Source organism: Cryptomeria japonica, chromosome 11, assembly GCF_030272615.1.
Source record: "Cryptomeria japonica chromosome 11, Sugi_1.0, whole genome shotgun sequence".
In the NCBI taxonomy this organism is placed as follows: Eukaryota; Viridiplantae; Streptophyta; class Pinopsida; order Cupressales; family Cupressaceae; genus Cryptomeria; species Cryptomeria japonica.
Window position 1 is genome coordinate 706,587,668 of NC_081415.1, and position 144,179 is coordinate 706,731,846.

A 144,179-nucleotide genomic window follows, 5' to 3' on the forward strand; every position below is an offset into this window, starting at 1 on the left:
CTAATGTTGTCATGAGTAATAAGGCTCCCGATAAAATTATAAATATTGGGAAGTGCTTGTCCCTTGAAGAATTAAAAGAATATTTTGAGTTATTACATCGATTCCCCGACATCTTTGCTTGGTCTTCTGAAGAGATGGCTAGCATTGATGAGTCAATTGTGGTACACAACATTGTGCTTAGTCCTGATGCTAAGCCAGTGAAATAAAAGATTTGAAAGATGAATCCTAGGGTAGCCTTGTTGGCCAAGACCAAAATAGAGAATCTCTTAAAGGGTGGCTTTATCCGGCTTATTGACTACTCGCCTTGGATCTCTAACATTGTACTGGTGATAAAACCTAATGGGAGAATCTGCATTTGCATCGACTTTCAAGATGTGAATAAGGCATCTCTCAAAAATGAATTTCCACTCCCGAATATTGATATGATCATTGATTCGACCACAGGGTATGCGTTACTTTTATTTATGGATGACTTCTTGGGCTATAATCAAATCCAAAATAACCTAGAAGATCAGTATAAGACCACCTTCACAACCCCATGGGAGACCTTTTGCTATGTCATCATGTTGTTTGGGTTGAAGAAAGCGAGAGCAACCTATCAATGAGCTATGACTTTGATCTTCCATGATTTAATCCATAAGATCTTAGAAGATTATGTCAATGACATTTTGGTAAAATACCTAGCACAAGGAATGCATGTTGAAAATATACATCTAGTCTTTGAAAGACTTTGGCTATATAAAATGAGACTAAACCCTCTTAAGTGTGTCTTCGGTGTTGACGCAGGGAAACTCTTGGGGTTTATCATCTTTGGCTGAGGAATTGAAATAGATACAGATCTATCATCAACATACCTCTACCTAGAAACATCTCTTAGCTTTGTAGTCTACAAGGAAAAATCCAAGTCATCCATCGATTTGTGGGGCAACTAGCTAGTCAGACTCTCCCTTTCACACATTTGCTGAAGAAGGATGTTCACTTTAAATTGAATGAAGACTGTCAAAAGGCTTTTGATTCCATCAAGGATTACTTGGCTAATCCTCCTATCCTGATGTTGGCTATGTATGATAGACCTTTCTTCTTATACATCTCTACTACATATCATGCTCTAGCAACATTGTTAGCTTAGCATGACGATGAAGGTTGAGAGAGAGTTCTCTATTGCGTTAGCTATACATTAATAGATTATGGGACCCGATAATTTACCGTAGAGAAATAGTGCTTAGCTCTCATGTTCATGACCTAGAAGTTAAGACATTATATTATCCATGCAGAAACACAGGTCATTGCCAAGAATGACATCCTTAAGCACCTTTTTGCTAAATTTCATCTTTTAGGACGGTTGGCTAAATGGGTAATGTTGTTCTCTGAGTTTGACCTAAAGTTCATCTCTCAGAAGTCAATTAAGGGGAAAGTTATCGCTGATCAGTTGGCCAATGCTCCCTCAAGCACATCTTTTCCCACCCTATACCTTTTCCTCAATGAGGACATCTTGATCAATGATCAAGACCCTATATGGGACTTGTATTTTGATGGTTCAAGATGTCAAACTGGTTCCAGAGCAGGTGTAGCCTTCATTTCACCTAAAGGAAAACTAGTTCCCCTTTTATTCCTCTTGGAATTTCATTGCACCAATAACATCACTGAGTATGAGGCCCTAATTGTAGGACTCCATGCCACGATTGTCGTGGGTGTGAAACATATCCACATCCATGGAGATTCCAAACTCATTGTAAATCAAGTGACAGGTGCTTATCATGTGAAACAACTAAAGGTGTCTCAATATAAGGATTTAGTTCTGACTATACTAAAACAATTTGCTACTTACATGATTGATAGCATCCCCCAGAGAGAAAATTGTCATGCAGATGCAATGGCAAGCATGGCTTCTCTTGTAGGCCCTGATTTTGGCCAGGATGAGTACCAATTTGTGGTGCAAGTCCTTCGTTCCCCAGTTGTTTTAGATAGTGCATATCAAGACAATCTCATATGTGCTCATCTCTACTTAGGAGAATGGTTTGCACATATATTCGATTATCTAAAGACTAGAAGCTTTCCCAAAGATGCTAGTAAAAGTTCACGTGTGAATTCAAAAATTAGCTACCTGTTATCCTCTTATCTAACATATTGTACAAGAGATCATATAATGGTCTTCTTTTATAATGTTTAACAATAGCCAAGATCCCTGTGGCCCTTCAGGAAGCCCACTCAAGTTCTGGAGGTGGTCATTTTGGTGGTAAATCTTTGGTGTATAAACTTATTCATATAGGGTACTATTGGCAAATGATGGAGCGAGACTCCTTTTCTTTTGTTAAGAGATACCCTCAATGTCAACAACACAACAACTTGATTTGAGCCCCCACATAGGAGCTCCGTAGTCAAGTCTCTTCATGGCCTTTTTAGACCTGGAGACTAGATATTATCAATAAAATATCTCCTCCATCGTCTAAAGGTCATATCTTCATTATTACCACCACATATTACTTCATGAAGTGGGTCGAAGCAGTACCACTACGTTCGACTACCACTGACATGATTTGTGGTTTTATCATGGATAACATCATTTCTCAATTCGGTATACCTGCTACCCTCATTTTTTATAACATTACGTTGTTTAAGAACAAGGAGGTCAACTAGTTCCTCAAGAAAATCCACACTCAACATCATTTTTCCACTCCTTACTATCCACAGTCCAATAGTCAAGCAGAAGCATCTAATAAAACCATTGAGTAGATCTTACGCAAGACTGTCACTAAGCATGGTAAGGATTGGCATTCACAAGTGATTTATGCATTATGGGCCTATCGCATGAGTGCCCGTACAACTACAGGAATGATGCCCTATAACCTCATGTATGGCGCTGACGCCATCATGCCCTCTTTATGTATCTCCTTAAAAGGGGTTATCGGTGATGATTCTTATCACACTCTTCATCTGAATCAACTGGAGTTGTTAGATGAATGTCATTTAAAGACCCCTCAACATCTCTAGGCTTATTACAAATCTCAATCTCGTCAGTATAACCAAAGTGTGCTTCCCAGAACATTCCAAATAGGTGACCCAAACCTCTATGAGAACCAGAGAAATTTCAATGTGCCACCCGACCAACGTAGAAAGTTTAGTCTGAATTGGCTAGGTCCTTACATCCTCACTTCTGTATATGATTTTGGTGCCTATGGTTTATCTTCCATGGATGGTACTCCTCTTAAAGAGCCTATCAACAATGCGCACCCGCATCGATACTGTGCATAGAAAAATATGTAATATGTGTCTTGCACATGATGCCTAGTTCACTACGGCGGCCACATCCTGATGTGTATCCTTTGTCAACACAAACCACCATTATTGTGTTATAAAGTGACCATGCATAGTCATATCCACGTCTGTATGCATGTGTACATATTCTCTATTCTAAACCTCATAGATCATCATAGTACTTCACCATGCATGTATGAACACAACGATATGTAAATGAAATCATGATAACCATCTATATTACATCATACATCATATAAACATGTAATACAAATGAAAACATCCATCCATAATAACACAAGAGAACAGATCAAAATGTCAAACCACATTATATATATGTATGTATGTATGTATGTATAATGTGTCATGTACATGTATCACATCACTTCAAAAACATATGATGTTGTTGTATATGTGTAAGATAAATTTGTGTACATATCAAAAATAATGTTATACACCATCCATCTAAATCAAAAATATATCATCCCATTGGTGCTGACGGATCCTGGACTGGTGCTGGTGGATCTCAGACTCAGGGACGTATCCCTGAGTTGGTTGGTGTCGGTGGATCCTTGTCTCTCCTCAAAGGCTATCGGAGTGAGGTGGACTATGATCTTGCTGATGTAGTGCTCCATGAGTGCAAACCCCTCACCTCCCCTTGTAGCTCCTCCCACTACGTCATATGTTATACTTGTGTGGAGATTTGTATATAAATACTAAAAAATGCCATTTCCCAGTGAATGTGGGATAAATGACTTTGCCTGGGACTGCATGTTTTAAGCTTTCTCTGCAACTTTAATGGCTTCTCTTTGCATTTGATCAAAATTTTAAAACCTCTTCACACAACAAGTGAAGCTTGGATAAATGGAAAGGGCGATGGAGTTAGGATCACAACTGAAAGCACACATTTGTAATGCATAGACATAGCAATTTCAGAAAATCCTTTCTACATGGCCATGAAAACTGGGGAAGGAGAAAATTGCTACTTCATTTGCATTTTTTGATATATACACTTGCCAAATACACTTTCATTGTTTCAAATTGCCTCTTTCACCAGTCACATGGGGGGGGGGGGGGGGGTTTCTATTGCTATGTTTCTTTTTTTTTTATTTAAAAATTTCTACCTTCTATAAACTCCCAACCAGCACCATGGACGGAGGAGGGAAAATAGCAATTTGCATTGAAAATGAAGTACTTTCTGCTACCCTCCAAACTCCACGCAGCAGGGAGGAAGTTTCACATTTTGTCTTGTTTTTTATTGGACTCACCTCACGTGAAGGAGGGAGGACTTGAAAAAGGCACTAGAGCTAGGCTTTACACCAGGTAATTGCATTATTGTTTTTAACCTCCCCACTCTCCATGCAGGGGCTTCATTGATTTCCATGTGGGGAGAGGAGTATGCTGAAGGGTTGTAAAATCTAGGCTTTACACCAGCCAAAGGCAAATTCTGAAAGCTTCAAAATTTACTGAATTTCCTCCATACTCCACCTCAAATGCAGTTACATCTACCATCATTGCATTTTCTTGTTTTTTATATGCTTGGGTCAACCACCATGTAGAAGGATATTGCTGCCATTTTGACTTGGCAATGCATCTGTTGGAGCCTTCCATTGGTCAATAAAGGAACAAGATTCATTTGTCCTTTCCAGTTCCTCTCCTCCTCTTGTTTGTTTATCATTGTCCTCCTTTCATTTTTCTTGTTTTTCCTCTAAATGTTTCTCTTTTATTCTTAAATCATATAACATATGATTTAAAACAACAATTCAAACTTTGCTTGAAAAGATGCATGAAGTGGCCAGCCAGGTTGGGCCCCAAAGTGGGTCCGACTAAAAAAAATTTCATTTTCATACAACTAACCTCTGGAATATCTCAAGAACCTTAAAATTGCCTTTGGAAATGATCAACACCATTTTCGGATCACCAAACTGAGTTTTGCAACTTTCAGGCACTTGCGCCACATTTTTGCATTTAATCGCGAAGACGTAATTTTCAAAGTGGTCAAAACACCTTTCTGGACCACACCATCTGACAGGCTCTGATATGCAAGGATGAACTCTACCAAATGGTTTCTCAAGATGAGTCCTAAGCAAAGAGATTAATTTTTGAAAATGCCCAACTAGCTTTGTCGACGCTGCGGACCTGATGAAGTCAATGTTCTAGCAACACATGATGCCTTTCTCAAAAATACCAAACGACCTTCGTAGACCCTCAAATTTGAAACATAGTTACCTTGAAGTACATATTAAAACTTAGAATTCTTAGTTTGATCACAAGACTGATAGGATGCAAATGGTGCGCTCATGAAAATGGCTACATTAACTGATATAGCACTGAAAGTACAGATCACTGAAAATGATGGCTAAATGAACCCTTTTGAAAACCAACTAAACGGATTGGTAGGAGCCTAAAACTTGAAATACAACTTTTCATATATACCAATAATAACCCAGAACAAACATTCTATCATGACACTCACTGAGGCAAATTTTACACTTATGCGAAATAGGGCTCCGACTAGGCGTTGAAACAGGGACTTGTCAAAACATACAAATTGCAAACATATTGAGCTTTGAAAACTGAGCATATGAATTCATGAAGACTTGAAATTTTACACAGAGGCACACTTTTATGCATAAAATTCAATCCATTTTGAATTTTTTCATGACGATCAACAAGGAAAAAGATATAATCGTTCAAAGTAGGCTACTCAATAAAATCTGCATTTGTGCCTAAAATGCACTTTCAGCTCACCCCTCAAAATGGGTACCTCATAAACTTATCCAAATTGAATTTTGAAATTTTCACATCACTGAATAAGCCAGATGAAAGGTGTAGGACATGTCTCCTGAGCCTTACCCTCTGAAAATCAACTGGCTCCATTTACCCCCTCTCTAACTAGGCCATTCAAACTGACTCATTTAGGTGCCTTTCTGACATACAGAGCAAAATTTTGAAATGTGCCTATAAACTTTGACTCAAATTTAATGAGTCCCAACAGTGGCTCTGACTGGGGATGGTTGATTGCAAGATCAACACAAGAATCCCGAATCTATGGTTAAGTAGACCATCCAAAAGATGGATCATTCTTCTCTTCTCAAAAACAGGGCTTCCTATTCTACCCAAACAACAAGGAACTTTATTGAAAACCACACAACTGAAGCAAAGAAACTGTACAAAATATACAACTTACAAATGGCCCCAGGCCATCAAAACTGAAATCAATTCTTACCTCTGTCAAACACATGATTTTCGTTTCCACAAATCAAAGGTAAACTAAAAGCATCATTCACATCTGCCTATTCAGAAACAATTCCACTTCTAATCAGCTAATCACATAAAACATAATCATCAACATGTTCATAATCAATCAATCCTTGAAAACCAAACAAATGCTGAAAGGGCTGGTCAATGTGTGACATAAGGGTACCATACTCTTTACCATTCTTTCCCAGCTGAAATGAAAAGTAGTCTAACTCATTCTGAAAGTTGATAACATTAGGTATATCTCTACTACTAGTTTGCTCAAATGATGAACAGTCTTCCATAATGATGGCTTGCAAACTAGAGAGGAAAACTTCCTCATAGCATGACTGCACTTCAACTTGCTGATCACAAAAATTATCAGCATTTTGCACACATGAAAATACATGATATTTACTTGCCAATGGTTCATTTACTCCTTGCAAATCTGAGAAAAATACCTCAGATCTATCATGTCTTTTAAAAGGTAGATCCAAATAATGCATATCAAAGCCAAAGTTCATATCAACATATGAATCTACATCACCATACCTATCAACCATATATGCATTATAATTTTGTCTATCAAACATAGGAAGAGAATCAACATCATATGTATCATTTTTTACACCCTCAAAAATATCATCAGTATCAAAACATATACCGAATGGGTATGAAAGATTGGGCACATTTTTGAATCCATATCTCTGAAAATCAGCAGCTAAGAGCTCTGAAATTGTTCACTACTTAGTGAACCTTCTTCATTTCCATTTTCCTTAGCTTCATCCTTCGAGATATAAACATTGTCCCAATCTAATAAAGGTATCAAATCTACAGTGCTCATGTCTTTATACACATTTATTTCATCATTACAACAACTTACATCTACATCATAACCTTTATCATGCTGCTCATAAAGTGTTGCTATATGTTGTAACATAGTTTCATAACTTTGATTGCAAACATCTTGTGGATTGAACTTAACAACAAGGTGATCCATACCATTAAGATCTGAAATCTCAATGGGCTCATGATTAGTTGAACAATTACTTATGTTCTCAAAAGTTTCTTCTTGCTTTGAATACACATCTAAACTGTCATGCTGAGAATAAGAGTCACCTTCAGCATCATAGGAGGCATATCCACTCACGGATTCATCTCCCTCACTATCCTCAATCTTGTGTACATTTTTAGATTTCATTCTTTCAATCTCATCTATCCATTCTTTTATACATGCAACACTCTCTTCTCTCAAGGTAGTAGACCAATTAACTGAGTCAGGCTCATCAAGCTCTAAGAATAACTCAATCCAAATAGTCTCATGGGGTCTTGCATCAGCTGAAAGCTCATTTAATGCAGCTATGAATCTTTCATAAAAAATATATGATGACTCTTCCTCTTTTCTTTTCCCTACTTTCTTTCTTAAAAACAAGTTAAACTTTTTTTGGATCTTTTGAAGACATACTGCAATCTCTTTATCAATCTCTTTCAGATTTGACAAAGGATTTTTAGATCTAGGAACTACATCTAGATCCATCAGGTTTATAACATCTACTGAACCATTATTATGCTAATGCATTTTACTGTTTCATAAATTCTTTTCAAAACATTGCAATCACTAATTTTCAGAATTATACACACTTCTCCCATCACTTAACTGAAATTTATTTCAAAACATGAAGCATGCATACTACAAATTTCTTTTCCTTTCAATGGTGACTATTTCACCTTATAAGGAACATAATTATTTCATAAAAACTTTGAGGAATACCTAGAGAAAAAATTGTTGTTGTTGTTCACTTTACTTCTGATTGGAAATTTGAAGAACTCCTCCAAATCTTAGGTTCATTCTTACAGAGTCACCACCTCCCTGAAGAGGACTAAAACTTAACCACTGATCTTCACTCTGAACACTTTCAAATTTCTGGGTCTCACCACACAGCAAAGTCACACAATATTTTTGAATTTCTTAGCAACAAAAGTTTTCAAGGTATACACTTCCAAATCTGAAAATGACTTTCAGATTTGTACACTTCTAAGACTCTTCCCCAAATGATTTTTGGCTAGACTCATGGGATTTGATTCAACATGAATTATTACAACATAGTCCCCAACAGATTCACCATTTTTGTTGTTCACCAAAAGTGATAACCCAAGGACACCTGCAATCCTTCTATGAAATGGCCAATTTCAGTCTACGAAACACATTAGGGCTTGGATAACATAACATAGGACCCTAATTGATCCTCCTGCACTTTGGGTTCTGCTAGACCTAGGGGGGAACACCCTTTTGATGCATTAAATACAATGATTACAGACACATAACTGCATCAACACTAAGCTGATAGATCATTTCACAAGCTCAACAGGTTAGGAAACACTACAAATTGGCTAGATCTGTACAAATAACAAGATGGAATAGAGGTTTGAAAGAATTGAACACAAACCCCTAAACATAAAGGGAAATAAATTTTTCTTTTAAAATTGTTGTTCTGAAGCTATCCTCAAATCTACAAGACCAGTGCCTTGTTCATTGGGCAACAAAGTCTCACACAAAATTGCAAATATGTCAATCATAGTTGCAAATTTGTTTTCCTTATAGAATATCCCTGCATTAACACCTTATATTAATGCATTACTCAGATCCATTCACAACATTATCAAATTTGGGGCACATTCCATTATTCATGATTGATTACAGAGTTTAAAACCTTCCTTGAAGGATACCCACAAACAATCACACAACTTCCTTGAAATTGACAAATTTCATCCTCCTTGAGGATTAAATTCATAATAATGAAATACTTACACAGAGACAATACTGTGGGAATTTTACTCATGCCCGACACAAGTAAGACCTACAACTAAGAAGCCACATCTACAACACTGCACTGCAATCTCTATACCTTGAAAAGATCCACAGAATTGTACACATTTGGGTCATGATATTCAAAAAATGGAAACCATGAAAACTGGAGTACTTCCTCCAAAATTTTGGAACCCTTACAATTGAGAAGAATTGAGAATAAGAAGAGAAGGGAAAGATCATAATCCATCAGAACATGTCATGTGTCTTCTTTTTCCTTAACTGCAAAAATATCTTCTTCATTCCCATGGAAACTACTCTCGAAATATCCCATATTTGTTGAAAAAAACTACTTGATCAGATTCCTTATCTCGAGAGCTTTCCAGTGATATATAATACTTGGTATTTTGGCCAAAAACTAAGCCCTGAGCGAATAAATTCTTCAAGTGTGCACAATCATTTAAATTTTTCATTTTTTAATATAGTTGAAACTATATCATTAATCTGATTTTAATTTTAATTTTTTTGGCCCTTTTTATGCCTTGATGCCCTACCACATGGTGGTCTCTGATTGGTCTATGGGGTCCACTGGGTGCCACCTCAGATGACACCTCATCACTCTACCACTTGTCGGCCACATCAATGCCACTTGTCTATCACCTGTATGCCATGCGTGTGCCACATCACCACCACCTATGCGCCACTAGGATGGGACCCACCTGCTGGACCGCCATGTCACATTGCCACCTAGCTTTCGCCATTTCATGACCCTTAACCTTCGTGCATCTTCAAGCTCCGAAATCGCGTGGGTCGTTGATCTACTTGGAACCTGCTCGATCTTTACCTCGGTTTTTGCGCACGTGGATTTTGCTATTTCGCGAAGGGTATTTTTCAATCATCTTCCCTTTGCAAATCAACGTGAGCTATTGATCTTCTCCAAACCTTCTCGCTAGTTAAATCTTTCCTTCGTGAATCAACATGAGCCGTTGATCTTCTCCAAACTTGCTCGCTGGTTAAGTTGGCCTTTCTCTACAAAATTTTGCCCAGCTGCCTTGGGAATTGTGCCTGTGTGGGGTCCACCTGCCACCACCTAGTCAGCCTCCTCAGTCACCTCGAGAAGTGTACCCAAGCGCATGGGGTCCATTTGAGCACCCAACAGGACCGTCCGTCAAAAACCTTGATGGCTTTGACATTATATTTGCGTGGAGATTTGTATATAAATACCAAAAAATGCCATTTCCCAGCGAATGTGGGATAAATGACTTTGCTTGGGACTACATGTTTTAGGCTTTCTCTACAACTTTAATGGCTCCTCTTTGCATTTGATCAAAATTTTAAAACCTCTTCACACACCACGTGAAGCTTGGATAGATGGCAAGGGCGATGGAGTTGGGATTACAACTAAAAGCACACATTTGCAATGAATAGACATAGCAATTTCAGAAAATCCTTTCTACATGGCCATGAAAACTAGGGAAGGAGAAAATTGCTACTTCATTTGCATTTTTTGATATATACTCTTGCCAAATACACTTTCATTGTTTCAAATTGCCTCTTTCACTAGTCACGTGGGGGGGGGGGGGGGTTTCTATTGGTATGTTTCTTTTTTTTTTGTTTAAAAATTTCTGCCTTCTATAAACTCCAACGCCCAACCAGCACCATGGAGGGAGGAGGGGATAACAACAATTTGCATTGAAAATGAAGTATTTTCTGTTGCCCTCCAAACTCCATGCAGCAGGGAGGAAGTTTCACATTTTGTCTTGTTTTTTATTTCACTCACCTCACGTGAAGGAGGGAGGACTACCAAAAGGCACTAGAGTTGGGCTTTACATCAAGTAATTGCATTATTGTTTTTAACCTCCCCACTCTCCATGCAGGGGCTTCATTGATTTCCATGTGGGGAGAGGAGTATGCTAAAAGGTTGTAAAATCTAGGCTTTACACCAGCCAAAGGCAAATTCTGAAAGCTTCAAAATTTACTGAATTTCCTCCATACTCCACCTTAAATGTAACTGCATCTACCATCATTGCATTTGCTTGTTTTTTATATGCTTGGGTCAACCACCATGTAGAAGGATATTGCTGCCATTTTGACTTGGCAATGCATTTGTTGGAGCCTTCCATTGGTCAATAGAGGAACAAGATTCATTTGCTCTTTCCAGTTCCTCTCCTCCTCTCATTTGTTTATCATTGTCCTCCTTTCATTTTGCTCATTTTTCCTCTAAACATTTCTCTTTTATTCTTAAATCATATAACATATGATTTAAAACAACAATTCAAACTTTGCCTGAAAAGATGCATGAAATGGCCAGCCAGGTCGGGCCCCAAAGTGGGTCTGGCTAAAATTTTTTTTGTTTTCATACAACTGACCTCTGGAATATCTCAAGAACCTTAAAATTACCTTTGGAAATGATTGACACCATTTTCGGATCACTAGACTGAGTTTTGCAACTTTCAGGCACTTGCGCCACATTTTCGCATTTAATCGCGAAGATGTAATTTTCAAAGTGGTCAAAACACCTTTCTGGACCACGCCATCTGACAAGCGTGTACTCTGATATACAAGGATGAAATCTAACAAATAGTTTCTCAAGATGATTCCTGATCAAAGAGATATTAATTTTTGAAAATGCCCAACTGGCTTTGTCAACACTGCGGACCTGATAAAGACAATGTTCTAGCAACACATGATGCCTTTCTCAAAAATACCAAACGACCTCCGTAGACCCTCAAATTTGAAACATAGGTACCTTGAAGTACATATTAAAACTTAGAATTCTCAGTTTGATCACAAGACTGACAAGATGCAAATGGTATGCCCATGAAAATGGCTACATTAACCGGTATAGCACTAAAAGTACAGATCACTAAAAACGATGGCTAAATGAACCCTTTTGAAAACCAACTAAACGGATTGGTAGGAGCCTAAAACTTGAAACATAGATTTTCATCTATACCAATAATAACCCAGAATAAACATTCTATCATGACACTCACTGAGGCAAATTTTACACTTATGCGAAACAGGGCTCCAACTAGGCGCTGAAACAGGGACTTGTCAAAACATACAAATTGCAAACATATTGAACTTTGAAAACTGAGCAAATGAATTCATGAAGACTTGAAATTTTACATGGAGGCACACCTTTATGCATACAAATCAATCCATTTTTAATTTTTTCATGATGATCAATAGGGAAAAAGATATAATCGCTCAAAGTAGGCTACTCAATAAAATCTGCATTTGTGCCTAAAATACACTTTTAGCTCACCCCTCAAAATGGGTACCTCATAAACTTATCCAAATTGAATTTTGAAAGTTGCACATCACTGAATAAGCCAAATGAAAGGTTTAGGACATGTCTCTTGAGCCTTACCCTCTGAAAATCAATTGGCTCCATTTACCCCCTCTCTAACTAGGCCATTCAAACTGGCTCATTTAGGTGCCTTTCTGACATACAGAGCAAAATTTTGAAATGGGCCTATAAAATTTGACTCAAATTTAATGAGTCCCAACAAGCCCTTGGACTCATCCTCTCCCAGTGCCCTGCATCTCCTCTTGCTACGTGTCGGGGCAACTCTCTCCCACCACTCCCACCACTCCGCAAAGTCGGGGCAACTCTCTCCCACCACTCCACAAAGTCGGCAGTGACTATGACATCATCTATATCCAGTTGTGGATCAATGTTGTCATCATCACTACCCTTGGAGTTGTCTTGCATGTCCCTGGTGGTGGGACAAGGTCGGTCCTGAGGTCTCAAAGTGCTCTTGGCTGATCATGCATAGGTAGGAGCGATGGGTGGCACTGTCTGCACCTACCCAAACTGCCTCATGCATCAGTGCCATTATTTGGGCATGACCATGTAGTCCTTCTACCCGAATAAGAATCGGTCTCCCTACATCCATGGTAGCTACAGTCGATCTGCGACCCAAATCCCCATCTCCCAGTACGACTGCTAGACGATGTCACTGATCCCAAGCTGGTCGAGTGAGATGCGCCAGAAGGTCAGGTCTCATGTGCACCATATTCCATGTCGTAGAGGATAGGTGTGTGCCTGTGGCATGTCCAAGGGCATCAACATTGGAAATCCTATGGGTCGAGTGCACACATTGTGCTCAAAGGCCCATACCTATAGTAGGGTGCACACAGTCAGACTATGATACTCATGATGCACATATCGTGAAAGCTCATAGTATAAATGAGCCAACATGTTGCAGCCCCACACGTATACAGTCTGGCTCTCCTTCATCTCTCTAAGAAGTGGCACAAACCCTACTGCCAACTCTGATCCTTGACTATCTATCAAGACTCGTAGTTCTATGGTCGCTATCATGATGTGTCGAATAAGGGGAATGACGACTCATCCCTGGCCTAGTGCTCGTAGATACACATGCCCTGTGATGTCCACCCACCAACCTAAGGCCCACTCCTGTTGGGCAATGAGCTCTCGCTGTGATAGGATAACCATGGTTACTCGCTCCCCTATGATGGGAAGCTGTAGAATCTTGTAGACGTCTACTAATATCACAGCCATCTCCCGCATGGGTAGGTGAAATGACATGGTATCAGCATCCCAGTGCTCCATTAGAGCCCGCAGCATGGGGGCATGGAACTGGAACTCAGGGAGCATATACGTCCACCATAAGCTGACCCTACATAGTAGTCACCGCTCGACCTGCATGAGATCCTCTAATTTGTCTCAAAGAATCTACAATAGATGCCCCACAGTGTTCTCCCGCATCTCAAGCAATCTCTGCACACGCTATCAACATAAAATATTCCATCAGTTTCCTTCATCATCATTTTTGGTGGATGCTCGTGCACCTAGAAGATGGTATCACATCTTGTGGATGACATTGTCCAGAAGGGATGATAGCGCATCCTCCAAACACCAGTACTCATCTAGGACATATGTGCGCTGGCAAGATGAGAGCGCATCCTCTGGATGCCTGTGCTACGGTCCTCCAAAAAATCCTAAAAATATGCATAAAATGACAAAAATGAGTATGACTCGAAGCGTACCTGGTCAGGCTCCTCACCCTTCTCAAGTGTGGTGTGAAGCTCCTTGATCATACTCACCCTAAGCTTCTGTCTGTGAGGCATTTTTCGCTTTGGGTCTATACAATTATGAGCTTGAATGCCTATAGTGAATAGTAAAAATGACCCTTCCATGGGCCCACTTTTGAGTATATAGGTTAAATTTTCATCCACAATGGCTTCCACCTTCTTTGGGACAATTATGGCTCATTTTCCTTCCTATTTTCCCCCACTCTGCTAGCGGCAAAACATGAGGGCCCACTAGTAGAAATATGGCCAATAAATCACTACATGACCAAAAATTTTAGTCACGAGACCAAATTTTAGTAATTTTTTACAAAAAAGCTATGAATGACTAAATAAATGACTAATTTGGTCATCGAGTGAGATCACACAAACAAAAATGACTAATTTGATAGTTGATAGAGAAATTCTAAATAAATGACTATATAATTGTTTGGCTCTTCTCTTAAAGAAATTAGGTACTTGTGGAAATGATATAAAACATTGATCGTAATATTTTTGTTTCTAAATTATTTATTATTTAAATATTATTTTTATTTATAAAAAATAAATTATTTTATTAGCAGATATATTATATTATACTTTTTTATTTCTTTTAAAAATATAATAAGAATAAAAGTATAACAATTTCACTTGGATTTAAAACAATTTTTGAAGATAAAATAAATATTTTACCTTAAATTTTAAAATTATTCTTTATATATATTATCTTAAATTAAAAATTAAAAATATTCTAATTGTCTTAATTAAAACATAAATAAAAAAATTACATTTTAGAAATATTGTTTATAGGCTAAGATGAATGGCGGTAAATGAAAAAATTTCTTTGAGTGAAATTTCATGTTGGGTGCCATTTTTGGTCGGCACTCTACTAGCGCCAAATATTCCATCATACATTAACCTAGGTGGCATTTTGACTATGTTTTGGTTCTATAAAAACTATATGTAGCAATACTGCAAACGGATTGCATGCAAACCTTTCTATACTGCAGTTTTATCATCAGAAGCTTGTTAAAGAATAGTGATTTGTGGCATGCAAGGCTTCATGCATAGAGGAAACTTAACAAAATTCCTAAAAGGGCGCTTAAGAGTCTCTCAAAGTTCCAATACAATAGTTTGATTCATGCAAAAGGTGAGGTTTTAAGCCTTTTAAAACCTTATTTCTTCACAAGAAAAGATTTTATGGTGTTTCCCCATGTAACAGTGAATATTTTAGATTTAAAGTTTTTTATATCATTGAAAGCTCTAACTTCAAGCTATTTAGAAATATGGAGGATATTTTATTCTTGTTATTTTTTAAACATTTTCTCTCCAAATACTGTGCATTAAGATATAAATAGAGAAATGACAATGTTTTGTAGAAGTCAAGGGCATTTTACTGTGTAAAGACAACCTCAAACCTAAACACAAGGAGGAGGGTAATCAAGTCATCTGATGTATGTTTCATTTCATAAGTCACAAAGAGATTTTGTATAAAAAATAAAGAATTCAAGAAGTTGTGCCAAATTGTGACATAAGCTTGTTCCTTTATACATGTCCATCACTTGAAACAACCAGCAAGGTAGTCATTAAGGTCAAAATCTCAGACATTGAAGGGGCATATTTGTAGCCTCTAGAGAACAAAATGATCAAGGATCTCAGTGCTATACATAGACAAATAAATGACTAAATAAATGACTAGATAATTGTCTAGCTCTTCTCTTAAAGAAATTAGGTACTTGTGGAAATGATATAAAAAATTGATCCTCATATTTTTGTTTGTAAATTATTTATTATTTAAATATTATTTTTCTTTATATATAATAAATTATTTTATTAGCAGATGTATTATGCAATATGAAATTTTTGTATCAGATAAACTACCCATCTAGAGAGGAGATTGATGAATTGGCATGCCCTCTTATATCAGTTGGGTTCCCTCGAATTCAATCTATGTAGCAAGGAGTCAAGGTCTTGGGAGAGAGGAATCAAGGAAGGATCTTTGAATCCACCCACCCTTATCCATAGTCGATGGTAGGGCAACAACAAATCCCAAAAACAATACCACTAGAAAAATACTAATAATTGTGCATTTATGTTTTCTCTTTATCTAACCATGCCATGAAATAGCTATATGGCCATGAATTCTCTTGGTATTGATAAGAAGAACCATTATATCTATATTTTATGAAGGCTCTATTTCTATGTGTTAGAATATCCTTTGGGCCACTGTCTTGGTATGTATGACTATTTATGTAAATATCAAACTCTTACTTAATTCTAGAAATTTTAGTGTGTTGCTCTTTAAGGTTGAGAATCCCTTGTGACTTTGCACTGTTATTTTGTGCCTTGATTGCAAATATTTATCCTTTTCTATCATCATTTTGGCTTCACGACTGTAAGATTACTAAGATTCTTTTGTCCTAATGCCTATTGCAATCCTTGTTCTTATGGCATTGTTGCTCAATCCTGCTCTAGATTGTTCTAGTCTACCCTTCAAACATAGAGACCTTACTAAAACATTCATATTAAAAATCAATAGATAGTCTTTGTTGTTTACAACTGTTGAATAATAGTGATTGACTACTTTTATCTCCTAAACCTTTTAGACCTGTAAATAAATATAACATTACTACCATGATTATATTGCTTGTCCCTCTTGAGCAATCAGCTTAATTGCCCATGTATGCACTCCAATAGATATCTCTTTTATGCCTTTAGCTATTTTCCTCTTTAGTTATGATGTCCATTGTAGATGCTTTAGGTTTGGACCTCCATTACTTGATCATTGACTCTTCTCTTCAATGTTTTGAGTGTCTTTGATCATACCTAGGTGTGTGCTGCTCTATGAACTCTATTCTATAAAGATAATGATCCCCTTCTTATTGATAACTAAGTGTTATTCTATTTGATATCTTGACTACTATTTCTCTGTCTCATGGGGCTGAGTGATTCTTTTAAATCATTAAATAAATCTCTTATGACCATTCTATGGCTTCTCTTACTGTCTTAATGGTTGTAACTCTGTCCTAATACTGTCCTAACCTTGTCTACACCTTGAGTAGACTTAATCATGACCTCATATATCTCTTTTTTCACCATTGGGTGTTTCTTGGAAGGACCATAATGATAGTCATAATAGGACTTCATGTTACCCTTGTACATTTTAATGGTCTTTGGAAGCTCGTTGATGGTGGCTTTGAGTTTCTTGGAATCTCTATTGCTCCTTTGGGTAGATGACTTTTATGACTGTATTTGCCTTGCTCTTTTGAGCTTTAATTACTCTATGTCTTAAGACTTTTTAATGACTACCATTCCTCTTGGGCTATTCATATCATGCTTTGGCAAAGACTATCATTAAAGTCATAGTGATATTTGAGCCTTAATCTCTATCACATTGATGTTTGGCTGTCATTTTGAATTTATGTTTACCAACAAGATCTTGGATCAATATTCTCATATCTTTTCCTTGACTTTCAACAATAAGGATTATCATTTAATGCCCCTAGATGCTACCTATTGATGACTATCAAAACTGATTTTGATTGCTTCTTTGTGCTTAGAATGTGTTTATCTACAACATTATTTTTTAGGGAGGAAACTCTTCAAACCTTCATAACTGTTCTTTAGCTTTTCTTCCTATTTTGTATAGATGCTTTGTAGTTGTGATCATTGATCATGTTGCCACCCCATGTAATAATGAATTGATTGTCTTGATTCTTATGTGAAGCATGACTACATTTTTTGTATGTTGTCATGTGAATATGATATGTCTCCTTTATACTTTGTAGCTTTCCATCATGTCTATCATGATAACTCAATGATGAACCACTAGTACCAAACCGATACTGATAGGGGGGGTGAATCAGTAAAAACACAAATATAGTCCAAAATCGGTTTGACAACAAATATTCTAAGCGACTAGCAAATAGGAATAACTATTCAACACAAATTGCAACTGGTAAAGCCAAGAGTGTCTAAAACAGGTATTGACCAGTCGAACACTTAGCTTTTCATTTAACTCAAAACAACACTACCATTTCACCCTCATGCATGAATAGGTAAACTATCCTCTAATTGTCACAACAGTTAGTTTAGTATGCTTTATAGACAAGCATAAAATACAGAACCATCATATGCTCAGCAGGTAATAACAATGCATCACAAGATAGAAGCATCACACATAACACACATATTTTCCACATGGAAACCCAACTGGGAAAAACCACGGTGGGGATGAATACCCACAAGTTGCTTTTGAACTCTTTTGAAGTCCGCTTTGTTAGGAGCCTTGTTCGGTTAAAGACATTACAATAGGTTCTGCTAGGAACCGATCTTGTTAGTGATCACCTGGTTAAGGGATAGCTATAATACCCGGTTAAGGGTTAAACCCGGTAGGGTCACCTTGTTAGAGGATTTCAAGAACTCAATAACTAAAGGATCTCCTAAGCTCTATAGCTTCTCAGAACTCATTAACCTCAAGTTACCCAGTTAAGGGATTTGAATCAAGCCTATTAGGACCACCCTGTTAGGGGATTTTACAACTGTTGAAGTGGTTAGAGATCAACAGGAATTACAATTATCTGGTAACAACACTCAATGCTAATGCAGATCCATTTTGGCTCCTCTTCACCTTCTACACATTCACTTTGTAGGTATCTCTTCTCTCCTTTGGTCTGGCAAGAATCGTGTATCACTTCCCTTGGATACACATTCACATTTTTTGCCAACAACCCTAGAAAGAAACACAACATCGACCTTATAGGAAACATACAGGTTGGTAGCAAAAACCCTAAACCCTAAACCTGTTAGGTTAAGCAATTCAAGTGGTTCAATCCTGACCATTGAATCATACTGCATTAAATGGAACAATCTTGAATCGATCTCAAGACATTCTCCATCATCCATTATCCACTGATTTCATGGCAGCTGATAACCCATCACATATTATCACCGTTTGACAGACTTCGCTCATTCCCGAGGTAGATAGGAATAGTCTTCTTCATGCAAGATCCTTCACATGCACAGAGCTTATGTGGCAACATGATCTATCCTCCATTATACTGCCAACTCATCACACAAAGATCATCGATTGAGTCACACAGACTTGAGGTACTCCAACTGGAAATCCTGAAGTGGAAGCTACCTACCAACTAGTAGTCATACAATGCTTCCATGTGCTGGTTCCCATAACTACATTCTGGTTCACCTTCACATGTCGATTCATCATGAACAAATATACTGCTTCACTTTGGCATATAAACTGGTTCATACATATGTTGGTTCCTCTCTCTTTTCACCTATCACATGTGTCAGTTCACACCAATGTCTCATATTGACATCAATGACAACATACAATATCATTATGTCTTCATGCCGGTTCACATAATGCCAACAATCTCCCCCTTTGGCATTGATGGCAATATACAAAGATATCTTCTCCTCTTCACATCTTCTCCCATTTGCTGCAAATATCTTTTCACTTCACTCCTTCTCCCCCTTTGACAACAATGCCAAAGTGGAGGTACAAGCATCTCTATTTCATCATGTTGCTTCCCCTGAGGAGTAGCATCCTTCAACACATCAATCAACCAAAAATTTGTCTTTCCAGTACCTGACTAATGTGGAACAATTACTTTTAGTTCACCACCTCAAGGGGCAATACCCCTAATTCACCTCTCAAATGCACAAATGTTGTCTTTGTGAGAGGCTTGGTGAATATGTCTGTTAACTGCTCCTTACTGAACACATGCTCTAGTGCAATCTCTTTATTCTGAACCTTTTCTTTCAAGAAATGATACTTAAACTCAAAATGCTTGGTTCTAGAATGTAAAACTAGATTCTTTGATATATTGATAGCACTTGTGTTATCATAGAATATACTTACTAGTTCAGATATAGGGATCTTGAAGCCTTCCAGTACATGCTCCATCTAGATTGTCTGAGTGCAGTTCATGAAAGCTGTAACATACTCTACTTTCGCTATAGACTAAGAGATGCAACTCTTCTTTTTACTCATCCATGAGACCAGTCTACAACCGAGAAAGAATGCACCACTAGTTGTGCTTTTTCGGTCATCCACATTACCTACCCAATCAGCATCTATGAACACTTTCAGATTAAAATCATTGCTGTATGGGTACCACAACCCATAGTCAACTGTTCCCTTTAGATACCTAAGAATTCTCTTGACTGCAATCAAGTGGGATTCTCTTGGACTCTTCTGGAACCTTGCAGTATTGCCAACTGCATGTGCAATATCCAGTCTACTATGCACTACATAATGCAACTTGCCAATCATTGATCGGTATTCCTTCTCATCAACCAGTGTGGAATCATCCTCTTTTGTCAATTTGCAACCGGTCACCATCGGTGTACCAACCAGTTTGCTATCTTCCATGCCAAAGGTTTTTAGTACCTCTTTGACATATTTGGATTGAGTGATAAAGATTCCATCTTCCATCTACTGGATCTATAGTCCAATGAAGAACTTAATCTCCCCTATGAGTGACATCTCAAACTCTTTCTTCATCTCATCAGCAAACTCATGACTCATCTTGTCATCTCCACCAAAGATGATGTCATCAACAAAAACTTCACAAATCAAGATCTGATCTCCTTTAGACTTCAAGTAGATATTGCTATCTTCACTTGTTCTCTCAAATCCAATCTTCACAAGATGGGAATGTAGGCACTCATACCATGCCCTAGGTGCTTGCTTTAGACCATATAATGCTTTATGTAGCCTACATACCATGTCACTATCTTTAGATAGGGAAAACCCATCTAGTTGCTCAATATACACCTCCTCTTCAAGTACACCATTTAGGAATGCAGATTTTACATCCATTTGATATACTTTGAACCTTTTAAAAGCTGCATATGCAAGAAGCATATGAACTCCTTCCAATCTGGCTACAGGAGCAAAGGTTTCTCCATAGTCTTCTCCTTCTTCTTGAGCATATCCTTTGCATACCAATCTAGCTTTATTCCTAATCACTGTGCCATCCTCATTCAACTTATTTCTGAACACCCATTTGGTGCCAATGACATTTTTATGCTCAGGTCTCGGTACCAAGGACCATGTACCATTTTCCTCTATCTAATCAAGTTCCTCTTCCATTGCCTTGATCCAGTCTTCATCTTTATGAGCTTCTTTGAATGACTTAGGCTCAAATTCATAGATCATACATGAGTTTTCTCTCATCTTTCTTCTTGTAAGGATTCCTGCATCCTTATCACCTATGATCTTCTTAGGATCATGACTCAACTTGACATATCAAGGAATGGTCTTAACTAGTTCTTCTTGCTTTTCTTCTTCATCCTCATCTTCATCAGTATTAGCATTCACTGGTTCCGGGACACTATTACTGGTACTTGGTTGGCTAGCAACTGGTTCCCAGAAGGTTGCAACCAGTTCATTTACAACTTGCTCTATGTCGGTTTCCTCAATCTTCTCAGAGGATTCATCAACTCTTACATTGATGCTTTCCATAATTCTCTGAGTCCTATTGTTGTAGCACTTGAAAGCTTTACTCTTGGTGGAATATCCTAGAAATATTCCCTCATCACATTTAGCTTCAAATTTGCCCTGATGTTCACTTCTCTTGTTGTAACATTTTCTACCAACTACCTTAAAGTAGCTAACCACAGGTGTCTTACCGGTCCAATACTCATAAGGAGTTTTTTCCTTACCCTTTTTGATGAGTACCCGGTTCATAGTGTAGACTGCAGTGCTCATCGCTTCTCTCCAAAAGGTGTGAGCTACCTCTCCTTGAATCAACATGGTTCTAGCTGCTTCAGCCATAGTTTGGTTATTCCTCTCTGCTAGGCCATTCTATTATGGAGTCCGAGGGGTAGACAGCAGTCTCCTGATGCCAAATTCTTCACAATACTTGATCAGTTCTAAGGCATTTGATCCTTTTACCACTTTCCTTCTCCACTAATGCTCTGAAATCTTTGAATTTCCCAAAAGCTTCAGACTTGTCTTTCAAGAATGTGACCCACATCATTCTTGAGCAGTCATCAGTGAGGATCATGAAGTACCTATCACCTTGCACACTTCTATTTTTCATAGGACCACACAAATAAGTATGTACAAGATCAAGCAAGTTGTCAGCAGTGAAAGATTTACCTTTAAAAGTTGAGGAAGACATTTTCCCCAATTGACACTCTCTACAGAAGGTGTTATCCAGTTTGTTTAGCACCAACAACCCTCTAACTACCTTGATCTTACTAGCCTTTACAATGTTATCAATGTTTATATGACAGAGTCTCCTATGCCATATCCAACTATCGTCAAGCTTAGCCATAAGACAAGTACTTACATTTGCATTCAATTGAAATAAGTTACCTTTGGTCTGCATGCCAGTGGCCACCAATTTACCATATTTTCCTTTGATTCTGCAAACTCCATTCTTGAATTGCAAAGTGAGGCCACTATCATTTAGTTGGGCAACACTTAGAAGGTTGTGTCTGAGACCATCAACCCAGTTCACATTGTCAACACTACTCTTTCCATTCAAAGAGATGGACCCTCTGCCTTTGACCATGCATGGTGCATCATTGCCAAAGCAAACCACACCACCATCATACTCCTCTAAGGATAGAAACTTGCTCCGATCACCAGTAATATGGTGAGAACAACCACTGTCAATGATCCACTCATTTGAATTATCAAACTAGGAGATAAGAGCCTTCTTGTCTGCCACATCTTCCTTTACATCAACAAACACAATATCTTCATTCTCTTCATCTTTTGATTCCTTATATGTGACACCTTCATCAACTGCAACAAAATAGTTTCTCTGGTTTCCTCCTTTTGAATTTCTTGAACCTTTCTAGTTTATCCTTGTTGTCGCTATTAGGACAATTCATAGCAATATGTCCAATCCAGTTACAAGAAAAACATTTCAAAGGGAGCTTACCTTTGTATTTACCAGTTCCTTTTGGAAATTTCCTGGCAAGAAGAGCTTCAAATTCCATCAGAAACTCTTCATCATTCATTTCTCTATTCTGGTTAGGTTTCCCACTAGTGCTAGCCTCTTTTCCTTTTCTGGATGGTATAGCAGAGGCTCTAAATGTTGATTCTATCTTTTGAACACTGCCATCAAAACTATTCAACTCATAGGCTGTCAACTTGGCTATGATGGAATCCAAGGACACCTTAGACTTGTCTATTGATCTTAGCTCCTAAATAGTAGCGACCCTTATTGCATAGACCGACAACAGGGATCTCAGGACTTTACTTACCATAGTGGAATCTTCTATTTTGCCACCTACACTCTTGATTTATCCAACAACCATTTTGATTCTTATTCCATACTGCTGAATGGTCTCTCCTTCAACCATCCGCATGTCTTCAAACTTCCCTCTTAGGCTTTCTTCCTTAGCCTATTTTACATGCTCATCACCCCCATAGATATTTTCAAGAGCATCCCATACCTCTTTGGGATTTGCCTTGTCCTGAACATCAACAAATTCAATGTCAGATAGACTAATGATGAGGGCTTCCATGGCTTGCCCATTTTCTTGTATCTCTCTCTTTTGGTCATCAGTGAGAGTATCGGTAGGAACAACATATACATTTTCAACATAACTCCAATGTTGAACACCCATGCTTTTGATGAATATCTTCATCTTGTCTTTCCATATACTGAAGTTTTCCCTATTAAACTTTGGACCTTCCCTCTTCATCATTTGACTAGGATCTTTTCCTCAAGCAGTTAAGCTTACAACACAGAGGACCTAGAGGTGCTCTAATACCAATGTATAACTCAATGATGAACCACTAGTACCAAACCAGTACTGAGAGGGGGAGGTGAATCAGTACAAACAAAAATACAGTCCAAAACCAGTTTGACAACAAATACTCCAAACGACTATCAAATAGGAATAACTGTTCAACATAGACTGCAACCGGTACAGCCAAGAGTGTCTAAAATAGGCATTGACCGGTCAAACACTTAGCTTTTCATTTAACTCAAAAAAACACTACCATTTCACCCTCATGCATGAATAGGTAAACTATTCTCTGATTGTCACAATAGTTAGTTCAACATGCTTTATAGACAGGCATAAAATACAAAACCATCATATGCTCAGTAGGTAATAACAATGCTTCACAAGATAGAAGCATCACACATAACACACATATTTTTCACGTGGAAACCCAATTGGGAAAAACCACGGTGGGGATGAATACCCACAAGTTGCTTTTGAACTCTTTTGAAGTCCTCTCTGTTAGGAGCCTTGTCCGGTTAAAGACATTACAATAGGTTCTGCTAGGAACCGATCTTGTTAGGGATCACCCGGTTAAGGGATAGCTATAATACTCGGTTAAGTGTTAAACCTGGTAGGGTCACCTTGTTAGAGGATTTCAAGAACTCAATAACTAAAGGATCTCCTAAGCTCTATAGCTTCTCAGAACTCATTAACCTCGAGTTACCCGGTTAAGGGATTTGAATCAATCCTATTAGGACCACCCTATTATAGAATTTTGCAACAAGCCAGTTAAGGCTACCCTGTTAGGGGATTTTACAATTGTTAAAGTGGTTAGAGATCAACAGGAATTACAATGATCTGGTAACAACACTCAATGCTAATGCAGATCCATTTTGGCTCCTCTTCACCTTCTACACATTCGCTTTGCAGGTATCTCTTCTCTCCTTTGGTCTGGCAAGAATCGCGTATCACTTCCCTTGGATACACATTCACAACTTTTGCCAGCAACCCTAGAAAGAAACACAACATCAACCTTATAGGAAACATACAGGTCAGTAGCAAAAACCCTAAACCCTAAACCTATTAGGTTAAGCAATTCAAGCAATTCAATCTTGACCATTGAGTCATACTGCATTAAATGCAACAATCTTGAATCGATCTCAAGACATTCTCCATCATCCATTATCCACCAATTTCATGGTGGCTGATAACTCATCACACGTTATCACTATTTGATAGACTTCACTCATTCCCAAGGTAGATAGGAATAGTCTTCTTCATGCAAGATCCTTCATGCACACAGAGTTTACGTGGCAACATGATCTATCCTCCATTATACTGCCAACTCATCACACGAAGATCACCAATTGAGTCACAGAAACCTGAGGTACTCCAACTAGAAATCCTGAAGTGGAAGCTACCTACCAACTGGTAGTCATACAATGCTTCCATGTGTCGGTTCCCATAACTACATGCCGGTTCACCTTGACATGCCAGTTCATCATGAACAAATATACTACTTCACTTTCGCATATAAACTGGTTCATACATATGCCGGTTCCTCTCTCTTTTCACCTATCACATGTGCCAGTTCACACCAATGTCTCATATTGACATCCATGACAACATACAATATCATTATGTCTTCATGTCGGTTCACATAATGCCAACATATCATAGCAAGTCTATTTATGATCTATGTCACCAATTTTGTGTCATTTAAGACATGAGCTCTCCATATTTTGAAATTATAATATTTGTAGGTGCAACTACTTTATGAAATCTCTGCATTTTTTTACAAGTTTAGATAAATTAATCAAGTTTGACAGAAATTGTGTCAGAAATGAAAGTAATAGTTAAGGGATAGAATTCTTTTAACGTGCATAGAATAGTCATCAAGAATCTTCCCATTCCCCAAAATGTACAATCTATCTTTAAGTGCTCTCCTGAGTGTCGAATAAAAATCACTATATCTATTCAATATCCAAGTATACTTTCCAATCTCTACCACTTCTTTCACTTGACAATTGTAGTAGTAGTTCCCAAGTGCAATGACCTTCGCATCTCCAATGCAAATGTGTAGTTTTCAAATTTGCCACATTTGCTTTTATAATTTGGTGAAATATTTTGCCACAAGAGTAATTACATGAAACAAAAACACAAAACTATTGTGAATGGATCAAATCATGTACCAGCCCAAGGAGGAGGAAACATTGAAGTGATTTCCTCATTATTGTTAGACACTCTACAAGAAAGAACTCCAATTTCACATGAAGAAACTGCCATTCTTGTAGTAATGACACTATGATTCGAATCTTGTCCAGATATGGGATTATTTCTTCCCTGCACCACATCTTCAGCTACAATTTCTAAAAATGATGGAAAGACTTGAAAACATCATCTTGTTTTTCTTTTTTTTTGTTTTTGTCTTTTTATATATTTTTCGATAAGCCTTTCCTGAAGCTTAGGATTAGAAGCAACCGTAATAAGCTCCTTCTTTACATCAATAAACGCATCACCCATTTTTATATCTTCCATTTCCTCGGTGCGATAAGTATATAGATTACATAAAGAATCATTATAACCATCCCAGTTGATTTTGTTGGTCCCCTAAAAAAATTTATAGTACACTCCACAACTACTTTGTAACACAATTCCTGCATAAATTTTTCACTATTAGAATCTCTACATATTTGCCTATTAAGATCCTTGAGCAACTATAGAGTTTCTACGGTTTTCTCATAAATGATGCCCTTTGAAAGGTCTGAGGAAATACTCTTCACCAACATCATTTTCTTGAGCTTAAAATTTTCATTTGAAAGAAGGAAGAGCTTTGATGAGTCTAGAAATAATCCAATCCTCATTACAGTTCCTAATAATGTACTCTAAAATCCACTTTGAACTTTTCTTGTTGCTTCTGATTCTAGAAGGAGCGGCCATCAAACATTTGGAAGAGCCTTGTAAAGTACATAACTTTTGTCTTCTTTCTATATTTTCTATGTCCTTGGTGTGATAAGTCCATAGCTTACATAAAGCATCATTATAACCATCTCAGTTGATTTTCCAAGTCCCCTAAAAATTTTTATAGTACACTCCATAGCTATTTTGCAACACAATTCCTGCATAAATTTTTCACTGTTAGAATCTCTACATATTTGCCTTTTAAGATCCTTGAGCGACTATAGAGTTTCTACTATTTTCTCAGAAATGATGCCCTTCGAAAGGTTTGAGGAAATACTCTTGAGAAACATCATTTTCTTGAGCTTAAAATTTTCATTTGAAAGTGAAAAGAGATCTGATGAGTCCAAAAATAATCCTCATTGTAGTGAATGATAACATACTCCAAAAACCACTTTGCACTTTTCTTGTCGCTTTAGATTTCAGAAGGAGTAGTCATCAAACATTTGGAAGCACCCTATAAATCGCATAGCTTTCATCTGCATTCTATATCCTCCATGTCCTCGACACGATAATTCCATAGCTTACATAAAGCATTGTTATAACCATCCCAGTTGATTTTGTAGGTCCCCTGAAAATTTTTACAGTACACTCCACAGCTACTTTGCAACACAATTCCTACATAAATTTTTCACTGTTAGAATCTCTGCATATTTGCCTATTAAGATCCTTGAGCGACTATAGAGTTTCTATAGTTCTCTCAGAAATGATGCCCTTCGAAAGGTCTGAGGAAATACTCTTCAGCAACATCATTTTCTTGAGCTTAAAATTTTCATTTGAAAGCAAGAAGAGCTTTGATGAGTCCAAAAATAATCCAATCCTCATTGTAGTGTCTGATAACATACTCTAAAATCCACTTTACACTTTTCTTGTCACTTCCAATTTCAGAAAGAGTAGCCATCAAACATTTGGAAGCCCCCTGTAAATTGCATAGCTTTCATCTTCTTTCTATATCTTTTGTGTCCTCAGTGCAATAAGTCTATAGCTTACATAAAGCATTATTATAACCATCTCAGTTGATTTTTCAAGTCCCCTAAAAAATTTTACAGTACACTCCATAGCTACTTTGCAACACAATTCCTGCATAATTTTTTCACTGTTAGAATCTCTACATATTTGCATGTTAAGATCCTTGAGCAGCTATAGAGTTTCTATGGTTTTCTCAAAAATGATGCCCTTCAAAAGGTCTGAGGAAATACTCTTGAGCAGCATCATTTTCTTGAGCTTAAAAGTTTCATTCGAAAGTAGGAAGAGCTTTGATGTGTCGAGAAATAATTCAATCCTCATTGCAGTGCCTGATAACGTACTCTAAAATCCACTCTGCACTTTTCTTGTCGCTTCCAATTTCAGGAGAGACCATCAAACATTTGGAAGCACCCTATAAATTTCCTAGCTTTCATCTGCTTTCCATTAGTCATCCACAAAAGCTAGATATGGAGTTATAACATGACCAAACTCCATGATGTCCCATTATTTGTGCCTTCACAATTGACTCATTGTGAACATATGAGGAAATACTCTTCAACAACATCATTTTCTTGAGCTTAAATTTTTTATTTGAAACAGGAAGAGCTCTAATGAGTCTAGAAATAATCCAATCCTCATTATAGTGCTTGATAATGTACTCTAAAATCCACTCTACACTTTTCTTGTCACTTCCAATTTCAAAAGGAGCGGCCATCAAATATTTAAAAGTGCCCTGTAAAGTGCATAGCTTTCATCTGCTTTCCATTAGTCATCCACAAAATAACTAGCACTTGCACCAAATAAAGTGCAATGGTTATGTCGATAGTAAGATATATAAAATGTGATTTCAATCTTGTATAAATTTATGTATTAAACAAAACTTTCATGATTATGTTGTATTTGAATTTCTTTGCATTAAAGTATAAATCATTAATGTGTCATCATTGAATATCACTAGTTACTTGAATGTGCCTTGAATGTGTCATCTTTGGATTTTTTTTACGTTTTTTATTCTCATGAACAGGTATTGAAGCCCTTGCATGGGTGATAAAGCTTGTTTTGATAGGACCTGGAGACTTTTGAAAAGGTGGGCAAGAAAATCGGAGTTTGCTGCAACAAATTTGAAGTTAGTGAGGTCATCTATAGCAAATTTAGAGGTAATTTGAAATCCTCATTGCTGAAAGTAAGCTAATAGGAAAAACACACACATTCCGCTCTTAGTAGGTAAAATTCAAATGAATGTAAGATAGATCTCAAAACAATGACTCATTGTATCCTCTTCTTTCTATTACGGTCTCAAAATGTAAGATAGAATGTAGAGTATTATAGATGGATCAGTGTCAAAGGTTGACTATGGAGAAATATCATGCACATGATGAAAGAGTAGCTAATGAGAGGAGCTTAGACAAATATCCATGTCCATGTAATGATTGTCTTGGTGGAAAGGTGAAAAAAAGAAATGTGATTTATCGACATATGATAAGTTGTGGGCATAGCGGTATAAGCCCTTGGGATTACAATTATTATGAAGATATGATAGAATTGTAGATTGTGAGAGATGAAGAGGCAAAAAACATAGATGAAGTGGCAGAAAACATAGATGAAGTGGCACCAAACATAGATGAAGAGGCAGAAATGTTTAATGAAGGGTTTGAATTTGATAGAATATTGAATGAGGGTCTAAGAGATGATTGGGCCAAGTCAATGGAGGATGCTTTAAATCCTATTTATGCTAATTGTAAGTTAATTCATTTGATAACAATCCTTCAAATTCTTAACTTGAAAGTGGTGCATGGTTGGACAAATGAGAGTGTAGATCAGTTATTGGTATTATTAAGTTCATTGTTAACAGCTGACTCCACATTGCCAACAAAATGAAGTCAATGTAAAAATTAAATCAGTAAGCTCAGCTTGGGGTATGAAAACATCCACACATGTGTGCATGGTTGTGTATTATTTCACAAAAATCTTGCAAGTGACAGTGAATGTCCAAAATGTTATGAAGTGAGGTATAGACAAGAGTTGAAATCAGCTATGGTTCCTAGAAAAGTTCTTCATCACTTTTCGATAATCCCATGATTACTCTGAATGTATAGGTGTAGAGACATTGTTGAACTTATGTAGTGGCATGCCCAAAATAAGAGCATTGATGGAAAACAATGACATGTGCCTGATTCAAGGATGTGGATGAAATTTGATAATAGATGGCCTGATTTTTCTCAAGATCCTCATAATATAAGGTTGGGTTTGGCTCTAGCTGTGGTGAACCCATTCTCAAATCAAAGTACGAAATTGTCAACTTGGCCAGTGTTTCTAATAAATTATAACTTTCCTCCATGGTTAGAAACTAAACCATTTTTCTTAATGTTATCATTGATTATACCAAGAAAGAAAAGTGTGACTTCAGAAACAATAGATGCTTATTGTATGATGAGCTAATGGAATTGTGAAAAGGAATTGAAGCAATTCAATCTTTAAGGGGTGGTCATTCAATAAAATTCACTTTAAGATATTCCTTATTGTTTACGATTCATGATCTTCCTGCGTATGACACATTATCTAGTCTCTTTGTTCATGGATACCATGGATGTCCTTCTTACAACTTTAAGGATTTTGTGAGGCACTCAAGAAGTTTGTATAAGTATATTTATTGTGGACATCGTGCTTACCTTAAAATGGATCATCCATATCGTAAGCAAAAAACACATTTCAACGGTAAAGAAGAGAATCGTGAAGTGCCATTGCTAATAACAGGTGATTACATTATTGAGTATGGATAGAAAAGAATGTCATTTATTGAAAATGATGGGATTGTGAGTGTTGGCATTTTGAGTTTATTGGCATTTTGCATAAAGATTGCATTGATGATATGTTGTCATTGATGTCAATTGAACCGATAAATGGTATTCATGTTATTGTTGATATTGTTGTTTTTGATATTGGCTTGTAACTGGTAAGAAGAGAGTTGTAGAAGATGTTGTAACTGGTGTATGTAAAGTTTGTGAGTTGAACCAGTGAACCGGTGTAAAGGGTCAAAAAGTTTTATGTAATGTAAATGGTAAACCCTATCTGTTGTTAAACCCTAACCGATAAAGTTTGTTGGTTTATTAACTGATGAGCGGTAATGATGGAGACATGTGTGATCACTGTATGAGGATAAATTCAAAATGGTTTTGCGTGTTTGATTATTGTCTAGGGAAGGAGCAAAGTGGATTGCATTTAATGCATAGAATGTGATGAGTTACAAAGTCCAATGGAGTGGTGATCATGGAGTGGTTGGAATTTCCTTGAAGAATGTGAAGAGAGTGTCATGATTTCTAATGATCAAGATTGAACTGACTTGTTTGTAATTTCAAGGATGATAATTAGGTTTTTACTGTGTTACCGACCTAATTGATTTGTATTTAAGGTTGATGAAGTTGTTTGTAAAGGTTGTTGGCAAGGTTGATAGAAAACCTGTTGAGTATGTGGTTTCCCAGCCAGTGAATAGATCTACACTTTTAGTGAAGGGAGATTGAAGCTTAGAAGGATCTGATCAAGCAAAGATAGTGCAACTCAGACAGATCAAGAAAACTTATTGTTTTCTAACAATTACAGCAGAAGTAAAATCCCTTAACCGGGTAAGCTCTAACAAGCTTGGTTACTCATTAAATCCTCTAACAAGGTGGTCCATTAGCTTGGATTCTTAAATCCTCCAATGAGGTTAATCCTAACAGGGTATTGTGCTTCTAACAAGGCATATTTGTAAATCCCTTAACTAGGTGATTCCTAACTAGAATTAGTTCTTAATGGGACTTATTCTAAAGCTCTAATAGGCTTTGGCTCCTAACAGGGTGAACTTCGAAAGAGTTCAGATAGCTATCCTTGTGAGTCCCATCACACCATGGTTTTTGACCTATTTGGGTTTTCCACGTATAAACATTTGTGTCAAGTGGTGAATACTTTTGTGGGTGTGATCTTATTTGTTGATTTGGTTAAACTTTGATAAGGCATGTTAAGTATAAGCGTTGAGAGATGAATATGTTGAGTTAAGATTAAGCATTGTTGATGTTTACAAGTTTGAAGGTGTTTACTATTAAAGTTGTCATAACAGTTAAACCGGTTAATGTCAAGTATTTCTATGAATATTGATCTCGATTGAGATATGTTTACTTTGGTTGACTGAGTTTGAGTTTGGGAACTTTGTATCAGTTTTTCAATATACTGATTCACCCCCCCTCTCAATATTCTACTGGATACTTGTTCTTTCATCGTACCATCAACAGGTAGTAGAAATGATCCATGTAATGAAAGTCGTGTAAAATGGTTGTGCATATTATATAAGTTGCCATACTTTAAGGATATAACCATTAGGCATATTGTTGACTTTATGCATATCGAGAAAAATATAGCCTATGCTATTATAGAAACTCTTTTTGGTGCCTTAGATACTATTTAATCACGTGAAGACTTTCGAGAAATAAAGATTCATCAAAATCTTTGGGTTGAAAAATATGATAATGAAAAATATAGAAAACCTGGTGCTCCTTACATCTAGACAAAGGAACAACGTGCACAATTCTTAGAGTTGATGTCTCAAACTTGCTTTCCCACTAGATATGTAAGCAGTAGCATCAGAAGCCAAACTGACATTAATAGCTTAAGAGGCCTCAAGATCCATGACTATCATGTCATAATCGAGAATATCTTACCTATTGTGGTAAATATATTAAGTGTGGGAAAGGGGGCAAGATTGGCAATTATAAGGTTGGGCCTAATATTAAAGAGAATGAGCTTACATGTATTAGATCCTTCAAACTTTGATAGTTTGAGGGAGGAGGTTGTTGAATTCCTTTGAATATTGAAATGAGAATTTCCACTAGCAATCTTTAACATTTCTATGCATCTTTTGATACATCTAGAATATGAAATAGAGCATTGTGGCCCAATAAGAACAAGATGGATGTATCTTATAGAATGATATATGAAGGTTTTGAAAAAAATGTCCGTACTAGGGCAAAACCAAAAGGCAACATGTCTAAGGGATATTCAATGCAAGAGGTAATGGGATTTTGCATAGAATATACGAAGGATTTTAAAAATGTCAATCGACGTGTATGGGATGATGACGAAGATGATAGAGTTGTAGGTGAAGTATTAGAAGGCAATGGATGTCACTTCAAGCTATCATATCAAGAAAAAAGTGCAATACATGCCTTTAATCTTCAAAACACATCTTCGTTTGATAAGTGGCACAGGTTAAAAAGAAATTACACAATAATTTATTTACCCAATTACATTTACACATTTATATTATTAATCTTACTATTTGTACATCATTATTTTATGTAGAAAATATGAAGACGAGAATAAAACTTGGATGCAACATCGACCTCAAAAGCGCAACCATCATGATTTGATTAGAGTAGATTCTTTTCCAAAATTTGAAGAATGGATTGCTAATGCAATCAATGATGCAAAAGAAGGAGGTCACGATATAACAACAGAGGAAAGTGAACTTTCACAATCTCCACATTTATGAGCTATGAGTTTTAGTGGAATGTGGGCCTATGGTAGTCACTTAAGAGTGGAAGAAAAAGACAAAGGAAAGACTAATTGTGATTGTGTTGTTAGTGCTGAATTTCTTCATGGAAATGAGAATAAATTTTATGTTGGATTCATCCAATATATTATTCAAGTGGATTTTGGTGAAAATAGTTTTATATTATTAAAATGTAAGTGGATCCGACCATATGTGGTACAATTTGATGAGTATGGATTTGTGCATACAAATACACGACAATTTTTATCAGAGACAGATGAGCCATATGTTTCCCCTCTTCAAATTAACTATTCATTTCTAATTGATGATGTAAGAAGCCTAGGATGGTCTTATGTCATTCAAACAGAGTCTCGTTCGAAACAAAAATTCATGGAAGTTGTCAATGTAATTCCTAATGGGAAATATGCTAATTAAGAAGAAACATTTGAAGAAGTGGATGAAGACAATGAGGGACTATTTGAAGAAGAAATTTTCATTACAAATGAAGAAATTGGGAGAGAGAATGTGTTACATTTCTCAAATGAGGACGAGGAAGAAAATCAAGCAGATGTAGACACTAGTGATCAAGATTTTGATCTCGCTGGCTATGCAGATGATTATTGATGAGCCCCATTTTATGACTTTTTATTTAAGACTTTTATGCTATTTTAAGACTATTTTATGTTGTAAGGACACAAACCTTGTAACTAATACATGTTTGAATGTTGAACAAAGTTTCTATATGAATATGTTATCTTTAATCTTTGTAACCATGCTACACTATGACTGTCAGTTGTACCTTATAATAGTAATGACTACAAGACAAGCATTTGATGAAATGTCTTTGTAGATAGTCATTATCTTAGACTGTACATTACTCTATCTTTGTATCATGGACTGCTCTACATCTATTGGTACTTCTATATAATGACAATATTTTAGCTCTATGACTATCATAGTATGGTTTGTTACTACCTTATACCTGCTCTAGATGGTTCACTATTCTATGTATCAAACTATAATTCACTGAGATATGCTTTGTGAACTGTTCAGTTTGATGAGATAATTATACATTATTGTTTATTTGGACATCATGAAATGAGGAAAAAGAATTTAAGTCACAAATTAGATGATAGTGAACATATTTTTGAAGTTCCAATCATAAATTATGAGAGCTCTCGTGAAGAACATGTGTCCAAAAACAATGATTTTTATCGCATCTAGGTTTGACAAACAAGCAAGTTGTAAATCCACTAAGTAGTATATTATTTGTTTAATATTGTTTAATGCAATTTTATAGAAAAGTTTTTTATGTACATAATACATGATATGGTATATTTTTTTGTTTTTCAGCCAGGAAAAATAGTGCAGAGAAAAAACAAAAAGAAAGTAAAAATACAATGCGGCCAACTCGTAGAAGCCAACATTTTTGTGACTCAACAAATGTACTTGTTGAAAACTATAGTTGTGGTGATGTGAAATCTCACAAATCACATGGTGATGTGAAGCCTACTATACCACATGGTGATGTGCAACCTAATATACCACATAGTGATCTCTTAACACAAAGTCGAGAAATTATTGAAAAACAAGAGAGCAAAGGAAAAATGAATTTGTAGATGATTTATTCAAGTTTAAAGGATGTGTTTGAAGTAAAATCTATAGAGACCACTACTGATCTATCTACTCATGTCATACATAATGTGGTAGAGGAGCATGAAGCTCCATTGGCTCGAAGTGAATTTGTTGCATCTGCAACTTTTGATGGAAGTACTGGATCAACTAGAAATATTGGTAGTGGTTTAACAAAAGATGTGGCTGCTTTTGTTAAAAGAAAGAGATTGAGTCAAGATCTATATAGATCTGTAGAGAAGAATGCAAAAGAAATAAAAATAGAAGGGAAGAAGGCATTCTTGGTTGAGGTGTCAAGAGATGGTGAACCCATTAGGAAAAATGCTACAAGGTGTTCCACTGAGTTGGGCATAAGATGTAGGGCCCATTTGGATATATGTAAATCAAATTTTGTAGACCAAGATCCAAAAAGTGTGGAAAATGTTATTAAAAAAATGGAAAATGCCTTTGACACTATTGGTAGACAAATCTCAAGAAAATATTATAAAAACAAGATGAGACTTTTGATGAGCAATATTTGACAATGAGTCACAAACGCAAGAGAGCAAGAGATAATGTGAGCCCTAAATATATGTCATTTGGCTGAGGTGTGTTGCAAGCCAAAATGGACAAATTAGGAGTAAGTGTATGGCTTTTTGGTTCAATCTACGTTGTGCTATTTTAGGTGGAAAATAGTAATAGAGAAGCAAGAAGTATGAAGTGCAAATCTAGTTCATCCACGGAGATTTCACATCCATCTGTTGAACGCCCACTAAGAGCCTCACAAAATCATGTCACCTTAAATGAAGGGTTAGAGGACATAATGAGTTTCATACATAGTCTCATTGAGAAAGTTTTGCAGTTGGCTATCTTTGTTAAGCCTATAATTTATGCATCGAATGACCATGATTCCATGGGTTCAGATCACGTAAGAGTCTATCCCTCAATATTTTGATTCTCACCTATATCATCTTTATATTGTATTTTGAATATGTATGCAAATGTATTTTAATCACATATAGAACAGTGAATCTATGAAATTTTGCCTTTTGTTGACTATTTTTTAAATGAATTACTCCTCATATGGATAATTTTTTAAACTAGATGTAGAGAAATTTTATCAAAGAAACAAAAAAAAAATGTCTTGATGCCAATAGAGCTGTCAATATTGGTAGTGATGATGATGAATTCAAGAAATATGTGAATGATATTCATAGTAGTAGTTGTGCTCAACTTGAGGTTAGTGCTATGAAACCTTTACTTTTCTTTTGTCTTTTAGTACTTGTTTTTTCTTTTGTGCCGACATAATTCTGATGATCAAATTGAGTATTTAATCAAATTAAAGATAACATTCACTGTAATGTCCCTACTTTGAAATATAATTTAATAATAAAAATATTAATATATATTTATAATTCAAAAGAAACTAGTATGCTTATAGTCTAAACCATGTTATTACTACCAGTACTTAAGAAGATGGGAATGAGATGTTCTAAAGAGGGGCAGTCTAAATCCAAGAAATAGGTTAAGTCCCAAGAGAGGGTGGGGATCAATGACCCATAATCCATGAGGGTATAGACTCAAGATAGGTAAGGGCTTGGATATGTAAATGTTAGATTCAATGGAAGTCCCAAAGACACTAAGAGGGGGGGGTGAATCAGTGTCTAACCAGTTTGTTAAATATTTGAACTTATTTAAAACTTTGCAACCCAAAACAATGTACCGGTAAACAAGAAATAGTGTAGTATATAGAAATAACAGAGACAGCATAAATGCACACCATAATGCAAGATATTTTAACAAGGAAACTCGGTGTGGGAAAAACCTCGGTGGGATTTGTGACCCACAATATTTACTCACTGGCCAATATGAATAAATACTACTTACAATAGGGGCCTACACATGTAGGAAGGCCAACTGCCTGGAGCACACTGCTCAAAAGAGTCTCACTGACTACAATATGGATAATTAAATCTAATACAATGTACTAGTAAAAATAGCATCTCAAATGCTTGGTTCAGTATCGGTTTAAGCTCAGTTAGATACCTTAACCAAAACCTTTTCTATCTACTATATCACCTCATACAATAATTTCCTATTCATTACATTCTTCCATAATTCCATCATCTAAAATGACTTATGAGATCTCATACATATATGAGTCTATACAATATACCAAGTCAACTTACAAAATAATTAATTAAATTTACAAAACAATTCACATAAACAAAACTTTATCCCATGTTGACTTGAGTGCCGGTATACTTCATTTTCAATGTAATCTGGATGCCGGTGAAAGTGCCTGCCGGTGTATGATATCTATGATGTCGGTTGGTTGCCTATTGGTTGCCATTAATGAAAATGTCAACTATTATCATTAGAGTGTAGAATGCCAACAATCTCCCCCTTTTGCATTGATGGCAACACTCATTAGAAAAATCCAAAACTACTATCCAAAAAGAAGTGTTCTCCCCTCGAGCAAGTGATCTCCTTTGTGCATTTATTTTCTCCATACTACTACTCCCCCTTTGACATCAATGACAAAGGATGTCAAAAAGAATCAAAGAATATAAAAATGCTACCTCATTGCCTATAATCAGTTGGTTACAATCTGAAAAATGTCTATCAAAACTAGATTTAGGTTTTGCATGAATTTGTTGTTGTCAGAGAGAATGGTCTCAGTTTGTTGGATCATGTCGGTTAGATAGTGCATTTGTTTCTCTAGTGACCATTCTCCTTGAACTATTGCCTTAGATAACTCAACCCATTGAGTAATGAGACTGTCCAATTTTAGATCAAGTTTACTTTTGAATTCCTGGGCTTTTGACCTTATCCTTTCTTTCTCTTTCTTATGTTTCTCTAACTTCTCCTCAAAAACTCCCATTTCTTGCTCAAAAACTGAGATAAGTCCTAAGGAACCTATCATATTATCCACAATATCATCAATTTCTTTTTGTGTCTTCTTGATTTCCTCATCTATATCCTTTGTCAAACAGTAAGGTTTGCATGCTTCTCTATACATTTCCTTATATTCCAAAATTATTGAGTTGAGTACCGGTAATAATGAATGCATATGCTCATTACAGTTTTTCATGGTTTTCTCAGAGAATCTCTTTATCTACTCTTTCCTTTATAGTGTCCTCATTCACCTTATCTATAGTTATGACATTATCAGCAATGAATTTGGACAATGTGTCCAATTTACCTATAGAATCATTAATGTGATCTATCTTACAGGTAGGTGAAATCATTTTCAAGATAGGTAATGTGTTATCAATAGCCTTAAATGCTAAGGCATTGCAATCTGTTATCCTCTCGATACAATCCAATAGAACCTTTGTTATGTTAGTGGGTTTGAATTCACCTGTAGATGTGCTTGGTTCTGCTACGGGTTTTGTTGGTATTATGGACGTGTTGTATTATTTTTGTCATTGATGTCAACACTTATCCTTCTGGAGATCTTTGGTTATGTTGAACTAACACATTATGTTCACCGGCAAGTTCAATGACTTATGCACAGTCACTAGTATATTGTTTACCAACACTAAGGATGATTTGTTATCATCTGAAGATCACTTGGTTATGTTGAAGACATCGTTTGGATACTTGATTATGGTATTTTGGTTATTGGTATTTTTTGTTACCGACAAATTGGTCTAGGTTACAGACCGGCATGCATTATCTATTCCAGATCAGCACAACGCGTTATGGAGATGATTTATTAATTGGATATTGTTGTAAATATATTGAGATGACATGATGCATCACATCTTGACTTGTTTTTAATTGAGTTTAATTGTAATATTCTTAGTTAGATGACCTACACATTTGGTCCTAGGTTTTGGTATATATGTAAGATCTCATTTGTGAGATGAAGTGTGGAAGTGTGGTATGGTATCATGGTATGTGCGAATATTGAAGATCATATGAGCAAACCATAGAGAAATTTCAAGGAAGGTTTGAAGGTGATTATTAGAGCTTAACCAGTATTGAATCCAGCATTGGAGATGCTACTTTGAGTAGTACATTATCATTGGATTTAACCATCCAATTGTAGTCAGTGTGACTCCTATTTTGTGATTGAGTAGTGAGCTCTAGGAGGTTGGCCTTTCTTCATGTGCAGACCCCATTTGTATACACATACTATCTACAGCAGTATCATCTTATTATGGGTAAGGTTTCCCACAGTGGTTTTTCCCCTTATAGGATTTCCACGTACAAATATTTGTGTTATGTGTTGTGGATGTTGTTTTTCTTTCTATTTTATTCATTGAGTTTCATTGGTATTAATATTAACTGCTAATCTATCAACTGGCATTAAGTTTGGTTTACTGGTATTAAGTATCAAGTTTGATTAAGTTATATTTGGGTTGAAATTATTAGACAGCTAATTCACACCCCCTCTCAGTTACCTCTGGGTCCTAACAATTGGTATCAAAGCTTAGTCCTCCTTTTGCAGAAGTTTAATAGCTTGAGGAGATTCTATGGCAACTAACTTTTTCAGGAAGGACAGTCTGAAACTTGATGGAACTAATTATGGAATATGGAAGATTGGAATGGAGACACATCTAAATTGAATTGGAAGAGACAAATGGGATGTTACAAAGAATGGCTATGTTGGTCCTACACCAAATCAACCTAATCCACCAACATTGGGTAAGGATCAAGAGAATGATTGCAAAGCAAGAGAAACACTTTTGAGTGCCTTGTCAAAACAGTAAATCATGGGATTATTAGCCCAATCTACTAGTAAAGCTATTTGGGATAAATTGGAGACATTAAATGAAGGAAATGCCACTATCAAAATTGCAAAACTGGAATGCTTTCGGGTCAGGTATGAAAATCTGAAAATGGAAGAAGATGAAAGAATTTTTGCTTTTATGGAAAGGGTTAATGAAATTGTTTTGGGAATACAATGTTGTGGAGGTTCCTTAAGTGAAGATGAGATTGTTTCTAAATTTTTAAGATCATTTCCATCAGCATTCAAAATGAAAGTAACTGCTATTAATAAGTTAAGAACCCAATACATCAGTATCTAGAGATGCCTTCATTGGAAAACTTTCAACATTTGAGCTTGAGGATTTTGGTCCTATTGCTACAATTAAGATAGATTTAGCCTTCAAAGCATCATCATCTGCATCATCATCATCATCATCTGACAAATCTGATTGGAAATCACTTTATGCAAGAGAACTTGAAGATATCAGGAGGGAAAATGAAGAATTGGAAGAACTTGAAGCACTATTTGCAAGGAAAATGCCTAAAGGTCTTATTGAAAGTAAGTATGAAGGTAAAGCACCATTTAAATGTTTTAACTACAATAAAGTTGGTCATATGACATCTAGATGTCCTGATAGACATGCAAGATTGAGAGAAGAGTCTAAAAGAACATATAAGCCTAACCCTGAATATCAGAGATACGGATTTAAGAAGAATAGAGACAAATCATGTTACTATGTTGATGAATGAGTTACTGATGATTCTAATGAAGAACCGGTAGATAATGGATGGGCTTTTGTTGCAATAAAAGAAGATCAACCAACACCTACTATTCCACCAATAGAGCATGCCCTGGTAGCTAAAATTGAAGAAAAGTATGAATGGATTATAGATTTTGGATGTTCACATCATATGACTAGTGATAAAAGTAAATTCTTATCTTTTTAGGAATACAATGGAGGTCTAGTAAGATTTGGGGATGATAAAGCTTGTTTAATCAAAGGAAAAGGCACTATATCTTTTGATGGTAAGCACAATACTGACAACGCTTATTATGTTGAAGGTTTGAAGCATAATCTTTTGAGTATTGGTCAATTAGTTGAAAAGGGATTTCAGTTACAATTCAAGAATGGTAAATGAAAAATCATGAATAGAACTAGTTTGGAGATTGCAATCGGCAATCAGACTAGAGGTAATATCTTTCATTTGAATAATAGTGAAAATACATGCTTGATTGCACATATTGATGAAAGTTGGTTATGGCATAAAAGACTTTGTCATGTGAATTTTGATTGCATTATAAAGATTAGTTCAACTAAACCAGTAAGAGATTTACCTAAGATTGTAAAACCTCATAATCTAGTATGTAAGGAATGTCAAATGGGAAAGCAAGTTAGAACAACTTTTAAGAGTATTTCTGAGAAATCCAATAATGTTCTTGATTTAATTCATACTGACTTGTGTGGTCCGGCAAGAACAAGAAGTCTAAAGGGAGATAGATGCTTTATGCTAATCATTGATTATATTCTAGAATGTGTTGGGTTACTTTTCTCAGGGAGAAATTAGAAGCTTTTAGGAAATTCAAACTATTCAAGGCAATGGTAGAGAATGAAACCGGTAAGAAAATCAAATGTTTAAGATCAGATTAAGGAGGCGAATTTACATCTAAGGTGTAATGCCCCGCCAGGAAACCCCGAAGGGATAAGCCAAAACACAAGAATAGAGTGCAATAAATTTTTATTTTTTTAAGATACACAACACAAGATACAACAAGATATCAAAGATTCAGATTACATAGCGGAAGACATCAACTAACACCTAAAGAGTTTCCCAACGAGATTACTTAAATTTCACAATTCACTTAACTCACACAATTAATCCAATAAGCTGATAATCTTAATAACGAGATAATTCTTAATCAGGATAATTTCTTTTAGAAGATGGAAATATAAATTGCAAGCAAAGATTCATCCATTAAGATCTATTCATAATCTTCATTCAAGCTTTACATAAAAATACAAGCCATACATCTAATATTCTAACACACCAGAATTTCATCATAAACTTATGAGATCTTTTCAAGCATACTTAATTTCCTTAACAACAACTGAATATATTCCATTACTCTAAGTTACATTCTTTCATATTCCAATTTATTGCATTTTAAAAGATGATTGCATACATGCATCTACGATAAATCTCATCTAAACCACTTATGCATTCGATCAAAATGGCATTCAAGAAAGGACTGAATATAAGCATTTAAAGTTAATTCCATCTTATCCACTTATACATTCTAACATAAGCTATTCATACATGATAAAGTTGAATAAGGGAAACATAAGAGAATAACATCACATAACACCATAATGATCTTGGAGTTCACCCCTAAAGGGCTGCATCTCCGAGTCTACTCAACTGCAAGACCCCTCTGATAATTAATAAAGTTAAGAATACAAGAGGTTACACCATTTACAATCCTGCCATCAAGGCGAAATATAAACAATATACAAACGACCACATCGGTCAATTAATACATAAACGATCCCTAAAAAGAAAAGGATCCAGCTGAACAAAAATCAAGCTAATACAAAGGTCCATTGGAACATCCACAAAACTGAGTCATCACCACTCAAGGTCTAACATGAAACCGATACTCACAAGGGCAAAGACAATGGGACGACCCACAAACGTGCTCCTAACAGGACAAAATGACAACACACTAGCGAACGTAGGGACAAGTGTCATCACACAACCTGGTATGGTTACCATGGCAGGTCTTCATAGGTCCCGACCCCACACACTGGGTTACCCTGGCAACCTAATCCAAACCTCTAGCCCATCCAAGCCTCATGTGGACCCACACATCCTCTCGTGAAGACAAGGATGATGGTCTGCCATTTCAGGCCTTCTCACAGCATGTCGAGTCTATGTTAGCACTCGTCCCATGTGTGAGGCAAATTTTATCTTACTTAGAGATTACATTCTAATCTACTGATAGGTTATCACTTATTAGACTCACTTCCGATGGGTTACCCAGCAGCCACTTTGGGCGCAACCCCCAATCGAAAGCCACTTTCCCATACAACACTAGACTATACTCAAACGAACTCAAAAACCAAGGAATACACATGGTCAGACAGACGGAGTTCAAGAAGGAGGGAACAACCATCTGGTCAAACACGAATCATCATTCGACACCCACACAAAGGATATGACCAAAAATGACACTACCACAAAACAACAGTCAACTCGGAACCGAGGACTGAATAGGTACCCCAAATCAATCCATACGACAGGGTCCTATCAAACAAAGCACGACTTGCCATTACATAAGCAAAAGTGAATACAGAGGTAATATTCAGTAGATACAATCTTTTTCGAATGGATCTAAACATTAAAAGTCGATCAAGTTTTCTACATGATCTAAAATAGATTGCAGTTATCTACCTCATTTAGATACAGGTTGTTCTTGGTTTTCTAACTCACTGATGTTCATTGCATCGAACATACAAAAATACGCCATAACGAATTCTTTAACCAATTTCACATTAATAAAACTCAGACAACCATTAACCAATTAAATAAGATATTTAATCTCCAATTAAAACATCATTGACATACTGGTTCCAAACCACCTCTACAGTTTCATATTTTTCAAGCCCAAATGCACTATATGGATCACAGAAATATAAATATATAAGGGAATCCAAATGTAGATAATCATTTCCAAAATCCAAATATTACTTCCTTACGTACGTATAGAAGAATCCAAAAATTAACTGTTAATTAATGAGTATATTTATCAATCCAAGATAAAAAAAAATATACACAATTAATAACTAAAAGTGCACAATCACCCAGTTAATTATTAGTTAATATATAATTATTAATCTTTATTAATAAATATATTTTACCAATAATTAATGCATTGCACAAATTTCAAATTAAATATCGATTAGTTTATATATATACATATATTAACTTCCATTAATTAATATATATAAAATAATTAATAATTAATTGAAAACTTTATTTTAAAGAAAAAAATACTTTTAATTTACTAAATTTATTTATATATATTAATTTATTTTTTTATTTTTTTCTAAAAATACAAATTCAAAAAGGAAGGGAGGGGGGGTTTCCACGTGGACCCCACGTGGTCCCCATGGGAAAAGCACACGCAGCCCCCAAAGAGGAAGTGCTGCTTCCCAAGGGAGCACGCAACTCTCCCCAAAGGGAGCATTGCTGTTCCCAAGGGAAAGTACGCAGCTTCCCTTGGGGTGCGCTGCTATCCCAATGGGATACGCAGCTCCCCATTAAAATATACTTTTTTTTTTTTAATAATTTTCTCTTTTTTAAAAAAAAAATTGCTGTAAGTAAAATACATACACAGCAAAAAAAAAAAAACACAGTCTCACACAGACTGAAATAAATAATTTTTTTTTTTTTTTATATTCCCATTTGCAATCTTTAAAATATCCAGATCAGGAAAGGGGAAGATTTCTCCAATACCAACAGCATATTGGCCAAATAAGATTGAATAACATTCATATATCAACCAATAGGCAGATATCTCTAATAAAAAACTTGAATGTGAAAGCATAAACTTAGAATTTTAACAAATTTCATTGAAGAATAGCCAATCTTAAGTTTATCTATGAATTTTAAAAAAAAAAAACCAGAGCAACCATAATCCAGAATTGAAATGGAAATAGAACAAGAAGAGATTGGATTGGAATAACAATCACAACTGTATCATTTTTCCCCAATAGCTAAGATTTTTATTTATTTTTAATCTCCACAAACAGATTTCTTCAAAATCCAAAACAATTTCTGATAAGCAAAGAACCAAAATATAAACCAGAATCTTACCTCTTATAGCAATCTTGGAAAAGATTTAGTAAGGAGCCCAACCTGCAAGCTCAAGAGATTTCTCCTCCTCCAAAACCCCCAAATTTTCATCCAAAAAATATTTTTTTCAACAAACATTTTTCCAAAAATATCAATCCCCAAAATTTTCCAAAAGTCTAGGTTATAAAGAAGAGTTGACCAAAATTTCATTTTTTTGGAATTAAAATTTTTATTTAAAAATAATTCTTTTCCAACTATATCAATAAATTGAATTGCTTTTCCCATTTAAAATTGATTTTCCCACTCAACTGAAATTTAACCTTTCTATTTCAATTAAAATTAAATCTTTCTTTTTCAACAACACATACAAAATGCATTTAATATTCAAAATCAACCATTTAATTGAACTTGCTCCCAATTTAAATCGAGCAATTCAGATTAACGATAAATTGCATAACGAAATCCCGATTAATCTAGTCCATTAATCTTTAATGCACAAACACATATTTAATCAAATTAAATACTAAGGACTAATTAATCAATTTAACCATACACACCAAGCATGCAAACCAAGAAAGCCAACCAGATAGACGACTCGCAAACCCAAACAAGAGGGGAACACCGATGACGACTGACGATGCTCACTTGAGCATGACTATGGTCAACTAGGGTCTTACAACCACCTAATCCAACTCTAAGGATTAAAGAGGTACACTCAAACCTACAAATCCAGGTGAAGATGAACCTCGCACTCATGCAGCGTTGTACCTGAAATCTCCTGCAACCAAGAGTCATACATGCATACATATATAAACTTAATGAAAGCGTTAGCCCGATATTAATACCATGAAATAGGAACACTAAACAACTTGCATACAACTAGTGCAAAAACCACATCAATAGCTATGCATTAAATCAAACATCTGACTATAACATTATATTAAGATAAACTAACCAAGATTAAACCAAGATTAGAAATTGATTAGGGTAGGGGTACTACATAAGGAGTTCAATACATTCTATGAAGTGAATAGAATCAGAAGACAACTATTAGCACCTTGAACACCTAAACAGAATGGAGTTGTGGAAAGGAAGAACAAAACTATTCTGGATGCAGCTAGAAGCATGATATTGGAAGCAAAACTACCTCACGTGTATTGGAGAGAAGCAGTGAATACTGCAGCTTACACTTTTAACAGAGTTCACATCAAAGGTGAAACTGGTAAGACCCCTTATGAACTATGGTTTGGTAATACTCCTACTCTTAAATACTTTAGAATATTTGGAAGAAAATTCTATATTAGGAGAGATGAGTATATTGGTAAATTTGATCCTAGAAGTGATGAAGGAATATTTCTTGGTTATTCATCTAAGAGCAAGGCATATAGATGTTTTAATAAAAGATTGTAGAAAATCATTGAGAGTGCAAATGTGAAGATAGATGAACACTTTAGAGAAATTCAAGGTCTATGGATTCTGAACTGGTATGTAAGGCCTTCCCCAAACCAAGCTTTGATTTACTTAGTTGACCCTGTTTGAACTATTAATAAATACTTTATAATTCAATAGAATGGACTGTGTTAGGCAGATAGGTTTGTGAGAAAATTAATTGAACCAAGTTATAGAGTTATCGCACCTAGTGGTGTACTTTTGATGTGTTATGAAGTTGAAATCCTAAAAGACCCATTGATTGGATAATCTTGATTTAACGTATGCCAGCTATGTCTGGATGAAGAACTTATATGATTCTGTGATTGGGTAACATTTACGAATGTGGATGCTTCATTTATATGCTTTATAGTTACAGAACTCTAGATGATCCTAGAATAGGATAAATTTGAGAGGAGGTATGTCATTATTGAAATTGCAGGACTTTACTATGAATATAGAATTATGATGTAAGGTTAAGTTTATGTGAATTGGGATGAAATTGCTTATGTGAATTTGCTTGATAAAAGATGTATTTAATCTGCGCAGATGAAAATTGTATGCAAGTGATGATGTGTATTGTTATTCCTTTGAATTACATTATATGTGGATATTTGAAAGTACTAATGTGTAAATTGAGATGCGCAGGAAATTTACCATGTGACCATGGAAATTACGGAGAATCAAACCTAGACTTATGTATGTTCGTAAGCCAGGGGTTGTCTATTTGGAGAGACAACACCCTGTTTGTGTTGTATTTTATTCGTAACCGTATATGCTGCATGAGTGTTAAGTGTTATTTAAATTTAATGTGTAAAAAAAAAACCAAAAGAGACAATTCCATGTTTTATTTTGTAGAAGTGTTTTATTTGTGTCACTTGACACATGCGTGGATTTAAATTTAAATGTTTTATTTTGTCTCTTGGTGGGAAAGTGTTTAATTATAGTTTTTCTTAAATAAAATAATGTGTTGTCATTAATACTTTGGGAATATAATATTTGGGGTGATCAACATATGTTTGACCCGAAAATAAACTTCAGAGGGGTTTAAAATGGGTTAAATGAACACCTAGGGGTAGTTTAATAGGGTTTCCTAAAGCCCATAAGGTATACCTAGGGGTTAGGGGTAATTTTAGGCAAGCTTCTACTTTTAAATGATCTTTTTAACACTTTAAAAATTGGCTTTTTTGAGTTGTGCGAAAATTGAAGATTAGAAGTTTAATTCTAATTAAGGTTTTTTCTTTTGGGATGAGAGTCTTTTTGCATTCTGCTTTTCTTTCCTTTTTGGGTTTTTGGAAACTTGTGAGAACTCAGAGAGTGAGCTTCTTAAGCAAGATTTTGAGATTTTGAGGGTAATCACCCACTCTCCATTTTTGGAGACAAGAGAAATTTTGAAAAGAAAATAATGTTATGGAATAGAAAAATTGACTAAGGGTAGAAGGAAAAAGATTCGTGGATTGGGCAGCTCTTCCTCAAATATCATAATACCTTTGGGCAGATTAAGGTTGGTTTCAATTATTCATTATAATGTCTTCTTCTTGCTTATGTCTGGAAGTATGTTGGTGTAAGAAATTTGTGTTCTTGAATGTTTCTTTTGAAATTCATTTGGTATTTTTACATTATGATTTGTTTGTGTTTTGGGAGTTTTATCAAGACCTCTTACTCTTGGGAGAGAAGAGGATCTTGTGGGTGGTAGCAGTGACAACCCTCGAGTGAGAGACTCTCTTTTGAGAGCGATCACAAGGGATCTTTGTGTGACCCTTGCTGCATGGCCTGTTTGTGCAATGGGGGTCATAAGGAGGGATATAAGGCTAGAATGCCTTTGTGGGGCATAAGAAATAAGGGGTTGAGATTCTTGATATAATTATTGTGCCATGAGGTGGCTTCTTGTTTATTTCATACTTGCAGTTCTCCTCAGGGTATTGGTCCACTACCACCCTTTGAAAAGATCATCACCAAAGTGTGGTGCTGTGAAGACAAGTTGGGAGTGTGTCTGAAAATCTGTATGTATTTGCCTTCTATGTGTTTGCCTGTTTGTTACCCGTCTAGGAATTTGGTTCTCTGAGCTCGGGGGTGGCTACCAGTTAGCCTAGGCTGGGAGGTGAGCACTCTGTGGTCATATTTGTGTTTCTATTATGCAGGAAAGTCAGGAGAAGAGAATAGGAACCATGAAAAGATACAGAAGATTATTGTTGAAGATACTTAAAATCCATTGCAAATATTTGTTTTAATCTGATTCAGAAGTATGCCCTCATTCATAGAAATGAGAGGCAAGTTGTAATTCTTGAATATAGACTTGAGGTTTATTGTTGGAGCTAAACAAAGAAACATCCTGTAAAATTTGCAGAATATCTTGGAGTTGTAAAAAAAAAAAAGCTTGTTTTATTTCTACTTCTGTTTGTGTTTCAGAAAAAGAAAAGCCTCCTTGAGTTGCATGTAAAAGCTTCTTTTGTATTATGGAAAAAATTTAGTTTCAAATAAATTTTATCTATATTCTACTTGTTGAAAAGTATGAGTTATTTTGCTGAAGAATTCTAAGTATTTAAAAAGAATAAGGGTGCTTTAAGTAATTGTTTTATTAGTGGAAAAATCAATGAATGTGTTTTATTCAGAATAGTATGATGTATTTTAAGAAAAAAATGTGTTAGAATAAAAGTATAGCAAAAGATCTACTTCTATATCTTTTATCAGCAATTAGAATAAATAAATAAAAAAGCCTAAGTTATATATCAATTATATATATATATATATATATATATATATATATATATATATATATATATACGTTTATATGTGCACATGAAATTTTGATTTACATAATGCTTTCCCCTTTGTTATCTTGTTTAAAATTTTGTATGTAAATCTTTAAAAAATATATATATATATTTTTATATATTTTCACCTTTAAAACTTTTATATATATAAATTTATATAAATATATATATATATATAATATAATTTAAAAAAAAAAAAAAACTAAATAAAAAAAAAAGAGGAATTTTGGGATCCACGCGAACCCCACTGTGTGTACACACAGTGCGGGCCGCGTGGCGCCCACTGTGTGCACACACAGTGGACAGTCGTGGCCGCCACTATGTGGACACACAGTGGTGCGAGCCGCAAGCGGCGCCCACTGTGTGGACACACAGTGGTGCTGCACCGCCACTATGCGTTCACACAGTGGCGCCCACAGCCTTCAGCTTCTTCAAACCCCTGCAAAAATATGGCCGCCGCCGTTGTTCGGCCCTGTGGAAATTTTGTGGCAATAAAAAAAATAAAGAGATTAAACACTAGCCCGGGTAGGGCTAGGGTAAATGAAATAAAATTTACATGATAGTTTAGAATTGTTAATTTATATATAAAAAAATATAGAATCCCTAATTAGGGTTGGAAAAATATTGATTATTATTTTGGAAAGTTATGTTGTTTTAAAAGAATTAAAATATTTAATTATATATAGATATATATATATATAATATTCTGGTTATAATTTGGAGTAAGTATTTAATTATATATATATATATATATATATATATAAAATATTCTGGTTATAATTTGGAGTTAGTAATTAGTAGGGATTTAAATATTTAAATACCTCTGTATTGGTTTTCTAATAGGTAGTAAAAGAAAAAAAAGAAATATACAAATTTATGAATAAAGCCTGGTCTTATAATTTCAAATGTATTGGGGTATAAATACTTAATTATGCCCTAGTTAATTTAATTGGGCATTAAATTTTAAAATGGTTTATAAAAGGAGGAATTTAAACACTTTCCATTTGAGGTTAGAATGGTTAAATTTTAATCGACATTCTAGAGACGAGTAATAGCTACTCGTAATTAATTTTACCCTTGTGGATTTAATTATCCAAATTAAATGTCACTGAAAATGATTATTATTATTTTCTAAATAAAAATGGATGTCTAGACTATATAGTCTTATTGGAGATTGATTTAATCTCCCTTTCCTATTTCTTTAACGTAATTGATTTAATAAACTTTAATGACTAGGCATCTCGTGGAGATAAAATTAAACCAGTTAGTTTTTCTGCAAATAGAATTAAACAAATTATCGATGCTTGGTTCGTTTCAGAATTAGCTCGAATATAATTATGGGAATTTCAATAACGCTTGTCGTGTGAGCGAACTTGTTAATTAATTAGTATTTTTTAAAAAAAAAATCGTTCCATTTTTTTTGCCCTAAATTTTGGGCATGACATGGTAGTTGAGATGATCATAAATGAACCTATACAGAATTCACTAGTACAAAGTGTGGATCCAGTCACATCGGCATCATCAGAGAATTCTACAGTGACTAAAGCACAACAACAAGTGAACACACCCAGGTACATAAAATTGAATAACTTTGAAAGTCGAATAATTGGGAATAAGTATCAAGGTGTTACGACAAGAGGAAGACTGGCAAATGAGGAGATATGTTTAATTTCTCAAATTGAACTGGCATCTATTATTGAGGCATGTAAAGATAAACATTGAATTAAAGCTATGGAAGATGAATTAGAACAAATTGAAAAGAATAATACATGGACATTAGTTCCCTAACCTAAAGACAAAAATGTGATTGGAACTAAATGGGTATTCAGAAATAAACTTAATGAAGATGGTAAGGTAATCAAAAACAAAGAAATATTAGTTTGTAAAGGATATTCATAGAAAGAGGGAATTGATTACAATGAAACCTTTGTACCGGTAGCTAGAATTGAGGTAGTCAGATTATTTCTTGCATTTGCAGCTCACAAGAAATATAAAGTATATCAAATGGATGTAAAATATGCAATTCTTAATGGTGATCTTGAAGAGGAAGTTTACATTGAACAACTTGATGGATTTTCATTGACAAATGATAAAGATATGGTTTGCAGATTAAGGAAAGCTTTGTATGGATTGAAGCAAGCTCCTAGAGCTTGGTATGCTAGATTGGACAAATATCTTTTGAAGCTTGGTTACACTAAAGGTAATACTGATAGCAACTTATATTTCAAAGTGACTAATGAAGACATCTTGGTTATTGAGGTTTTTGTTGATGATATCATCTTTGGAGGAGAAGATGGATTGTGTAAAGACTTTGCTAATAAGATGTAGGAAGAATTTGAAATGTGTATGATTGGGGAGATAAAATTATTTTTAGGATTGCAGATTTCACAGACTGATAAAGGTATATTCATATGTCAGACAAAGTACTTGAAGGAACTACTGAAGAAATTTGGTATGGAAAACTCTAAACCGGTAGGTACTCCTATGACTACAACTGATAAATTGACATTGAAGGATGATTCAGCTCAAGTTAATCTGACAAGATACAAATCTATGATTGGAGGTTTACTATATTTGACACAAACAAGACCTAATATAATGAATGCAGTATGTATTGTTTCAAGATTTCAAAGTAATCCTAAAGAAAATCATGAATCAACAGTAAAAAGGATTTTTTGGTATCTACAAGGCACAACAAATTTTGGTTTATGGTATCCTAAAGATGAAAATTTTGATTTATGTGCATACACCAATGCAAATTGGGTAGGAGATATAGATGACAGAAAGAGAACCACCAGTGGGGCATTCTTTCTTGGTAGCAGATTAATTTCATGGTTGAGCAAGATGCAGAGTTGTACATCATTATCAATAGCAGAATCGGAATATGTTGCAGTAGCAACTAATTATACTTAGTTATTATGGATTAAACAAATGTTGAAGGACATAAAGGTAAAATACAAACAGCCTATAATCATTTATTGTGGTAATTCAGTAGAAATTGATATATCAAAGAATCCGGTATTTCACTCTAAGACTAAACATGTTTCTATCAAATATAATTTTTTGAAAGAGAATGTTGAAGCAAAGGAAGTGAGATTGGTTTATGTAAATACTAAAGAGAAGATTACAGATATATTTACTGGGCCTTTCCCTAAGGAAACTTTTGAATATCTCTGAGAGTAGCTTGGGGTAATACCCTCACCGATAGAGACTTAGATAGTTGATGATTGGCATCAAACCGACATAATTAACAGAGAAACCTTTTTTTTTGGCTTTGATGGAGAAGAGTTACTTTTCAGGGGGAGTAGTTGAATGTGTTAGATTCAATGATAGTCCCAAAGACACTAGGGGGGGGGGGGGGGTGAATCAATGTCTAATTGGTTAGCAGAATAATTAAACTTATTTATAACTTTGTATCTCAAAATAGTGTACCGGTAAATAAGAATTATTGCAATAAACAGAAATAATAAAGACAACATAGAAACACACCATAACACAAGATATTTAACGAGGAAACCTTGGTGGGATTTGTGACCCACAATATTTACTCACTCGCCAATGAATAAATACTACTTATAATGAGGCACCTGCACATGCAGGAAGGCCAACAACCTAGAGCTCACTGCTCAATAAAAATTCACACTAACTACAAAATGGATTATCAAATCCAATACAATGTACTACTCAAAACATCATCTCTCATGCCAGGTTCAGTACCGGTTTGCCAGGTTCAGTATCGGTTTAAGCTCAATCAATTACCGAAACCTTCACTGTCAACTATGTCACCTTATACAATATTTGCCTATACATTTTTTCTATTACCTTTCCTTATATCAAAGTGACTTATAAGATCTCATACATATATGAGTCTTTTACAATATATCATGTCAGCTTACAAAATATAATTATATTACAAAACAATTCATATAAACAAAACTTTATCCCATGTCCGTTGGAGTGTTGGTATGCTTTGTTGCCAATGTAATCCAAATGCTGGTGAAGTGCTTGTCAGTGCCGATGTATGAATTTTGTGATGCCAAGCATGTAGAAACCAATTTCCGGTGACTTTCCAGTTGGTTACCAGATGGTTTCCATCAATGACAAATTCAACTATTCTCATAAGAGTGTAGAATGACAAAAATATCCCCCTTTGGCATTGATGGAAAAAATCATGAGAAAAATCAAAACTCTTATCCAAAAACTAAAATCCAAAAAGATGTGCTCCCCCTAAACAAGTGATCTCCTTTGTACATGCATTTTTCTCTCCACTACTCCCCCTTTGACATCAATGAAAAAGGATGTCATAAATAATCAAAAGAGTACAAAAAATGCTACCTCAAGGTTTGTAACCGATTGGTTACAATCTGAAAGATGTCTACCAAAATCATATTCAGACTCTGCATAAATTTGTTGCTTTCATCTAAAGTTGCCTCAATCGGTTGGATCATACTAGTGAGATAGTGCATCTGTTGCTTCGGTGATCATTCTCCTTGTACTATTGCCTTAGACAATTCAGTTCTTTGAGTAATCAGATTATCCAGCCTCAGACCAAGTTTATATTTTAGTTCCGGGGCATTAGACCTTATCCTTGCCTCCTCTTTCTCAAGTTTTTCTAATATCTCCTCAAAAACTACCATTTTCTGCTCAAAAACTGATATGAGTCTGGATGAACCTATAATATTATCCACAATGTCATCAATTTCTTTCTGTGTCTTCTTGATCTCCTTATCAATGTCCCCAGTCAAATAGTGAGGTTTACATGCTTCCCTATATAGCTCCTTATACTCCAAAATTGTAGAATTAAGTACTGGTAAAAGTGTATCCACATGATTGGTACAATTCTTTATGGTGTTTTCAAAGAATGTGTTTTTCTCTTTTTCAACTCTCTCCTTTATTATATCCTCATTCACAGAGGGGGGGTGAATCAGTATCTATCTAGTTTGTAGATTTTCTTGACTTAAAACATGTAAAGCATATTAATACTATATACCAGTAAACAAGAAATAATGCAATGAACAAAGATAACAACAACCACATGAAAAACACACCATAACATAGTAGTTTAATGAGGAAACCCAATGTGGGAAAAACCTCGATGGGATTTGTGACCCACAATATTCACTTACTGGCCAATAAGAGAATATTACTGCTACAAGAGGGGCCTGCACATGCAAGAAGGCCAAGTGCCTAGAGCTCACTGCTCAATTACAAAATGGGAAGTCTCACTGACTTACAAAATGGATTATATAAATCCAATGTCTTGTACTACTTCAAAATAGCATCTACTATGCCAGATCCAGTACCGGTTTATGGCTCTGCTTCTTACATAAACCCTTAACCTATAATTTGCATAATAGGTCTATCTTATTTCTCTTAATTACCTTCCTCTATACTTCTTTTTTCTACAATGATCTCTTATATATATGAGTCATTTTACATTTTGCCAAGTTGGCTTACAATGATTTTACAATAATAAACAAAATAAATTACAACCAAAATTCCTATCGGCTTCTATGTCGGTATGCTTCCTTTCACTGCCGGTGCTGGTGGTCTATGTGCCAGTGTAGAATCTGATTTTGCTAGTGCTGGTGGATTGCCTTTCTAGTGACATAGGATTGTAAGGTTTCCCTCAATGACAAAACCTTAAATCACCTACAGTGTCTCATTGGAGTGTGCATTTGCTAACAATAACATTATTAGAAATGAATTTGGACAATGTGTCCAATTTACCTAAAGAATCCTTCATGTGATCTATGTTACAATTTGGTGCAATCATCTTTAGAATAGGTAAAGTGTTATCGATTGCCTTAAAAGCCAATGCATTGCAATCAGTTATCCTCTTTATAGAATTCAAAAGTACCTATGTGATATTGGTAGGTTTGAGTTCACCTGTAGATTTCATCTCAATGGATGTATGACCAATCACCTTTAGTATCTCCTCTTTATTTCCATCAGATGTATCCATTTTCTTTATTTTCCTCTAGTGGATCTGTCTGTGTTTGTACCTCAACCTTTAATGGTTTCTCAAATTGTTTCAGTGTCTCTATAACTATCGATTTTTTAGTCTCAACATGAACCTTTGCCTCAGTTTGTTTCTCTGAAAGTTCTACTACTGGTTTCTCAGATTCCGGTGGCCCTGTCCTAGTACCTTGTCCTCTATAGGATTTTTAGTTTTTGTCAGTTGCTCTCTTTGAGTCGGTATCTTAGTTTCTTGAGAGTCAACTGTTTGTTTGCATTTCTCTGAAATCTTGCTATTATCAACATTATCTATCTTGACTTCTAAAGTTTCCTTGTCCACAATAATGTTTACCTCCTGAGTATCCACATTCATGGTAAAGAGTATCTCAGACTCTAGATTAGTATTTTCATATGTTATACCTTCAGTATCGATAACCGGTGGATCTTTTGTGTGTATCGGTGGTGTATCCAAAAGTGGCAGTGGAAGATTATCTGTAACCTTTATGTTTGGAATACCACCAACTTTGCCTTTACCCTTGTCCTTGTCTTTTTGATATACTTTGAATGTCTTTTTAGGTCTTCTCTTTTCCTCTTGCTTTTCCTTTTCAACAAAGAATATATCCCATTTATCTATAGTCTCATCTACAATCTCCTTAACTCTTCCAGCCATTAGGCTTACTTGTCGGTGTCCACTAACAAATATAGACTGGTTAGTTTTAGAGATAAGTTCATCTATTTCTTCCTTGGAGTTTATTGAGTGAACAACCAAGAGGGCTTCAACTTTCAATTTCTTATCCAATTCCATCACTGATAGCCTTTTTGCTTCTAATCTCATATATAGATCATTTGGTAGCTCATCAATCACTTCTATCAAAACATTGTTGTATATATCCAAGTGTAGAACAATGCTTTCCTCAATGGTGTTTTTGTTAGAATCATTAAAATAATTATACCATTTGCTTGCATTAGACAAATTACCTTCCTCTATTATATCATTCAGTAAATCATCTAATGTGGGGGTAACTGGTGTCTGTTTCTTCTTAGGTGTAAGCTTCTTCTTCGGTTCCCTAACTGCCTATTGTTTCTTCCTTAGTGTCCTGGTTTTCTTAGGTGAAGGAGAGGGTGTTGATGAGGGTTTTCTCTTCCTTTCTACTCTTTTAAACTCAACAACCTTACCACTGTCACTTTCAGAATTTGTTACAACCGATGAAACATGTGCTTCAAGTTGTAGTCCTTCAAGTTCACTTGTCGATATACCACTGATGTTCATGACATTTTCTTTGATTTCCTTTACCTTCTTTGAGGCATCTCTGATAAATTTTTCTCTTTTCTTAGTCCTTTTCTGCATATATACATTACTTTCAATAGTTTCTGCATCACCAAAGAATTCCTCAGATGGCTCCCTTGGTGCATCAAGTAGAGCTTTAGCATATGTTTCCAGAACATGTAGATCTACCTCATAACCCATCTCCGTAACCCAAATAGTTCTAGGTCTTGTTGCTTCCATCCAAGTTTCATCTCTCTTAATGACAAAGAAGATTTCCTTGTCATATTTATCAACTATGCTCTGTGGTAGTCTCTCTCTTGCTCTCATCTTAGATTGGAATGTCTTGAAATAGTTTGTAAATTTATTAAGACTGTCAGTGCCCATACCAGTGAAAGTATCTTGTATCTGTTTTCCTACAGTAATGTCATAACCAAAATCCTTGTGACCTATGTCAGGTATCTCCTTGGTAAAGTACAACATCAGACATACCAGAAGGTTTCCAAAATGGAAAGTACCTTTCTTGTCTCCCTTAATCTTCTTCAGGTTGTCAATTAATTCATCCTTAAGCCATTCACACACATCAATCTTAACATTATTATTTACCATCTCATATGCACTGTGAATACATAGACTAGAAACAAAATTTAGTCTATTTGCATGAGTAGCTTTGTAACCTAGTACCATACTCACATATCTCACATTTATGTCCTTAACATCATTCACTCTAAGTGACCTGTTATCAAATGTTGCTCCGGTTAAATCCATAACTCCTCTGTTAGGTATCTTCTTGGTTTTATTAGGTCTTCTACCGGTTGAAGGTAAACCAGTAATTGCCTTAATTGCTTCGTTGGTTAACTTGCAAATTGACTCTAACCACATGAATTCTTCATGGAATCTACTTAATACAAGTCTACCAACTTCCTTAGGAAATTCAGGAATGTTCTATCATGCCCGAACTTTTGGGCACGAACAGGATAAAAAAAAAATTTTAAATCACAACTTAAAACATTAAATTAGCAAATATGAAATGCTCTAACATATTTTGTCTTAACTATGTTTAGAGTTAACTTTATCTACTAACTCAAGTAAGTAAAAATAGTTTAAAATTAGATACGGTATATTAAATGAATAGTTTTATTGTCTCATCGATTTTAATCAATAAACTAATTTAGTCAATTAATTAACGTAGGTAACAATAAATCTCCAATATCCATTAATTGTTCTTAGGATCTAATTAAATTAGTCCTAGCACTTAGATTTGTAAGTGTCTATGTTTTATTTTAACAATAATTAAAATGTAGTTTAAACTAAATTGACTAAAGATGTCGATTAGATTCATAAGGAATATTCTCATGTAAAGTTTAATCTCATCAAAATAACTTACCCTATTTGTCATAATATTTCTAAAGGGATTAAACTTCATAGTATTTTAAATTTAAACATTTTATTTTCTTCTTTAATTAAATCCATATGTTTATTAAAAACATATATAAATTATAAACACTTAAATAAATATTAAATCTAAAATATGCCTTATTCTCTTATATTTTCAAACTCTATATGTGTGTGTGTGTGTGTGTGCGTGTGTGTATATATATATTCACACACACACACACACACACACACACACACACACACACACACACACACACACACACATATATAACTATATATTTAAATACTATAATAATTTCCACATATTTATAAAAATCTTCATGCAAACTCTAACTAAGAATGTATATTATAAAATACCTAATATTTTATAATTTCCTTACTCTCTTCTATACTACCCTAGCCCTACCCAGGCTAGGGTTATATATATATATGTATATATATTTTGATTCTTAATGTTATGTAGGGGCCGAATGTATTCATGGTGGAGCGGCGACCATGATTGAAGGTTCGACAAGCTTGGGGAGGCGGCAGTGATGACCCTGAGGGCGCCGCTCACTATGGGTTTCCACAGTGGCAGTGACCACTATGGTCGCCCAGAGTGGCGGCCCTCAGGCCATCCACTATAGATGCCAACAATGGCGTCGGCTGAACGCCGACCACTATGCTAACACATTGTTTGGCCCAAGCCCTACCCCATTTTTTTTTGTTTATTATTATTAAAAAGGGCAATATATATGTGTGTGTGTGTGTGTGTGTGTGTGTGTGTGTGTGTGTGTGTGTGTGTGTGTGTGTATATATGTATATATTTATATGTATGTATATATATGTGTATATATGTATGTATATATATGTATATATTTATATATATGTATATATATATATATATTTATATATATATATATTAAACAATAAGTTTATTTTTTCTATTTTTAAGAAATGATTTCATTTACACATTAACATAGACATGCAAATTTGTTTATATATATGTGTGTGTGTGTGTGTGTGTGTGTGTTTTGTATCTAAGGCATAAGCTTTCTATGTAAATACATACAGATGTTTTTTTTTTTCATTCTGAAACATATTTAGCAGTTTAGATAAATTCTTCATATTCAAATCATTGTATTTACTTCCTTTTTTATTAAAATCTTAGTTGCTAAAAACGATAGATAGATTATTTAACTATAATTTTACTTTCTGCAAAAATAAGGTAAATAACAGAATTAAATATACTTAGAACAACAATTCCAGAAAATATTTATTTCAATTAATCTGTATAACCATAGATATTATTTTCTCCACATATCAAATGACAGTATTTAATAAATTCTAACAACAACTATTTAGATTTAGGAAATATTAAAAAGAATCCTTAGAAATGACTACAATATTTTTTTTTATTTTTTTTTCTTCAATTAAATAAATGACAGATTTAAATAAAACTAAATATGTACTTCCATATAAAGATCTAAATTTTAGATTCTATTTTATTTCATAAGCATAAAGGAATAAAATAAATTTCTTGCCTTTCAAAATATTATATACTCAACAATATTGTTTTCAAAACTTTAGGAACTAAATCCAGAAATATTCATTTCTTTTTTACCGAATAGCATAAATAAATATTACATTTCATTAAAACATATCTCCAAGACACTATTGTCAAATTTACAAATAGGTTTCTCATTTCAAATAAATGAGGACTTCCAAGAATATTAATCACATTTACAATTTCTTTTTTTTCTGCAACAAATAACTCCAGCCACATCTACATGTCCTATTCTTTTCTTCCAACAACCTGCAAGAAGTCAAAAGCTATGACCATGGAGTGGTCACCTCCTATCCTAGGCTAACTAGTAGCCACCCCCGAGCTTGGAGAACCAAGCCCTAGACAGGTTACACATATGCAAACACAATAAACAAGGGAAAACAATCACAAACATAATCCCATCCCAGTGCTACACTGCACCACACAATGTGATGTCTATACACAGGTGGTAGTAGACCAAATACCCTGAGGAGACTGCAAGTATGCTAAAAGTCAAGGCCACCTCAAGGAAAACAATGATAAATCTAAAGTATACCAACCCCACAACCTTATGCCTCACAAGGCATTCATTCCTTATTTCCCTCCTTATGACCCCCAAATGCATAAACAAGCCATGCATCAAGGGTTACATAGGAATCCCTTGAGATCACTCTCTTAACGAGAGCCTCTCACTCGAGGGTTGTCAAACTTCTACAACCCACAAGACCATCCTCTCTCCCAAGAGTAGGAGGTCTTGGTTACTACCAAAACACAGTATATACACAAGAGTAAAATGTAGAACACGAAATAAATTTTCATAAGGAAAAAATACAAGAAATAATCCTTCTCACACATGCAATTATTTTCAACATAACATACAATATAAAAATATAACAAAGGGAATTTTAACCAACCTTCAACTACCCAAAGGTATGCTAGATAAGTTGAGGATGCGAAGCCCAAATCCACAATCCCTGGCTTCTCTACACTTAGCCAAATTCCTAAAACCAAATATGTCTTTTCTTTCAAAAATTCTTGTCTCCAAAAATGGAGAGTGGGTGATTACCTACAAAATCTCTCATTCTTGCCTAAAAAGGCCTCAGTGAGAGTTCTCATAGGTTTCTAAAATTCAAAAAGGAAAAGTCAAAAAAAGATCCAAAAGGATCTCTCATCAAAAAGGAAAGTTAACAACTTAGATGATGCCTTCTAATTTTCAATTTTCGCTCAACTTAGGAATTCCACTTTTTAGGGTGTCTAAATGGTCACATGGGAGTTGAAACATGCCTAAAATTACTCCTAACCCTTAGGTATACCTTATGGGCTTTAGGAAACACTCTTAAACTACCCCTAGGTGTCCATTTAACCCCTTTTAAACCCCTCTGAAGTTAATTTTCGGGTCAAACTTAAGTTGACCACCCCAAAGATTCTCTTCCCAAGGCAATTATGGAATCACATTAAATTAATTGAAAACGCTATGGTTAAACAACTCCCTCCAAGAGACAATTAAAAAAAAAAAAAAAAACATAACTCAACACATGTGTCAAGTGACACAATAAAAATACTTTTACAAAATTATACATGAAATCTTGTCTCTTGTTGGATTTACACAAATAAATAAATTCAATCTAACACACATGCAACATCCACTTTTACAAATAAAATACTTATACAAATGGGGTGTTGTCTCTCCAAATAGACAAACCCTGGTTTTACAAATGTACATAGGTCTAGGTTTGGTTCTCCATAATATTTCCATGGTCACATGGATAATTTTCCTATGCATCTCAATTACACATTAGTAATTTCAAATAACCTCATATAATATAAAACACATAAATAAGAATACACATCAAACACTCTACATACAATATACACTTAAACAAATCAATACACCTTATATCCAAACAAATCCACATAAGCAATTATCATAATTCTCATAATTTTGATCCATACATAAAACATGCATCCAATTTCTATCATCATAGTAAAGTCCTGCAAATCCAATAATGACAAATATCATCTCAAATTCATCCTATTCTAAAATCATGTAGAGTTCTATATCATAAAGCATATAAATGAAGCATCAACATATAGCAATGTTATCCAAATCATGGAATCATATAAGTTTTAAATTCATAATGCATAAAAATAAAGTATCTATAATAGTCTCAACATAAAAATCACTGAAATTCTAGACTGGGTCGGGGTAGGGCCTCACACCCTCCCCCTCTAGGCATGAACTTCCTCCTGGAATTCATCAAAAAGATGGGGGTACTCAGATCTCATACATGCTACGTCCTTCCATGAAGCCATAACCTCATCATAGCCATCCCACTGGACCCTAACTTGGTCCAGCTCTTGACCTTGAAGGGCCAGCGTCCAGCGTGCCAAAATGCAAATGGGCTCCAAAGCTAGTTGCCCATTGGACTCCACCTACAAGGCATCCCAATCTAAAATATGAGACTCATCATAGATATACTTCCTCAAAACTGATACATGAAACATGTTGTGGATGCATGACAGGCTAGGTCTCAATGCTAAATGGTAGGCAACTAGTCCTATCCTCTCAAGGATCTCAAATGGTCCTACAAAGCGAGGTGCAAGCTTAGATACATTTCCATAACAAATTGGACTCTTATGTGGTCGAACTCTCAAGAAGACTCTATCTCCAACCAAGTAGCTATGATCTATCCTCTTTGCATTTGCATATTTCTTCTGTCTATCCTGTACCTCTCTAAGACACTGCCTAATCAAAACCACATGCTGCTCCATATCCCAAACTATCTCAGGACCAATAGCAACTCTGTCCTCTATGTGGTCCCAACTCAATGGTGTCCTGCAAGGCCTACCGTGTAATGCCTAATAGGGTGACATCCCCAAAAAAGTGTGATGCCCATTGTTATAGGCAAACTCCACTAAGGGAAGGTACTCTTCCCATCTGGTCTAATGATCCATGAAGTACATGTGAAGCATATCCTCTAACACCTAGTTAACCCTCTTTATCTGACCATCCATTTTCGGATGATAAGTTGTACTGAAGTTGAGCTTAGTGCCCATAGCTGCCTGTAATGCCTTTCAAAAAGGAAGAAGTGAAGAGGGAATCCCTATCAGAAATAATCTTGCGTGGAACACCATGAAGTCTGACAATGTCTCCCAAGAACACCTATGCTACCGCTGGTGCTGTGAAGGTAGTCCGAACTTGTGAAAAGTGGGCCACTTTGGTCAACTTGTCAACTGTCACCAAGATGGCATCATGGCGACAAGATGACATAGGAAGACCAATGATGAAATCCATGGATATAGTATCCCACTTCCACTCTAGTATAACATGAGACTGGAGCAACCCACCTAGATGGCGGTGCTCCGCCTTGACTCTCTAACACTCAAGGCATCGGGCTAATAACTCAGCAATGAGTTGCTGCATTCCTGGCCAATGATATAACTGTGTCAAGCCAGCATGCATCTTCTTAACTCCAGGATGTGCTACATAAGGAGCTCTATGAGCCTCCATGACAATGAACTCTCGCAATCCCCCAGAAGAAGGTACATAGATGCACCCTCTATAGCGTAATAGTCCATTGGACTCTAAGGAATAGTCCACATATTTTCCTTCTAAAATTCCCTGAGATCGTATCACCTAACAATCCTCTGAATACCATCCATCCTCTGGTAACTGCTGTAGTATACGGTCTCTCAAATCTGTGCCCATAGATATGGTGTATACCTCATGATGTCTCCTACTCAAAGCATTAGCAACTACGTTTTCTTTCCCTTTGATCTAGTGAACATCAAAATCATAGTTGCACAAGAACTCCATCCATCTCCTCTGTCGTGCATTAAGGTTCAGTTGAGTGAATATGTACTGAAGACTCTAATGGTCTGAATGAAGCTCAAAATGATGACCCAAAAGGAAATGTCTCCACCTCACAAGTGCATGCACTACTGCTGCAAGTTCAAGGTCATGAGTAGGGTAGTTAAGCCCACGAGTCTTAAGTTTCCTAGACTCAAAAGCTATAGCCCTACCATCCTGCATAAGAATTGCTCCTAAACCCTCTAGGGAAGCATCTATGCAAACCATGAAGTCAGATGAGGGATCTAGTACTACAAGGATAGGTGCGCTAGTAAGTGCCTTTTTGAGTTCCTAAAAGGCCCTCTCGCACTTCTCTATCCACTCTAATTTCTTCCCTTTACGCTGAAGAGAAGTAATAGGATGTGCGACTCTGGAGAATCCCTCTACAAAGCGTTGGTAATAACTTGCTAAGCCCATGAAGCTCCTGACCTCTGTCACACTGGTTGGCGCTGGCCAATCCATAATAGCTCTAATCTTAGATGGGTCTACTGAGATCCCATCACCAAAAATAATGTGCCCAAAGTACTTGACCTCTGATCAAAAGAAAGCACACTTTGACAAACTGCCAAACAACTGATTGTCCCTCAAACACTACAAAACCTGTCTCAAGTGTTCCTCATGCCTTTTCTCATTCCGAGAATATATCAATATATCATCCAGGAACACAATCATAAAGCAGTCCAGAAATGTGCGGAATACCCCATTCATGAGGCTCATGAAAATAGCTGGAGCATTCGTAAGACCGAATGGAACCACAATGAACTCATAGTGGCCATATCTAGTGTGAAATGCGGTCTTGTGGATATTGCTTTCCACTATCCTCAACTGATGGTATCCTGACTTCAGATCAATTTTGGAAAATACTTTGGCACCCTGAAGTTGGTCAAATAAATCATCAATTCTGGGAAAAGGATATCAGTTCTTGATGGTTACTTTGTTCAACTGATGATAATCCATGCGTAATCGGAGATATCCGTCCTTCTTCTTTATGAAGAAGGCTGGTGCACCACAAGGGGATACACTAGGATGAATGTGACCCTTCTCTAGTAGTTCCTCAAGCTACATATTAAGCTCATTAAGCTCATTTGTGGTCATCCTATAAGGTGCTCTGGAAACTGGCTCAGCTTCTAGTACAAGGTCTATATGAAAGTCAATCTCTCTACGAGGCGGCATTCTAGGTAGCTCTGAGGGAAACACGTCTGAATATCCCTTAAGGATAGGATGGTCATCAATTGATGTTTCCTTTTCATCCTCTTCCTCCCTATCACTGATGGTGATGGCAAAAAGCCAACATCCCTTTTGCATGCTCCACTTAAGCTACATTGCGGAGATCATACGAAGAGACACAGGTCTCTGAATCCTGGTGATTACTATGGGTGAACCATGATCATCCTCACACTTGATTTCCTTCCTGCGGCAATCCATCTTGGCTCTGTGGGCATAAAGCCAATCAATGCCAAGTATGATACCATAAGATCCAAGTGGTGTAACTCTAAGGTCTACTAGGGTGGTGGTATTGCCAATCTGTAGCTGACATACCGTAACTTCTGATTCCACTAACACTCTAGCCCCTGAAGCTAATTCCACTTCCCAACTGACACCCTGTCTAGTTGCCACTAGCCTGTAATGCTCCACAACCAATGGAGATATAAAGGAGTCAGTAGCTCCTGAATCAAATAATATAGATACATTGTTACCTTTGATCATACCTGCAGCCTCAATGACTATGGCCTGGTGCTCAGCCTAGCAATTGTCCACTGCTACAAAGACTCTATGGGACCTGCCTATATCTCCAATTGTAGGCTTTGATGTGGCCATCTGTTGATTCCCTAACATCTAACCATGAGGAAAATCCCTCGCCATATGCCCCATGGCTCCACATGTAAAGCAAGCACCGCATGCCTGAAACTGGGCGCCCTGAGGCCTAGAGAAATCTTGTCCCCCTATCCTGCTAGATCCATTATACCCACCCCTAGAGGACTGCTAAGTCCTCACCGGAGGTGTGTAAGGAACTTGAGATCGTTGATCTTGCCTCTAACCCTGAGACTGCCACTACTTGAGCTTTGTGCCTTGTTGATACTATGGAGGCTTTTGCCTCTGGTTCTGTTGTGACTGTTGCATAGGAGGGGGTTTGGAGAACCCCTATGTGTTTCTGTTATTACCCTTCTAATGGGGTTTCTAAAATCTATAAGTCTGGGATGTAGGGTTTCGGTTCTGGAACCGATCCCTAATATCCTATGGTCTAACCCGAATCTCCTCTGCTATCATTTCCTTCTCTATGGCAACCCGAAGGCTCCCTCACTGGTCCTACTATGGCGACAATCAACCCTCTGATGAAATGGTTAACAAGAAGTTTCTCATCCTTTAGATAGTCCACGTATGGCAAGACCTCAAAGAATTTGCTCTCGTAATGGGTCACTGAGAGACCCTTTTGCTGGAGGTCATGAAACTCATCTATCCTACAATGTCTGTAATGTTCTAACAAGTACCTCTCCCTGAACCTCTCTATAAATATCTCCCATGTGAGAGTATTAGGAACTAAACCACACTTGTATTCCTCCTGTCTCCACCATATGGAGGCCATTCCTCTCAACAGAAGGACTACTACATGTGCCTTTAGATTGCTCTCGTAAGAGCGCGATGCAAAGCACCTCTCAAGGCTCAATAGCCAAGCCTCAGCTTCTACCCCATCGGTAGATCCCCAAAAAGACGGTGGCTGGAGGCGCATAACCTCTCTGATAAGATCTCCTAAATCCCAATGTGATCTCTCATAATATACTAGCTCTGACACTAGAGGTGGTCCTGGTAGGTGCACAGACTCTGGCTCATTCCCACCCTAACTCTCTACAGGAATAGGAGGTGGACTCCTGCTCTGTTCCCTATCTACCAATCTATGACTCCCCAAGTTCTGATTTTCAACATGATGGTCCTCTGCTGGAAACATATTATGGACTATAACAATTAGGTTCTAGAGTGCCTCTAATATGTTTCGGTTTGGATCCTCTAGTTGTTCGAGAGGAGCCTCTGGGTTCCCTTCCAGAACCAATTCCTCCCTATCTACCTCTTCCCGTGCTATGCGTACACGCCTAGGACCCCTTCCGCACTTGCGAGCTTGTCATGTAGTCGGAGGCATCCTAAGAGAAAAATAAAATAAAATAAATTAAATAACTAATTTCTTTGGAAAAATATTTAATTAATTAAATTTAAATATCCTAGAAAATTAATATAATTAAATTAATTAAATAATTAAAGCGAAGCGTAATGGAGAAAGGTTCCTAGTGTTGGAAACTTTGCTCTGATACCAAAATGTCATGCCTGAACTTTTGGGCACGAATGGGATAATTTTTTTTTTTTAAATCACAACTTAAAACATTAAATTAGCAAATATGAAATGCTCTAAAATATTTTGTCTTAACTATGTTTAGAGTTAACTTTATCTACTAACTCAGGTAAGTAAAAATAATTTAAAATTAGATGCGGTATATTAAATGAATAGTTTTATTGTCTCATCGATTTTAATCAATAAACTAATTTAGTCAATTAATTAATGTATGTAACAATAAATCTCCAATATCCATTAATTGTTCTTAGGATCTAATTAAATTAGTCCTAGCACTTAGATTTGTAAGTGTCTATATTTTATTTTAACAATAATTAAAATGTAGTTTAAACTAAGTCGACTAAAGATGTCGATTAGATTCATAATGAAAATTATCCTGTAAAGTTTAATCTCATAAAAATAACTTACCCTATTTGTCATAATATTTCTAAAGGGATTAAACTTCATAGTATTTTAAATTTAAACATTTTATTTTCTTCTTTAATTAAATCCATATGTTTATTAAAAACATATATAAATTATAAACACTTAAATAAATATTAAATCTAAAATATGCCTTATTCTCTTATATTTTCAAACTCTATATATATATTTACACACACACACACACACACACACACACATATAACTATATATTTAAATACTATAATAATTTCCACATATTTATAAAAATCTTCATGCAAACCCTCACTAAGAATGTATATTATAAAATACCTCATATTTTATAATTTCCTTACTCAATTCTATACTACCCTAGCCCTACCCGGGCTAGGGATTTTTTTTATTTTATTTTTTATTCTTAATGTTATGTAAGGGCCGAATGTATTCATGGTGGAGCCGCCGCCATGATTGAAGGTTCAGCAGGCTTGGGGAGCCGACGACGATGACCCCGGGGGTGCCACTCACTGTGGGTTTCCACAATGGCGGCGACCATTATGGTCACCCACAGTGGCAGCCCTCGGGCCATCCACTATGGATGCCCACAGTGGCACCGGCTGAACGCTGACTACTGTGCTAACACAGTGTTCGGCCCGAGCCCTACCCCATTATTTTTTTGTTTATTATTATTAAAAAGGGCAAATATATGTATATATATAGATATGCATATATATATATGTATATATATAGATATATAGATATGCATATATATATATATATATATGCATATATATATATATATATATATATATATATATATATATATGTATATATATAGATATATAGATATGCATATATATATATATATACATATATATTTATGCATATCTATATATATACATGTATATACATATATATATATATATACATATATATATATATATATACATATACATATATATGTATATGTATGCATATATATATATATATATATATGTTGTATCTAAGGCATAAGCTTTCTATGTAAATACATACAGATGTTTTTTTTTCATTCTGAAACATATTTATCAGTTTAGATCAATTCTTCATATTCAAATCATTGTATTTACTTCCTTTTTATCAAAATCCTAGTTGCTAAAAACAATAGATAGATTAGTTAACTATAATTTTACTTTCTGCAAAAATAAGGTAAATAATAGAATTAAATATACTTAGAACAGCAATTCCAGAAAATATTTATTTCAATTAATCTATATAACCATAGATATTATTTTCTGCACATATCAAATGACAGTATTTAATAAATTCTAACAGCAACTATTTAGATTTAGGAAATATTAAAAAGAATCCTTAGAAATGACTACAATATTTTTTTTTATTTTTTTTTCTGCAATCAAATAAATGACAAATTTAAGTAAAACTAAATGTGCACTTCCATATAAAGATCTAAATTTTAGATTCTATTTTATTTCATAAGCATAAAGGAATAAAATAAATTTCTTTCCTTTCAAAATATTATATACTCAACAATATTGTTTTTAAAACTTTAGGAACTATTGTCAACTTTACAAATAGGTTTCTCATTTCAAATAAATAAGGACTTCCAAGAATATTCATCACATTTACAAATTTTATTTTTTTTGCAACAAAATAACTCCAGCCACATCTACATGTCCTATTCTTTTCTTCCAACAACTTGCAATAAATCAAAAGCTATGACCATGGAGTGCTCACCTCCCAGCCTAGGCTAACTAGTAGCCACCCCCGAGCTTGGAGAACCAAGCCCTAGACAGGTTACACACATGCAAACACAATAAACAAGGGAGAACAATCACAAATATATTCCCATCCTAGGTCTACTCTGCACCACAAAATGTGATGTCTATACACGGGTGGTAGTGGACCAAATACCCTGAGGAGACTACAAGTATGGTAAAACTCAAGGCCACCTCATGGCAAACAATGATAAATCTTAAGTATAACAACCCCACAACCTTATGCCCCCCAAGGCATTCATGCCTTATTTCCCTCCTTATGACCCCCAAATGCATAAACAAGCCATGTAGCAAGGGTTACATAGGAATCCTTTGAGATCACTCTCTTAACAAGGGCCTCTCACTTGAGGGTTGTTAAACTTCTACCACCCACAAGACCATCCTCTCTCCCAAGAGTACGAGGTCTTGGTTACTCCCAAAACACAGTATATATGCAAGAGTAAAATGTAGAACATGAAATAAATTTTCATAAGGAAAAAATACAAGAAACAAGCCTTCTCACACATGCAATTCTTTTCAACATAACATGCAATATAAAAACATAACAAAGGGAATTTTAACCAACCTTCAACTACCCAAAGGTATGCTAGATAAGTTGAGGATGCGCAGCCCAAATCCACAATCCCTGGCTTCTCTACACTTAGCCAAATTCCTAAAACCAAATCTGTCTTTTCTTTCAAAACTTCTTGTCTCCAAAAATGGAGAGTGGGTGATTACCTACAAAATCTCTCATTCTTGCCTAAAAAGGCCTCAGTGAGAGTTCTCACAGATTTCTAAAATTGAAAAAGGAAAAGTCAGAAAAAGATCCAAAGGGATCTCTCATCAAAAAGGAAAGTTAACAACTTAGGTGATGCCTTCTAATTTTCAATTTTCGCTCAAGTTAGGAAATCCACTTTTTAGGGTATCTAAATGTTCACATGGGAGTTGAAACATGCCTAAAATTACTCCTAACCCTTAGGTATACCTTATGGGCTTTAGGAAACACTCTTAAACTACCCCTAGGTGTCCATTTAACCCCTTTTAAACCCCTCTGAAGTTAATTTTCGGGTCAAACTTAAGTTGACCACCCCAAAGATTCTCTTCCCAAGGCAATTATGGAATCACATTAAATTAATTGAAAAAGCTATGGTTAAACAGTTCCTTCCAAGAGATAATTAAAAAAAAAAACCAAAACATAACTCAACACATGTGTCAAGTGACGCAATAAAAATACTTTTACAAAATTATACATGAAATCTTGTCTCTTGTTGGATTTACACAAATAAATAAATTCAATCTAACACACATGCAACATCCACTTTTACAAATAAAATACTTATACAAATGGGGTGTTGTCTCTCCAAATAGACAAACCCTAGTTTTACGAACGTACATAGGTTTAGGTTTGGTTCTCCATAATATTTCCATGGTCAGATGGATAATTTTCCTGTGCATCTCAATTACACCTTAGTAATTTCAAATAACCTCATATAATATAAAACACATGAATAAGAATACTCATCAAACACTCTACATACAATATACACTTAAACAAATCAATACACCTTATATCCAAACTAATCCACATAAGCAATTATCATAATTCTCATAATTTTGATCCACACATAAAACATGCATCCTATTTCTATCATCATAGTAAGGTCCTGCAAATCCAATAATGACATATATCATCTCAAATTCATCCTATTCTAAAATCATATAGAGTTCTATATCATAAAGCATATAAATGAAGCATCAACATATAGCAATGTTATCCAAATCACGGGATCATATAAGTTCTAAATCCATAATGCATAAAAATCATGGAAATGCTAGACTGGGTCGGGGTAGGGCCTCACATGTTCAGAATCTCTACAAAACCTAAATTTTCCACAACCTTATGTTCAGGTTTGATTACTCCATTTTCATCATAAATGACCTCATTAAATATTTAATTCAACTCCTCAATCCCTAGGTTTTCTATGTTGCAATGTATGTAACTTCTAGGGTCTTCTGCAAATGCTACACCATTAGGAATTTTCAAAAAAGCTCCTACATAATCATCTTCTTTTGCGATCTCGAGGATAATATTGAATACGGGTCTAGAACGTTTAACATTTTCCACAATGGTAGGGTTCAAAATAAACTCTGGAACAGAAGATGAGGAAGCCATTTCAAAGATAAATACCTCTAAATCAAAATGCCTTGCTCAATTTCATGCTCTCTGATCATTTGAATGCTCGGTGAGTTCAAAATGAGGTTTTCTTGATTTTTTATAGCCAAAAAGGTTCTTAAAATTGCATTTTTTTGCTCACCAGTTAAGTGAAAACTTAACACATCCACCAGTAAAGAAGAAACGTATCTTCTCACCATCAACCAAGGGTAGAATGCATGATATTCAACTTGCTCAATACCCCCTAAGGATTATTCCTCAGTGAGATGAAGAATCTCTTGCTGGTGGAGGATTACTTTGTTCTACCGATGAAGATATAGTTTCATCAGTTCTCTGATCACTCTTCTTAATCCATTGTTTTGAAAATTCTTGATTTACTTCATCTACCTTTTCTTTGCCCTTCAAACTAGATCCTTTGTTGTTTGTCGATGCATTCTTGCTTCTACAGAATTTAGCAATATGTCCAATCTTGTTACATGCATAACAAGTTACATTATTCCTCTGAATAGCCTGTCCATATCCTTGACCGGTTTGTGATCTGCATTGATTAGATAAATGTCAAAATCTTCCACAAACATAGCATTTCACATTCATTCTATAGTTTTCTGAGTTATGACCAACTTTGTTGCATTTGGAACATTGACTGATGGGTGAGTTTGTATTCTGATTATTTCTGAATCTACACTGATTTTCTCTGTGACCATACTTGTTGCAATTAAAACATTTCCCATTAAATTTATAAGCATTAGATTGTCCTACCAGTTTGTTTTGATCTTGATTGTTTGCAGTCCTGAAACTTTATCCATGTTCAAATCCAAGTCCATTAATATCTCCATCAAGTTTCTATCTTTTAAGCATGTCATCAAGTTCTTCTGAACTTTTCTTGAATTTATCTTTGTGTTTATTTGTAGTAACCAACTCATTTTCTAGAATCCCAACTTGTCTCACAAGCTCAACTTTATCATGTTGCGAATTAGATCTATCTTTAACATATCATTTTCATGACCAAGTCTCAGATTTTCATTTCCAGCATCATTAAGTCTCCTAGTCAAGTATACTTCATTGTTCTTCCTATCTTCAATATCCTTACATAACCTCATAGTCATATCTTGCATTTCATTCTTCATATTATTGTTCTCTTGTCTCAACTTATTTGCAATGTCTCTAAGAGTCTCTTTTTCATCATCATCATTTTGCATCTTCTCATGAAGTTCTTTTCTTTTATTTTGTGCTATAGAAAAGTTCTCCTGAAGTCCTTTAATGAATTCCTGTGCAATCCTTAGATCATCTTCAAGTTTGATATTCTTCAATTTTTCTACATCAAAATCTTCAAGAGCTCCTTCCAACTATTTTCTTAAGTTCTCCATCTATACCGATGTGAGAATCTTCCTCAAGCTATTAGGATTTTGAAAATAGAGGACCAGGCTCTAATACCAATTGTTAGATTCAATGATAGTCTCAAAGACACTGAGAAGGGGGGGGGGTGAATCAATGTCTAACCAGTTAGTAGAATAATTAAAATTATTTATAATTTTGTATCCCAAAATAGTGTACCAGTAAATAAGAATTATTGCAATAAATAGAAATAATAGAGACAACATAGAAACACACCATAACACAAGATATCTAATGAGGAAACCCGATGTGGGAAAAACCTTGGTGGGATTTGTGACCCATAATATTTACTCACTGGCCAATGAATAAATACTACTTACAATGAGGGGCATGCACATGCAGGGAGGGCAACAACCTAGAGCTCACTGTTCGATAAAGAGTCACACTGACTATAAAATAGATTATCAAATCCAATACAATGTACTGCTCAAAACAGCATCTATCATGCCAGTTTCAGTATTGGTTTAAGCTCAGTCAATTACCAAAACCTTTGATATCAACTATGTCACCTTATACTTGATATTCGCCTATACATTTTTCTATTACCTTTCTTTATATCAAAATGACTTATAACATCTCATACATATATGATTCTTTTACAATATACCATGTCAACTTACAAAAGATAATTATATTACAAAACAATTCATATAAACAACACTTTATCCCATGTCAGCTGGAGTGTCAGTATGCTTTGTTGCCGATATAATCTGAATGTCGGTGAAGTGTCTGTCAGTACTGGTGTATGAAGTTTGTGATGTTGGGCATGTAGAAACCAATTGTTAGGATTCCCAAAGATACTAAGAGGGGGGGTGAATCAGTATCTAACCAGTTTATGAATTCACTTGAATTAAAACATGTAAAGCATATCAATACTGTGTACCGGTAAACCAAAAATAATGCAGTAAACAAGAATAACAACAACCACATGAAAAGTACACCATAACATAGTATTTTAATTAGGAAATCCAGTGTGGGAAAAAGCTTGGTGGGATTTGTGGCCCACAATATTCACTTACTAGCAAATAAGGGAATATTACTATTTTACAAGAGGGGCCTGCACATGCAGGAAGGCCAAGTGCCTAGAGCTCACTGCTCAATTACAAAGGAAGTTACAGTGACTTACAAAAATGGATTATACAAATCCAATGTCTTGTACTGCTTCAAATTAGCATCTGCTATACCAGATCCAGTACCGGTTTTAGCTTTGCTTCATACATAAACCCTTAATCTATATTTCACATATTAGGTCTGCATAATTTCGCCTATCACATTCTTACTAAATGTTCTACAATGATCTCATACATATATGAGTCATATTACAACTCACCATGTTGGCTTACAATGATTTTACAATTAATTACAAAATATATTATCAACAAAATTCCTATCGGCCAGAGTGTTGGTATCCATCCTTTCACTGCCAGTGTTATGTGTGTTGGTGTCAGTATATTTGTCTTGCTAATATCATATGATTGCAAGGTTGCCATCAATGACAAAAACTTCAATTACCTACAATTTCTCATTGGAGTGTGCATTTGCCAACAATCTCCCCCTTTGGCATTGATGGCAACACTCATGAGAAAAATCAAAAAGTGTTCAAAAATGATATCCAAAAATAGTCTGCCAAAAATGTCTTACCAAGACTATATGCTCAAAATTGTGTGCTCCCCCTGAGTAGATAAACCATTTTTCTCATTCCTCTACTCCCCCTTTGACATCAATGACAAAGGTTGTCATTCACTATCAGTGGAGTCCTGCCTGGATTCTTGTAACCAGTGGGTTACAATCTGAAAAATGTCTATCAAAACTAGATTTATTCCATTGTTGAATGTTTTGTAGTCTTTTATGGCTTCTTGAGTCCTCTGCATTGTACTGGTGAGTATGTGCATTTTCTCTTCCGGTGTCTTTAGTTCGAGAACTAGAGCCTCAGATATTTCTTTTCTCAAAGAAATAAGATACTCTAGTCTTGGACCAAGTCTACATTTTAAGTCCTTTGCTTTGTCCTTTATTCTTTATTTTTCATTTTCCAGTTTTTTTATTTTCTCTTCCTACTCTATAATTTTCTTCTCTAATTCCAAAAATGAGTCTGATGTTCCAATTAGATTATCAACAATATTATTAATCTTATCCTGTGCTTTTCTGATTTCTTTGTCAAGATCCTCTTTTAATACATCCATTTTGCAAGTGTCCCTATACAATTTCTTGAAGTCAAAAATGATTTTAGTGAGTTCCGGTAAAAAAGTATCCATTTCCTCTTTGTTCTTATTCACAATTTTCATAAAGAATTTTTCTTTCTCTTTTATCATTCTTTCCTTAAATGTATCCTATTTATTTTGTCCAATTTTATTAGGTTATCGGTTATATACTTAGACAATGTGTCTAATTGGCTCAAAGAATCTTTGTTGTCTATGTTACACTTTGGAGCTATCATCTTCAAAATTGGTAAAGTGTCATCTATAGCCTTATAGGCTTGTGCATTGCACTCTATTATTTTCTTTATTGAATCTAATAAGACCTCAGTTACATTAGTAGGTCTAAATTCTGTCATGGCTATTCCAGATGTTTGTCCAATAGTTTTTACAATCTGTAATCCGCCAGTTATAGTTATAGCTTTTCTTTCCTCTTTCTTTGGAGGATCTGTTTGAGTTTACATTTCTACAAACAAAATTTTAGGCTTTTCATTTTGGGCCAGTGGAACTATCTTTGTCTGTAACTGTGAAGGAGCTTGTTGCTCTACTTGTTTCTCTATGTTGTCCACTATTGGTTTTTCCTATGTGCTGCCTATTACCGGTGACTCAATTGGTTTTTCAGTTTCAGTAGTTGCTGGTGGCTCAATGGATGCATTAGTATGCACATTTGTGGTTTTTGCCTTTCCAGTGTCCGGGGGTTCACTTGATCCTTCAGTTTGTTTTAGTTCCTCAATTTCAATGTTTTCTACTGCAATATTTCATGTTGGTGGCTCTATTGCCACATCTGATTTCTCAATTGAATCCTTATCCACCACAATATTGACTTCCTGAGTGTCAATGTTCATTGTATATAACACCTCAAAATCAGGATTTATATCCTCATGTGGTGTGTCCATACTCTTAGTTGCTGGTTGATTGTCAATAATGTCTACCGATGGAGTATCTAGAGACGGTGGGGGTAAGTTGTCTATTATCTTTATACTGGGAGGTCCACCTACCTTACCTTTTCCTTTGTCCCTATCCTTTTGATATACCTTGAAGGTTTTAGGTTTTAGATACTCTTCCTATTTCTCTTTTTCTACCAGGAATATGTCCCATGCATCTGCAGTTTCTTTTGTTACCTGATTCACTCTTCCTGCCATCAGTGCTACATGTTGGTGAGCAGTTCCAAATACTGACCGGTTAGCCTCAGAGATTAATTGATCTATCTCATCAGGTGAGTTAACAGGGTGCACTGCAAGTAGTTTTTCAATCTTTATTTTCTTATCTAGCTCAACAATAGCTACTCTTCTAGCTTCTAGTCTATTATATAGATCTATTGGTATTTCATCAACAACTTGCATCAAAAATTTCTTGAAAATATGTAAGTGTAAGATTACACTATTCTATACTACTTTCTCTTTGTCATCAGCGGATTGTGTGTCGTATAATTTGTTGATGTTCTTCAACTTTCCATCCTCTGTAATCTCACTGAGAAGTTTATCAATGGGAGAAATATTTTTTTTTGTCTTCTTCTTAAGAGTCATCTTCTTTTTCTTTGGAGTTAATTTCTTTGTTGGGGGCCTCACTGCCCGTTGCTTCTGTCTTATCCTTTTTGGTGTAGGAGAAGGTGCTAGTGAAGGTTTTCTTTTCCTTTCAACTCTCCTAAATATAGTAGGTATGTCACTTTCTAAAGAAGTTCCAACCAGTGAAAGGTGAGTTTTTGGTTGAAGTGCATCCAACTCACTTTCAATTATACCAGTTTGTTTTAGCACATCTTCTTTAATAGCTTTTTCCTGTTGGGTTCCTTTTCTAACAGTTTCCTCAACCTTCTTAACTCTTTTCCTTGATTGAATTTAGCTTTCTATAGTTTCATCACTACCAAATACTTTTTCTTCCGGTTCCTTAGGAGCTTCCGGGAGGACTTTTGCATAAGTTTCTATTATGTTGTCATCAGTCTCACACCCCATTTTAGCAACCCATATGATTCTAGGAATAATTGCCTCCATCCAAATTTCATCTTTCTTTATTACAAAATAGATTTCCTTTTGGTACTTATCCACAATAGCTTGTGATAGCCTTACTCTTGTTTTCATTTGAGCCTTTAGTGCTTGAAAGTGCTCATTTATGGTTTTGTCCCTATTCTCTCCCATATTGTTCAACAATTATGATAGTCATTTTCCTACAAGTTTATCAAATCCAAAATCTTTGGCACCAATACCGGGTACTTGTTTGGTTATGTATAGCATCACACAAACAAGTAGGTTTCCAAATCTGAATGTTCCTTTCTTTTCCCTTTTGATCTTTCCTAAATTGTCTATTATCTCATATTTAAGCCATTCACATATGTCTATCCTTGCATTATCATTTACCATGTCATAGGCACTCTTAATACATAGGCTAGAAACCGAGTTTAACTAATTTGCATGTGTAGCCTTGTAACCTAAGATCATAATGATAAATCTAATATTTGTATCCTTTACATCATTTACCCTTAGTGATCTCTTATTAAATGTTGCACCGGTTAGGTTTGTCACTAAGTCATTTGAGACCTTCTTAGTTTTGTTAGCTTTCTTGCCGATGGAGGGTAACCCTGTTACTTCTTTTACTACTTCTTTTGTGATCTAGTGAATAGATTCTAACCAAAAAATTTCACCATGTACTCTGCTTAACACAATCCTTATAATATCCTTGGGAAAATATGGGATACTAAGAATTTCTATGAAACCTAGGGTTTCTATTATCTTGTGTTCAGGTTTGACATTTCTGGATTCATCATAGATTAGAGTCTCATACATATTTTTAATTTCATCATCACCTAGTTCATCAATATGACAATGTATATACATTCTAGGGTATTCAACATATACTACTTCTTTAGGGATTTGGGAGAATGCACCTACACTGTCATCTTTCTTAGCAATTTTGGGAACTAGCTGAAAAATGGGTCTAGGTCGCTTAACAACTTCAACAAGGTTTGCAATAAATTCAGGAGTGGATGAAGATGCCATAGCTATAAATATCTCAATCTGCCTTAAGGATGAATGCTTTGATGGATTGCTTCACTTCTTTGCTTGGAGTACCTTCATTTAAGAATTTTCACGCTCTCGAAGATTTGAATGATCGGTGAATGAAAAAGAGCCAAAACACTTGCTTTATAATGTTATTTTCGCCAACTACCACATTTAATACTTGTCGGTTAAGTCACAACTTAACTCATCTATTGGTATAGAAGTAATTTCAACTTCTCACCATCAATCGAGGAAATAATAGCATGTTTTTCATTTTGTTGCTAAACCCCCAAAAGAATTTTCTTCAGTTAGATGAGGAGTCTCCTGTTGGTGGAGTGTTACTCTGTTCTACCGGTGGATGAGTAATCACATCAACATTCTGATCTGACTTTCTCATCCATTATTTTGAAAATTCTTTCTTTACCTTTCAAACTAGGACCTTTGTTATTTTTTGGTGATGCCTTACTTCTGCAAAATTTAGCAATATGTCCAATCCTGTTATAGGCATAACAAGTCACATTGTTCTTTTGAATAGATTTCCCATATCCTATGCCGGTATGTGTTTTGCATTGATTAGATAAGTGCCCAAATCTTCCACAAACATAACATCTTGCATTCATTCTGTAGTTTTCTGAATTATAAACAACTTTGTTGCATTTAGAACATTGACTGGTGGGTGTATTAGTGTTCTGATAATTTATAGATCTACGTTGATTTTCTCTATGACCATAATTGTTACAGTTAAAGCATTAGCCATTAAACTTGTAAGCAGTAGGTTGTCTTACTGGTTTTCTATGATCATGATTGTTTGCAGTACCAGAGTTTTTACCAACTTCAAAGCCAAGGCCATTTGTATCACTATTAGGTTTCTAATTCTTCAGCATGTCACCAAGTTCTTCTGGACTTTTCTTGAATTTTTCTTTGTGATTATTTGCAGCAGTTAGTTCACTTTCCAAGATTCCTTTCTTTTTTATGAGTTCAGTTTTGTTATTTTGTGTGTGCATTAGATCTATCTTCAACATATCATTTGTATGACTAAGTCTTGTGTTTTCATTTCCAGCATCATTTAGTCTTCTGGCCAAGTCTTCTTCATTCTTCTTCCTATCTTCAATTTCTTTACAAAATCTCATAGTCATATCCTGCATCTCATTTTGTGTTGTATTGATCTCTTATCTTAGCTTGTTTACTAGATCATTATGAGTTTCCTTTTCATCATTCTTATTCTGCATCTTTTCACAAAGTTCTCTTCTCTTATTTCTTACAATGGTAAGATTTTCTTGAAGCACTTGAATGATATCCTGAGCAACCTTTAGATCATCTTCAAGTTTGATATTTTCCACCTTTTCTGCATCATAGTCTGAAAGAGCTATTTTCAATTGTTCTCTCAAGTTTTCCATCTCTACCAGTGACAAGATCTTTTTCAAGCTGTTAGGATTCTAAAAATAGAGGACCAAACTCTGATACCAATTGTTTGGATTCCCAAAGATACTGAGAGGGGGGGTGAATCAGTATCTAACCGGTTTATGAATTTACTTGAATTAAAACATGTAAAGCATATCAATACTATGTATCGGTAAACCAAAAATAATATAGTAAACAAGAATAACAACAACAACATGAAAAGAACACCATAACACAGTAGTTTAACAAGGAAACCCGGTGTGGGAAAAACCTCAGTGGGATTTGTGACCCACAATATTCACTTACTGGCCAATAAGGGAATATTAATGTTTTACAAGAGGGGCCTGCACATGCAGGAAGGCCAAATGCCTAGAGCTCACTACTCAATTACAAAGGAAGTCACGCTGACTTACAAAAATGGATTATACAAATCCAATGTCTTGTACTACTTCAAATTAGCATCTACTATGCTAGATCTAGTACCGGTTTTAGCTCTGCTTCATACATAAACCCTTAACTTATATTTTGCATATTAGGTCTGCATAATTTCACCTATCACATTCTTACTAAATGTTCTACAATGATCTCATACATATATAAGTCATATTACAACTCGACATGTTAGCTTACAATGATTTTACAATTAATTACAAAATATATTATCAACAAAATTCCTGTCGAACAGAGTGCTGGTATCCATCCTTTCACTGCCAGTGTAGAGTTTTTCATTGCTGGTGCTGATATATTTGTCTTGCTGTTATTATATGATTGCAAGGTTGTCATCAATGACAAAACCTTTAATCACCTACAATTTCTCATTGGAGTGTGCATTTTCCAACATTAATTGATGGTGACTTGCCAGTTCATTGCTAGACGGTTGCCATCAATGACAATATCAACTATTCTCATAAGAGAGTAGAATGCCAACATATTGGTTATTGTAATCAGTTGTATGATCTAGTATTTATATTTCTTTTGCATTTGATGTCAAAGGGGGAGAGATATCTATGTAAAAAATTTGTATTTAAGAAACATTATCCTATGGGGAGAGATTATTCATTGGGGAAGAGATATATAATCTTTGCATTTGTATTTTGATTTCTGGTGTTAATCTATTCTAGAGATTGTTGGTTTTTGGTTTTTGGCATTCTATTTTGGCACTTAGATGTTTTTCCATCTTGTGTTGCCATCAATGCCAAAGGGGGAGATTATTGGTACTACGGATGTGTTTCATTAGTTTTGTCATTGATGTCAACACTTATCCTTCTGGAGATCTTTGGTTATGTTGAACCGACATATTATGTTCATTGGCAAGTTCAGTGACTTATGCACAATCACCGGTATATTGTTCACCGACAGGTTATGTTGTTCATCGACATTGAGGATGACTTGTTATCATCTGGAGATCACTTGGTTATGTTGAAGACATGGTTTGGATACTTGTTTTTGGTATTTTGGTTATTGGTATTTGTTGTTACTGGCAAATTGGTCAAGGTTATGGACCGACATGCATTGTCTATTCTAGATCAGCACGACATGTTATGGAGATGATTTATTAATTGAATATTGTTGTAAATGTATTGAGTTGACATGATCCATCACATCTTGACTTGTTTGCAATTGATTTTAATTGTAATATTCTTAGTTAGATGACCTACACATTTGGTCCTAGGTTTTGGTATATATTTAAGATCTCATCTGTGAGATGAAGTGTGGAAGTGTGGTATGATATCTTGGTATGTGCGAATATTGAAGATCATATGAGCAAACCATAGAAAAGGTTCAAAGAATGTTTGAAGGTGATTATAAGAGCTTAACCGGTACTGAATCCAGCATTGGTGATGGTACTTTGAGTAGTACATTATCATTGGATTTAACCATCCAATTGTAGTCAGTGTGACTCCTATTTTATGATTGAGTAGTGATCTCTAGGCGGTTGGCCTTTCTGCATGTGCAGACCCCATTTGTATACACTTACTATTTGCAATAGTATCATCTGATTGTGGGTAAGGTTTCCCACCTTGGTTTTTCCTCTTACAGGGTTTCCACATACAAATATTTGTGTTATGTGTTGTGGATGTTGTTTCTCTTTCTATTTTATGCATTGAGTTTCACCAGTATTAATATTAACTACTAATCTATCAACCGACATTAATTTTGGTTTATGGTTATTAAGTATCAAGTTTGATTAAGTTATATTTGGGTTGAAATAGACAACTGATTCACCCGCCCCCCTCTTAGTTGCCTCCAGGTCCTAACAGGTTTCTATCAGTTCCTATGTCTGTGTTTGTACCTCTACTTTTGATTTTTTAGTTTATACAAGTACCTCTTCAACTGTCGGTTTCTCTTATTTTGGTTGTTCTATGTTAGTTCCCTTATCCTTTGTTGGTTTCTCAGTCTTCGGTTTCTCTACTTGTGCCGATATCTCAGTCTTCTGAGAGTCAACAGTGTGTGTCGGTATCTCAGAGATCTTACTATCCTTAACATCATCTACCTTAACCTCTGCCATCTTTTTATCCACAATAATGTTTATATCCTATGTATCCACATTCATGGTGAAAAGTATTTCAGACTCTGGGTTAGTATCATCATGAGTTACTTCATTAGTTGCCTTATCCGATTGATTTTTTGTATGTATTGGTGATGCTGAAGTTAATGGAGGGGTGTCCTAAGCCAGTGAAGGGATGTTATCTGTTACCTTTATAGCAAGTACACCACCAATCTTTCCTTTCCCTTTGTCCTTTCGGTAGACCTTAGCAAAATATTTGTCTATTTTTTGTCTTTCCTTTTCCTCTTTGTTTTCCTTTTCAACAAAAAGGATATCCCATTTGTTTGTAGTCTCATCAACAATCTCCTTAACTCTACCAGCCATTAGGCTAACCTGTTGGTGTCCACTGACAAAAAATGACCAGTTTGCCTCATAGATTAGCTCATCAATTTCCTCTCTAGATTTTATAGGGTGCACTACCAATAGTGCTTCAACTTTTAGCTTTTTATCTAGTTCCATCACTGATATTCTTTTAGCTTCTAGCCTTAAATATAAGTCATTCGGTAGATCCTCTACAACTTCAATCAAAACCTTTTTATAGATATCTAAATGCAAATTTATATTGGCCTCTATAGTGTCCTTGTCTGAATCTTTGTAGGAACGATAGTATTTATTCACATTGCAAAGATTTCCATCTTGTGTTATCTCATTTACCAGTTCATTTGATGTCAGGGTATCCGGTGTCTTAGTCTATTTCTTCTTTTTAGGTTCCCTAACTGCCTGCTACTTCTTCCTTAGAGTTCTAGTCCTTTTGGGAGAAGGAGAGCGTATTGGTGAGGGTTTTCTCTTCCTCCTTTCAACTCTTTTGAATTTGGCTGCTTTCCCACTATCAGTATCTGAAGAAGTAACAACCAGTGAAACATGAGCTTCTAGTTTCAATCCTTCCAAATCACTAGTTGATATACCACCTATGTTCATTACATTTTCTTTGACCTCCTGGGCCATCTTGGATGCATCTCTGATAAATTTCTCTTCTTTTTCTATGTTTTTGCATTGAAACAACACTCCCAATGGTCTCAGCATTTCCAAAAGTTTCTTCAGTTGGTTCTCTAGGTGCCTCAAGTAGTGTTTTTGCATATGTTTCCAGAATGTTTAGATCAAATTCATAACCCATTTCAGTAACCCAAATAGTTTGAGGGATAACTACTTCTATCCATGTCTCATCACGTTTAATTACAAAGCACATTTGCTTGTCATACTTCTCTACTGTGCTCTGGGGTAACCTTTCTCTAGCTCTCATCTTATTCTGAAATTTTTTGAAGTAATCTATTATAATGTTGTCATTGTTATTGTTCATACTAGTGATAGCTTCCTTGATTTGTTTGCCTACCAGGATGTCATATACAAAGTCCTTATGACCAATGGCGGGTATCTCTTTGGTGAAGTAAAGCATCAAACATACAAGAAGGTTGCCAAAATGAAATGTCCCTTTCTTGTCACCCTTGATCTTTTTCAGGTTGTCTATTAATTCATCTTTAAGCCATTCACAAACATCAATCTTAGCATTGTTCTTTACCATCTCATATGCATTATGAATACATAAGTTGGAAACTGAATTCAATCTAGTTGCATGAGTTAATCTGTATCCAAGTACCATACTCACATATCTCACATTAGCATTAGTAATGTTATTAACCCTAAGAGATCTGTTGTCAGATGTAGCTCCGATTAACTCCATAACTCCATTGTTAGGTATCTTCTTCATTTTGTCGGGCCTACTACCGGTTGAGGGTAAACTAGTAACTACCTTGATTTCTTCCTTAGAGATTTAAAAAATAGAGTCAAGCCACATGAACTCTCCATGAACTCTACTCAGAACTAGACATACTACCTCCTTAGGAAATTGAGGTATATTTAGTATCTCAATGAATCCTAAGTCTTCAACTATCTTATGCTCTGGTTTGATTAAACCTTGTTCATCAGTAATGACACCACTGTACATGTTCTCTAAATCATCAGTTCCTAGATTTTCTATGTTGCAGTGAATGTAGATTCTAGGGTCTTCAGCAAAAGTGGCACACTTCGGAATTTTTGAAAAAGCTCTAATAGAATCATCTTGCTTGGCAATTTCAAGGATGATTTTAAACATGGGCCTAGGGTGCTTAATGTTTTCTACCACAGTAGGGTTTGCAATAAACTCAGGTGTAGAAGATGAAGATTCCATTTCGAAAGATAAATACCTCTTACTCAAAATTTGAATGCCTAAAAATCACTTTGTTGCTTTGCCTTAGAAATCCATTGCTCAATTTTGCACTCTCTAAATTCTTGAATTCCTTGTGAGTCAAAATGAGGGTTTTCTGGTAATTTATGGCCAAAAAGTTCTTCAAAAACCGCATTAAATGCTCATCGGTTAAGTGAAAACTTAACATATCTATCGGTAAAGAAGAAATGTGTCTTCTTACCATCAAGCAAGGGTAGAATGCATGATTTTCATTTTGTTGCAATGCCACCTAAGGATTATTCCTTAGTTAGATGAGGAATCTCCTACCAGTGGAGGGTTACTCTGTTCTACCGGTGCAGAGATAGATCATCAACTTTCTGATTCCCTTCTTAATCCATTGTTTTGAAATTTCTTGCTTTATTTCATTTACCTTTTCTTTTCCCTTTACACTAGATCCTTTATTGTTCATCGGTATAGTCTTGTTTCTACAAAATTGTACAATATGTCCAATCTTGTTACATGCATAACAAATTACATTATTCCTCTAAATAGATTTTCCATATCCTTAACTAGTTTGTGTTCTGCATTGATTAGATAAATGCCCAAATCTACCACAAACATAGCATTTCACATTCATTATGCAATTTTCTGAGTTGTGACCAACTTTATTCAATTTGGAACATTGACCAGTGGGTAAGTTTGTATTCTGATTTGTCTTACCAGTTTACTATGATCTTGATTGTTTGCATTCCTAGAATTTTCTCCATGTTCAAATCCAAGTCTAATTGTATCTCCATCAGGTTTTTGTCTTTTCAGCATGTCATCAAGTCTTTCTGAACTTTTCTTGAATTTGTCTTTGTGTTCATTTGCAGTGATCGACTCATTTTCAAGAATTCCAACTTGTCTCACAAGCTCATCTTTATCACATTGCATGTAAATGAAATTTGTCTTTAGCATATCAATTTCATGACAAAGTCTCATATTTTCATTACCTCCATCATTAAGTCTCCTAGTCAACTCTTCTTTATTCTTCTTTCTGTCTTCAAGATCGTTACATAGCCTCATGGTTAAGTCTTGCATTTCATTTCTCATGTTAGTGTTCTCTTGCCTCAACTTGTTTGCAATATCACTAAGAGTTTCCTTTTGATCATCATGTTTCTGTATTTTCTCATGAAGTTGTTTTCTCTTATTTTGTGCTATAACCAGGTTCTCCTGAAGTCCTTTGATGAATTCATTAGCAGTCCTCAGATCATCTTCAAGTTTGGTATTTTTCAATTTTTCTGCATCAAAATCTTGAAGAGCTTCTTCCACTTGTTTTCTTAAATTCTCCATCTATACCGGTTTCAGAATCTTCCTCAAGCTATTAGGATTTTGAAAATAGAGGACCAGGCTCTAATACCAATTGTTAGATTCAATGATAATCCCAAAGATACGGAGAGGGGGGGTGAATCAGTGTCTAACCAGTTTGTTAAATATTTGAACTTATTTAAAACTTTGCAACCCAGAATAATGTACCAGTAAATAAGAAATTGTGCAGTAAATAGAAATAACAAAGACAACATAAATGCACACCATAACAAAGGATATTTTAACAAGGAAACCTAGTGTGGGAAAAACCTTAGTGGGATTTGTGACCCACAATATTTACTCATTGGCCAATATGAATAAATACTACTTACAATAGGGGCCTGCACATGCAGCCAGGCCAACTACCTAGAGCGTACTACTCAAAAGAGTCTCACTAACTACAATATGGATAATTAAATCCAATACAATGTATTTCTCAAAATAGCATCTCAAATGCCTAGTTTAGTACCTTTTTAAGCTCAGTTAGATACCTTAACCAGAACCTTCGTTGTCCACTATATCACCTCATACAATAATTTCCTATTCATTACATTCTTCCATAATGCCATCATCTAAAATGACCTATGAGATCTCATACATATATGAGTCTATATGATATACCAAGTCGGCTTACAAATAATTAATTACATTTACAAAACAATTCACATAAAAAAAACTTTATCCCATGTCGGCCTGAGTGTCGGTATACTTCATTTTCGGTGTAATCTGGATGTCAGTGAAAGTGCCTGTTGGTGTCGATGCCTGATGGTGTATGATATCTGTGATGTTGATTGGTTGCCTATTAGTTTCCAATTGGTTTCCATCAATGACAACATCAACTACTCTCATTAGAGTGTAGAATGCCAATAGTAAACTATGAGGGAACCTATTGTATTTGGTCTCTAAGTGCTTTGGTAACATACATATCCTCCTCCTTCCTTAAAGTTGAAGTAGTGATAGAGGTTGGTACATTGAATTAAGAATTAGGGATTAGGGATGAAATATTTAATTATCTAGTATGATAAATTGATAATTTATTCTTTAATGATTGATAAATAATTTGAACTATGACAACATCGAATAGGGAACATTACAAAATCTCTGACCCCTATGCATAGCACAAGTTTGCAACTCAATCCTAGAGCATGATGATTGGGAAATGAATGGACATTTTGTATTTAAGTTTGATCATTTGACATATAACAAAGACAATCTAGATGAATCATTTATTACACAATAATTTTTTCTACTTTTTTTTACTATTAGATTGAGGTTGATCATAGATAACTGATCTGTGTAGTACAAATAAGGTTTTTCTGATTATTTTTACTGTTATATGTGGTTGAATCGGCCCAAACAAAGCAACTTCCATTTGCATATTCAGGTGGCATGATTAAAAGTCAACAATTAGAAACAACACCATTATTTGCATACTTCGAAGGAATAATTAGACACAACAATTAATAATCATCCCCATAAGATATAGAGAGAAGGCTGATAACATGAGTTTATAGTTTTATGAGGGACAACAAAATGGTATTTCCATAATATTAACCAGAACATAGTCATTGCATAAACCCCACAGTTATTTCAGACATAGCAAAGATATTATATGTTATCAGTTTGATAGGGACCATACATTATGAGTTCTGAGTATCACTTTCATCGTAACCCAATAATAGTTGTAGATCATGTATCGCTTCAGCTATCAACTGTACCAATTAGAGGGATAAATATATCAATATAGCAAATTATAACCATCATTCTTATTGTAAGTGGTAACTACTATTGTATATATCAGTTCTCATGAAGGTTTTGAGTTAATTACTTAAAAAAACAAGTCATTTGTGATTAAATAATTCCTTATTCTTAAGAATTCATAAGAAGGGACATTACATTCACCAGCATTCCACACCAATAAATTCAAGCAACCTTATCTATTGTAGATAATATCACAAGGAATTGATACCATGACAATATGTTCTACATATTGCACAAAAGAAAGAAAAGTCTTTTGTATTGCATTAACAAAGTCTTGATAAATTCTTGCAAAGATCTAAAACTATCTAATGATGACTAGTATTATAAAACCTTCTCATATATATGAGAATTACAAGTCCTTTGAAATGAAGGGTTGTACCAGTAATAGTTGCAGATCATGTATCGCTTCAGATATCAATTGTACCAATTAGAGGGATAAATATATCTATATAGCAGATTATAACCATCATTCTTATTTTAAGTGGTAACTACTATTGAATATATCAATTCTCATGAAGGTTTTGAGTTAATTACTTTAAAAAAGAAGTCATTTGTGATTAAATAATTCCTTATTCTTAAGAATTCATAAGAAGGGACATTATATTCACTAGCATTCCACACCAAGAAATTCAAGCAACCTTATCTATTGTAGATAATATCACAAGGAATTAATACCTGCGACAATATGTTCTACAGCTTGCACAAAAGAAAGCAAAGTATTTTGTATTGTATTAACAAAGTCTTGATAAATTCTTACAAAGATCTAAAACTATCTAATGATGACTAGTATTATAAAACCTTCTCATATATATGAGAATCACGAGTCCTTTGGAATGAAGGGGTGCACCCCTTTTCAACTAAACAACTATCATTTGTTAAAATTAGAAATAAACAAATTAATTATGCCAATATGATTGATATAATTATCATCTTGGTAAAATTAGAAGTCTGAGGTCCATTTCTTCATTGCGCTCTCCATGGTATAGAATCTCTCTATCATCTGAATCACATATGGAGCTAGATCCCCATCCTCATCGACTCATCCTCTAGCTCTGCTTATGAAACCTGTCAATCCAAGTTGCTAGTCTCCCAATGACATAATTTCTCCATCATGGAACATGGCTAGCTATTGGATCAATTGTTCGTTATCCAGGAATTGGATGGCATTTTTCAACTTTTCCCTGAATTCATTGTGTGCCTTCAGTAGGGTATCTTCTTCATTCTTATCCTTTGGAGTCATAGAGTTGTGAGTGGTCATGATATCTTGGATCCATTCATGCAACCTCATAACCTCTATGTATGCTTTGATGGTACCAATGTGCATCTTCCAAAAGTCTTCAGAATACTGTAGCATAACTTTGAAACAAGCATCAACTATGTCATCAGCAAGCTTGATAGTGCAAGCCTATGAAGCTTTCAAAAATATATTCCCCTTCTCACTCTTATACCTCCAATATGTCGCATCCTGGATTGTTTCAAGTATATCTTTATTAGTTTCATAAGTAGCAAGTCCAACCTCTATAATCTTTGGGGTTGATTCCAATTTTAATGCCTTATCCTACCAATATTGTTTCTCTTCCTGTGCTTTCTCATAAAGTCCTTTGATAGTATGGTTTTGCCTCACCAAGAACTCAACTTTTTCTTTGTTTATCTTTGCAACATCAAGGTTTAACTAGGCAGTGATCCTAGGGTCTTTTTCCAACTTGATGGATCATGAGGTGGCCAAATGCTTCATCTATGTCTACCAGTAGGGGTCTCTTGTCTCTTGGATATAGAGCCCGTAGTAACAAGGCCTTCTGCTCTGGATCATACCCTAAACCTATAAAGATCCTACCAACCTCCTCTGGTAACAATTGCTTGTCATTGTGTTGCTTTCTCCTAAAGCTGTCAAACATAATAGTAGCTTTCATTTCCCACCCAGGGTAAACTATCACACTAGTGCCCTTGAGGAGTTGTCTTCCTCTTTTAGGGGTCATTTCTCTTTTCTTAGCATTGATTTCTTCCTGCAACATTCATAGAGTGTCTTCCTCTATCATTTTTCCCATCTGTTGCCTAATCATCTTACCTTTGTATTGATATAAGAAGGTTTCAAACTCAGGAGTGTTAACAAACTCCTAATCTGAAACAAATTCCTCATGCTTGAAGATTCTGACATCATCAATTTCCATCTCGTAGGGTTGTCCTATTGCTAGATCCATGTGGTGATCAAGTCCAAACCCAGGGGTGGCACATCTTCTTCTATGTTAACAAATTCAGCAGTGGATTCAGGGGATAAGCGACTAATGGGAGTAGACTCCCTAGGATCTTTAATCCTTTCTCTAAAGACATACAATGACACATTATCTAGAATCTCCAATTCATGAGACATTAGTTTGCTCGCTTTAGCCATGGGGTCATCAATTCCTTCCAGGATTTCTTCGTTGATCTTTCCCCTCCTCAATTTTCATTCATATGCTTTAGCTACCTTATTGTGCATCGACCTCTTCTTGATTGCTTCCTCCCTTTCCACATTCCTGATGAAGTCATCAATCATTAATGGCACGTGTTCTATGGCTTTAAATCTCTATGACATTATAGCCCCCCACATATATCCTTCTGGATCAAAGCTAGGCATGGGGTCTCCTTTCACAAGGTGGAAATATTCTAACTTATTTTGCAGTAAGCTATAACTATTTGAACTCTTAACAAGAAAATCAAAAAAGGACAACAAGCCAGGCACAATTGACTGTTTCTCATGATCTGTAAGATTTTTGGCACTGGCTATAGACAATTGCCTAATGATTTCCAAATAAGCAATTCTGTCTGGGACAATCATAGGTAATAAGGTTCTCCCTCAAACCCATACACCCTAATCTGTGTGTAATCCAAGAAATAGTACCAATCCCCCCAGTTATGGGTAATGTGGCTTTCTTCATCAAAATCTTTAGGTCGAAGGAATTTCTTAACCTGAGGGGAAAGTGAAAAATCACATGGATGTCCAAGCAATTTGTATAGCGGTTTCACAAAATGTTCTACAAAGTACATGTACTGGTTGTTAATGTATCTTTGGTCCCAGGATGATAACCATAATTGTATTGGCTTGCAGATTCCTACTCTATCATACTCCCTAATGGACAGACCTTGAGTCCACAACCCTATATCTTGACCAACGTATAGCAACATATGCATAAGGTGAGAGTAGTATCTAAAATTCACATTAACCCTATCTCCCATTAATTTTTCTAGCCCATGGTTGATGACATGAGCTAAGTAAGAAACATAATCAAAGGTCCTTGGGTCATTTGATTAGATGTTAGTACAAATCACCATAGAGGCAATGTCCATTAATGGGGAGACTTCCACACCCAACACTTGTGCAGTACATTAATAGGTGAACTTAAAGTAGGGAGAAAACAAGTTAACATCAAATGGGGCTTTGTCAATATCTGTCAACAAAGTCATAACTACTTCAATCTTTAGTCTGTGTGGTGGGAGCCTCCATTGTTTATATGTTCTCTCCATTTTTAAATACTCATCCCCCAACTTTTTGGCATCAACTTCATCCTCATGCCTCCATTCTAGACCAAAAACTTGCTCAATGTACTCTTTAGTAATCAGCAATAGGTGGTTCCCTTTATAGTCATAGATGGTTTCCGTTTGTGGGTCATACCTCTCTACCAACATTTTTATCAGCTCTACATTTACAAAGACGTTGGGAATGACAAGTCTCCCTAGATTCAGCTTCCAAATATTGCACATTGGTTCTACTGCAAACCTTCTAGCATAGCTGAAAAATGAACAATTTATGCCCTGAAACCTCTGTCCAAATGTCCCCCATGTTTTCAAATCTATCTTCTAATCCCTCATCATCATTCTTAATATTTCTAGACCAATGACTTGAGAGAGGGAATTGGTCTATTAGGTCCTGGTCTAAGGGTCGACCTTCATTTTTCTATCATTTTGGTTTTTCTTCTTTGGTTTCAGGAGAGTGAGGGTCTTTGTTCTTCTTTGTTTTAGCTTTCCTAGATGATGAAGCTTCCATCTTTATGTTCAATTCAAAAGAAGATAAGAAATTATGAGAAGCACTTACACTTTTTACTTCTTTCTGTGAAGAATTTTGTGACCCCTACTACACCAGTTCCTTCTTTCCTTGACGAATTTACTCGCCTGAAAAATTTTGGTATCCAAGTAGTTTGATTACTTCTGGTACTGCAATGGTCAGTAAGAAATGTGTTTTGAATTTATGATGATGTGACTCATTTGGATTCATGTAATATTTCCTGATGGATTGATTGTGCTTTTTTTTTTTTTTTTGCCTTTCGATGCATGAGCGTGCCACATTTCCTAAAGGCAACTCTTATTTTAATGAAACATACCCCTTCGATGACTTTCTTTTCATGTTCTTCGATGCCCTAGTTTCATCGATGCCCATCTTCAGTATAGACCCAACACTATTTATTTTGTTTTGATGAAACTCTCTCTTCACTCAAGTGTTTTCACCTTTTATCAATATCCATTTTCTATCGACAACCATATTTTGATGATTTATCGATTGAATTCATCGATATTGGATCCTTTATGAAAGGTATCATTTTTCCATGCACTCTAATGCTTTACTCAATAGCTTGTTTTCATCGAAACCCCTTTTACTTCAATGAGATCTCATTCTATTTCATCGATCTGTGACTCTAGCCAAAGGGCCCCACTTCATATCCACTTCGATGAGTCTCGTGCTTTGGTAGATGCTTTTGGGATTTCACCAACATGTCCTTTTAATTGATGAGACCGTGCCCATTTTCATCAAACTAGATACTTCGATGGAACTCGACCTTTTTATAGATACTTTGAGGGTCAAGCTGATGTGTTGGTCTCGCTTTCTTTTCATTTCGATGGAACATGCTGCTTTGATAAGCTGTTTATCCCATTCATCAAAACCCTTTTTTTATTGATGAGTTACTTTCACTAAAATTTGGCATGATTCCATTGCAATACATATTTCAATGAAACTTTATCTTCTCCAAGAGTTCATTCGATTCTTCCAACATCATCCTTTCATCGAAAAAGTTTTCTTCGGCAAGACCGTTGTTATTTTCATCAATGTTGGGTTTTTGATGAAACTTTACTGTTGCTAGGTACCTTTTTTATTTCCTCGACATCACTCTTTCACCGAAAGGCTTTTCTGGTTACATTTTAATGCCTCTCAGGTTACCCTAATGAGGATTTTGACAACCTTCCACTAAAATGTGAATATCTCAGCCAATACTTAATAGAATCAGGTGGTTCAAAAGCCAAAATGAAGTGGATTCACGCCTCCATTCAACCCAATAGGTTTCAGAACCTGGCACTATGTCTATGACACAAAATAACATATGTAATCAGACTATTATGCATAATAATATAAGAAAATGTGTGTAGAAAAATACTTTTATTGACATTGCATTATTTCTTATAATTGTATGACTATTATAGTGAATTCATAACTTTCGTCTGCTAGATTTCTTTTTTTTCAACTGTAGAATCATTGCAATTTTTTTGAAATTTTCTTTTTTAGTTATTTTAACACATGTACTATTAAATTAATGGTTGTTTTATTATGCAAATAAGGGTAATCATTACATATGTATTAATATAACATGTTATTTTTTCTTTTTGTAGAAACGTACTAATAAATTCAATGAAGGTGATAAAGTTAGGTTGTTGGATCCATTTGATAGTGTTGTTGCTGCCATTGGGAGGATTCACCCCCTATCTATTCTACATGGAGTAAACTTAAAAGGAACAGGAAATGTAAATGTGAATATTTTAATGGTCACAAGTAACATACCTCTTTCTTATGAAGACAAAATAGATGGAGACGTCCGTCTAAAAGAGAAAGAGGGAAGGTTCACAAGGTGGCCATTAAAATATTTGTAGAAAATGATTCAGTTGAATATGTTTATCATGTTTGTTATTGTTTTATGTAGTACTTTGAATATTTTGAAAGAGTTGGAAACTCTTAGACAACTTTGACATTTTTTATTATATTTACATAGATACCCTTAGACAGATTTGACATCTTATAACTTGATTTATATATACATATTTGCCTTATATGTTTTTATTGCAGATTACCTTGTTTGTCATGATGTTCAATCAATATTTTAATTCTAACATGTAGCTTGTTCGTAAATGTAATATTGTTATTTGCTTTTATGATCTAGTTCAAGTCTAATGTTATATTATTTTTGCATTATAAAATGATTAAATATACTACCAATAAAAAAAATGATTAAATATACTACCAATGGATGTAAATATATGACTAAAATAAAGACTAAATATATGACTAAAATAATGACTATGATGACTAAATAAATGACAATTTAACAACAATTAATGATTAAATTAATGACTCAATATATAACTAAATTAATGACTAAATATATGACTATATAAATCACTAATATGACTAAATAAATGACCAAAGAACAACAATCAATGACTAAATTAATGATTAAATATATGACTAAATTAGTGACTATCATGACTAAATAAATGACCAGATAACGACAATCAGTGACTAAATTTATGATTAAATATATGACTAAATTAGTGACTAAATATATGACTAAATTAGTGACTAAATATATGACTAAATCAATGACCAAATCGATGACCAAATCAATGACCAGATCAATGACCAAATCGATCAATCAAAACAACCAGTGGTCATGTGACCAAATTGATTTATGATGGGCAATAAACTACTAGTGGTCACGTGATCAAATTTAGTCATTTATCTACATTTTTTGGTAGTTTTTAAAGTCATATATTGTTGCTTTTGTACTAGCATATACTCACCTACATCTGATTTTTCACTTCTTTCTGTTAAACACTTATTAATCATTCTTCTTTCTTGAGTAGCTTCCTCTATTTTTTGTGCTGACACATTTGTTTGTTTTGTAGCACATTCTTTGTCTTTTCAGATGATACATTTTCTTTGCAAAAACTTGGGGGCATCATTCGTGATCGCAGACTTGACCTCTGTGACTCCCACAGCATCTCCGAAGTGCATTTATTACTTTGGCCGCATTTATTGCGTGGCGTGAGCTTGACAAATAGTCTTCTAAACTACTTTAGTGGGACTGATCCCTGAGGCTGATCAGTCCACTAAAGTAGGGGAAAAATATATTGTCTTAAATTGTACGTGGTGCATTTATGACACTTATGCATGACACCTAAGGCACTTATGATGACCCTATGATCAAAATTATGATATTTTGTCATCATGGGACCTTCATTCTAAGGATCATTGTTTAGCACTATCTGCCCTTTGGGATCTATTCCCGACTGACAAAAGCGTGACGCGGGATCATCCGTGCACCACACTAACATCCCAAAAACCATCGGATTTAAAAGTGTCGATGACTCAAATGCATGTCGATGTGTGTCCTTTGGCATGCATCATGTTGTAACGGCTCTCCGTGCTTGTTTCAAATTAAGAACCCTTTCCAACTCATTTGGGGGCATTCCCACTTTTGTGTTCTTGGCTCTTGATCTTTGTGCTCTCTGAAGCTCTCTCAAAATCTCTCTTTAACAAGCTCTTGGCTCATGCAACATCAACGTCAAAAGAAAGCTATCATTACCAACATCAAGCTTTCTGACCACGTGGTGGCTTCTTACCAATTCCTCTATCAAATGGGCTTCATCACACTCACGGTCCCAAATATCAAGGAAGGTTTGATTTTTAAACTTACTCTCTCTATTTTACTTTCATGAAATGATTACTTTGCATTAATAAGTGTATTTACCAATATTCCAATATTTATTTGCATGCAATAGGAATTAGATTTCTTTTTTCATCTAATTACCAATTTATCAATATACCAATTTGTTCCAAGTTTTCTATTTTTCAATCTATACCAATTTGGCTATTTGTGGCGGTGGAAACACCTCAGTGGGGGTCTAACTAAGGCAGGCCCCTAAACAGCCCCAACATTTTTCCCATTTTCTATGTGCACAGGTATAGGATCAACCCAGTGTTTGGACTCTAAAACTTATTTCTTTCTAGATGTACAGAGGACAACACAGCGCGCTGGCGTTTGTGCACCACGTTGGCATCTTAAACCCGAGAGTCTCTCAGGTTCTCTATTTTCTCCATCCTTCCTGCTTCATTTTCTATTTAAGTGGTTCATAGACTATTTCACCCATATTCTATATATTCTATACTTATTCATTCTTGTTTGGTTAGCTCATTAGATATTTAGTAGTTTAGTTGTTGTTTTTTTCCTATTATGTGTGTTGTCCATAAGAACTGGGCATCTTTGTCTAGCTCAGTGTTTTGTCCACCTAGGACACTAGCGCATCATGTTGTAGTCCAAAATCTACACTGCAGTTTGGACCCACGCTATTATCTTAGTTACAGAACCTTGTAGAGTTTTCAAAGGTTCATCTCAGTTCTCTGACAGACCCAGAGCATTCCCGTAGACATCTAAAAATGGTCAACGCTTGTGAAGTCATACTTTAACATTTGCGCATTGCCTTATTTTAGGGTTCTTGCGTTGCATTAACATTTCTTCTATGTTGCGCACTTGGTCTTTATCATTTGTGAGCATTGAGTCCTTTTGCATTCCTCATTTTTCTTTCTTTTGAATTAGGTCTTGTCGATAGCAATCTTCAGTCATGATTTTGGTCGATCTTATCCTGTCGCATCATGGTGCGTGCTCATTTATCATCATTTTGGACATCATCAATCCTAATTGGATAGAATTAGGGTTTTTTCCTCTTGTCAATCTTGTTATTTTGCAATCGATTCATCATCGATCCTTGTCCTTTTCAATCATATCAATTTGGATCGGTTAGTCATTGTTCCTCGTCAATTGGCACCTATCAATTTGATCTCCTTGTCAATCTTGGTTAATTTGTCATTGATTTTTGTCTACCAATCTCATTCATTTATCAACATTGGTCCTTTGTCAATAAGAATCAAGATCGAACCTACATTAATTTCTTGTTGTCTTGACCTAATTCCTTGTCCTCTTATTTCTAGGGTTTTATGATTTGTTCATTTAATCCTTTTTCTTCTTCTTTGTGGGTTAAATAAATCTATTTATTTAGTCCTAGGTCTCTTTCATGAATTAATTAATGGATGAAAACCTATTAATTAATTCACCTAATTTCTATTTCATCTTTTTCCTTAATTTTCTAATTTTCTAATTTCTCCTAATTCTTAATTTCTATTTCTCCTATTTTCTTTAATTTTTCTAATATTTCCCCTAATTTCATTCCTTCATTTTCTCCTATTTTTATGCTTCCACTTGCCATAATTTGTCATAATTTGTCATAATTTGTCATAATTTGTCATACTCCTTGCATAGAAAATTGTCATTTGTCATAATTTTGCCATTCTTGATTTGAATTTCCTTTCAAATCTCTTCATGCTAATTTTGTCCTCTCTCCAATTTGTCTATAAATTGGATGATTTTCTTCAATGAAAGGAGGAATCAATCACATTTTCAGAATCAATCACATTTTCAAATCAAATCAATCAACCATGCTTCTAGTATCCTCATGCTATCAAAATCAATCTTGCTTCATGCTTTTGCACTTGTAGGTGAGATCCACACAAATCCGCTATTTGGAGGGGAAAGAAGGACAATGGAGGTCAATTGGAAGAGACATTGGTGATGGATTTTTATGTATTTTGAATGTCTTATTTTCAATTCTTCTATTGAGTGTAATGAGGATTTATTTCACTGCAATTTGGCTTTTCTGGTTAGCTAATATCTACTTGCTTTGATGTTAATCGAATTCCTAATCTACATTTTTTGGTGAACCCAACGTGAATTATTTTCTATTTGCATGTAGGTTTTATGTGTGGATTTGTTTTTGCATGTAGGTTTTTGGTGTTAATCCATTGTTGCATGCAGGCTTTTTGGACTAATCCATTGTTGCATGTAGGTTTTATGTGAGCATCTGTTGTTGCATGTGAATTTTTTGGACTAATCCATTGTTGCATGTAGGTTTTTTGCACTAATATGTTGTTGCATGCAGGTTTTATGATAGGATCTATTATAAGTTGTTGTTAGGGAGTCTTGACCTTGTCTAAAATTTGTCCTTTTATTAATATCATTTTTGTCAAACCTAGCTTAGTATCCAAGCATATAGGTGAGACATTGTCAATTTGTCCTATTGTCATTTGGTCCTTTGTCCTTTAAGGTCTTGGGTTCATTTCAACTTCCCAAGGTTGTGTCTTTAGCTTTGCATTTCAAAAGTTTGTCCAAATCTTGAAAAACAACAAAAACATTAAGTTGCATTATCATCCTTTTAGGTTGCATTTGTCAATCCCATTAGTTGCATTACATAGTGACATGTTTGTTGAAATGAGGTCTCAACCTTCTTATGAAGCCATGTCATCACAATTGAGAAATCAATCATGTCAATCCAATCTCTACAAGTCTTAGAACTTGGATCAAACTTATCATGATGATGTAAATGTCCAAATACAAAAACTAGAGGAAAAACTAGTTCGAGAAAAAGAGATATTGGAACAAAAAGTGAAAAATAGTGAGAATATTAGATCCCAAATGTCCAAAACATTTAAAAAATTTTAAGGTCCAAACCCAAAATTTGAGCCAATTGATGTAAAAGCTCTTATCGAATGATTAGACATACCAGCTCTCATCTCTCAAATAGAGATGATGAAACAATTTCAAAAAACAAGCACAAATTTCAATCAAGTCCCAAATCAAAATTCATTTGGTCAAATTTCATTCAATCAAATCTTGAATCAACAACATATCCAATAGACACAACCAATGGTCCAACATATACAACCAACACAACCAATGGTCCAATTTCAACAATATGTCCAACTGACTATCAAGTATCAACAACAAAGTCAATGGACAACTCAGTATCAACAACTACAACCAAACATTCAAAAACAAAGGTTGTAGCACACCAAGTCCAAAATCAAAACATGACATCAAACCAAGACCAAATTCTTTCCAAACAAGTTCAAATTCTAGATACAACTATGTCAAAACCTCGAAAGAAGGGTGGCCTTATTGCAAGGATCTTAAGGAAATTACTGAGTTCTTTAAGGAAGATCAAGATAATACACTTATATCTAGCAATGCCTCATCCCCTCACAAACAAATTGACTCTCCAGTGGCATCTATCCCTACACCTTTAGAAGTTTCACAAGAACCTTCTATATTGTCCTCATCAAACAATACACCCAAGGATGCAATTATCCAAGGGCTATCCATAATTGATTGCCAAACTAATCCAATTCATGATGCACATCCTTGTCATGTTTCAGAAATACTAGACCCAAGGCAACCATGCACTTTATTGCCATTACCTATTTTAGAGGACCCCATTCAAAGTCCCTCTTCCTCATGTTCAAGCATTGATTCCTTGCCAGAATCCATCACAAATGTTCAAAGTGCATTTCCTTCATGCTAAAACATTGATTCCTTATCAGAATCCCCCATGCATATCCAAAGTCCAACCTCATGTCAAGAGGATAATTTAGAGCATGAAGAAATGAGTCCTAAAGAAAATCAAGATCAAGATAGTGAAACCTTATCATCCCATCCAATTGTTGACCAGGACCCCATGTTCCCAGACACTTACGATGATTCCCCTATTATTGTCCATCCTATCCAAAGTCTTATTGACACTCCATTCCCTGAGCAAGATCAAGATATCCCAGTCCATCCAATCCCAAACAATCCCCTTCCATTTCATGAAAAAAATGTCCTTTCAAATCCCATTGACGTTCCACTTCCTAAGAAAGATCAAGATATCCCTTCCATCCTTTCCGATGATCCCATTAAAATTCAAGAGCAAAGAACCTTTAAAGAGGATTCCAATGATCTTTCTCCTTGTCAAGATCAAATTATTCCTTTAAACCCTCCACAAGATCCTTTTGTTCTTCCATCTCCTTGTCTTAATGCTCCATATACACCCCAAGATCGCATTTCTTTTGATGATCCCATTATTTCTCCCATTCCATCTCTTGAAGAGCCTGTCATTGAACCATGTCCACTACACAATCCTAGCCCCCCTCATGATCCTAATCCCCCTCATGATTCTAACATGCTAGTGCAAGATGTTCATGAACCCTCGACATGCATAATGGGTTCTTCCACTTTGGTGCAATCCGATCCACGTCAAGATCTCATTATTTCTCTCATATCATATCCACCTCATAATGGACTTGCGTCTTCTTCCCAAAGAAAAGAGTATCCTACAAGTCAAAATATTCATAAAGGCAAAGGGGTAGACATCCATAAGCAAGAATCCCTTCATGTTAAAGAAAATATTAAGGGTCATGGCCTTAGTGAAATTCCTCAAGACGTGGGTACCCCTACTAAATCCAACATCCCTTCAAAATCCAAATATATCCCTTCCCCATCATACTTTCCATCCATCTTAGGTCCTTATATCCCTTCGTCCTCTATGCAAGGTCAGCAAAGGCACACATCCTTGAGTAATTTTCATCAATCCAAAAGAAGTCCATTTCATTCATATCCATCCATGCATTCATTTCCCCCTCCAAGCAATTTGGATGCCCAGTGTAAACGTCATAAGTCTATCAATCCACATGTATTCAAGGATCAACATGTCCAATATAATCGACATGTCAAAACAAATAACAAATTGATCTATAAAGAAAAAGAAATATCCAAAAGGCCACAAAGGCCCACTGAGAAAAATAAAGGAAAGTCAAAATATGTATGGGTTCCTAAATCCCTTGTGCAAGCAATGCACTCCAAGGAACCACAAAAGAATGAAAAGTCAAAAACCATGTGGATCCCTAAGCGGCTCCTTGAAGCACAAAAGCCTAAAGAAACATCAAAATTGGCATCTAAAATTGCTATTCCTCCATCCAAACCTTCCAAGTCTATTTCTCCACCACCTTCTTCATCCGTTTTGGGCCCTTATGTCCCAAAATCCATAGCCTTTCCTTCCTCAAAATCTCAATATCCAAAATACATTTTTCCTCCATCAATTCATCACCCCTCAAGGTGTGTGCCAATGTCAATCTTGCCAACATTTCTATCCACTCAAGCATAGTTCTTCCAATACCCTATCCATTATCCAATGCATATTTTCCATCCTTTGATCCCTTTGATCCCATCCTTTGCATAAATTCTTGCCTTAATTTCATCTCTTTTTCCATGTCCTTATCCTACCAACATCTTTGAGCATACTTTTAAAGGTCATGGTCCATTTTTTTCAAGGCTACTATCCAAACAAAAAGATGTTTGAGTCCTTCTTCCATCCCCTATCATGTGTCCATCTTCTATTGAAAAAGTCAAAATACAAAAAAAAAAGTGAGAAAAGAAGAAAAGAAAAAAAAAAGTAAAGCAAAAATAATTCGTCCACTAGTGAAAACTTGGCAAATAGGCGCATTGGGCAAGTACCGTGATGAAAACCTGGCAAACAAGCGTCGTGCGTAATCTATGAACTTCTTGCACACCACACTTGGGGGCAGGTTTCCTCCTTCATATCCTATCATACCATGTCATTACCCTTCATATCCTATTTTCCCTCATGTCTAATTTCCCTTTCCACCTTTGATCTTGACAAGGCTGAGGATCGTCATGAGCATCATGTATCTTGTTTGCAGCTTTTAGTCCATCATAGCTTTTGGTATTTATCCATTTTCTTATTACAACCTTTCATCCATATTCCCTGGCTTATTGTAACTTTCTGCCACTATCCCTTAGCCAATCCTGACCTTCAATCCATGTCCCTTATCCATTCTTAGTCTTGCTTATCCTATCCATATCTTATCACTATCCATACACTCTTTTTCATTCCTTGATCTTGATCTGACATAAGGACGCAAAATTTAAACATTGTTTCAAAAACCTCTTGACATGTCCCTCATGCCATGTCACTACTTTACATTGTCATATCCAGTCTCTTGTCCCATCACGCAATAGCCCTTGAAAATTGCATCTGTATTGTCTCCATGATAAAAGGCCTTTGTCTTCTCTCTATCCACCAACATTTCAGAAAGCCTACTTATTCACCTGTCATATTCCTTGCCTTGCTAGACACTAGGGGCAAAAATCATAAAAAATCCCTAAAAAAAATTGAAAAATGTTCTGAACAAATCCCTACAAATCAAATAATCTCCTGAAAAAAATCCCTAAAAATCAAATAATGTCCTGAAAAAATCCCTAAAAATCAAATAATGTCCTGAAAAAATCCCTAAAAATCAAATAATGTCCTGAAAAAATCCCTAAAAATCAAATAATGTCCTTAAAAAATCCAAAAACATTCAAATAATGTCCTGAAAACAATCCCTAAAAATCAAATAATGTCCTTAAAAAATCCCTAAAAAGTCAAATAAAGCCCTGAAAAATGAAACAAACAAAAAAAATTGTAAAAAAAATCGAAATTCCTACAAAGTGAAAAACATCAAAATCCAAAAACAATTTCTTTGGCATTTTGCATTTTGTCAATAAATGATCCCTTTGTGCATAGATAGATCGTTGAGCATACATCCAATGACAATCAATCAAACATTGTGCTTCAATGAAATCACGCAATAACAAATGAACTTTTCAATCAAACCAGGCATTCAAACTGATCAAAATTGTCATGTCCATCAATCAACATCCATATCATTTGTCCTTGTCACTATTATCATGGGTCTTATAAAGGGTGTGGTATACTCGAAACCAGACTGTGTCCTATCTTAGATGGGGTACCGCATTCCCTGGAACCAGACAGCATGATCATTCTTGTTTTCCACTTTTGACAATGACAATCAGACTGTTTATTTGACTTGGTTGAATTTGTGCATCTTATCTTTTTACTGATTTATCTTTGGCTTCGATCATGTTCTTATGTTGCTCGAGGATGTCACTAAGTGATTTAGAGTGACCGGGATGGTTCATGGTCCCTTTTGTTTTTTGTTGTGTTTGTTGTTTGTGGAATGTTTGTCACAAACTGGGGCAACTATATCATTAGGTGTCTGTGATAAGTACATTCACTTTGTGAACGCCGCATAGACATCGACCCTTGATGTATGCACCCTAGGATGCTTCACTCATTCCTTGTGTGCGATGTGTCTATCTTTTGCAAAAGGGGTTGCGTTCCAGCTCTAGCCTTAAATGCCATGATGCTCTGCATCCGCTTTGCTACAATAAATAAAGGTTCTCACCTAATTATGTGCATTTGTAAAAGCAAGTTTTCCTTCATCTCTAACTGTCCTCTATCTAATTTCTGCTTACTAACATTTCTTCCGTTAGTCTTGGCAGTCTGTTCTAACCTATTGTCTTATGTCATTCTTATCGATCACTTGGCCTCTTTTCTGGATTTTTCCAGCCAATTCCTCGAGGGGGCATGCATATGTCATTGTTATTGTCTGGGGCATTTTCATTATTGTTCTTTGAAACAACGCTTAAAATCGCATTATCTCAAAGAGGGGCAAAATGTAGACATCTAAAAATGGTCAACGCTTGTGGAGTCATACTTTAACATTTGTGCATTGCCTTATTTTAGGGTTCTTGCATTGCATTAACATTTCTTCTATGTTTTTCACTTGGTCTTTATCATTTGTGAGCATCGAGTCCCACTTCTGCATTCCTCATTTTTCTCGCTTTTGAATTAGGTCTTGTTGATAGCAATCTTCAGTCATGATTTTGGTCGATCTTATCCTGTCGCATCATGGTGCGTGCTCATTTATCATCATTTTGGACATCGTCAATCCTAATCTGTGATAGAATTAGGGTTTTGTCCTCTTGTCAATCTTGTTATTTTGCAATCGATTCATCATTGATCCTTATCCTTTTCAATCATGTCAATTTGGATCGGTTAGTCATTGTTCCTCGTCAATTGGAACCTATCAATTTGATCTCCTTGTCAATCTTGGTTAATTTGTCATTTATTTTTGTCGACCAATCCCAATCATTTATCAACATTGGTCCTTTGTCAATTAGAATCATGATCGAACCTACATTAATTTCTTGTTGTCTTGACCTAATTCCTTGTCCTCTTATTTCTAGGGTTTTATGATTTGTTCATTTAATCCTTTTTCTTCTTCTTTGTGGGTTAAATAAATCTATTTATTTAGTCCTAGGTCTCTTTCATGAATTAATTAATGGATGAAAACCTGTTAATTAATTCACCTAATTTCTATTTCATCTTTTTCCTCAATTTTCTAATTTTCTAATTTCTCCTAATTCCTAATTTCTATTTCTCCCATTTTCTTTAATTTTTCTAATATTTCCCCTAATTTCATTCCTTCATTTTCTCCTATGTTTATGCTTCCACTTGCCATAATTTTTCATAATTTATCATACTCCTTGCATAGAAAATTGTCATTTGTCATAATTTTGCCATTCTTGATTTGAATTTCCTTTCAAATCTCTTCATGCTAATCTTGTCCTCTCTCCAATTTGTCTATAAATTGGATGATTTTCTTCAATGAAAGGAGGAATCAATCACATTTTCAGAATCAATCAACCATGCTTCTAGTATCCTCGTTCTATCAAAATCAATCTTGCTTCATGCTTTTGCACTTGTAGGTGAGATCCACACAAATCTGCTATTTGGAGGAGAAAGAAGGACAATGGAGATCAATTGGAAGAGACATTGGTGATGGATTTTTATGTATTTTGAATGTCTTGTTTTCAATTCTTCTATTGAGTGTAATTAGGATTTATTTCATTGCAATTTGGCTTTTGTGGTTATCTAATAGCTGCTTGCTTTGATGTTAATCGAATTCCTGATCTACAATTCCTTTTGCTCCTAGCTCAGCATTGCGCCTATTCGAAGAGGTAATCAGACGGATAATTTATCCTTGGGGATTCATCTTTCCTAAGGTGGAAAATTCCATCCATTACAGTTTGATGAACCAATCTCAATCATGTGTGACAATAGAAGTGTGATAAATATCTCAAAGAATCTGGTATTGCATTCCAAAACAAACCATTTCTCTATCAGGTATCACTTCTTAGGGGAGAAGGTTTTGGGTAATAAAGTAAAACTTGAGTATGTACGTATAAAAGAGAAAGTTATAGATATGTTAATGAAGTATTTGTGCAAAGATACAATTGAGTATCTCTCACAAAAGTTGGGGGTAACACCCCTTCCTAGTTTGAACTAAGTGCATTTAGCAGTCCATTAGTCTGGGGAACTTCATGTACATATTTCTAGTCTGGGCTAATGATTGGGGCTTCCTCTTAGGGAGATCTGTGTGAGTTCTAAAGATGGTTACAAATGTTGAGTTGTGGCTTGCCTCTATCCTTCATGTCAAAGGGGGAGAGATTGGAGAGATTTGAGAGATTTGAGAGTTTGGAGAGTTTGGAGTTATAAATCTGAGTTTGTATTTTCTGTTGATGAATATTGTAATCAATGACAAAGAGGGAGATTATTGAAAATGTCAAGTTGATGGTATGTCAGTATGGTTGTCATTGATGTCAACATATTGATTCTTTGTTTTAGTGATTGGTTGTGCTCAACATTTCTTATATGTTGTAGTTGTAGTCATGAAGCTTTAGTATGTGGTTGGATGTTGCCTTGGGATGTTATTCTTCTGATTACACTTCTGGAAGTTGTTCTTTGGAAGTGTATATAGTGATGATGATATTCGACAGTGTTTGTAGTGCTCTGCATTTCTCTCCATTTTTTGTTTTGATGATGGTATCTTGGATTTATGTTGTTCATGTCTTTATCTTTGTTATTTTGATTCGAGACATGATGATGTGCTTCAGAGATGTGGTTACATATGTGTTCATTCTAGGTCTAGTCAACCTTGAATGTTCTATTCTTTTCTCCGGTGATTGTGGTGTATGGATAACTCTTGGGTATTGTATCTTTTAGGATATGTTGTTGTCATTCATGTCAGCATATTCCTATGTTTTATTGTTGTAGAGATTTGTTAGATGATCCGGTGATTGCAGTAAATTGATTTGGTTGTTTTCTATGCTGAGTCAACTAGAGATACTTCATTCCTTATTGATTTCATGATCCTATGTGGTGATTTGATCGAGTTGTGGATTCCAGTATGCCTATTGGTGTTCAGTGTTGCAGTGTTGTAGTGTTTTGGTGTTCTATCTGTTGTGCTCCGGTATGATCATATCTCGTGTTGCAGATTTGGGAGAATGTTTTGGGTGTTCGTGTGTATCTTCATTTCACATGGTTTGTTATTTGATGCTCCACAAGATATATTTCTTGTCCAAGTTTTTGTTGTTAAGTGTTCTTGAGTGTTAGAGTGTTGATCGATGAAAATTTGATTAAGTGATGTTGGTACAGCTATTGTGGATGGTTCTAACATGCTTGTTGGTGTTTCCTAATCATGTCCTATTTGTTTTGTTGGTCCGCATTTATCTTTGTGTGTGTTCTTGAAGATCTTGTGGGTCTAGTGATATTCTTCATATTATGTGGTATTTTTGGTGGTGTAACATGTTACGGTTGAACTTGGAGATATTTCTGGTGATGGTGTGCATTAGAGCAATTGATTTGGGTCCATTTTATGTTGTTCATGTTGTTGTATTGGTCTAGTGATTGATTTATGTATTGTGATGTAATTTTGTAATTTGGTGTTGAGGGTTTGGTCGACCTTGTAGTCACGGTTGAAGATTTGTATAAATAGGTGTTATATCTTTGTAATTGGTGGTTCAGGTGATACATGAATTTTGAGACCGCATTATTAGAGAGTGGTGCATGTGAGAACAAGTGAATTTATCCTTCAATGTGGTGTACTAAGAAGAGAGTGTTGCAGAGAAGACATTTGAGCTTAACCAGAACTGTCATCAAGCATTAGCAGATGCTTATATTCTTTTAGTTCATCTTTTCCAGATTGTAGTCTGAATATCTTTGTAAGGTAGTGAACCTTCCCTAAGGGTTGTAGCCTTATAGGTTATTGTACTTTAAGCACTGAGTCTAGGTAGTCTTCTTGAATGCACATGCATTCCTTATTGTAATATTTGCACATACTACTGCAAAGTATTATCTTATTGGGGGTAGGTTCCCACCGTGGTTTTTTCCTTGATCAGGTTTTCCACATCAAAATATTGGTGTTATGTGTGTTGTTATTTTTGCTATCTTTTTTCGTGCTTCAATTGATCAGATCTGAGATTGTGCATAATTTTCCTTACCCGGTGAAAATTGATTCACCCACCCCCCCCTCTCAGTTTTCCTTCCTTGTTGTTGCCAACAAGTGGTATCAGAACTAGATCCTCTGGAAGAAGCTTAACCACTTGAGGAGATCTAGGATGGAAACTTATGTGTTTAAAAAGGAGAGTCCTAGATTTGATGGAAATAATTATACTGTATTGAAGGATCAGATGGAAGTTCACTTGAAGTGCATTGGAGAAGATTATTGGAAGATTACAAAAAATATCTACAATGCTCCTCTGAATGGACCGGTTACTGGTGATGAAATCAAGGAAGCTGAACATAATATAAGAAAGGAAGCATTGTTGAGTGCCTTGACCGATTTAGAGATGACTAATGTGATGGGACTTCAGACTGCACATGAGATTTGGAAGAAGTTAGAGATCTTGTATGAAGGAGATGCACAAGTTAAAGTTTCTAAGTTGCAGAGTTTGAAAGGAAAGTATGACAAATTCAAGATGGGAGAAGATGAGAATATAACATCATTTATGACTAAAGTGAATGGACTTGTTAAGAATATCAGACATGCCACTGGAATTCTTGAGGAAGATGAGATTGTTGCTAGGGTGTTGAGATCTTTTCCTTCTGCTTACAAAGCTAAAGTTGCTGCTATTGATGACATCTGGAGTGTGACTACTACGACAAGAGATATGTTAGTTGGTAAGATTGTTTCATTTGAGTTGAGAAAATTTGGAGAATCACATGATAAATCTAAGACTACATTTAAATCCTCTATATCCAGGAAGCTAAAGTATGATCTGGGAGAGAGCTCATATAGGATTTCAAAATATGAAAGAGAAATGAGAAAAATGGAAGAACGGGAAAGAGAGTTGGATGATCTTGAAGAACTTATTGCTTGGAGTTTTCCTAAGGGAGCTGGTAAGTATGATGGATCGTTACCTTTGAAATGTTTCTCCTATAACAAGATTTGACATTTTCCTTATAGGTGTCCTAAAAGAATGTTTAGGTATGATAATAATGATAAATTTGAAAGGCTTGATAGATCTAATAAGAATGATAGGTAGGAGAAGCATGATAAATATGACAAGCCCTATAAGACTAATCAGAAGTACAGATATCAAAAGAGATGTTACTATGTTGCTGATGAAGGTTTGACACATGAGGAATCTAAGAATGGAAATTCAAAAGATGAATTTGTATTTATTGCTATCAAAGAAGATCATCCGGTACCAGTTAATCCTACAAGCTGCATTGTTGAGGAAAAAGTTTTGGCTACTAAGATTGAAGAGAAAGATGAATGGACAATTGACAGCAGTTGTTCACATCATATGGTAGGTGATAAAAACAAATTTGTGAATATGGAAAGGTATGATGGTGGTATATTAAGATTTGGAGATGATAAAGTTTGTGTGATCCGTGGTAGAGGTTCTATTTCCTTTGATGGTAAGAATAATACTAATGATGTCTTATTTGTTGAAGGATTGAAGTGTAATCTTTTGAGTGTTGGATAGATGGCTGACAAGGGATGTGATTTACAAGTCAAGAATGGTAAATGCAAGATTATGAATGCCTCTGGTATAGAGATTGCATCAAGGACTAAGAGAAAAGGTAATATCTTTCACTTTAATGCTGGTGAGAAAAGTTATTTTATTGCTCAGATTAATGAAATTTGATTGTGGCATAGGAGGATTTGTCATGTTAACTTTGACTATATGATAAGGATAAGTTCTACTCAAGCTGTTAGAGATTTGTCAAAGATTGTAAAGCCTGTTATCCATTATGTAAAGAATGCCAGTTAGCAAAGCAAATAAGAACATCATTTAAGAGTAAGTTGTATACATCTAATGGATTGTTAGATCTTGTGCATACTGAGTTGTGTGGTCCTACTAGAGTGAGAAACATGCAAGGTGATAGATATTTCATGTTGTTGATTGATGACTATTCTAGAATGATGTGGGATACCTTTCTAAGGGAGAAACTAGAAGCACTGGAGAAATTCAAGATATTCAAAGCTAAGGTGGAGACTAAGACTAGGTTGAATTTGAAGTGTTTTAGATCTGACCGAGGAGGAGAATTTACATCCGATGAGTTTTATTTATTTTTTGAGAAGAATGGAATTAGAAGAAAATTATATGCCCCTAGAACCCCTTAGAAGAATGGAGTTGTTGAAAGGAAGAAAAGAACAATTTTGGATGATGTTAGAAATATGTTGATTGAAGGAAATGTAGCACAAACCTTTTGGAGAGAAGTTGTTATAAATATTGTTTATATATTCAATTAGGCCCATATAAAAGGTGATTCCAGTAAGAATCCTTATGAGCTATGGTTTTGTCATATTCCTACAATTAGATATTTCAGATTTTTTGGAAGCAAATGTTATTGTTAGCAATTTTTGTGCCAACCTTAGAAGAGCACGGGATAAGGATTTCAGTAGACTAAGGGTTGCTCCCTTATCAAACAACACATTGGAAGCAATCATGTGGTCACGTGGGATAAGAGAAACAAGCAGTGAAGTGGTATCTTTTTTCCCTTGTATCCTTTTTGGGCTCCAATTCTATTTTTGAGTTCACTAGGTCAGTCGGTCAACACACTTAAGTTTTACTGGTCAGAGGGCTCTTGGTCATTAGCAGGCTGATTTCCCCCTTTTCTCTTATCGCTCAATGGCAATTTTCTCTCAACAAGCAAAGGGGCTTTTCCCTTAGCCCACATGCATTCAAAGGCGACAAGTAGACCCCATGGGATAAGAAACATCAAAGGTGGGGAGGTTTTACCCTTATCCTGTGGGGTTAAAAAGACATCAGCGACATCTTGCGGGATAAGAGTTTGATACGAAGAATGTGTTTCTTTGTTACCCCACGAGGTAAAATGGAGACTCCAAAGATGATGTGGGATAAGGAACAATGAAGCCAAGAGGATTTTTGCTTATCCTACAAGTTTTAAAAGACAATAGCGGTGACCCATGGGATAAGAAATAACAAAGCGAAAGGTTTTTTTCCTTATCCGGCGGGGTTGGAACAATGCATAGATGATGTCGCAGGATAAGTAGAGGACAAAGTAGAAATAAAGAAAGCTTATCCAGCAAGGATAACACATGATGAGAAAAGGGTTGCGGGATAAGAAGTAGAATGATAGGTATTTTCCCTTATCCCGCAGGGTTAAAAGTGGAGAAAGATGATGATGCAATATAAGAGAACAAAGGGAACAAAGGACTTCCTTATCCCATGAGTTCCCATGGATAAGGAAATAAAGGAAAAATCAAGGAGTCTAATCCTACGAGGTAAAATTGAGATCATGTAAGACTTGTTGGATAAGAAACAAAGAAAAAACAAAGAAACCCTTATCCCATAGAGGAAAATAGAAAGTGCAAAAGGGTCGCAGGATAAGGAAACAAAGTAGAAGCTAAGGTTTTTATCCTGCATGGTATGCAAGGTTGTTTAGCGGTCAAACATAGTAAGGAAAATATGGACCCAGGGTGCCATGTCAAAAATTAGCGGTCGTCGGATTTTCATAAAGGCTCAATCTGACAGCAATGGTTTAATCATCTATTGGGCCTATTGGGTTCTTATGTGCAGAGATCTCACGCATCTATCTTCATGTGAATATCTCATATCAAGGGCTGATTTTCAAAATTGCATCTGTCATTGGCATTTAACCCCTTTACAAGGTGGTTGTCAACCCGATGGTCAAGATTTTGATTTTTGCTCAGTCGACGCTCGATTTTGGACTTGATTTCAATGCCATAACTCTAGAGGTGACCCTTGCAAGCTGAATTTTAATGCCACCATGCCCTCTTCAATGAAGAACAAAGACTTTTTTCCCTAGAAGTGTGCTTGGCCTTTCTTGTTGGCAGAGATTACTTCACCAATGGGTTGTTTTCCTTTTCCAGAGGTAGAGGACTCTCTCAAAGATAGATGCAGTGTGCTATCGAATCGTCCTTGATTTGATCTTCTCGTCCTCTCTGATATTTTGTAACCTAACCCGGGTGGGGTTAGGGTTTTCTCAAATGGAAACCATCTGAGTTATTCTTAAACTATAAAATCAATTTTGTAACATTTTGATCAGATATTCTCCTTTTTCTCTTATAGTAATCTATGATTTCTGCAACTGTAAAAATCACTTTGTCTCTGCATTAATAGAATTTGCTTGTCTTACCTAGTTTCAATTTAAGCAAATTTCTGTATCTCTTTTACCTATTTGTGTGAATGCATCTTTTTTTTCTTTCTCATCATCTATGATATGATTGACTCCTCTTAGAGTGGCATCCAAGAATATTGTTCATTTCTCTACCATTTTTAAGAAATTCAACCTTGACTCAGTCCTAGAAAGCTAGACCTAGATAGAAATTAGTGTATCTTTTGGGTAGTTTAATTGATGTTCTATGTAGTTATAGGTGGGGGTAGATCAACTTTGAGTCTAGGTGTAAGCTTTATTTACCTTCTTTCATGAAACCCTTCTCTCTCTCCCTTTTCTCTGTCAGATCATAGATTAGTTTTACTAGTGTTGGGTTGGTCCAAAACCTACACTTAGATTGAAGAGGAAGTCGGCCTTCTCCAAAGATTCAACCTCACATTTAGAAAGGTCCCACACTTGAGAGGTTAACTCAATGTTTCACAAGGTTGATGATCAAGGTTTCTTGGGTCATCAAGGGTGTAAATTTTTGTGACAATATTTTTTGGCACGCATGGTGAGACTATTGAACTTTTAGTTCATAGATGATCATATGGGGTACAAAATCTTAGTCACTGGTCATATCTCTGTTGATATTGGTGTGTGGATCCGTAACTCAGCCTTTGGAGGTAGAAAATCACATACGTGGCAACTATCTACAACAAATCTACCGGTTAAGTAGTCCAATGCTCAAAACACCTTAAGACTTGGTGTGTTCTTCAGTTTCTAGCCTTTGGAGGAAACCATTCTTCAAGCACCTAACTTCAAGCCATTTTGGTGATCTTGGTATGTCACCCTTTTCTCTTTGGTAGGGTAGATCTTTTGTCTTCTCATAGCATTTTATGTAACAAAGATCATTTTTTTTAATGCTTCAATATGAGCTCCTACCATGGGTGCAATTTCTATTCACCCCCCTTTGTTTAAAATACCAATCAGCCTCCCCCATTCTATCAGCATGAACAAACTAGGACTACTCCTAGTTTAAATTAATCTAGATACTTTTTCTCCAGCAACAGTTGGGAATTTCCCTATTTTTAACCCCCACCCATCCCTACTCAACCCATTTAGCCTCAGAAGAGTGAGGCAGTCCTTCTTGTAGAATCTACTATGGCTGAAATGGCAAATATGATGCAGGGCTATAGAAGGCAGCTTGATGAGATCAAGCAACAGCTTTGGGAGCAGCAGTAGGAGGAGGCCTTTTACCAACAACATCACCAATTCTTACCAAGCTCAACTACATTAGCAACAAGATTTGGAGGCTCAACAACAACATGATGCCTTTCTTGTTGAGAATCTTGCTTCTGCAAGGCGAGAGGAAGAAATCAAGCAGTTGGTAGCCCTTGAGGTCAAAATCATGCAGGCAGAGGCCTCTGTTCCATTTCCTCTTAAAAGAAGATTCCCAAGTTTCAAGCAGGGGAGCTCTCTTAGATCTTCTGAGGAGCCTTTCCTTGATCATATCCACCCTTACACTGAGCCTATCCAAGAGAGCTATAATTTCAATGCCCCGGGTTTCATGGGAATGTCAGCTATAGATATGCAGGAGCCTATTTTCGAGGCTCCTCAATGGTCTGGTCGTATTGAGATCCACCTTTGCAAGGATGGACCTATTGTTTGGAGGGTAGATGGAATTCATCCCCCCCATATATATGTCAAACGCCCTGCTACTAGTGAGGATTCCATGGTGGAGCTTGTGGTGTTGGAGGAACAAAGGGAGGACAACTTGTAGAATTCAAACACCAAGAAAGAAGAATGCAAAAAGGAGGAAGCTTTGATCAGTCTTGATCATCTTCCCTCCTTCATTGAAGATGAAGAGGCTCTTACTTCATCTTAGCCAGTGGTTTATTCTCTGCATGAGGGGCCTACACTTGAAGAGGTTGGTCCTAGTGACTGTGGGATATTGGGAGAAATCAATTCTGCTCCCACTCCCATTTTTTTAGTCCCTCAAGAAAGCTGCAATAACACCCAAGTCAATCCCCTATGTTTTAAGAGTGGGGAGGGGTTGAAAGAAGACTCTTTTTGTGATGACTTGGAAGGTTTTTGTTTAGGTTTAGACACTTTTATTCCTTGTCCTATGCAGGTCCAGGAGAAATCAAATGAGGGCTTTCATCTTTTGGAAATTCAAGATGATAACTTGCACGAGGTGCTTGTCCAAGGTGAACAAGGACAAGAACAAGAATCAGATTTGATTGAGAGAAAATTTTCTTTTCTCTGATTTTGATGATGAGGTTGAGGTAGAACATGTAGCAGATGTCAAGTTTTATCTTGACCTTGATCTCCACATGTTCTCAAATATAATTGACACTTCTTGTGCCAACCTTGGGGAAGTTGATTTCATCCCCATAGGAGGGGAATAATCTAGTTAGCCTGATTAGATTTTCATGGTGGAGGTAGTTGAGCAAGAGAAGGCCAACACAAAGAGCTCAACCTTTGGCATATCAAGGGGCTTCCCAGTCAAACTTTTCTCTTTGATTGAGGCCAAGAAGGAAGTTGTCAAACCACATACCTAGGTCACAAGTGTATCTCAAACCAGGAATGTGTTTGATCAACAAATTGGGGTATGTATTTTTGTTTCCAGGTTGCAAGGTTTCTTGCAATTATTAATGATTTTTCCTTCACTTTTCCAGCTCTATATTTTATTTCAGAGCCATGTAAATCAACCTTCATTATTTAGGGAGGGTAGCTACTGTAACCAATCTGTGAATGGTTTTGTTTAACACCTTCAAGTTGATTGGTTAGAGTATGGTAGTGGAGGATTTCTTTTATTCCAAGTGCTTTGGCACATTGTATTTCATTTTCAGTTTTTCTTCCAAGAAGTGCTCAAGCACAGTCTGCTTTTTCAGTATGGGCAAAAAGTTTGACATACTCCAAGTTGTAGGGGCAGAGTATGTAATTTTGTTTAGGCCTTGACTCTACACCCAATGGACTTCATAGGGCTACTAATAAATGTGCCAAGGAGGCTTTCCATCCCTGTCGAGTCACCAAAAATGTTGTCAATTTTTGTGCCAACCTTAGCAGAGCACGGGATAAGCATTTAAGTCAGCTAAGGGTTTCTCCCTTATCCCGCAACACATTGGAAGCAGTCATGTGGTCATGTGAGATAAGAGAAATAAGTAGAAAAGGGGTCTCTTTTTTCCCTTGCATCCTTTTTAGGCTCCAATTCTATTTTTGAGTTGACCAGGTCGGTCAATCAACTCACTTAAGTTTTATCAGCTCAAGGGCTCCTGGTCGTTAGCAGGCCGGTTTCCTACTTTTCTCTTACCAATGGATGATGGTTTTCTCTCAAGCAGCAAAGGGGATTTTCCCTTATCCCACATGCATTAAAAGGCGATAGGCGAACCCCACAAGATAAGAAACACCAAAGGCAAGGACGTTTTCATCTCACAGGATAAGAGTTTGATACGAAGAATGTGTTTTCTCGTTATCACACAAGGTAAATTGGAGACTCCATAAGATGATTCGGGATAAGGAAAAATGAAGACAAGAGGTTTTTTTCTTATCCTACAAGGTTTAAAAGACAACAGCGGTGACCTGCAGGATAAGAAATAACAAAGTGAAAGGTTTTTTCCTTATCCCGTAGGGTTAGAGAAACACACATATGATGTCACGGGATAAGTGGAGGACAAAGTGAAAAAATTTCTCCTTATCCCATGGGGTGAGAACAATGCATAGATAATGCCACAAGATAAGTAGAGGACAAATCAGAAACAAAGAAAGCTTATCCAGCAAAGAAGCACAATGATAGGCATTTTCCCTTATCCTTCAGGGTTAAAAGTGGAGAAAAATGTTGTCGCGAGATAAGAGAACAAAGGGAATGAAGGAATTCCTTATCCCGTGTGTTCTCGTGGATAAGGAAATAAAGGCAAAATCAAGGAGTCTTATCTCGCGGGGTAAAATTGAGGTCATGTAAGACCCACAAGATAAGACAAAGTAGAAACAAAGAAATCCTTATCCCGTGAATGACAATAGAGAGTGCAAAAGGGTTGCACGATAATAAAACAAAGTAGAAGCCAAGGTTCTTATCCTACATGGTATGCAGGGTTGTTTAAAGGTCAAACATAGTAAGGAAAATGTAGACTCAAGGTGTCACGTCAGACATCTGCGATCATCAAATTTTCATAAAGGCTCGATCTGATGGTCATGTTTTAATCATCTATTGGGCATGTTGGGTGCTTATGTGGAGAGATCTCACACATCCATCTTCACGCGAATCTCTCAAATCAATGACCATTTTTCAAACTTGCAACTATCATTGGCATTTAACCCCTGTGTAGGGTGGATGTTGACCCAATGGTCAAGATTTTGTTTTTTGCTCAGTCGAGGCTCAATTTTGGACCCAATTTTAGTGCAACCATTAGATTTCAACACCATAACTCTAGAGGTGAACCCTGCAAGGTGATTTTTAATGCCACCAAGCTCTCTTGAATGCAGAACTAAGACTTTTGTCCCTGCAAGTGTGCTCAGCCTTGCTTGTTTGCAGAGATTACTTCACTGATGGGTTGTTTTGCTTTTCCAGAGGCAGAGGATGCTCTCAGAGCTAGATGTAGCACACTATAAAATCATCCTTGATCTGATATTCTCCTCCTCTCTGATATTTTGTAACCTAACCCAGGTGGGGTTAGGGTTTTCTTAAATGGAAACCATCTGAGTTATGCTTAAACTATAAAAGAAATTTTATAACATTTTGATCGGATCTTCTCTTTTTTCTCTTACAATAATCTATGATTTATGCAACTGTTAAAAACACCTTGACTCTACATTAATGGAATTTTCTTACCTTATCTAGTTTTAGTTTATGCAAATTTGTGTATCTCTTTTACCTATTTCTATGAATGCATCTTTTCTTTCTTTCGTAGCATCTGTGATAGTGTTGACTCCTTTTAGAGTGGCATCTGAGAATATTGTTCATTCCTCTACCATCTTTAAGAATTCTAACCTTGACTCAGTCCTAGAAAGCTATAGTTAGATAGGAATTAGTGTATCTTTTGGGCAATTTTATTGATGTTCTGTGCAGTTACAGGTGGGGTTAGATCAACTTTCAGTCTAGGTACAAGCCTTGTTTCCCTTCTTTTATGCAACCCTTCTCTCTCTCCTTTTTCCCTGTCAGGTCATAGATTAGTTTTACCAATGTTGGGTTAGTCCAACACCTACACTCAGATTGAAGAGGAAGCCAACCTTCTCCATAGATTCAACCTCACATTTAGCAAGGTCCCACACTTGAGAGGTTGATTCAATTTTTCACAAGGTTGATGATCAAGGTTTCTTGGGTCATCAAGGGTGCAAACTTTTGTGACAACAGTTATATCAAAAGAGATTAAGATATAGGAAATTTTGATGCAAGATGCGATGAAGGAATCTTCTTGGGATATTCTACTAAGAGCAAGGCCTATCGGTGTTACAATAAGAGATTGAAGAAGATAGTGGAAAGTGCAAATGTGAAGGTTGATGAATGTTATGGGAAGCAGGTCAGAGCATGTGGATATGAGATTGATGATCAGAATAGTGTTTCTAAGCCTAGACAGATTGAGATCTTGAAGAATAATGCTCTTATAGAGACAGTTACTCTGGATATTGTTTTTATCAGTGAAGAAGTTCAAGAGTATAATAATCAAAACAATCAAAAGACTCTGAGGTATGTAAGATTGAATCATTCAGAAAATCATATTATCAGTGATAAAAATAAAGGTGTGATGACTAGGAGAAGGATTGTTGTTGAAGAGATATGCCTGATTTCCAAGATTGAACCTAAAGATGTCGTTGAAGCATGTAAGGATGAGAATTGGATGAAATCTATGGAGGAAGAGTTGAATCAGATTGAGAAGAATAACACAAGGGAGCTTGTTCTAAGACCTAAAGACAAGAATGTGATTACCCCTAAATGGATGTTCTGGAATAAACTGAATGAAGTCGGTGAAGTGGTAAGAAACAAAGAAAGATTGGTATGTAAGGATGCTGTCAGATGGAAGATATTGATTATGAGGAGACTTTTCCTCCAGTAGCTAGAATTGAAGTTGTTAGATTGTTTCTTACAATAATTTCAAGGTATATCGTATGGATGTTAAGTCAGCCTTTTTGAATGGTGATCTTGAAGAGGAAGTATACATTAAACAACCGGAAGGATTTTCCTTGTTAGATGAAGGGGATATGGTATGTAAATTAAAGAAAGCACTATATGGATTGAAGCAAGCCCATAGAGCCTGGTATGCTAGATTAGATAAGTATTTGATGAAGTTGGGATTTTGTTAAGGTACTGTTGACAGTAATTTATACTTTAAGGTTGATAAAGATATAATTTTTATTGTTGAAGTATTTGTTGATGACATTTATTTTGGAGGAGATGATGATTTGAGTATGAATTTTGTTGATGATATGCAAAAAAGAATTTGAGATGTCTATGATAGGTAAAATGAAATTCTTTTTAGGATTGCAGATTACATAGATTGGTAAAGGCATTTTCATTTCTCAATCTAAGTATGTGAAGGAATTGTTGAAGAAGTTTGCATTAGCTGATTCAAAACTTGTTGGAACTCCTCTAGTGACTAGATGCAAGTTGTCTAAGAATGATGAATCTTAGAAATATAATCAAAACTTGTACAAATCTATGGTTGGTGGATTGTTGTATCTAACTCAGACTAGACTGGATATTATGCATGTTGTTTGTCTTTGTGTCAGATTTAAAGCTAATCTGAAAGAGACTCAAGTTACTGTTGTGAAGAGGATTTTTAGATAATTGAAGGGGACTATTGACTATGGATTATGGTATCTGAAGAATGATGATTTCATGTTATGTTCTTATATTGATGTTGATTGGTAAGGTGATGTAGATGATTGGAAGAGAACTATCGATGGAGCTTTCTTTTTGGGTAAGAAATTGCTTTCATGGGCAAGTAAGAAACAAGATGTTGTTGCTAGCAACTGTACTCAGGTATTTTTGATGAAGCAGATGTTGAAGGACATTAGAGTAGTTTATGATGAGCCTACTATTATTTACTATGAAAATTCAAGTGTTATTAATATTTCCAAGAATCTGGTATTGCATTCTAAAACAAAACATATATCAATTAAGTATCATCTCTTGATGGAAAAGGTTAATGATGAAGAACTCAAATTGGATTATGTATCACAAAGGATCAGATTCTAGATATTTTCACTAAGCCTTTGCCTCCATATACATTTGTGTATTTGAGAGACAAGTTAGGGGTCTTTAATCCTCTTGATGAGAACTAGGTGCATGGAGATGCATCAATCTAGCGGACTTCATAGTCTTATCCTCTTATCTGAGTTGATGAGTTGTTGTTGCTACTTAGTTGGAGTAGTTAATGAATGGTTCAAATGTTCAAGTTGTGATTTTATCCTAAGAGGGAGAGATTGTTCTTCTTAGAAGAAGAGATTATTGGGTTTGGGGAGAGAAGCCTGATTTGTATTTTGTCTTTGGCATTGTTGTCAAAGGGGAAGATAAGCATGTGAAAAATTGCCTTATCTTTGGAGCTTTGTGTGCATGATCTTAGGGGGAGATTGTTGGAGTTTGTTGGTGTTGATTTATTCCTTTGAATTGACTATTTTTCATATTCATATGTTTCCATCAATGCCAAAGGGGGAGATTGATGACTATTATTGCTGCTAGGATGTGTTGTTGTCACTGATGTCAACATATTCTTGTGTTTTGTTGTTACAGAGTTGTTTGATGACTCGGTGATTGCAGTAAGTTGATCTAGTTATTCTCTATGTTGAATAAACTAGAGATAGTTCATTCCTTATTGATTTCATGATGCTATGTGGTGATTTGATCAAGTTGTGGATTCTAGTATGGAGATTGGTGTTCAATGTTCAGTGTTTTGGTGTTTGATCTGTTGTGCTTTGTATGATCATATCTTATGTTGTGGATTTGGGAGAATGTTTTAGATATTCATATGTATCTTCATTTCATATTATTCATGATTTAATGCTCCACAAGCTATCTTTATTGTCCTAATTGTTGTTGTTAAGTGTTCTTTAGTGTTAGTGTGTTGATCGATGAAGATTTAGATGAGTGGTGTTGGTGCAGCTATTGTGGAAGGTTCAAACATGCTTGTTGGTGTTTCCTAATCATGTCCTATTTGTTTTGTTGGTTTGCATTTATCATTTTGTGTGTTCTTGAAGATCTTATGGGTCCGGTGATATTCTTCATGTTATGCGGTATTTTTGGTGGTGTAATGTGTTGCAGTTGATCTTGGTGAGATTTTTGGTGATGGTGTGCATTCGAGGAATTTATTTGAGTCCATTTTATATTTTTCATGTTGTTGTATTGGTTTTTTGGTTGATTTATGTATCATGTGATGTAATTTTGTAATTTGGTGTTGAGGATTTGGCCAACCTTGTAGTCAAGGTTGATGGTTTGTATAGATAGGTGTTATATCTTTGTAATTGGTGGTTTGGGTGATGTGAGTGTTGATTTTGCATTATTAGAGAGTGGTACATGTGCAAACAAGTGAATTTATCTTTCGGTGTGGTGTATTGAGAAGAGAGTGTTGTAGCGCAGACATTTGAGCTTAACTAGAACTATCATCAAGCATTAGCAGATGTTATTCTTTTAGTTCATGTTTTTCATATTGTAGTTTGAATATTTGTGTAAGGTAGTGAACCTTCCCTGAGGGTTGTAGCCTTCTGGGTTATTGTACTTTGAGTAGTGAGCTCTAGGTAGTGTGCATGAATGCATGTGCATTCCCCATTGTAATATTTGAACATACTACTGTAGAGTATTATCTTATTGTGGGTAGGTTCCCACCATGGTTTTTCCCTTGACCGGGTTTTCCATGTCAAAATATTAGTGTTATGTGTGTTGTTGTTATTGGTGTTATCTTTCTTTGTGCTTCAGTTGATTAGATCTGAGATTGTGCATAATTTTCTTTATCTAGTGAAAACTAATTCACCCCCCCTCTCAGTTTTCCTTGTTGTTGCTAACAATAATGTGTTGTTTTGGTCAATGTAGTGCATTGTGGTGTGGTCCACTTCTCATTCCTTTCCACCATCGGAATGTTAAGTGTAGACCGATTTCAAAATGGGTTCTAACAAATTATTTGGCCAACTTGGGAGACTTCTATTTCAGAGATTAGTATAAATAAAAGATGATTGTAATGAAGAAATATAGGATGTAAGTCAATAAAAAAATAAAATGTCTTATGCTAGTGCAAATTTGTGTGAGGTTGTGTGTGGTTGTGGTTGAGTAGTGTGGTAGTGCATTGATGTTGTTTGGTACCAGAGGCAGTGAGACAAAGGTCTCTTCTGGAATTACAACTTAGTGGCAGTTGTGCTATAGTGGTGGATTACTTCTTTCTCTTTTTTTCTTCTTCTAGGTAGTGAGCCCTTTTCTAGCAGTTTTAGTCAAGCAATGAGCCCACTTGTAGTGACCATTCTGGTAGTGAGCCACCCTTTATAAAAATCACCTTAATCGGTGTCACCCTAATAGGTGTTTTATTCTTGAGAACTAGCATTCTTCATGATTTTTCCCCTCTTGGGTTTTCCACATCAAATTTGGTGTTTCATGTGTATTTTTCATGCGTATTCTCTCTCATGCTTATATCAATATATGGTTACGTAATCAGGAATTAATTTACCAGTTCTATTTTTGTGGAATAAGTAAAATACTAAAATAGACAACTAATTCACCCCCCCAAACCCCCCCCCCCCCCCACTCTCAATTATCTGAGATATTCAGCAATTGGTATCAAATATTTGGTTCCTATAAAGTAAGACTAACCACTTGAGGAGATCTGATGGTATATAAATTAGCGATTCTTACTTTTGAAGGATCTGACTATAGTTCCGGAGAGTGAAGATAAGATAATTGATTTCTCTAAGTTACAGGACTTGAAAATCTATGGAGACTAAGTATGTGATATCAACAAATGGACCTACTACCCCGGATGAGATTGAAGCCTATGAAGAAAATGAACAAGTAAGGTATGCTATCTTTAGTGCCCTATCTAAAATAGAATTAGTGAAGGTTGTTGCATTGAATACTGCTTATGAAGTCTAGGAAAGATTGGAAAACATGTATGAAGGAAATGAAAAAGTTAAACTAGCTAAGATGCAAACTACTAAAGGAAGATATATAACTTAAGGATGGAAGAAGGTGAAGACATAACAAGTTTTTTTTAGAAGGTTGACAGTGTAGTGAATGAGATAAGATACCTTGGCAGAACCTTGGATGATAGGGATGCAATAGAAAAGATTATGAGGACTCAAACCAATTGGCTAGATTGGCTTGACCTTCAATCACTTTCATGAGAAGCACCACCACATCGTCATTATCATTCATAGGATTATTGTTAGGATAGTCCTCCTTTTCACCTTCATAGGCAAATTTCTCGTCTACAATCCATCATCATAAAAATTTTCTTCTCTCTCCACAACAATCTCCTCATAGTTAGGTTTATCAGAATCTAGCATTGTCTCAACTCCCACATTCTCACTCTCACCCACCTCCACACTGCCCCTCTTGGCCCTTTTCCCCTTTTTAACCTTTATTCACCTTACAAGGTTTTACAAGACTCCTCAACATCAACGCTCTAGACAAGACAAGGCTTTTTCTCTTTCTCCACCTTCCTGGGCAGGTCCTCAATTGAACTAGGTCTCACCAGAGAGAAAAATTCCACCTCATTGTCATAATTTTTAAAACCTTTAGACTAGGAATGTGAAGGGATTTTCTTATTTTTTATCTTGGAAGTAGACTTCTTCCTATTACCAATATGGTACCAAGCTACCTCATTCGACACTTCATCCTCAAAATTGGTGGACATGTCAGAATAATGAACCATAAAATTCTGAGCACTACTCATTTTATGTTTACCCATAGGGGGCTTGAGGGGAACAGACACAAATATATCATACTTTATGAGGAGTAGAATAAGGCCCTCATGGAGCACCAAAGAAGTAGGGCTCTTCTTATGATCATTGATACTAGCGGTAAGAGAATACACCAAGAAAAATGAGAAAGAAATCAAATGTTTGTGATGGAAATGGTTTAACAAAAAGAAATGGTGACCAAAGAGACTAGTGAAGTGGCCATCAATAGTGAAATACCTCATGATAACTTCTATCATTTCAACCTATAGATGTTTTATGGTGTCGTAGTTATAGCCCTCGACTTTGTGCTATTCACCTTGTCAAACTCCTTGTCTTTAAAGAACATAGCAATAGCCTCCTCAAATGCTTTGTGATCCCTATAAGATATTTTTGCCATCATAATTGAGACCAATGACCTCAATAATCAAGTCCTCTAATGCAATCAACTCCACTTGTATGTAAGTAGGGTTCCATTCTTTGAGCCTTTCAAGAATGCCTTAGTAGCCAACAGGTCAAAACCATGGAGCCTCTCCAAGAAAGAAGAAACCCCACCTGTAGAGGGATTGCCATAAATAATGGGGTTTTTATGCCATTTCTCACAAGAATTAGGTTTTATTCTAAACGTACCCACACCCATGGACTCAAGGGGACCACCAAAATAACAACATGGCACCATAATAGGGGCAGAATGGAAAGAAAAAATAGGGGAGAGAGTGAAACCTAGAACAGTAGCAAGTAGAAAGATAGCAAGGCATAAAACACCTACAATTTATGTGGGAACAAGAATGAAATTACAAGAGTTAATCATGAGCAGTAAAGGCAAGGCCACCAAAATGACTGAAGAATAAATAATAGTAGGATCGAGAAGACTCCCCATACCCTAATTCCCTATGCCAAAATCTAGGGATTAATAAATAATCATAGTAAGCCATAAGGCCACCAGTCTAATATTCATGAGCCACATTAAAAACCAAAGATCTAATCTCGAGGAGGGGGGTCATTAGTCTCTCACAAATGAATAGAATCTCTAATTACACCAACATTAGAAAAATATTCCACCATGTGATTTCCTTCCCTATATATATGGGAAATTAAAAAAATCATCCAAAAAAATTATAATTTCAAAACAATCAAAAATAAAACCTTGAATCATCTAGTTAGGTTTTTGAATCCCTTTTAGACAACTGATAATGTTCATGGAGTCTCCCTTAATCCAAACCTTCCTACAACCCTCGGAGAGAGCCAATTGTAGACCAATGTAGGCATATTTAGCTTCAAAAAGTGGTTTTTACTCTATAATAATTAGTTGCTATGATTTCATATAAAAAATAATAATGAGTATCATTGTATTTTTTGAGGTAAAATGTACCCACAGTGTTCAATTGCAATGAGGCGCGAAATGACTTTTACATCATTGATCCAAAAGAAATTTCAAGCCCCATGAGAGTTACAAATTATAGATACATTTTGTTGGCATTTTTGATGTTTATGTTGTGATTGTCATTGATGGACACACACTTGCATTGAGATCCTCTTTATATGTATGAGTTAGAGTACAACTGGTATGTTGTATTATAGTCTTTAGACTATTGATGTTATGCAGAATGTGTTTCCCGGTTTGAAGTGGCATGTTGACCTCAAGTGGTACGAGGGATTAAAGTGACATAACACATTTCTACCAGTCTTCATTTTTGTCGAACTGGCAATTGGCATTTTGTATGAACCGGTAATACTTTGTGATGAGTTAACACCCATTGATTGTTTGACGGTGCCGATACTGTAGTGATGCTTTGTGTGATGTATTACCTAGTATGTCCAGGTTCATTGAACCTAGGAAATTGTGATGTAATCCTATTGGACCCACATGAAATTAGTTTCTTTTATAAGGAAATCATGTCTAGGGTTTTAGGTTGTTGTTGTTATTATTGTTGCGATAGTTGATATTGCGGCTAGGGTTTAACGAGGATGAGGAGTTGGAGAGATTATGAATGTGTAGAAGACTAAAGTAATGCTATAGTGCATTAAGAATGAGCTATCAAGGATCTAACCGAGTAGTCTGTGCTATTAGCTAGATCAAACACTTGTTGATTACTCACATCTTTGACAAGTCTGTAGCCCTTAACTAGGTAGGCCCAAAAGCCTCTTGTAAATCCTCTAACAAGGTGGTTCAAATTTCTAGATCTAAAATCCTCTAGCAAGGTAGTCTTTAATAGGACTTGTCTCCTAACAGAGATTGAGATTCCTAATAGGATCTGTTCTGGTAAAGAACACTCTAAGACCTTAACCGGTCTAGTTCCTATTCTATAGATAGTTACTTGTGAGTTCCATCTCACCGTGGTTTTTCCCATTTGGGTTTCCATGTCAAAATATCTTGTGTTATGGTGTTTGTACTATTGTGGGTGAATGCATTATTAGCTATTTGGTTTGCATGTTTGTTAACCAGTTTGTCTGTTAAACTCTTTTACCGGTTTACTGCTAGTATTGCAAAGTGTTTAAGTGCAAAGGTTTTTGACATACTAATTCACCCCCCTCTTAGTATTCATCAATTGGTGTTAGAGAAAACCTTTCTATAAGTTTAACCACTTGGAAAGAGATATGGGGGAATACACCTTGAGGGAACTTACTCAATGGCTCACTCAGTCTGAGCAAGCCTATGATGATCTTATGGTCAAATACAAGGCCTTATGGTCAAATACAATGCATCTCAAGCGAAAAGGAGAGAACATGCAAAAAAGTTGATGGAGCTATTTGAAAATAGTTCTGTAGATGAAGCAAATATGGAAGCTCTAATTTTAGAAGTAAATAAGTTGAATGAATCAAACTCCAAGCTGAGAAAGGAGTTAGAAGGACTGACTATCTAGATGTGTCAAGAGCTTGAGAACCGGAGAAAAGCTAAAGACCTGGTGAAAGAAAAGATCTTGAGATCTCCAAGCTGAAATAAGAGATGAGTGCCCTAAATGCTCAACTCCATGCAAGCAAGGTGGAAAAGGAAGACATGCAAGGAGAACTGAATACTGCCATCTCTGAGAATGAAAACCTATTGGAAACAAATGTTTCTATTTCCAAAGAACTCTTTGATTCAAAGGAAATACTTGCTAAGTTGAACAAGAGTACTGTCAAGCTAGAGCAAAAGCTTGAATCTGCCAAACTGGTCAAGAATACCAATGGACTTGGTTATTCTGGTAATGAGGAAGGTGAGACCTCTAGTACAAATGTTGGAACATCAAAGAAACAACCTATATAAAAGGATAAAGGTAAGCAAAAATTTAAACCTATTTGTTTCAACTGTCTTAAAGAAGGACATACTGCAAATGTGTGTAGGATTAAGGCTTACAACAATTTTCCTTATTTTCTAAATGATAAGCCTAGATCCTATAGATTTGATGGTAACTGTTATGCATGCAAGTATGGGTATAGAGCATCTGAATGCAGGTCTTTTATGAATAACACTGGAAGATATCCTCAGAGGAGCCAAGGAGCTGGTCTTGAACCTTTTGAGAATCGGAATCACAATCCGTTTAATGTCTTCAATCATCAACCAAGAAGTGGTGGTTATCAAGCAGCAACCAGATGGAGAGCAAATTGTATGATCTATCATGGTCATGGTCACACTGCTACAACATGCAGAAGGAAGAATGGAAACATGAACTATGGACCTTGGAGAGCACCTAGATTGGTCTGCTATCACTACAACAAACCGGGTCACATTGCCAGATTTTGTAGATCAAGAAAGGACATATCTGATGATATAATGGTCACCCCAGAAGGAGACATTGATGTTGACACCATTCAAGCAGATATGAATAAAACCTAGAAGAAGAAACTAGCAGTGTTACAAGAGGAATCGGTTTCTATACCTAGTGTGGAAATCATGGAACCAACAAACTAAGCTTCAGAAAAGATTAGGGGGAGCAAACGGCAAAATGTTTCAAACCCCCAGTTTACACTGGTAAAAGACCTTAACTAGTACGTTATACCTATCATTTGGCAGAAGACCAAAAATGGTAAAAAGGCAAAATTACGGTTTACGCCCTAATAGAGGAGCATTAATGACAGTAGTTGAGGAATATGTTTAAAAGCATTTTTCAAATCATTTCTCACTATCAATTTTTGAGCGAAGAAAATTTTTCAAAGAGCAAAGGACGAAAAGGCGATTTGAGCAGAGATTTTGAGAAATTGAGAAACCGCGAAGGAGATTCAAATTCAAACTAGAAACGGGCAAGTGGAGAACACAAAGTGGTGATTTAGCAACCAACGAAGTGTGAAGTGAAGGAGAATTGACAAGCCCTAATTTCACATGTTTTAAAAGGTATTTCTCAAGTTCTTAAGATTTCTATAATGGCTTCAGCATCTCATACCAGTTCTAGTGCATCTGTCGAGTTTGCAAGCTTTATTCAATGGAAGTCCAAGTATAAGCCCTATCACAAGTTTCACCTGGTGTGATAGCAGAAGAGGGAATTTCTAACTACATAGATTGCAAAATAGAAGACCTAGGGTCTCTAGCTATCCATACCCAATTAGGTTTATTTTGCGGTAAAGATAAGAAGATCAAATCAAAGTTTAATATTTTGGAGAAGAAAAAGCTCCACAATTCTATTTACTTCTTGGAAGATTTAATAGAGGATCATATAAGGATCATTCTGAGCAGAGTCCATGGTGATAAGATGTACCTGGAGAGGACACATGACATCACGCCGCAAGAAATTCATGCAGTCACCAGATTCTACAACACAAGGGAAGTGCCAGCCCTAAGAATGGTAAGCAAAACTAAAATGGCCAAGCTCACTAGTTCAATGAGTGACTCATGAGGCATGATAGTAAATTCTATCAAGGATGTTCTGGTGAAGTATGCGTGTATGGTGATTGGATACCGGACATTCTCAGCCAACAAGATTAACTTTGTATCTGCTGCAACGGTAAATACCGCTTATCGAATGATAAAGGAGGATGCATCATTTGATCTGTGCACTGGTATGCAGAGACAACTCCTATTGAATCTGAAGGTGATCAAATAGGATAATGCACTTAGGTTCAAGTTTGGACAACTACTGGTTGGGTTGTTCTTCTATTTCCAAGGCTACTTCATAGGAGTAGGAGATGTTCAGTGGTCTGGTGACCAACCGGTAACCAAGCAAATCAAAGAAAGCATTGAAGCACTTGGAACCGGTTACCTTGATATTCTGAATAACTATTTTGATGAGTTCAGTAGGAAGATAAGCCAAAGAGTGAGGATATCAAGTGACATCATCAAGAAATATGAAGACGATATCTACTTCACCATCCAAGTAGATAAATGCATAATGGAGGCTGTTGAGCCTAGACAAGAAGAAGTGGTGCCAATGGGCTATGAGGTGATGTACGATATGCTGGAAGGGTATGCCTCTACCCTTATTGCCTCATCACTTGATCCTAAGGTGAAGAGAACTGACACCTACCTAGAGAGGATAGCACCGGTTGAGGAACCACCATCAATGAAAGAAAAGGAACCGGCAGTGTCTGCAGCATCCACACCGATTACTACTGGAACTCCAAAAGTGACCAAGCAGTCACCAACCAAGAAGAAACCAGAAGTTGCACCAGCTAAAGTGTTCCAAAGAAAGAGGAAGACAAGGAACACCTCTCCAGACTCAGAAGAAACCTTGTCTGAGGAAAAGCTAAAGAAAACATGTCAAGCAAAGAGGAAGACAAAGGATGAACTAACATCATCTGCACTAGTAAATATTGATATCTCCTCCTACAAACCTTTGACACATTGTCAAAGAACTATCAAAAACATTAGGAGAAAAGTATTGAATGATTTAATTGATTATTTTGATGACTTTAATCATGATGAAAAGGAGGCAGTGGAAAAAGAAATAATTCAATATTTATGTGTTAATGATGGATCCCCTTCAGAATTAGATTTGAAACACCATATTCTTTGTATATGTCCTTATACAATAAATGGCACATTGCGATAGAGCAGGAATAGGAAATGAGAGAAAAAAATTTTGCTGAACATTTTCCTGATGTATCAAATTCAGAACTGTTTGATGTAATGAACAAATACAAATATCTTTTCTTCATGAGAAGAAGAAGACTCTTGTTACTGGAAGGAAAAGGTAAGGAAGTTCTCAAGGGTACACACACTCATGCTCTAGATGCTTTGAAGATGCATCAAGTGGCTGAAGCCAACTGGCAAGCTGAGAAAGATCCAGTTATATCCAAACCAGGTGAAGTACTTGATGATGAAGGAAATCTGGTTGATGAACCGGTCAACACTATTGATGTCGATGCCCTAGATGGAGAAGATGTTACCCAGGAGATACCATCTGAGGCAACATGACAAGAGCAATAGGCTAAATAGGAGAAGAAAGCCAAGGATAGACAGGAAGCGGCAAAGGAAGAGGCCAAGCAGAGGAAGAAGGATGAAGAAGAGAAGAGGAAGAAGGATGAAGAAGAGAAGTAGAAAAAGGATGAAGAAGAGAAGAAGAAAATGGAAGAAGAAGAGAAGCGAAAAAAGGAAGAAGAAGAGAAGCGAAAAAAGGAAGAAGAAGAGAAGCGGAAAAAGGAAGAAGAAAAAAAGAAGAAAAAGGATGAAGAGGAGAAGAAGAAGAAGGATGAAGAGGAGAAGAAGAAGAAGTAAGCAGAGAGGAAGAAGAAGGAAGAAGAAGATAAGGAACAAGAGAAGAAGAAGGAAGTAGAAAAGAAAAAGGCTGAGGAGGACAAGGAAGCAGAGAAGAGGAGAGAAGCAGAGAAGTAGAAAGTGGAAGAGGACAAGGCAGGAGAAGTGGCGAAGAGCACATAGATGGAGACTCTGAAGGCAATTGGGAGTCAAGCTAAACTAGCTGATATCACCAGTCCTATAGATCTCTAGTCTACAAGTGAAACGGAGCTAATGCAGAGCATCAAGGTAGCTCAAGAGCACCTTGAAATCATTCGATGGAAGAAGGAGCAGGATGTAATCCAAGAAGTTATGGATATTCTTACCGGTTTGTTGCCTGGTACAAATCTTCCAAACACCGATTCATCACTAGCTAGACTTAAGCTCCTAGGCACAGTAGTAGATGATCAGGTGCAAAGCCTTGAAGAGGCAGCAGAGGCTAATGTCAAGAAAGGAACATCAAAAATCTCTTAATATAGCTCTGGTGAAGAAGCTAAATGAGCTCTGGACTGAACTAAAAAAAGGACAAAAGGATATAAGGGATGCTCTAGATGAGAGGAATTTTCTACTCAGCAAAATCTGCCAACCCCATCTATTCTATGATGATGTGCTAGCTCAGAAGCAAAAACTTAAAAAGGACTTGCAGTCCTACTTGAGGACATTCAAGCCGCCTTATGATTCCTTCACAACTTATGGGCAAACCGTTCACCAGTTTCACATCCAGTCAACGAAAATGGAGCAAGAGATTAGCACTCGGTCTAGAGATTTGCAGGAGCTACAACTGGTTCTACTCCCATGCTTGCAAATTCTTCAGAAGTGCTATCTTAACCCGGATGCCTTAACTGTTACATAGGAAATGAGCACAATTGATTCCATGGAAGAACATGTCTCCCAAATGCAAACAGAGCAAGAAGTAGCCACCTCCCTACATGAGTCCTGGTCTTTATCGATGAAACAATTCTTGCAGGACTTTAAATCTATTTTTTACAAGTATCATTCCTTTTTGTCATAAACTTCTATTATTTTTTAATATATCAAATGAAAACAAGGTTGTCCAGCTATACTTTGTCATTATTGGCAAACGGGGAGAAGAATTCTATTGGGTGAAGTATCTGGTAATCAAATTTTGATTATATGCTCTGTATATCTCAATGTTTATGCTCTTTATGCAAAATTGTTATACATTGTATTGTCAAAGGGATAGTGTATATGCTTAGGGGGAGCGATTTTGCTAATGGCATGATTTTGTTGTAAAACACTTAGATGTCAAAATTTTAATGCCAAAGGGGGAGATTGTTGGTATTTTTGATGTTTATGTTGTGATTGTCATTGAGATCCTCTTTATATGTATGAGTTAGAGTACAACCGATATTTGTTCCAATCGGTATGTTGTATTATAGTCTTTAGACTATTGATGTTTTGCAGAATGTGTTTCCTAGTCTGAAGTGGAATGTTGACCTCAAGTGGTATGAGGGATTAAAGTGGCATAACACATTTCTACCAGTCTTAATTTTTGTCAAACTAGCAACTGGCATTTTGTATGAACTGGTAATACTTTGTGATAAGTTACCACCCACCGATTGTTTGATGGTGCCAATACTGTAGTGATGCTTTGTGTGACATATTACCTAGTATGTCCAGGTTCATTGAACCTAGGAAATTGTGATGTAATCCTATTGGACCAACATAAAATTAGTTTCCTTTATAAGGACATCATGTCTAGGGTTTAAGGTGGTTGAGGAGTTGGAGAGATTATGAATGTGTAGAAGACTGAAGTAATGCTATAGTGCATTAAGAATGAGCTATCAAGGATCTAACCGAGTAGTCTATGCTATTAGCTAGATCAAACACTTGTTGATTACTCACATCTTTGACAAGTCTATAGCCCTTAACCGGGTAGGCCCAAAAGCCTCTTGTAAATCCTCTAACAAGGTGGTTCACATCTGTGGATCTAAAATCATCTAGCAAGGTAGTCTTTAATAGGACTTGTCTCCTAACAGAGATTGAGATTCCTAACAAGATCTATTCTGGTAAAGAACACTCTAAGACCTTAACCGGTCTGGTTCCTATTCTACAGATAGTTACTTGTGAGTTCCATCTCACCATGGTTTTTCCCATTTGGGTTTCCATGTCAAAATATCTTGTGTTATGGTGTTTGTTTTGTTGTGGGTGAATACATTATTAGCTATTTGGTTTGCATGTTTGTTAACTGGTTCGTCTGTTAAATTGTTTTACCAGTTTATTGCTAGTATTGCTAAGTGTTTAAGTGCAAAGGTTTTTGACATACTAATTCACCCCCCTCCCCTCTTAGTATTAATCACATTTTACCTCATGGAATATAATGAGGGACATTAGATTCTATTTTAAATCAATGATCGAAACTAAAAATTGGTGAGCCCTACAAATAATTATTGTATATGGTGAAAATGGATAACAATAATAATGATATTGAAAAGGCTAAATGAATTCAACCACAAAACCCTAGCCTAACAACAACAAAGATCCACCATAAAATATAAAGATTACCTAAGACAAGGCAAATCAAATGAAATCACAAAGATTATACCATCACATGTCCAATAGGGTTTGGATCTCCATTCTTCCTATCTCCATTGATCTTGCTTGATATATTTGCTCTCAGATTTTATGTGCACAAGAGCTCAACAAAGAACGGAATGTGGTTGCAAGTAGGATCACATATGCTCAAAAGCGTAGTGTAGTCAAGTGCATAAAAATGATTAGAATGATTGATTAGGGTTGATAATGAAGGAAGCATCTCCTTATATAGAAGACACTATATGAAATGGAGGGATAAGATTGAGAGGTGTAAAAGGAGGTCGGCTATGATTAGAGGGTAGGTAAAAGAAATAATAAAATAATGAAAGGGGTAGATAGTGTATGAATTAAGAGATGAATGACATGTGTCATGGGTAGAAAAGCTTAATGAATTAATTAAATAAATAAAGATTTATTTAATTAATAGAAGAAGTGGGATAATTAAATAAATAAGATATTATTTAATTTAGGAAAAGGATAATTTAAATAAATAAATGTATTTATTTAAATGAGAAATAAGGCTAGAAGAGGATAAATGAATTAATTAAATAAATAAAGATTTATTTAATTAATAGCAGAATTAGGCTAAAATAATTAAATAAATAAAATATTTATTTAATTAGATTGGACAATTTTAGGTGTCTACATTTTGCCCCTCTTTGAGACAATGCGGCTTGTCGCATTGTTTCAAAGAAGATAATATGAACTAATACAGAGTTGCCCCAAGATGGGAATGATATGCCCCCTCGAGAGATTGGATGAAAATGTCTGAAAAGACCACAAACAATCTCTTGATAAGAAAGAAAGGCTAGAATGGACTGACCAGATAAAGTGACAAAGTCACGGGATAATGAAGACTGACTCAGGAGACGAGGGCTAGGGCTAGGGTAGTCTATAAGATAGACCACGAGGGAAATACATCCTCATTGTCATCTACACCTCCAAGAGATTAGAGTGCAGAGAGAGAAAAGAGCAGTAGTAGTCAGCAGTGATGGCTTTGGTTCACCGATTCCAAAGGCCAGCAGAGGCAGGAGAGCTAGTAAGTACCACAAAACCTCCATGTACTTTGATGCATTTATTGTTGTCATTAATGCATGCTAGGTAGAGCAATAAATGCACTTAGAATAGGGTCCAAAAAATGTCAAAAATGTGTAGGCACATCTGTGTTGGTGCCAAGCATGTTTATGCAGTCTAAAAGAGCATTTATGTCATGAAAGTACATTAGTGTCCAAAAATGTCAATTTGTGTCTTCTAGGTCAAATCGGCAATTCTGTGATGAACATACACTATCGATTGGATAAGCTGCTTAGAGGATACACTCAAGTAAGTCCTCTAGGGAAGACTAGAATATATCAAAGCAGTGTGATGAACAGTGAGTACCAAGATAGAGTACTTTGTGATGAACAGGGAGTACTAAAATATGAGCAGCACTTTGTGATGAACAGTGAGTGCAAATGTGAGCAGCACTTTGTGATGAACAGGGAGTACCACTAGGATAGAAGCAACACTTTGTGATGAATAGTGAGTGTCACTAGGATAGAAGCAACACTTTGTGATGAACAGTGAGTGTCACTAGGACTGAGATGATTGATTTGTGTGACTGCAGGAGTATTTGCCTATGCTAGAGTCACGGGAGAGATTCCCATCGACTCAGAGGTTGCGACCTAAGCTGACCTTCGAGGACCGAGCAGCTATTGAGGCTATGGGTCTGAGACATATTCTGTATGTGCCTAAGTTTTGGGTGAACATGGGACTGCTGACTGCAGTTGCGGAGAGGTGGCACTCTAAGACTTGTACGTTCCATTTGCCGATGGGTGAGATGACAATCACCCTGGAGGATGTATACAGGATTATGCAGATACCGATTGATGGGGAGCTGATTTCATATTATCGAGATGGAGACGGGGATGCCCTTAGATGAGTGTTCTAGGATCCGGGACTAGAGATGAGGGTGGGACATGTGGCATGGGATACCATGACATGGATAGGATTAGCACTACCAACAGTGTTGGTTATCAGTGGGTTCCTCTGTCCGGATAGGGTGACACGAGGGTTGGCTGTGTAGCCATATGTATTTTGGCATCATTGTATCATGACACTTTTGATTATATATATGAGATGATTCTTTGCAGTAGCTATATGCATGTGTACCTATGTGATGAGATGTTTCATGATGTATGTTTCTATGTGATGGTTATGATATGGATGCAAATATGTACATAATGAAATGCAATATTTTTTTTTGTTCTTTTATGTTTTATATGTGTATGCATGATGCAAATGTGAATGTATGAAATGCAGATGAATTTGATAATGCCAATGTAAAATGTGCTAATATGTGTTGTGTGTAGGATGTGATGCAATTGTGATACCTATATGTATGTATGAAATGCTAACATGTGATAATGTAGGTGCAAGTACATGAAATGTAAATATTTTTGGTGTGTCATTATACTCAATTATGTGATAGCAGACTACATGGACTCAAGAAGGACGATGGAAGTCAATCCAGAAAGGGGGATGAAAGATAGAAGATATGAAAGTGAAAGAGCTTCTTGTGCTTTATCATCATTGAGCTTTATTATGGCAAGTAGGTTATGACAATCGAGGCATATGTTCGACCCAGAAAGTCATTCTACCTGTTTGCATGGAGATAAGACAGTCACAAACAAGGAATGCCCCAGTTCATACTAGACTCATAGTGTCCTCATATCCTTGGACAAGTCATAGCATTACTAAGAGACAATCCACAAACAACAAATACAAATAGGTGACAATACCCCATCCTCGCCTTTCTAGTCAAAGACATCCTGGAGATAGAATCTCTAGTCAGAGACATCCCAGAAAAGCTAAAAGACATGTCACCAAAAGGATAAAATCAAAAGAAAACCAAGACTCGACACCAACATCCATTGTAGTCCTCAAGTTTAGTGTCTCTTGTCACTTGTATAAGTCTTATTTGATTGTGGTCACAATGTTTACTTTCACAAAATGGATAGATAGCACTGAACCATATGTTGTCTGAGTCTGTTGAAAGATTTGATTTGTTGAAGCACATTTTTGCTGTTGTGTCTCATCTGAAACTGACTGAATCCATGAAACTGATACTTTATTGCGGAGAAGAAAAAACTTTATTGTGGACCAGCAATGTAGATGCTTCTTTATTGCGAATTGTGTGTGGATAGACTGAAGGAAGCTGGAAGAAATTGTACTCCTCAAAACATGTGATGTTCTCAATTCCACACCCATCACTAGACATAGGATTTGCCTTAGCCACAGATAGGATCTGATTTATTATGGATGGAAAGGGAGGTGAAAAGGGAGGTTTATTAAGAATGGCTAACCAATCTTGGGTAGATCAATAACAAGCCATGATGGGAATGGGTAAGTTTATTATGAATGAATAGGTTGTGAGTGTGTGCAAAGTGAAAGGATGAAAGTGAATCCTGAAGGAGGGAGGAGCAATGTCTCTACGCATGGCGTTGGTGACCCAGTTTTCACCATGGTACTTGCCCAAGGCACCATTGAAGTGGTTTTCACTGTTGGACGAAATTATTTCTCTTTACTTTTTTTGATTTTTCAATGTTTTTTGTGTCACAAGGTGCCTATTTGCCAGGTTTTCACCAAGTAACGATTTTGTTGTTTTATAATTTTTTTGTATTTTTGAATATTTTTAATTTTTTTTGTATTTTTGAATTAGGATATTCCAAAGAGATATGTGTAGAACCTGCGAAGGTGCATGTTGTTGATAGGATCCTCCAAAGGTTCACCTTCTGTAGTTGAGAGCTGATATACCCCAGATCCATATGCTGCTATAATGATGTAAGGACCAAGCCAATTTGGTTCGAACTTGCCCTTCTTCTCTCTGTCTTGCTGATTTTTGGGGTTTTCTCTTAGAACTAAGTCACCTACCTCAAATGTATGAGGCTTGACATTATAATTGTAGTTGCATTGTTCCTTGACTGAATGATATGTAGCTCGAGTGACTGTCTTCCTTGATAAAGGAACTAAGATAGAATTACTAGTGTGTGGACTACACAGGCCCGTATGCATGTCACCTAAAGAAGTTTGGGCATCCCTGATAACAAAGTCCTTCGAGGAAGCTCCATTAAAGATCCATGATGTATCACCAAAAGGGGGGTGATGTGTGGAACAAGTGGATGAGTGATGAAGGCTTATGATTGTGAAAAGAAGTGAAAGTAAGATAGCATGATGGAGACTTAGGATCAACAAGTATGCTTTTTGACTTGAAATTTTAGAACTTTTTCCCCTAGTTATTTTGATATTAGGGGAGATCAACTCTTGCTCTTTTTGCTTCATAGGATTTTTATCCTTGACTTTGATTTTTGTGGAGACCAGTAGCTTTTGATTTTGATTTGGACTAAAGGACTTTTCTTTATTATTGACTTTTAGATTTTTCTTTCCAAATCTTGATTTTTGATCCCCAATAAGTGAGGGCTTTTGTAATTCTTGTTGATCCAAGTCTAGGAGTGAAGTGGAAATGGAATGAGTGGATGAAATGGTAAAGCTATGTGAGTTCTCAAGAGGGTTGGTGATACACTCAATAGATTCTTCGTTGGAACCACTCTTACGACTATTGATATCAAGAGATGTTTGCACCACTAGAGGAGTTTTGCATTCAGACTTAGTAGCCACAACACTAGGTGGTTCACACCCAATTCCTTGCAAATTGTTTGTAGATTGTTCTTGTTGATTGAATACCTTAGGAGATAGTGGGAGTTGATCAAAATGAAAGATATACTCACCACATCTCATGTCTTTAAACTTGAACTTTTCTTTGAGCTCTGCTTGTTTGGATGCAGAAGCTTTCAATGATTCTGGATCCACATACGCTGATGAAGGAATAGATTCTCTATTAACTGGAATTATTATTTCTGATCTAGGTCACAAATTGTTGCAATATATGAATGGATTTGGGTAAGCTTTGATGGTCACTTCAACTCCATTGTGAGGGAACTTGATACACCGATGATATGTAGATGGTACTGCGTTCATCTCATGAATCCACGGATGCCCTAGCAATAGGTTGTATGTGAGCTCTAGATCAAGGAATTGACAAACCACATCCTTTGTAACTGGTCCAACTCTGAGAGGTAAGGTGACTGTGCCTTTGGATGAATGCTCTTCATCATCATATGCTTTGATAGTAATTTTTCTTGTAGAATTCACAGCTTTGTCAGAATATCCCAATTGTTTAATAGTACTCAATGTACAAATGTTTAGACCTACTCCTCCATCTATCAGGACTTGTTTGATTCTATGTTTGTGTATGAAGGCTTCAATGTGTAATGGTGCATTATGTGGCTGACTTACGGAGGCATCATCGACTTTTGTGAATGTAAGGGAGTGTGGAATGGAAAGGTATCCCACAATGGCTTGAAACTGGTCCACATTCAGATCAGTAGGAATGGTGGTGTCTCTCAAGATTTGTCAAGAATGGATTTATGTGTGGGGGATATGCGTATGAGCTCAAGAATGGAGATGAGCGTGGGTGTCTTCCCTAATTGTTCTACAAGGTCATACTTAGGTTTGGTTGATGAGGAAGCGGTGTTCTTGGCTGGAGCACCTTGCAAAGTGATTTTACCTCAATGGGTTGTAACATGACATTCAGAGGTAGGTTCGGAAGAAGATTCAATGCCTTTTAAGACAATCTTGGGTCTCTAGGTAGAATTCTCAGGGTTTTTGTCCTTGATGATAGTGGTAGAGACATAATTGTCCATCAAGATGTGATTGATAGTTGAATCATAGTTGTAGGATGCTCTGGTATAGTTGGTTTGATCATTTGTGACTTTAGCTTTTCCTTTGTCATGTTTTGGGAATGGTTCCTTAAACATCTCATGTTCTTGATTGGATGAATGTCCCTCAATCTCAATGTCACCTCTATCAATGAGATCTTGTATGATGTTCTTTAGTCGATGGCAATTTCTTGTCTTATGACCCTTTCTCTTATGAAATTCACAATACTCATCATCATTCCACCAATTTGGCTTAACCTTTGGTTCATATGGAGGAAAATCTAGAACTGTGATTACCTTGTTTGTCACTAGCTTCTTGAAGACTGACTCAAGTGGTTCTCCCAATGGGGTGTACTTCCTTCGTGATTTAGAAGTTGTTTGAGTATTCACTTGATTGTTTGTAGAACTTGATCCCAAAAAGATGAATTTGGGTCGCACTGTGTTGGCGTCAACAACACCATCATTGACTATGTTATTGTTTCTATTCCAAAATCTTGGCTTGTCTTTTCCTTTAAACTCCTCTTTGTTTTCCTTGAATATCTTAATGACTCCTTGTTCAATTAGGACCTTCTCTGTTGCTAAGCCTTTTTCAATGACATCCTTGAAGGTGGACAAACAAGCTTTCCTTAAGTCATAACCAATCTCTTTGTTAACATTTTGGGTGAACATTTCTACCATTTGTTTTTGTGGGATTTCACAAGAGCATCTACTGGCTAGATTCCTCCATCTTTGTAAAAATGATGCAAAAGATTCTCCCTCTTTTTGCTTGGTGTTGCACAAAGTAGTGACTGATATGTCTATCTCTATGTTGTAGGAGAAATGTTGAATAAATGCCTCTGCTAAGTCACCCCATGACTTAATTCCAGGTGGAAGTTGAGAGAACCATTCCATAGCTTGATCACCTAAGCTTTGTGGGAATAATCTCATCAAATATGTCTCTTCTGAAGCTACCTCAATGCAAGCTATGAAAAATTGTCTTATGTGTGCCTTAGGATCCCCTTTTCCTCTATACTTATCAAACTTAGGTGTCACAAAGTGTGTAGGAAATGGAGGCATTGGAATGCTTTTGTCAAATGGATAGGGACATATGTCTCTCATTGTGTATGTTGGCTTTGGTGTATTTATGTCCTCCATTTTCTTTTGTAAGTCCCTGATTTGTTGCTCCAAATTGTTCTTAGGTGGAGATCGACTTCTTGGACCATACCCCATGCTTGAGGCACCAATTGGAGGAGGAGCATGTTGCATATATGGATGATATTGATCATACACATGTTCATATGGAGGAGGTCTATAGTGATGTTGCCTATATGGACCACTTGGTATAGATTCATGTTGAGGAATGAAATATCTATTTTGTCCATGTATACCATACTCTATGGGCATGTCATGTTCTAATGTGTTGCCCCCAAATTTGACACAGGATTTCCTTGTGTCCAAATTTTGAGCATGCCTTTGAATATCCAATTGCTTTGGTGGTTGATCCTTAGCATTGGTATGTGATTGAGCATATCTTTCTGCATAAGACTTCCATAATGGTCTGTGAAGGTGAGTATCATATGCTTGACCATGTGTATGTGGGACATTTGGTTTTTGAAACAAAGATGATGGTGATTCAGGCACCATATGTGGTCCTCTATTGCCTCCACTATTTGGTCTCCTTTGATCCATGTTGGAGTGAGTTTGTTGCAAAGGTCTATGTTCCATTATTTGAGACATGTCAAAATCATGAGGTATCTTGGCTCCACTTTGTGCCATCATTTGTAAGAAGTATTGTCTATCTCTCCTCATTATTTCCTGAATCAGTCGATTGAAGTGGGGGTCCATAATGGATTCTTCCACATCTGCTGAATGTATGGAAAAGTTGTCCATATTGTCATTGTGTGTATCATTGTTGTTTGTAGTGTCCATGCTCTCAACATTTGGAATGTTTCTATAAGCATCCATGTCAGGTAATGTATTATGATCGATACTGAAAAAGACATCATTGTCATACTCATAGACACTCATGTTTGTGGGCTCTTGAGCCTCTTTAGTTTCTCTCCTAGATTTTTGAAGACGGGTTTCAACCATGAACTAGGTATTGACCGAGATGTGTAAGACTAGATGAAAAATGGAAAAAGTATGGAAGACAAAGAGTTGGATGGAATGTAAATGAATCTGAGGTGTACTTGCAATGTCCATAGTGTAAGACCAAGTATGTATGTAGTAGAGTAGGTGTGACTTCCAAAGAGAGGATAGTTTCTCTTGATGAGGTAAGTTGACCTTGACTCTAAGTAAGACCAAATGAGACCCAAAGGTGATAGACCTTGATGAGGGACCACTTAGCAAAATGTTGTTGTATGTAGTGTGTTGACAAAGTATGATGAGGACAAGCAAGTGACCTTTTGACTCAAGTTTAGACAAATGTAAATTTAATGCAAGATGTAAAGCAATGATGGACTTTGTGAGACCCAAAGACAAGTTGAATGCTAGATGAAAACTTGGAGAAACAACCTAGGAAGCTCAAGAATTCCAAAACTGATTGCTCTTGTTTGCTGGACTATAAAAATTTTCCAATTTGTGAAGTTGTTGGTTGTGACCAAATCTAAATGTTTGACTATTTTTCGTGACAAGAGGACACAATGTTGATGAGGACTCAATGTTTGCAAGTGTTTAGACTCAAAATGACTCCAATAAAAGTGTGTTGTTTGATGTAAAATTGTTTTGCATACACTTGAAGACACAAAAGACACAATGTTTTGTTGTTTGGTCTTGAATGTTTGAATGTTTAAAATAAGACAAGCACAATTCTTATGGCTAGCCAAGACAATAGTTGTTGATCCCACATGAGGTTTTACCCTTGAGGCTACGCTATTCAAAGCGGATACTTAGATGCTTGACCTCATTGGCTCCACCCTCGTCACTCACTTCTCGGGTCAGCCAAGCATTAGTCCCCACGAAAACTCCCCGTGGCAAACTTTGTATCTCTACTAAGAACCATATGTGTGTGGGCCGCTACCAGAGGTCCGACCTCTTGCCTCAACAACTAGAAGGATTTGGGCTTCTAAAACAAAAAGGTGCTAGTAAGGGCATCCGCTCATGTGGCCATACATGCAGCACTTTCAGCTCTATAAATACATAAAGCTCCCAGCCAGTAGGGGTTACGCCCTACAATTGATCAAATAAATTTGATCAAATTGGTTTATGGGGAGACATAGTGTCGGTATGAACTAATCAGCACATGTTATTCATAGTCTTCACCATGAATACAGTTGTTTATAGTGGTTTGGAAGAGGTGGGTTTTCCTCGCTACCACTTGGGTCATTCTCTTCTCACTAGTAGTCCTAATGACCACACGGGAAGACAGGCCCTCTAAAGATTAAACAAAAAGAGTCTATTTCTCAAGACACAAAAGACAATGATTCAATTTTAGTGCACCAATTGAAGTGTTTGCTAGTCTATGAAAACAAGGCACACAAGAAAAATCCAAAAACCCTTGCCAAGGACCTTCAACAAAGATTTATTAGTAGTTTGGATTGTTTTAAATAATCACCCCTTCCTGCAAGCACACAAGTTAGGTAAATTTTAGATCCAAAAGATTTTGGGAAAATAGGGGCCTTCAACCAAACGATTTTGCTTTCAAGACAAGCTGCACCGATTTCATTAGCTAGATCTAAAAATGTTAGCTCAAAATAAACTCGATCTGAAACATTAAATGCAAGACAAAATGGCGAAAAATGAAAACCTAAAAAAAATTTTTTTTTTTTTTTGAAAACACAGACACAATTTTACCTTACATAGACATGATTCTGCCCTACACAGATGTGATTCCACAACACAGATGCGTTTTAACACCTCACAGACACTTTTTTGCAAAAAAAATGCAAAACAAAAAATCCTGTAGAGCACAGACGCGACTAGATCTCACAGACGTGATTAAATTGCCCACAGACGCATTTCTACAAAAAAATGCAAAATAGAAAATCCTGCAAGACACAGACATGATTAAAATGATCACAAACATGATTAGATCTCACAGACGTGATTAAAGTGCCCACAGACGCGCCTATAATGGAAACCTGCAATCTGGAAAATGAAAATACTACCAGAAACACAGACGTGATCTGAAAGTGCACAGATGCGACAGAAAGCCAAAAACGCGATCTGAAAGTACGCAGACGCAAAAATACCAAAATATCATCGAAAATGTTAGATCTGCAACTTCAAAATACAATATCTGCAACAAAGATGTTAAATGCAAAAGGGACAAGAGTCCCACCGGGCATGCCAAAATGTATATGGTGAAAATGGATAACAATAATAACGATATTGAAAAGGCTAAATGAATTCAACCACAAAACCCTAGCCTAACAACAACAAAGATCCACCATAACATATGAAGATTACCTAAGACAACACAAATCAAACGAAATCACAAAGATTATACCATCACATGTCCAATAGGGTTTGGATCTTCATTCTTCCTATCTCCATTGATCTTGCTTGATATATTTGCTCTCAGATTTTATGTGCACAAGAGCTCAACAAAGAATGGAATGTAGTTGCAAGTAGGATCACATATGCTCAAAAGCGTAGTGTAGTCAAGTGCATAAAAATGATTAGAATGATTGATTAGGGTTGATAATGAAGGAAGCATCTCCTTATATAGAAGACACTATATGAAATGGAGGGATAAGATTGAGAGGTGTAAAAGGAGGTCGGCTATGATTAGAGGGTAGGTAAAAGAAATAATAAAATAATGAAAGGGGTAGATAGTGTATGAATTAAGAGATGAATGACATGTGTCATGGGTAGAAAAGCTTAATGAATTAATTAAATAAATAAAGATTTATTTAATTAATAGAAGAAGTGGGATAATTAAATAAATAAGATATTTATTTAATTTAGGAAAAGGATAATTTAAATAAATAAATGTATTTATTTAAATGAGAAATAAGGCTAGAAGAAGATAAATGAATTAATTAAATAAATAAGGATTTATTTAATTAATAGAAGAATTAGGCTAAAATAATTAAATAAATAAAATATTTATTTAATTAGACTGGACAATTTTAGGTGTCTACAATTATGATATATTATTGGTAATTAATTTGTATTCCTATAATTATAAAATTTAGGTAAATTATAATGTCCCTGACTTAGATTTTTCATGATTTGTAGAATGACTCCACAAAATCCAATGTATAAATGGAAATGTTACTCATTTTATTCAATGATATATATTTGCACTTAGGGATTCATAGAAGTACAATATGAAGATAATGTATAGGTTGCACCTAATTCTACTGATTATATTAATGGACGGAAGCTTTTAGTGATGATTATTGTCAATATTACTGAATCATGATGCCTTGAATAAGATAAATTCAATCTATATCTTTCTCTTAAAGTCCTAATATAGAGTTCACTTCTATGTCTTAATTATACTATAATAACCATTGTAGATTCCATTGGTTGTCCTCCTCCTTTCAATAGATTAGTTTAATGAGAAGCTTCTAATATTTGCACAAGCAAGAGGTAGTTTCCATATAAGGGAGTTTAATGATTTCTACAAGTTTTGTTATAATCCATGAACGATTTCAATTAGTAAAATGCTTAACAAGTGAACAACCTTAGATGGATATGAAGTATATCAACAATGTGAATTATATCCAATTGATATAATTGGATAAACATTATGTCTTTGCAGCTATATTTGTATAAAGGTTATAATGAATATTCTTTCTCATATGAAAGAATAGAGAATTCCTTGTTATTTTAATAATCTAATATATCCTCCTAGACTGTATGATAAATCTTGATGTTTATCTTATTTAGAAGCCAGAGATATAATCCCTCACACTCCTAAAAAGAGTTTCTCCTTGATAGGATTATAACTAAAGGATTGTACCTAATCTATAGATGTATATCAGCATATAGATTAGTGATGCAACCATAACCCGTAAAACCCTTAAAGAGTCAACCAACTTATGTAGCGAGAGAGAGAGGCAATGAAAGAAACAAGAAAACATGACAAATTCACATAAACATATCATATTAAAGCCATAAAACTTCTGGCAATCATCCAACAAACATTATATTATCATCAAAGAACATCCGATAATTAACCTTTTACATGCACGCTTCAAGCCAGATACAATCTGACCGGGACTCTAAGAATCAACCGGATCACAACATGTGAATCTTAATCCTAATTCTAAGTTCTACTTCCTCTACCCTTAAAAATTATTACCTAACATCATATTTATACCCACCGGAACATATCTGGGTCGGCCTCATAAGATTACATTCACCAATGTAGGAAAATGAAACGTGTAATTAGGTTAGCCCCAAGAATTAGATAAATCTTTTCAGAAAATAACAACCAAGTGATGTGGTTCAGCAGGAAGGTCGGCCACATGCCAAAGAACATTGGACAAAACCCAAAATGAATCCACACACCAAGAATCGTGCCAATAATGAAGGAAATCAACCGGCAAGTGTTAGCATTTCACAAAGGGAAATTGTTGGCATTCCAGTAAGTTTGTTGGTATGAGGATATTGAGAAGGTTGTTGAAGATTGTGGATATAACTGAGAAAGGATGATTACTGTCTTGATAATATTATTGTGTCATTGATGTCAAGCAATTGATTTTCTAATTCAGTATGATGTTGCCATATCTTAATGAGTATGTTTTGATAAGTATAAAGGTGTTGATAAGTGACACAGAAAGAATGAAAATGAAGGGGAGTAATAAGTTATTCAATGGGCAACTATTACCAAGTTAGACAATGATGAGATTTTGTTATTTTGATTATTTTGATATCCTATATATGAGTATTCTAAGAATGAGAAAAGATTTCATTCAATAGATGAGTTATGGTTTGATATTGTTCTATGTTATTGAGCATGAAGCTAGTCGGTAAACACTAAGGTTATCGATATCAGTTAAAGAAGGCAGAATATCTACCGAGTAAAGGTTCAGTATTTACCGAGTAACAACCAAGTAATAACATAATGCATTGGATGGATAAAAGCATTATTAAATGAAGGATGCCAATGAGATGGAGATGTATAGATGATTGGTATGTTGTGCAAGAAGTTTGTTGAAGATCTACGATAATGAAAATATAGGAGTTAGATCTACAGCATAGATTGAATGGTCATAACCTAGCACATGTTCCAAGGCAAGATAAAAAAAATTTAGATCAAAGGATACAATGACCCTAAATGTGATCAAGAAGTTTGAAGATCTGATGGCTAAGATTGATCATGGGAAATGTGATCAAGGAGATTAAGTGGTTAGGAATTGTTGATGAACAATATATGCGGGCAAATAGAAGAACAGTGATACTATAGTAGGGATCACCGAGCACAGAAGATTGAATATTTGATTAAAGAACAGATTGAGAAGCCCAGTAAGGAGCAAGATAAGTCTTATGACAAGATTATTTTGATCACATAGAGTCTACTTTAGCATTTCAGATGTGAAGTTGCAGATATATTTTATACTATTATTTATTTTGTAAGTGATAGGAAATCTCTTAACTAAGTGGACCTAACAATCTTATTTGTAAATCCTCTAGCAAGGTAACATTCTGAATGAGTGTTTGAAATCTTTTGACAAGGTCACTTCTAATAAAGTGCAAGATTCTAACAATTCTGAGGGAAATACCTTAATTGGGTCACATCTAGCAATGTGTTTATGTAATCAGTAACAGGATTGGCTTTTAACCGAGCATACTCTAGAAGGGTATATTTCTTAGTGGGTCCGAAATCCCATAGTGGTTTTTCCCTATTTGGGTTTCCACATTAAATTTGGTGTTAAATGTGTTATGATGTTTTAAGTGTATCTATTTATGAGTTTGAATGATTTACAGTCATAGTTGCATATTAGTAAAGGCTACCGAGGTTGAATCTGATGAATACATTGATTATTGAGTTTTTATGATTCAACCCCCCCCTCTCATCTTACTAACAATTGGTATCAAATCTTTGGACTTCAAAAGAAAATTTGAAAGGTAGTTGAGGCAATATCTGAAGATGTATAAAAGGGATGCACCAAAGCTGAACAAGTCTAGTTTCTCCACATGGCAGAAAAGGATGAAGTTGCACTTATCAGGAATTGGAGAATATGCAACATATTATCTAGAGAATGATTACATTGCACCTAGCACCTACCCGATGACAATGGAAGAGATAAAGGCAAAGCAAGAACATATTCAAGCAATGATTGAAATAACATCAGCATTAACCGACTCAGAGTTTAATGATCTAGAAGGCTACATTGATGCCAAAGCAATGTGGAACAAGCTTATATCTGTGTATGGTGGTGATGAACATGTTCAGAGAGAAAAAGTAGATAGTCTAAGAGGTCAAATTCAATCCATGAGAATGAATGAAGGTGAGAACATAACCCAATATAGTACAAGGTTAAAGGAAACTGTCAATCAAATCAAAGGAGCAGGAGGAACTATTGAAGAAAAGGATGTAACAAGTAAGTTGCTCAAAACACTTCTACTTGCTTATGCCATTCGAGTCTCTACAATCAATGAATTAAGGTTTGTACAAAACATGCCAGTCTCTTTGGATGCTACTATCGGTAAGCTACATGCATTTGGGTTAAGTAATTTTGATAACAGTGGGTCTTCGATAAATAAAGTTGAATCTGCATTCAATTCTTTTCATCTTGGTGAATCTGATGATTACAATGATAGAATGTATAATTATACTGAAGGAAATCATAGTGGAGCAAGTGAGAGATTTTGCAAAAACATGGAAGAGGTACACAAACTATATGAGGAAATCAGAAAGCAAGAAGAGTTTGAAGCATTATTAGCCAGAAGGTTACCAAG